Source organism: Eucalyptus grandis, chromosome 7 (genome assembly GCF_016545825.1).
Source record: "Eucalyptus grandis isolate ANBG69807.140 chromosome 7, ASM1654582v1, whole genome shotgun sequence".
Taxonomy (NCBI): domain Eukaryota; kingdom Viridiplantae; phylum Streptophyta; class Magnoliopsida; order Myrtales; family Myrtaceae; genus Eucalyptus; species Eucalyptus grandis.
This window is the reverse complement of record NC_052618.1, coordinates 52,894,473-53,031,726: the sequence shown is the minus strand read 5'-3', so window position 1 is coordinate 53,031,726 and position 137,254 is coordinate 52,894,473. Positions and strand designations below refer to the sequence as shown.

Below are 137,254 nucleotides of genomic sequence, written 5' to 3'. Positions count from 1 at the left end.
TGAAGGAGGGAGGTAGGATTTGGCATAGCTAATTTATTGATTGAAAGCCAGACAGACTTAGCATTTCACGGAAGGATAAAAGATTAGTGATGCTGTTCCATCAGATTAGAGCCCTAACTGACTACCTGTTTGTTGATGGAGAGGAGGACAGCTTCTTGAATATGCAATATTCTTGAGTTGTGGCACGTATGCCTGTTGAGAAGACTAGATGAATAGACTGTATTGATCAGAAATCTCTTACTCTTACTTGATGCAAGCCAGTAGAAGAGATGCTGCTATGGAGATCTACATTAGGGATTTGTACCTGGTAACCTGTCAAGATGAGCGGTATCGAATTATTTAATTGCTTTGGGAATCAAATGGATATCTCACAGTTGAGAGGTCACAGATTGGCGGTGGATGTACGAACCATAATATGTAGAGGAAAATTTCATTTTTACAAGGACATATGATAAGCTCTTTTTTAGATCTTCTCTTATAACTTTCTGATTGGATTAACCTGCAATGGATGTGAACGTCAGGCATCCCCTATTGATCTGCATATCCTTTATCCTTTATCCAGCCACCCACCACCCAGTGTCATTCTCCATTGCCTGATATTTTCGAATGCATTCTTAATCAATCTGCATCTGCAAGCTTTTGCACACTAGATTAATATTGTCTCAGATCATCCTTGAATGCAGCCATCATTGTTGATGTTCTTACTTACTTCTGCTGTTGCTGCTACTTACACCACTTTCCCATTGCAGAAGCCTCACAACGTATTCTTCCTTCCGCTAATGCATTGTTCAGTAGATACAATCTTTATGAAAGAGGCTTGAAGACTCAAGCAGAGGCCAATGAGGACTTGAAAAACCAAGAAGTCAGTGAAAGGAAGCCGAACAATTCCCTTCCAAATGAACTGAAGGGCAATGACAATTCTGAAGTCAAGTACTCTGCCATATCCAACTTGAAAACCTCTTCAAGGCATGATCTTGCCCTGGTCTTTACTTGCAAGGTCTGTGAAACGAGATCGGTGAAGACGGCTTGTCGTGAATCGTATGAGAAAGGTGTAGTTGTGGTCAGGTGTGGCGGTTGCAATAATCTACACCTGATAGCGGATCGGCTTGGGTGGTTTGGAGAGCCTGGGAGCATAGAGGATTTCTTGGCTGCTCAAGGAGAGGAAGTCAGGAAAGGGTCTGTCGATACCTTGAATTTGACTTTAGAGGATTTAGCTGGAACCAGAAATTGAGAATGCTTCCGAATATTGGTTGTGTGAATCGCAGCTGTATTGCCTTAGAAAATTTTTGAATCTTGATCATATCACTTGTTGGCAGTTGCTTCAGGTTGTAAGGTAGAATTACTGGAGCCTCTTCAGTGCGATTTTGCTGATATTATGAGTATAGTAGCTTTGTTACCACCCTTGTCTCTCAATTCTCAATCCGATATGCGATTCATTGATTCATCAGTCGGAATGTGAGTCAGTGACGGCGGCACGATCATATAAATGTATATTCAGTGGGAGGTGCATCCATTTCCTGTACCGAAAAATGGATTTGGGAGGAAGTGGCCATGATGATAAGGCAATCCTCTTTGAGAGTGTGAAAGTGTTTTTGAATACTTTAAAATCTTCCTAGTAGAGTATTCTTGAGACTCAAGCCTTTCAACTAGGGCTACTGCGTTGGCAGCCGCTTGAAAAGCTTGAACGGAGCTCCGCCAACGCAACGGTGGATTTTTCACCCACTCTTAACTCACTCCAACTGTGTAGAGCTACTATATTTCCCTGCTCGATATAGCCAGCACCAAAGCACTAAAGCACTGATATGGAGTTTACCTTTCCCATTTAAGAGGTTCCTAAGTTTTCACCGAAGCATTCTTCCCAAATGAATGAGAATACAAGAGGTGATATTGTGAGATCTCGCACCCTAGAATAGATTTCTCATCTATTTCTTCGCCTTTGAGCTTTTTAAAGACGTGCTTATATCCAAAATACACTTTATACTAGAGACTTTTTATTAATTTCCATCGTTAATTCCTATATCGAGTGAAACTAAAAAAAAAGAAAAAAAAGAAAGACAAAAATGGCATAATTTGGAAGGGGATGATTTATGAACTGTTTGATTGAAATTCGTTTTGTTAATTTAACGTATTACTCATTGACGGAAAAAAATGAAAGATTTAGCTGACGAAATAGTAATCGAATAGAAAAAACTACAAAAGATTAGAAAAAATGATTTCTAACTCCAGAAATAAATATACATGTTAATTATGATTAAGAACTCATCCTATTAGACTATTAGCATCAATAAAAAAAAAAAAAGTATTTGTAGATAAAAATGAGTGCGTTTGGTAACCATCCTATTTTTGGAAATAATTTCTGATTAGAAATTATTTTTATTTTTATTTTGTTCTAGGGAATAATTTCTAAGTATTTTAAAGTGTTTGATAACTACCTAAATTTTTTATTTTTAGAATAGAATTACGTTTGGCATCATTCTCAAAATTTCTAATTCAAACTATTTTCTTTTAATTTTTTAATAATTTTATTACTTTTTTTCTTTTTTATTTTATTTTATTTTATTCCTTTTCTTTTCAAGCTTTGAGTAGTCGCTAGCCTCAAAATGACTAGTGATCGGCTAGACAAGGAACGATAACCTCGCAAGAGTGTTGCTGGCCCTTGCGACGAGGTCATTGACCCCCAAGAGGCCGCACCTCATCAACCAAGCCTTGGCTTGTTGAGGAGCCTTGCCCTGGCAAGGCCGAGCTTGCCCACCCGTCGGCGAGGCTCGACCTTGCTAAATCTAAGTGAGGTTAAGCCTCGCTCGGCCAGATAAGGCTCATCGGTGGTTAGGCGAGTCTTTGGCGAACTCACTGAACCTCACCCAACCAATCATCGGTGACCGGTGATGGCGGTGGAATAAGAAGAAGAAGAAGAAGAAGAAGAGAACAGAGAAAAGAAAGTTTAGGTTGGCTTGATTCCAAAATTGTTCTCAAGAAAAAATAATCAACTCTCTTTATATTCCTTAATTCTTTATTCTCGTGAATAAAAAATTTATTAAACTGATTTCTATTCTAAATTTATTCTTGAAAATAAGAAAAAATAAAATCAATTACTATTTGGCAGATTGTCAAATCCACCCAACAGCCCTGAGAATCTATCTTGGCAAACAAGAGGACTTTTATTTTTATTTTATTTTATTTAGGTAAAAGATCAAGAAGAAGCTCTCGGGTAATCCCAATCTTTTCGCCGGGCACAATCTGTCCTGGTTCTTTTTCGGGGCATACTAGAAGAGGAAGCGAACGCGCGGTCCTGTCGGACTCTCTCTCGGACTTTCTGCCTCGCTCCTTAGCAGAAGAGAGAGAAAGAAGGAAGGAAGGAACGATATGGCGACGGCTCCATGTATACCCTCCATTTCTTCACCTGCTTTCCGCAAACCCACGACCTCCATTGAACCCTTTAAACCGCTTTGTCATCTTCCCAAAACACTAGCACCGACGAATCCTTTCCGCAACAAGTTCGTCTCACTTTCCGTCGCTAGCAAGAGCCGGAGGAGTCCTTTTCGAGGTAATTCAATTGGTGCCCACTTAGCCGAAAGCTCAAGAAACGGTTGGGCTTAATCGGGTTTTTCATCTAAGTGATTCCCTTGTTGTGAATTCCCCTGTTTGAGCTAAAAAGAACCTCCCGCGTCTGTGTTTGGGCGGCTTGTCGTAAGAACTGGTTGTGTTCCTGGAATCTTGATCTGCAAAGTTTGGATTTTTCAATGGTTGCGTGGAGCAGACGGTTTTCTGGTGTATTGGTTGCTGTACTTGCTTATGAGTAAACACTGTGGAGGTTTGGTGTGCATTACCCATGAAATTAGAAGAATGACAGCTGGAGCATTCTTTTATTAATCAAGCTAATGAGCTCAAGAATTCCCTTTACTTTGTTTGGCCAAAAGAAGGGATGAATTCAGCTTTAGTTTTTTCCTTTTCTTCCTAATTAAATGCCATATGTATGAAAACGGGTATTCCATGGAAGTTGGTGTCCGCACTGAAAGAACTGTCTTTATTGGTTTACAACTCATTCTGCGTCTGTGCAAGAATCTTTCTGTGTGATAATGAACAGGTACCAATTGTATAGTAAAATGTCCTCGAATGCATGGATGATTAATTCTGCTAACATAATGCATGAGAATCTGATCTACAGATATTTGGGCATGTGAATCTGCATATTCATAATGAACGTGAAAAATAACTGGGAATTGTTTTGTATTTTCACAAGTTACACAGCTAGATGAAGTACTTCCACACAGGGAGTACAGTCTATGAACGTGTGAAGTGGTACATTGAAGAGTAAACTAAAAGAGGAAAAAAAAATTTACCTACTTCTTTTTCTTAATTGTGTTTTTCTATGAAGTCCTTGAACTCTTCTTAGTGAATATCTGAATGGCATCAATTTTCAACTTTGTGTTGAATGTCAGATCAGGTTCATACCTTGTGAAGGAGAATAGAATCTGTCTTCGAGTGATGGAAAGTCATTGTCCTTAAGTCTGGGGATAATATTTAGGAAGATAACATACTCTCTCATTGGTGTTTGACACAAATAATTCCTGTAACCTCTTGTGTCCATATGGAGAGGCACTTTCTCTGCATTGATGCTCTTCTGTTCCATCTTTTCTATCTTTCTTCAGTAAGAGCAGTGGCAGCCCCTGCAGAAGGTGTTGCAGTGTTTGATGAGATGGTTTCGGGGACTCAGCGCAAGTATTACCTGCTTGGTGGGAAAGGAGGTGTCGGTAAGACAAGCTGTGCTGCATCACTTGCTGTGAAGTTTGCTAACAATGGACACCCCACTCTTGTTGTGTCAACTGATCCAGCCCACTCTTTGAGTGATTCGTTCGCGCAGGTTCAACCTATCGGTACTTTCTTAGTTTCTTTGCTGTTACTTTTTGCCACTTGTGCTAGTAGCTGATGCTGCATTTCTATCTATTTATGATATGTAGGATTTAACAGGGGGCATGCTAATACGTGTTGAAGGACCTGATTATCCACTTTTTGCTCTTGAGGTATGTAGCAATGGCATATGATTGGGGAAATATCCAATGATACATGTTGTGTGTCCTAGGATGCGATCTAGTGCTCTATTAAATTTAATTTTTTAATGCAGATAAATCCTGAAAAAGCTAGGGAAGAGTTCCGTAGTGCAAGTCAGCAAAATGGTGGAACTGGGGTTAAAGATTTCATGGATGGAATGGGCCTCGGAATGCTTGTGGAACAGGTAAGCATATTTTTCTGTACATTTTTTGGAGCTCTAAAAATTGCCATTTCTGTATGGTTAGCCCAACATAACCATCTTCACTTGTCTTTCCATTTGGGTTCAAGTTGATACAAGACTATGGTTAATTGTTCCCTTGCTTAGAAGCCTCCTGCTATAGTCTGACAAATCGTTACTTCTTAATATTTGTGATATTTGAATAGAAGTCACTTGATCGTTTGTGTTTGGAGCTTCTTTTTGACAAAAGACCAATAGAAAATCAGTCCCCTGGAAATTGTGTAATCGTGTAACTATAATGAGGCTCTGTTGACCTTTTTCAAGCTTGGTGAGCTTAAGCTGGGAGAGCTGCTTGATACACCACCACCTGGACTGGATGAAGCAATTGCAATTTCTAAGGTTTTATCTCCTCTTTCAGATGATCCTTGCACTATAGCTTAGTAATTTCTTAACTATATCCATCACATATTTAATGATTTTAAAATTTAAATTGTTCCAGGTGATGCAATTCCTTGAATCACCAGAATATAGCATGTTTACGCGAATCATATTTGATACTGCACCCACGGTAGGGAAATTGAGCAGCCAATGTTTCTCAATCACTAGATCCATCATCTTATTGGCAGTTTTTCAACAGGGTCATACTCTGCGGCTGTTGTCTTTGCCTGACTTTCTGGATCAATCAATAGGCAAGATATTGAAGGTAAGAATTTGAATTTGTGAATGGCTCCCAGCTCCTTGGCTATTCAATTTGAATTAGATTCAATTTGGTCAAATGATTGGGGAAAAAGGAAAAAAAAAAAGATGCAAAAGACCTTCAACAAAAACTAAGAACAACAAATAAGGTGTGTTAATGTATCTTGGTAAGTAGCACTCATGAACAGGTTGTGGTGAATTAGATGGCTTTCGCCAAATACTTTTGGTTGTTCCTTCTTGATGATAACTCTTCCCCTGACTCTGTGATATTACTTTCATTATACTTGTAAGTTGCATTTAGTGTGGTTCACAAAGTATAGGAGCAACTCTGCATAAAAAATAAAGATTTCGATCATTAGGCTCTATAAAACTAATAGGACTTTGATCTATGTTTTATGGGCTCCTTCTCAAATTTCTGTATTTCTTCTGTTACAGCTCAAGCAAAAAATTTCATCAGCTACCTCTGCCATCAAATCTGTTTTTGGCCAGGAAGAAAATAAGCAGCAGGATGCTGTAAGTGAAGAAATGCTTAATTTAGGACTATTTGTCTTTGTTGTGATATTTTAATCGGAATGATTCATAGGTATATCTTGCTATGCAGGCTAACAAGTTGGAGCGTCTAAGGGAAAGAATGGTGAAAGTTCGTGAGCTTTTCCGTGACACAGATTCAACAGAATTTGTCATAGTAACAATACCAACGGTAATGAGCTCTATAAAGTCTACCCTACTTGTAGAATTCAACTGCAAAAAAGAAAAAAGCTAATTAGATCAGTTATTTAATTTCTGTTCTCTTCTTATAGATATCTAACATAGTCGGTTGAAGTTTGGTCATACATCTCTTGGTTCTTTCTTTGTAGGTGATGGCAATAAGCGAGTCTTCCCGGTTGCGTGCATCTCTGACGAAAGAAAATGTTCCGGTCAAGAGGCTGATTGTTAATCAGATTCTTCCTCCATCTGCCTCAGATTGCAAGTTTTGCACAATGAAAAGGAAGGTAACCCATTTCCTCAATCCCAGGAAATGATTTCTTCTTAGTTGCTGGGTTATTAGTTGTGCGGTTATCAAAGTTATGCTCAGATGCTGACTAAAAACTTCCTTGAATATTTCAGGATCAGATGCGAGCTCTTGATATGATCCAAAATGATCCAGAACTCTCTGGCTTGAATCTAATTCAGGCACCTCTTGTTGATGTAGAGATAAGAGGTGTTCCAGCTCTTAAATTTATGGGTGATATCATCTGGAAATGAGAATTACTATGAGGTAATTATAGGCCCTCTTCTTCTTGGATTCTACTTTCTTCATACCAGCTTTACTTCTCAATAGCATAAATATAAAATAGGGAAATTTCTTAAGCTTTTCAGTTATATTGATTAATTATTATATCTGGTACTATGACAAAAAAAAGGATGAACTCCTTTTGTGGTCAGGAATCGGTGGTCTTGATACCATGTTTGAATTTTCTTACGTTTGGTTGTTTGAGGATCATTCAACTTGGAATCTAGTACTGAGAGAGCCTAGTTTTGTATGTCTAGATGTTGACGACATTGCTTTGACTTTAATATGCTTCTTTGTTTTTTAAGTCTTGATGAGCAGAGACTGTCTTTTCTGTCGATTTCCACATTCATATTCAGATACGATGCCATGCTGCAAGCACCGAGTCTCGAAAGACTTCTGGAGACGTTTTGGTTACAAGCCTAATTTTGCCTTAGCGGTTCAGTTTTCTTGGTCCAAATGACGGAAACTTCATAACCAATTGGCATGATCATACGTTGGAGCTCTTTCACATGCTAAGTTTGAGCTTCTCGAGGCATATTCTTGGGGACCGCGCAACAAGGATTCTCTTGTTTATTGGCCTTTGATATACAATGTATGACTCAAGTGGTTCACTGCTTGTTCTACTAGACCGGTTGGTTTTTGTACCCGTAAAGGTTAAGGGAAGAGCATACTACTGTACAGGAAACATTTTAAATGCCATCACTGATAGAAATTTCATGCTGCGAATACATGATTTTGCGCATTGATTGAATATATGCTGGTGGAGGTGCAGATATATATGAACTGTGAAATAGGAAAGGGAAAAAAAAAAAAAAACAGCTAGCTCTGCTATACACTGGCAGTGCTGGTACTATTATGGCATTACCACTCTTGAATTTCTTGGATTACGCGAAGTTGCCTGTAGAGCTCCATATGTTTCACTGGCATCTTCTTTTTTGGAAATTAAATGGGTTCGTGAAAATTATCTTTGCATCCTTCAAAGCCAAATTCTTTACTTTTAGCTCATCGTCGATGGAGGCCATCTAATTTTCCCACCTGAGATTGCATGTTTAATCACGGATAAACGTCCTTAAATTGGATATTTGAACATCTGGAATTCCGTGCATTTCTCCAAAATGAATGCAGTAGTAAGGTTTCATGTTCCAGAATTAAGATCCTGCAACTCCATTGCACTAATCATCATTCTATATAATATCAAAGGGGTATGTATGGTATGTACTTCGTACCAGCACAATTTTCTTAATGATTTTTAGTACAGAATGGCCGAGCAGCAGCTTTCCCCAAATCAGATAAAGAATGTGGATGGACCAATTTCGCAGAGGATGGCCCGACCTCTGCAAGGGGTTGCGCCTTTCTAACTATTTGGCCCTGTTAAAACTGCTCAAAGCTACGAATGGTTCTGTGCGCAGAGATCTGACAATGACAAGGTTATCGCTGCTTGAACTTACTTCTTTTGGAAGATCAACATGCCGAAGAAGGCGATGGCACGGCTAAGTATGCCGATGAAGATGAGGATAAATATACATGTACCCCAGTTATTAAGATCATAGCCTCTGCTGAGAAGCGCACCACACCGGGTAATAAGCCAAACACCGTAGTATCTGCAGCGAAAAAATAAGCAATACGATCAACATTTGTTTCTAGGGTTTTCTTAGTATTATGTCTAGACAAATTTATGAGGATGTTTGCTACCGTTTTGTAAGATGCAATGGTCTCTACATTGTTCGACCATCGAATAATGCTGCGAAGTCAAGGGATAAAGGAACAGTCATCAGTTGACAATTACCTTTCAGCATTTGCAATCACAAATGCTTGCAGAGCCCACTTAGGGTAGCAAAAGTTGGATATGATTTTCAAAATACCACCATTATTCCGTGTTGCGACGAGAGTCAAAATGACAGGAAGTAGAACTGACCACTGCAATCATCAGGAGCACGTATGACATATAAGAAGTAAATCGGGCATTATCGGCATAAGATCATAGAGTTTCTCGTTACTGGAAAAAAAGAAGAAGAAAGAAAACAAAATCGAATATTGTGAATTTTACTTACCAACTGGGCCGCACCGGCTTCGAAGAAGATGGCCAAGGCATAGGCAATACCAGTCACACAGTATACAAGGCACAGAAGAACAGTATAATTATCAGCAAAGGAAGATCTCGGATTGGTGAAGAAATAGAACGTCGATAAATACACCACTGGCTTGATCACTGTATTGAAGTGGTCAATAGTGTCCTTTGCGAGAAAATAAGCCAAGCTGCTCATCCCAGAAGAACTTTCTCTCCAGTGCTGCAACTTATCTAGAGAAAGTGACCTCAAAGCTGAGATTTTGCACAGAAGGGCTGCAAGACAAATAACAATCACCTTTAGTATCAAACACAATGCAGAAACATGCCATATAACTGTACGACCAAGAAGTTACATAAGGAACATCACGAATGTTCTTGAAGGTAAGCGTCGTTGGGTCAATATTAACAATCACAAAGTCAAAGACAGACATATAATGAGTGCTCAAGAAACTTATAACTTACAGACAGCAATTATGGTATAAGTATAACCAGCAGCTCCAAATGATTCATCACCCCCATTAGCAAGTGTTCCTAAGCAGGCTCCAGCAAGTAATAAGATTAGATAGTCTGCTGCTTGTATTCTAGCATCACGTAATCTTTGTTTACCAACCCTGGAAATGTCAACAACATAGAAATGAGAAAAACTTCGCAATCATTGTACAAGCCTTCCACGAGACCAATAAGTGGATGATTATGAAAAGAAACAAGATTTTCCCTGACAAGCCTTGAATAGAAAGTAAATTAAAATCATTTTAATTTGGGTTATTTGTTCAGTAAAACCATCTTTAACTATGCAAGCAGAAGCTTCAAGTTCACAATACACATGTTAACTCATATAACTCCATCCTTTTGACTCGTGTAGAAGAATCATAAATCCAGAACTTTTTCTGCTGATTAATATTTCTTACCTCCCAACAAAGTATCTGTACTGCAAAATTACTCCTGCAGTTTTCCGATGAGATAAATCCTTCGACCTCAAGAAATTGAGTCTTATCTTATCCCGATGCCTCTCAACATTGTTCCTCACATCTTGCCATATTTCACCAGCAAAAGATTGCTCCTCAGTTCCAACTCTAGGGGCATTAAGTCCAACAACTATACCTGCGCCTCCACTGGACAAAATGGCTCCAGCATCCTCCTTCATATCTGGGGGTATCGGATACCCATTGTGAATCATCCACCTGATAGGAAGGTCTTTATGGTTCACGCCGGAGCTTGTGCTTGGAATCACGATGCCCTCTAAAATGTCAATAAAGTGATCTGGAGGGTTTACTCGCTCTGGCACATTTATGCCAATTCCTGCAAAGTATTCCTCAACTTTCTTCACTGGACCGTGATAGACAACTAGGCCCCCTTTTGCCAGCAGAATTAAGTCATCAAACATCCTGAACAGTGAGTAGCTGCACCCAAAAATGTTGTTCAGTTACCAGAAGAATTTTGCCTTTTTATGTACATAAAAACACAAGAACAAGGCAGCCTAGAATTGAGACTTTCTTTTAAGAATGTTCCTAACGATAATTGCAGCTTCACTGGGTATCCTTATGAACACAGCAAATCATAGATCTTCATGACAATGGTTATGGATGATAATTTGATGATTCTTGCAGAAACTTGCCTCGGTTGATGAACCACCATGCAGATGTTAACCCCTTCCAGTGCTTCATGTCGAAGTGCTCTCAGGAGCAGCTGTGAGGATGCACTGTCCAGACCGGATGTCGGTTCATCTAGAATTAAAAGTGAAGGTTCCATCACCATTTCTAAACCAACATTTACTCTCTTTCTCTGGCCTCCGGAGATCCCTCGCTTCTCGACCGTTCCAACCAGTGAATCTCGCACTGATTGCAACCCCAAGGACTCAATAACTCTCTCAACAACAAGTACTTTATCTGCCTTTGGCATCTTAGCAGGAAGTCTTCAGGTTTCACATGAAAATATAGAAAGAATTACCAGTTTAAGAGTGTTGCCACCATAGCTAAGCATAAAATTAAGGTTCAACGCAGCAAAGTGGTGTGAAAGATCATGTCCACATGTGAAAGATGGACATTTTCCATCAACAATTCCCTGCATAATCCTAGAATAAGAAATGCAACATAAGCAAAGAAACTTCTTTGCCTTTTTATTTTCCAAAATATGAGATGCATAATGAGGTATGGAGAGTATGTTCTTGATCCAAGCTAAAACTCAATCTGATATGGGACCCAAGAACGAGAAGCTCTTAGTTTCTTTTAATGATCTAAATTATAGCAAAATTTTACAAGAATTTGTTTCTATAATGTACGTTGAAGGTATTCTTTTGAAGTAATAGTAGCAATCAACTGAACCATACCTGCATTTTGCACTAAACCAGAGATTCTCTTCCACAGTCAAGTTTCCATGGACAATATCGTCTTGTGGCACAAAACCAGTAATTTTCTTGTACGAGTGGATTGATTCCTTCTTCCCATTGATCAGGATTACACCAGTAGTTGAGCAACCAATAGCTTTTCCAGCCAATGCAGATAGGAACGATGTTTTCCCAGCCCCTGATGGACCCATGACTGCTGCGATGCGCCCAGGCCTTAGTTTTCCAGTAACGCATCTTAAAAGATGCTTCTTTTTGCCTTTCAAAGTGAGGGTTAGGTCCTTAAATATTACTTCGATAAGTGGCCTTTTCCTAATTTCAGGATTAGTAGCCATCGAAATTACTCCAGAAAAGGTAAGATCTTTGTTCTGCTGTTCCTGAGCTCTCTCTTTCTCAAGTTGAGAATATGCATAATTAAAAATTTGGGTATGAGTATGCATATTTTTACCTTTCTCTATATTCCCTTTTTTATTCTTATACACGCTACCCGCACCAGAATCTTCAAGATTATGAGAAAAACTATCTTCTTCAATTTCATGCATCGTCCGCATGAGTTCGATATTCTCTCTCTTTCTTTCATTTGGTGGCAAATTTGTATTCCTTGCATGATCAGCTGGCGAAAAATCATAAGCTTCATCGGGACTATCCTGATTTAAAATTTGGAACCGCTCGGCGTCTGTTCTCCTAGAAAATGTCTGTGATAAATGAGATTGCAACCCACTCGCATGCTTCTTTGCAGCCTCTTTTGCAGCTTTCCATCTCTGACGTGCTTTGGCCGTCTCTCTTGCACTCCTTGCAGCTGCTTCCCTGGATTTAGCTACCCTCCTCGCTCTAGTAGTGAGTAATTGGTCGGAACAATTGTAGATGATGAGTAGGAAAGTACTCAAAGCAGCCTGCATGAGCATAGCCAGAAACTTCAACGCCTAAATTGTTGGTTGCAAAAATAATGTATTGGAAGAATAAAATATGTAACAACAAAACCAACATCCAGCAAAAGTAAATGATCTGGAGATCGCAAAAGTGAATGGTTTGATAATGTTCGAGATGACACATTTCAGGAAAGAGAAGACATTATGATCAGACATCTGGCATTATAAAAAATATGAGAAAAGGAGATACTAAAGAGATGCTCAGGATGTGTATAGAAACTTACAATAAGCATAATCCCATAAGCACGAATGTTTTGATTCACGGTGTTCGAATCACAAGAAACCAATTTGAAGCAAGCTGCAAAAGAATACGGATATCAAGAAGTGCGTAAACCCACAACACAACAAAATCGAAGTTCCACATGCGGAATATTCAACTTCTAATGCTTAATTTCCCTCAATCAATTCACTTCCATTAAAAACTTACGTTGCTCAGATGTGGATCCCAGCCGGCAATAGTGTCTGCGGTAATGTGAAAAATGAAAGAAATAAGAAACAGGCCATAACTTGGATGGGAGATCGATATTGGAAAACGATAATACAGATAAACCAGATTCACATCCAATTTAAGGTAGAGAGCATTGTGGAGGTAAACCCAAAAAATGAAAGTAAGCATTGGAATAAAATTAAATACCCACTATCACATGTGACTTCTTCAACCGTAGTTGGACAGTAAGATCCCGATGAACAGAAAATCTCCCTACTCCTACCAACATCGGCCCAAATATTTGCTCCTCCACAAGTATGATTTGGCCTCCCTGGGGGTAGTTGGTAGGTATAGCTGCAAATTATAGTAGCATAAAGTTCTATTGGCACCTTGGGCAACATAAAAATAAAAATGAGAAACACTGCTAACTAGGCTGAGCTTACGGTTCACATATGCCAGTTGATGTATTGAGTGTTGCGAGTGGGCAGTAAGCTCCAAGTGGGCAGGCTGTAAGAGTCGATAAAGATAAAGTTCATAAGTGCGAGAAAAATACTTTTCAATCACAGAATTTGTACAACCAAAGAAGTCATGAAACAAATTTAAATTGCATCATAAATGAGAAGCTAACTAATTTTATGTTCAACAGAAGAATAAGGAACAGATATTGTATTTCTGTCTGCTGGCTTCCAGGATTGTCAAGAAGCTCAAACATATGAATGGTAAAGGATTATGCATTTATACCATAGTCAATTCTATGGACATGCTTCCTGTGGGGAATAAAATTAGAGGTCAACATCATACTATCCCATTTCAATAACATAAGGAGAAACTACATGAACAGTCACTCAGGTATAAGTGAGAGGCCAGATGGTTGGAATTCCATCTTATGATAGTAAAATTTGCTAAAGATTGTGGGAGGCCTAGGACACTTACGGATCATGCATGTAAGACCATGAGGACAGAAGAATCCCTCACAGCAAGCCTGACAACTATCAGTCCTTGTGGGGATATCTTGTGCATTTTTCAGATCGACTGATTGATCTGTACCAACACTGCAAGCCCATCCAGGCTCACAACCAGAAATCCAGGTGGTGAGATTACAATTTTTGTTGGGCTTCAGATAATTACTGCCCACTGAAGTTTGAAATAGGTAATTGAAGTAGAACTTCACTTCTGCTGCTGTACACAAACGTCGAGCAATATCTCCTATTGCATCAGGGGAGAGCATCATGTCAGATGAGAACAAAAAATTTGCATTGACAGGAAAATGTCAGTAGATTCTTGGATCCAGCAACTAACTTGCAAAATGGAATGTTAATACCCTGTCATTGGACAAACATCGGTATTTAGAGAAATGTTTTCTATGTTACAAAATTATCTTCAACCGAGATATGATAATCCAAAGATGAAACTAGAAAACATCAGTTATTACAGCAATCAAACTCAGCTTAATAGCAAAAGGCGTTCTAGATTAAGAATCACAAAAAACAAGAAGCAATAGACTTGCCAAATTCTCGAGGGTAAAATAAATGATGTATACCTTTAGTTTGCTTAATGCAAGAGGATAAGAAGTCCAAATTAGATGAAAAATTGAAAGCTCTGTTCCAATCATCTGACCTGAAATATGGAGACATCGTGATTAGGGTTAAATATACAGGTCTACCCAATTATACCAAGAAAGAAAATTTTGTTAAGAAAGAACATGAAAACAAACCGTCCCAACAGTCTGACAAATCAACATCAGAACTTCTGCAATTGCATTTAGGGCAATGAAACATTTTTCACCTGGTTAAACATACTTATCTAAGAACAGTGCACCTAAATTGAAGTAAACAAAGTCCATGACGCAGCATAATAAAGCACAATCAAGAATTGTCAAAAGTTTTAATTTGCTCAGAAAAAGCACGCGCAAAGTCACAGTTTCAACTTCTCCATAGAAATCCTACACCAGAAAAGATCCCACGTTTAACCTTTCTCCATTTCTTATGATCCTCATTTGACAAACAGCAAGAAGAGCGAGCGAGAGAGTACTGACGGATTCTTAACGCAGAAGCTGGACCGGTTATTGAGCTCATACTGAAGACTGGTGGTGACATTTGAAATTCGGTCGTAGGCGAGTCGAGTAAGGAGGGGCAGAACAGCAGGGTTGTCGATTTGGCTGTAGTCACTGAAATCTTGACACTGCACGAATCGCACACAGCTCAAAGCAAGAACACCCACCAACCAAAACGACACGGACTCGACGATCCCGAGCTTCTCCGAGCTCATCTTTCTTCTCGGGTTCCTGGGTCGGAGCACTGATCTCGAGACCAAGCAGCAGCGCAGAGCAAAAGGTACCCGAGATGGCGCAAGATTCAGCGCATGGGCGATGAGGGGATGCAAGAACTGTCCAAGAAAGAGATGGGTTACTGCAGAGGGAGCAGAAGATTCGTCCTTTTGCAAGAACTGTTCAGGAAAGAGATGGGTTTCTGCAGGGAAAGAAGAAAGATTCGTCCTTCGTATTTGAACACGTTCGCAAGTTGGCAGGAGCGTCCATGTGGAGCTTACGGGGTCAAACTCCGGAGGAAGAAGCAAAGACAGGGAGAGAGACAGACAGAGACGCGGCTGGATTAGTGGGATTCGTAGGGAGGACCACGTCGTCACCACGACGAGGACTATTCGCCGGCGTTCAGACATATTTTTTTCGTTGTGGACTTCCATCTTTCCTCATCTTTCCTTGGGTTTTTTGTCTACATTCGTTTGTTTTCTCCAGTAAGTTTTCGCAAGTACAAATATTTTGAACTAATGGACAATCCTTTGGATATCGTTCGCATGCCATGAGGAATTCTTTCAGACCCATCATAGAGGAAAAATTCTCAATTCCACCGCTTTGGATTGACCAAAAACTGGGAAGTTTCGTGATATTAGCCATTTGATTCTAAAGCCTCCGGTATTTGAAAAGTCTTGATAAGATTACTACCGTGAGTACAAAATCGTGAGGTCCATGGAACTAACGTTAACGAATTATTTATTGGCATTGATTCTCTGTGAGAAAGATGGAGAAATCATCGGAATAACGCGGTTCTTAAATAACCAATCTCAAAAGCAACTACTAATCATGAACCGACACTTAGGATTTTCATATATAAACTTCTGAAAAACACCCAAGTTGGTGATTTCAGAGAAGAAAGAAAAGGAAAGAAGCGACATAAAAAAGAGTACTCCAATGGGGTGGGCTCAAATTTGAATGACTTGGTAAACCCTAAAGAAACCCCCCGTACAAACAGATATTTTTAACAAACTAATCTTGTATTAATTAAGCTAAAACATGGAACGCGATCAGCCCGTTGACATGTGTTAAAGAATGCTTTGGAATAATCTCTATCGCATTGATTACGTCTTTTTTTTTGGCATACCACATTGATTACGTCTGCATAGGTAGCATTCTCCCTATCTTTTGCCCTTTGACTTTGCTCATCCCACGCAATCATTTTCACTTATAAATACGCCCTTCACTATCCACACACCTAACAAAAAAAAAAAATGAAATCACATTTTGACCCCGCATCAATCTAACAAACGAGAGGAATTTTGCAAAGGATTAATGAGATTCTTTTAAGCTCTATTTATTTTACTGAAAAAATAAAGAAATTGAAAATTATTTTCTTAATTATCATCGCTTGTTTATATCGTTTGAAATAATAAATCAACCAAATTTCTTTTCATTATTGAAAATAATTTACATCTAACTAATTTTTGTGGATAATAAATATTTTTTTCATTCATTTTTATAAGCGATACGGATAATCATATTTAGGAAAATATTTTTTAAATCACTCATTTTTCATAAAACAAACGTATCCTTAAATTTTTCAAATTTTACGGCACCTTCCGCTTTAGATTGTAAAGAAACGAATAGTGAATGGTTAATATATACGATGGGCGTTGTGAAAACCATGCGATGTCTTTTTTCCAACTGGCGCAATTCACGGCGCAATCGTCTCCATACGTGAGCTTCCGCCTGTGGCGTGTCCTGTTGACGGGCCGTTGCTGTTGAGAGGCACGATTCAACACAAAACTTTGCCATCACATTACACTCTTTCTATTGATTTTCTGACCAGGGATGGATGAATGGTTGAATCAAAACAAGACAAACCAAATATGAACCCTCGACTAATATAAATCAAAATGACATGAAGATTTAGTTGTTGTTTTAGTAGAAGGATTATAACACGCGATCTCGTACTGACGTATGAGAATTAGGTGGCCCGACTATTTCCGGTGTTTCGGCACATGAACTTGTCCGGAAAGACTGATTAAAAAATTTTGGTGCCAGTTCAAGGAATTGAACGAGCGACATCCCCCATTCAGAAGAAAGAGTCTCGCTCCATTGCAATCTGGTACTTTGCTTGAACAGATGCATTTGAATCTCCAGAGTTATCTCCCCTATCAATAATATAAAATACAGAAATCAAAGGCGGCTTTGCATATGGAGAAGTGTCACGGCATATGAAATTTGCGCGTCGCAAAAAGAAATTTGCTAACGGGTGCCTCGAGACATTTGTGAAGTGATTTTCATGCATTAACCGTTCCAACAAATTGTGAAATCAGTGCATTGGAAATTGAAACTTTTCTGCTGTATGCTTAACCAATGCCCCGAGGACACTTGCTAACAAAATCCATAACACAATTGTCCCGTATCTCATGCCTATCATGAAATTCGTTGCATTAAGTAATGAAGCGCCAATATATATGATAACCAAAAAAAAAGGACCTTGATGTACAAGTAAAGAATATTGACAGTAGCGATACCTGCAGCAGCACGCGCCATGTTTCGACCATTTTACACAGCAAAGAATTGCTATTCCGTGTGCATATCAACGTTCTAATTGCTAGTCTTCCTGCAAGATTGTATGCATCCGAGTAGACAGGTTTGAGCTCATGGAACTCCACTTTCCGCCACAATTCTTCGACAATGTTCCAACTCCAGAAGGGAAGAAGAATTGAATAGGTTACCTGATAATCTTGTTTCATGTTGTCTGCTTCATATCATGTGCAACGCGGAAGCTGATACCATCCTTTAAATGGCTTACTGCTGTTGGGAGTAACCATTTTAGCACGTTTGGGCCAAGGACCTAAAACAAGGGAGAAGAGCTCCTCGATTACACTCAACCCTTTAATTGAATCTTGATCAGATTGACACAAATATAAACAGTCATTAAACAATGTGAGAGAGAGAGAGAGTACCGATGTCACGTTTCTGTAAACACCAAGGTTGAACGGATGACGATAGCTCTGCCCAGATTTTCTTGCCAGCCATTGCGCTCGTACTCCTTCATAATACTGATGAAGTGTCCAGTGGCATAATTCTAAAATTAATTGGAAGGAGAACATAACTCTCTACATTGTATGCTAAAAAAAAATGAACAAGTACCTCTATGGTTGTCATGTTATTGGCCATGAGGTAGATATGCCAGCACAACAAAGAACCCAGTGTCATACTCAGGCCAAGCACAGGTACCCCACATGCAACCTGAGGAAAGTATAATTTCTTGTTAAATTCCTGAAATCCTCATTGTGCGCAAGAAGAACTTCGCAAAGCAAAAACTACAACAATGGTCACAATGCGCACACGCCAGAAAGAGCATGGAGCATCATAGAATGAGGTCCGTTGTGTATTTATTGAACAATGCTAACAAAAAACATTCTATCAAGTGCCAAAGAAAGTCACTATTGTCACAGTGCACACATATGGTTTATCTCATTGAGGCAATGTCAAGAAAAATAATTACATGCACTTATAGAAAAGAACAATAGTAAGAACCTTGCGTCACAGCACATACATAAACCAGCTTAGGATAAGAAGCTAATGTTTTTCACTGGAGAAGGAGATCTTACAACTATACATGAAATTTCATGTACCCCTCATCAACAGCAAGATAAATACACCATGTAGAAGAAGGTGAACTCCACCAACATAACAAGGATCTAATTAAGCTCTGTTCAAATTGAGTATTTATTGCGATGAACTGACTAATATCAATGCATAACCCAATGAAGCAGACAGCTTCAACTTACATAAAGACCCTTGGAGTGAGATTGTCCCCAAACTTCCCAGTCCTTTTGGAGAACAGATGCTATAAAGATGACCTAATCATACAGAAAGCATGGATGAGAATTTCAGGAGGGTTATTTCCACCAGTGATTGAGGAAGCCTATTTAATGGTCACATAATGAGGTGAAGTAGAATGTACCGTTGAATAGATGCTTGCTACAGTAGCAAAGAAGACAAGTATAAAAAAGGCCTTGTAGTTCCAGTAACCAACACAGTTGTTGATCCATTGACAGTGATGATCCTGCAGCCAAGGATTTGTTGAAAGGAACCAAAATTTGCAAATATGATTACCTCTTAGAATCTGTAGAAATTTTTTGAAATGTCAAATATTTCTTAGAAGAAATTACACTAGCCACTCTTACCATCCTCAAAACACACCTTCTGCAGGTTCGGCAATGATGACATCTTTGAGGCTTGAATGTAGAGCAAATCTCACATTTCCTTTGATGCGTAACCTATCAGTATTTGTTCATCTTTCAACAATTTAGGACTACAGGTAACAACAATTTGTGCTGCTAAATAGATCAAAAGGCAAATTACCATTTTCTTCCATAAAAGATACAGTATTTTGCCGAAAAACTCATGAAAGTGGAGCTAATAAAACAGGGATATGGTTTATCATCTATCCACTGCAGGGACTCCAATGTATGCCGCATAAAATATCCCCATAACCAACCACATGAGCTCATGTATGACAAAGAGTCATGACGCATCATTTCCACAAATGACCCATTGCAAATCCTTTTTAAGTTTAAAACCCATCATCTCAAGATCCTCTTTTTAGAAAAATAGAGAAGACTTCATTGGCAAAGAAATTAAGAGGATATGGTTCCCTATACCAACTCACTCTGAAGGGGAAGCATCCCATACACAAAAATCATGACAGCTCTAGATTAATTACCCTCCCCTCAGGGCATTCACACATTAAGCTTTACTAACTACTATACCAGAAGGGGAAAATACAGAGGCCATAGATCATGTATGCAGACTATTACTCTTTGGCTGAATCAAATTTATAACCCTCCTTTATAAAAATTTTATGGATCATCTGAAGTTTTGACTGATCGAAACTACAGGCACAAATAGTACAAACAGAGGGGAAAACCCCCTACCCTAGTTTAAGTTTTTGCAGGCGAGAGATATCAATGCTTTCAAAGTAGAGGAATAAGCAGAACCAAAAAGGTTCAGAAATCATTATAAAGTCGACACAACTCAAATGAGACTGGTATGAGATCCTCAAAATGTCTGTTTCGTGAGATTTCAAAGAGACAAAAAATAGATACTTTATCCATATCAGAACCTCAAAAGTAAGTTTTGCATCTCATCCATGCATGTTTCTTCTAAAACTAGGAAACTCAATATAAGCTTGATATGAAACACATAGACACATCTATATACAACAAACGCATCCGCATATATCTGAGTATGTATGTACATATATCTTGCACTGGACGAACAAGGAAACATATCATCTCGCTGGGGGAAAGAGATTGACCTGACAGCAGCACTTGATCATTACCTCTCCAGAAAGATTGATTACACGATCATGCACATAATCAAGCAAACAAATAATGCCCTCAAAATGCCATAAAAAGGGAATACACAAAGTAAAATTCTTTTAGAGAGTTCGCAAGAATCAATCCCAGACCAAAGCCAAAACAAAACCTAATACAATGAGCTATACAGGCATATAACCCCAATCCAATGGCAATGTTCACTTACTATAAACCAATTCAAAATTTGAAATCTTATGGGTCATCCAAAGTGTAGCATAAGCATATACGCATCCGTATCTAGTACTCCATTCTTGAATATGCAGGACGCATAAGTCAAAAAGCTAATCTGCTCGACCAATTACCTCACTGAAACCGAACAACATACCCCAATAGCAACGACAACGTAAGCATCGAATTGACTTGTGAAACGGGTAAACTCGCGAATACGACAGAACTCACATTTCTCCTGAATTCTTGATCTGAGAGCTCCCTATCTTCGACATCAGGGACGTAAGAAGAAGGAACGCGTCCCGGGTCGGTGAGCACGCAGACGAAGAACGCGAAAACACTGTAGAAAGCCAACAAACTGAAGACCAAGGCGTGGAACGATCCGTCCGAGCTCCGCAAACCGACCCAATCTTCGATGGAAACGAACAAGGTGACGTAATAGACGAAACCCATCAGAAGAAACACGGCGAATATCGGAATCGACAGGAATCTCTTCCACTCCATCGCGGGAAACGATGTTTGTCGGAAGATGAGCTCGAGTCGAAGAAATTCTTGAGTTTACTTCGCAACAGACGGAAGCGAGACGTTTGAACAGATGGGCGAGTAAAACCAGAAGCTGTTTTTTCACCAGTTTGCTTGGGCTTGGGCTTTGCCATTTGGGATGGGCTTGGGCCACTAATTAGCCCGTTGTACTTGGACCGAGGGAGAGAACTTTCCATGGCTTTAGATTACTTGCTAATTAAAGAAGAATAATTGACAAAATACAACACTTTGCCAAAGCAGGGTTCACGAATTAATGAAGATTTAAAGCAAGGCGTTTGAGCACGGATCACTTGTTTAGATACGTACTACGTAGCAGAGCAGGGACGAGAGCAAGAACTATACGGTGGTAGCAAGTGATCTCCATGAAAACTAATTTTGTGCTTAGATCATGGCTTCCCGGGAATTGATAATTTATGTTTCTCGGTTATATTTCCCGATGCTCCCTCCCACGTGCAAAGAGGCCTTAAAAAAAGAACCATGACATGTACATACCCATGTCTGTGGTACAATACAAATGTATTAAAATGTTAACTCTTGATCTGTCCTTTCATATCATGATCGAGTTTAATTATCGTTGTTCTTAAATGCTTTAAAGGAGCGAATATCGAGAGCAAAAGCCAGTGTGTGGACCATAACTTGTGGGACCATGTACAATTACAGCTATCGATCAGTCGAATTCTACAGGGCTCTCACGATCAATGGCCACGATCAATCTGATTTGAACGAGCAGATAAATGATGAAGGGAAAGCAGAAGGTTTTTGTCTCATCACAAGCGACGTACACAGAAGTCCGTTCGACGCATCGACTAGGATCAATCAAACAACCGAGAAGAAAACAGAGCAGCGGGGCGACAACGACAGTCTCTCGGTCGACATGGTTGTGGTCCGAACACGAGACGCGAAAGCATCCGCGACTCGGTTCATCGTTCTATTTTGGGAGCATCGTTCTTGAATAGGGCGCCAGAGAGATGGGATGGTGCGGGGAGATCTTCGGGGGTGGGGACCGTATCGTTCGACCTCGTACGTCCGTCCCCATCGTGCATCATTGCCCCTGTCGTGCGGACCCGCCCCTTTGATCGATCGATCGATTAGCCTTCCACGTTAATTAACCGAGTCGTTTCCATCTCGAGAAAAGTGGAAGCATTGGACGAGGGAGCGAAGGCCATGGAAGGGAGGGTGGGGGAAAAGGATGGTAAATTCAGATGGGGACCTGCGATCTTTTGTCATAAAAGGTATACGTCGAGGTGAAAAGAAAAGAAAAGGCAAAAACGATGAGGCTTCGAAGTCATCGAGCCAAAACTAGCGGTGTAGATTCGGCGATATAATAGCAGTCGCAAACTAGTAATCTCAAATGCTGTCATATTTGACCGAGTGGCCGACAATGTATCTAAACTTGTTTGACAAAAGGGACATATATTAAATGCACCTATAATACGGTTGATTAATCTTTATGCTAATTATGCACGGCCGACCATTTGGGTGGAATATGAAAAACACATACATTGTGGGATGCAATCCAAGGAACTCGAGCAGTCTAAGCTCGGGAAGATAGACTTGATTGAGAGAGTAATCAAGTAGTGGATTTGGTTGTGAAGGTCCATCGAAATAAAGTTTTATCAATTAATTAAGTTACTTATCCCTCAACCTGTCTTTTGGAAATGATGTGTTCTGAAGTCCATTCATTGTCTATCCAAATTTTCACTTAAATGAGAATGCTACGAATGCTTTTTCAACCCAAAAAAACAGAGAGAGAGAGAGAGAGAAAGGGTTAATTAACAAGATAATTGATACTTATGGTCGACTGAATGGAGATTGAAATGAAAACTGCTGTTTATACCGTGCATCCTAAAGCATCCATTACAGACAATCAAGTCATCGGGACCAAATGCTTCTTGATGATGGTTCGATCAATCTGTCCTTCCTCCTAATGTAAAACCCTCCTCGTCTAAGGCCTACTTGTCCGAATGCATGGACATGGTAAGAGGATTCTGCCATGCTTGCTCTTCTTTTGTAGGGTTTCCAGAAAGGTAACAGTGGAGGGAAAAGAGAGTGATACAGCACAACTAGGACGGGGGCCAATCGATCGCAAATATACTCTTGGAGATGAGCGGCTTCCGGTGAGGAGCCATGGAGATACAGCAGGAGAAGACCGCTTTTTTCACATCTTATGCCATATTCCATCCGTAAATAACTTTTTTCGCCTGCAATAGAAGACCTGCCGTTGAGTAATTTGACCCGAGAGAACACGGCATGAATTAATCTTACCACAGTAACAAAAGCTACAGCCCCGACTTGTCAGTCTCGAGGAAGAAATTTCTCACATACATCCTACTTTCTGGCGTGAACTGGACGGACTTTGACTCGACAAGGGAGAGGAAGAAGCTCAATCGAGGGTACTGGGCAAAAGAAGGTACTCCGATGATATGACATGCTAATCTCCTAACCACATCTGTGTAAATGAACGGCACACAGCGGACCAGAACACAGGACACCAGATGCCAACGACCCAAAGCCAGAACCACAAGAACGCACTCAGCACAATAGTAAAGAACGTTAAAACGGCCTTTATTTTTTCCCCTTGAAAATCAAGATCGTTAAGCTATTACATTCATAGCTACTTTAGGTTTAATAAGTCGACAGGGGCCTGGATAGAATAAGAAATGATTAATTGATGAAACCACAAAGATGAAAATCTTCTATACTGCTGACTCCGAAAACCCTAACTCAAACTTTGTTAACAAGAAGAGATAGCAGACACTAAACCATTAATTTGCATAGTAGTAGTCTTGCACCCCAGTTAAAAGGCTGGTTTCCAGAACATCTCCAAATTTCACACGACGGTATATACATAGAGGATATTATAGTACAAAAACATGAGGAAATCAATTATTGGAAGAGAACTAACTTTTCACATCATACATACGAATATACACGGTCATGTGAAATCATTCTAGGAGGATCGATGAGACACAAAAAAGTAGATATCACATCCGCGAAAGGCCACGAGAAGCATAGTTTCCACAAAAATCCACCCATGCACAATTTCTGAAAGTACACGGGAAAATATCTTCCTGTCTTACACTAATTCTCTGGTGTGATCTCTCAGTTGTACTCCATCATTGCCTTTTTCTTCCTCCCACCATGTGAAGTGTGGACCTCAAGCAAAGGGGGGAAATTTCACCTGTCAATTGCCACAAAAAGAGGACTTTTCTTCTTCTCCTCCTCCTTTCCCCCTGCACGAGAGCTAGTGCCTCCCAAAATATGCCATTGACGCAATAGTTGCATCTTAATTTTGTTTCTTGAAATCCGTCGTTCTTCTAACCCCGTTCTCATTAAAAGAGGATTTCAATTAATTCTTCTAAGCTTCACCTTTCTAATATAAAAGAGTGGCATGTGATACTAATTAGCTCTTAGTTAAGGGTACTCTCAATGCAACATTGGTTAAGCGAGCTCAAATTAGATATACTTTTTCAAGAAATCCAGCATATGCAATGAAAATCTTGTACGACATACAAATAATAAACACAACTCTAGAATTAGAATGCATAAACTTTTGAGGGGCTAGTCCGAATAAGATATGTATTTTCCCCCTAGAAATTAAATCAAGAAATTAGATTGTAATAATCATGAACAAAAACCTCCTAATCTTGATAAATTAATGTTAACTGGCTCTGAAAAATGAGAAACATCGCAATTCGGTGCCAAGTTCCCTCTTCCTTTTGGCTTATCTTCTATGTAGGCGAACGATATCTCATTTATTTTTGTAGAAGACAGTTGCTAAATATTGTCTATATAATATCCTGTTACCACACTTAAGATCGATCTAAAGATATAGAAGTTGGCAGCTGCATTGCTGGAGGCAAAAGAAATAAGTCTTCTGCATAAAAAAGATTAACTCATCCTTTAATGAAGATAATTCAATTTCAAAATACAAAATGTTATCCAAATTCCTATAAGTTGAGCTGCTAGTGTGAGATCTTTCAAATCCTATCTACTAGCCAAAACAATCTTGTTTTGACAAATTTTTTAATGTGCTCAACAAACATTGCCGTCGATAGGAAGAAATGAAGCATCATATGGAATGGCTCCACCTTATAGTATGTGGCGGAACAAGCCAATCAAATTTAATCAAGATGACAATCATGTTATTTTGCAATTCAAAACTCTATTTGGTCTATGCTTCAACCACTTGCAGTTGCAAGTCCTAAAAGCAGTAATCGAGCTGCTCAAAACCACATTTTTCTCATCTTATATATATGCATTCAATATAAAAATCAAAAGTTTCGCTAAGGCACTGAATTTGCTTGACAGATTATGCGCAACATGGGTTAATTAATCTAGGTTACTGCTCACAGATTACAAAGGATAGTAAGTATCTTACCCTTTATGCCAAGGAAACTTCAGGATCACTCGTTGGCTGAGCACTTCCTCCTTCTGTGTTTACGCAAGCTAGCTGCTTTGGCGTTGCTGCAATTAATTGGTGAATGTACAAGACATCCCACTAATTCAATTAATCACTTAGAAATGACAGGAGGAAAGAAATATATATGAACACGTCGTTACAGTCTAATAAGGCATTTTATATCCAGAGGATAAGAAAAGGCCCTGAAATTAGACATGTATACAATTCTTCAAATACTCAATAAGTTAACCTAGGGCCGTGGATAATGGGATACTAGTCATCGATTGCTGATGCAGCATCATCAAGATTCTCAATACTAAACCTCAGTCGGCAAAATTCATGCCTATGCCGTGAAATCGTGTGTGAATCTTGATGATGCTGCACCTGCAAACAAATGACTGTGAGCAGCTGCTTGCGGATCCTTTGACAAACCTTCTACAGTGAAATATTTGGCCCTCTGAAGATGGAAATAAAAGTTTGCCAAAAAAATGAGAGATAAAAACAAATGGAATAAGAACAAAAGAAGAACAGGAAGAACTATGGTCCGGAGCATTGTCAAGAACAGGAAATTAAAAGGGAATAGCTTCAAAGATTCCTAATGTCAATGTCTTCGATGTTGTAAATAAGCCCTAGCTAGTGAAAACTCCATCCCAAAACTTTTAGCAGGGAAAAATGGGGTAAAGTAAAAGGAAAAAAGGACAACAACAGATCAGTGGAAGAAAAGACATGGCAAAAAGATATGGCCGAGAATAAAATCCATGTGATAAAAGACACATCAATGGTGATTCCTAGCACAGAATGATCTCTCTTTTCTTGGCCTCCATCGAGGGGAAAAGAGATCCTGAGCAAGAAGAAGAATATCGAGGATGCTGTGGTGGCTGCCGTGGCGACGAAAGGGATGAAAGAGAGAACAGGAACATGGGAGGTGGCGGGCGAGATAAGAAGCATCAGCAGAGAGAGAGAGAGAGAGAGAGAGAGAGAGATGGAGGGATGGAGGGAGGGAGGGAGGGAGGGAGGGAGGATGATGAGGACGGGGAATGAAGGGTGATGGTGAAGAAGAGTAAAGATACACAGTTCCTTATATACGCACAACTATGTCATTTTATGTTTTTCTTTTTCTTTTTTCCCTCTCTTGTTCTTTGCATGAGGATACACAGGTTCATATATAAAGAGCAATTTTAATTTTGTTTACTAAGAATAAAAAAACAAATTGCAACCTGAGCGAGACTTTTTCTTGACACTATCAACTTATGTACTTGATTATCCCCATGTGATTAAGAAAGTAAAGCTATCTTTTTTAGGGGAGAAAAAATAAAAAAGAGTTGCAACTGGATTATGGAAAACCAGCCTTGCTTTTCCTTCTGAATTTGGGAAGACGGCTACTGTACTAAATTGGAACGAAACTTCGTTATATATTTTGGGGAAATAGAACTTAAAAAAAAATATTTAAAAAATTGTGTGCATGGTCCACCAAGTTTAGTTCTCATTAGGGCATCTTCATGTTCATGATTTGTGTGGTCCAGTGTCTACGCATTAGACTCTTGATTTTTCTTCACCTGCAATTCTCCTCCAATCACATACGTAATTGACAACGTGGAATTAAAAAAAAAAATGTGGCCAGCACGAAATGATGGGCTTTCATAAATTAGCTCCATTGCCATGTAATGATGCAACAAATATACTCTGTTGTAACAAAACAAAAATGAAAAAGATTGTCCCTTGAAATGACGACCTTTATGTGCAAAACCGGATTATTTTAAGAATATCCACCTTATTGTATCAAAGCACGATGCAGCGAAAGGTCATTCCTTTCAGATTCCAAGCCCAAAATACACCATTAAACAAATCCTCGTTGGAATTATGTCGGGCACTGATATTAAGAGGTGAGATTAAGGGTGCATTTATTTCGCGAAAAATATATATTTAAGAAATAATTTTGTAAAATTAATAACTTTATCATTTACAAAAATGAAAAAAAGTAATATACATTCACCATCTATGAAATTTTTGGATATAAATTATTATCAATAATGAAAATATATGTTATTGATTAATTATTTTTAAGTAATACAGAAGATCATTTTAAGAAAATATTTTTCAAATAATTTATTTTCTATGAAACAAACAGACCCTAATATCAAAATATAAAGAGAACTACTATCATCCCTTATTCATGAAATCTAATTCTTTGACAGTTATTTAGATCATTCATTTTTTATAATATGGTTCTCTTTTCCTCACATGGCCCATACAAATATATTATCCCAGTACAATGAAAATATTAAAATTACGATACTATCTCTCATGAGTCATGAAACAAAGTAAAAACAATATAATAAATTCTTAAGGTGTAATTTAAGTTGTAACAAGATCTACACCAACAAGACATGGACAGGCAAACCCTGACGAACGTAGTTCAGCAAAGCGGTTCAAAAATGAGGACGAAAACACGTCGAAACTCCACTTCAGAAAAGGTAAAATCGATACAGGACACGTGAAGGGCCTAGAGTAAGTTTCCCAATAAGCTTTCGTGGATCCATTCTGTCAAGATCAGAAGTTACAGGTTGATATAATTAGGATACATGAAATTCGCCTTGTCAAACGTACGATCATTCAACTGCTTTGAAAGCTTTTCTAGCAATCATGTCAATATTGCTGTCAAACCTTCGTTGTCGAAATAATGGATTTGTATAAGGCGAGCGAGTTGATGAGATTGGCATATAGTTTGTCTTTTTTGAGGATGTGAGGATGGAAGTAGGACTTGCTCATGATTATCGTTTTGTCCAAGAGCAGCCTCCTCTGTTCCACCATTGATGTTCGACACGCTCGGCTGAGATTCATCGCAAAACCTATAAACGAAGTCATCCGTACTTCTACCTAGATTTCCTCTTAGACATCATCGACTCATCATTCTGCCACCATGATCATATCAAGAACAATTAAGTGTAATTAGCCCCACAGAAGCCTCTTTGATTGCTTCCTAACCAAATGGACAGGTTGTAAGATAGTGCCGATAAGTGCTATTCTTCACGGATCCTTTTCATTATTTAGATTCACAGTTGGTTTGAATGATCAGCATGTATGTTTCTTCCACTTGTCAATAATCTATCTGTGAATGTGTTGTTACTTACAAATTTTTTTTTATAGTTCTGGTTACTTTTTTATCTATAAAACTCTTCAACAGGATGATCATATTAGGTTTCTCTCTCTCTCTCTCTCTCTCTCTCTCTCTCTCTCTCTCTCTCTCTCTCTCTGAGAGCTAGACAAGTTAGGAATTAATCGAGCAATATCCTTAAAAAGCTTAGCAATATATACCACTTTTGATAAGAAGAAGATCATATTAGTCAATTTTCAAGTACTCTGGTGTATAGCCACTTCTATTTTAGGGTTCTTTTTATCTAAAAAGTTCAATGTTTTCATGATTGCGCAAGGGATTATCTCCGCTTGCGCATTTATCAATATTTTAATGGAATGACCACCGATGACTGAGTCTAAGTTCATGTTAATGTCCCGCAATTTGTCACTATCAATTATTGAGATAATGTTTCCATTATTAAAGAATTTGTAATCATGGTGCATGATTAACAAAGAATAAAGACACGAGAAGCAAAAATATCGAGAGCTTCAAGCTTGTACGATCAAGTGATCTAACCATAAGACAAGATCTCTCGCCATTTACAAAAAAAAATAAAAATAAAAATAACCATTAGGCTTCGTCTATTTTCTAACCTAGAGATTAGGTTACCCGTCATTCTAAATAAAAGCTATTTATGCTTGGTAAACATATCTATCATAAGTAAATGACTCTCATTTGAGGTAAATTGTTATATATTTAGTAAAAACATTCGTTGGTAGCAGAACACACCATTTCTAATAATATCTCCTTTAGATTTCTTTTTTTTTTTTCAATAACATATTTATCTTGTTTTGGCTTTTCTTACCTCGTTAATTTAACATCATTTAGTTTGGTTGATTAATTATCTCGCTAGTATCACACTCGTAGCCGACCCTTGCTCATCGCCACGAGGGCAGCACGATCCACTCCACTAGCCAGTGAGGTTTGCATGCAATCCATGCCATAGGAGAGGATCATCCTGCCCTCTCAAGAGTACCCTTGCCACTGCTTCAATGAGGGTCCTCAACCCTGACAAAAGCTGTTGATGGTGCCACTACCCAACCACCTTCCCATTTCTCTACTTTTTTAAATATTTTACTTTAAAAAATTATATAATTTGACTATTCAATTTATATTACTTAGAGTGAAAAATTTTACCAAAATCAAATGAAACCGGCTACGATCGAATGTAATTTATTATCAATCGTTCATTTTTTTTAAAACAATTTACTAAAAAACGAGAAGATTTATTGTGAACAAGTCAAGTTCGTTGCAATCGCATAATTTTTATTAATAGATTTAGATCCCTGTTAAAGAATGTGAAATACTATGAAATAGGTGAAATTATTGGTAATGTCTATATTGTATACTACACATGATATTACATCCTCCTTTTGAAAAATGAAAGACTTTAGCAAAGGATGATGCCCAGCTTACGTTGGACGAAGATGGAGAGATCTGAGTATTGGATCCATGTCAAGAAATAATTGTTGGAACAATCAATCCATCAAACAAAAAGGACGAAAGGGTCAGAGAGATTCCTTCAAGTCCCCACCTCCATCGGAGATGGGGTCCGTCCGTACAACCCGATGTGGCTGCGTCCAACTTTTCCATCTATTTTCCTTCTTTTTCATTTCTTTCATTCTTTTTCCTTCTCTCCTTTTTTTTTTTTTTTGAAATCCTATTTTTCGAGGTTCTCTGCTTTTCACTTCTTTCCAAAATGACAGCGACCACACTTGCGTTTGGCGATTTCCCTCTTGCCATAATTCTCCAATGCAGTGGAGAAGGTCAGACACTACATAGTTTTTTTCTGCTGATGAATTCGACCTAGAAATTAAATGATGACAATCTTGAATTTCTTTTTTTCTTCTTTGTGATTCAATCTTCATGTCATATTATGGTGTACAATACATCTCGGCCATCTCATATTCATAGTTTGCGTGGACTCACCAACCATAAAATTAACTAGTTGACTACTTATTTATTATTCGACATAAAAAATTTAACTTATTTAAAAAAATGCTCAAGAGAATATTAAAGAAGTAAATATCTAAGTTTCCTCGAAAGTATCCTTTTGAAGGTCTCCTATATCATTGATTTATCTATTAATGATAATACATCTTTGTAATTGTTATTCATAGATTTTGCAATAAAAAAGTGGCGTGACGTGTAAGGGATGATTTTTGGGCTACTTCAAACGTGTAAGCGATGATGATTGGGGAAAACAAGACGAGACATGATTCGAGAGAGAAAAAAACAACTTGTTAACATCATTTATAGGTACACCACTTGTAAAGATGGTGCATTTCAAAGACGTCATTTCGACGATGACTAGTCTATCACGTCATTGAGAATAAATGGATTCAATAGTCACCCAATTCTCTGTTCTCACTTCCTATAAGTGCATAATTACCTAAATTTGATTCCATCCTATAAACCCTCCTTTTTCTTATTTTCTTTTGTCCATGGTTTCTATTTTCTCTAGAAATCAAACTCACTACTTTGAGACTTTCCTAAATAACTCAGGTGTTCTTTGGTTTGATTTTTATTTTTTTGTTTTCATTTATATATAATAAAATCATTTTAACTTGTTTTTCATGTATCTAAATGTTTCTTGATAAGAGAAATTTTTGATTATGTCAAATAATAAATGTCTATTTATATTATTTCCATTAAACAATATTTCCGTTAAACCCCTTTTTCAATACTTAACATCTTTCATTCATGACATAGTTAAATAAATATTAATTAGCTGGAAGTAACAAAAGTAGCATTTATTTTTTCATAACTCAAAATTTTGATATAAGCTAATTAATATTTATTAGATAATTTTAATTATTAAAAGAGGAACAATTTTAAAGATGTTAATAGGTCTTATGACATGAATCTTCACTTGAGACGAATCACCATTAACGGTAATGAGATATGTTGAATTTGTCATTCTATTCCTCACAAAAATTCCAAAGGCACAAAAAGCTCTCAGCAATTTTCACAAAAAGTCATTTTATGGTCATTTCCCTCTATTAATCTAAAATTTGATATTTCATTGTTCTGGTTGTGAAAAATCAATTTTCTTTTTTCTTTCGGAATAATGAATTATATTTTCTTTAATAACCAATTTTATCCATAATCATCTAGACAGTATTTTTGGTATGGCAAACAAATTTCTTTTTTGGGCTTTAATATTATATATTTCTAAATTGAATTTTCCTTTGAATTCAAAATTCTCTCGTGACAATTTACTTCTTTTTAATGTGTCAAATAGCAAAACAATCTCCACCCCACTAGTAATCGCTTCATCCAAGTTGACCGACCTAATTTAAGATCGAATCATAATCAACCAAAGTCTCCTCTCCGTCATTATAGAATTCATTCTCCTTCAAGAAAACGATCTCCTAGTTCAAAGTCTTCCCCCTTTCCCGGGGAAAATTTAAAAGCTTTTAGCTTCTTACCAATCGTCATCAAGCTTTGACTTCTTGTTCATCGTCTCATTTGATTCCACAGACATCTGGCTAGCCTCATAAACCTACATATAGCCCTTCTTTTTCTTCCACAGACATCTAAGGCCATGAAGAAATTATGCATGGTCTAGCCCCTTGTCAAGACCAACCACTTCGACGGCTTTGCCATTTTTCAACTCAAGTAGTCAATGACCACTTTTCCTTTCCCTCCTCTACAGTTGCTCCCTTCAATCCTTCTACCAAGGCTACAAGCTTGCCAATTCCCCCTTCTTCTCCACAAATTAAGATTATCCAAAATGGGTAATTATTGAACCCACCCGTTGCATCATCACCCATCGAGACGCTCCCAAGCCGTTCGCTACATTACCAAAGAGCCTTTTCCTTGTAACATGCAAAAGCACCGTCTATTTATTTGTATGCGAAAGTATAGTCGGTATATTTTATGCCAAAGCTGATGTACTTGGGTTGCAAACTTGCAAGACACTTGAATCAATAATTTGATGGTTCGGCATTGTTACTCGGCTCCAAGAGACTTAAAAAGAGAAATATCCCACTCTTGTTGATCTGTAGCTGTCTTTTCATTCATGGAGGAAAGCCTGCCCCACTCATGGCCAACAACCTTGTACAGCTTTAGCATCTCTTTGTAGATCCTTTAAGGCCCGCAAAATTCCTCCTCCTTTTCCATCGAGGAAATGACAATCTTCGACCTTGCAAATAGAGCTGTTCTGCATAGAAATCACTGGATACGAGGCGTTTCGTGGATTGGAAAAACAAAATATCAAAGAAAGGTATCTTCATTATGTCTTTTAAGGCATATGAGGTGTCAGGAATTCTTTCAGCACAAGGCTAATTTTTTAGGGTATGCCGTGGCCTCCTCTTTCCACACACCCCGAACGATTTCTTTGAACATATAGGTCCATGTTCTTTGGGTGGCCTTGATTAAGAGAAATTCATGAGAGTATGTCAATTGCAACGACCTAGATGTTGGGCGAGGAAGATACATAACTATTGCTTGAGCAACCTCGTCACTAGGGTTTCCACACAATGTTCTCCTAATTAGATATAGTTGGCATCGTACAGGATTTCACTAAACGAAATCCTTAAGATTGATTTACCTTTCTTCATTCGGTATATCGCAGGATTGAGAACACAATTAATCCAGTGCAATCAGCCAATGTTTGAGCGAAAGGCCTGTGGGCGACTTTAAAATCTCGTTCGATTATCATGAAGGGACACTAGAACTGAAATAAGGATTATATTCTCTTTCAACCGCATCTCTGATTGGTGTCCATAAGCTACAAGCACGCCATCCTTATGCAAGCTCAGTTAATGACGGCGACGTCCATGTTTATAGCTCACCAACCAATCAAAAGACTAGTCGAAGGAAGCTTCATCTAACCAAGACAGGGGAGAACATCGGTCTTTACCATGAAACAAAATCGAAACGAAAAAGGGAGGTAACTGATTGGCCAGTGCATACGGTCGAAAGAGAAGAAAGGCTCTCCAAGTGAGGGAGGTCTTATGCAGTGAAGGAGCAAGTGACAGCGCGATGACCCACAAGATTGGAATAATCGCGCCCTCCTAATTAGTGGGTAAAGCAGTCATTAGAAGATTGATTAATTTTCTGGTCCTGGTCGAGCTGATAAGACAATACATGTCCGTCTTTCAAAGTTCGAATCGATGATAATATGGAGTTGGATCATGGATCTACATCTTCTCCTAAGCTCGTGCCCTATTGATCTTATCGAGGGTTTGTGACGAATCTCCACGTCGGTTTATGAAATCACTTGATTGTGGCGCTGAAATATTTTCATGCGCAACAGGCGATGGACACTCGGAAACATTCACCTATGGCTCCAGATTTTCATGTCTTTCTCGAATCTTAGGACAGTAACATAATCGAAAGACTGTAAATATTTAATTAATTTACACTTGTGGTCACCTTGTTAGATTTTTTTACGACAATATTTTGGGGGTGAAAAGGATATTTAATGAATTTAATTTGGGTACGGTCGATGTTTGGAATGTTGAGATTTGAGAAATCCTAGGTGAGTAAATGTACTTCCTCATTGGTAATTTCTAGTTACATGCATTAAAGGGTTATATCATCCTTTGGACATGTATGAGAGCTCGATCATATATTGTTCAATGACGATGCAAGCATCACTCGTATTCTCCTACTCACACAATGAACAACTATCAATTTTCATATTTTTATTCCAACTAAATATTTCAAGCATGAGATTTCTTTGAAAAGATTGTTAGTCGGTGCATAGGAAACTGTTGTATCATCGATTACCTCCAAATAGTCAGTGCATAGGAAATTGTCGTATCATCAATTACCTCTGAATCATCACGGCACATGATTCGCGGGAACGATGATGATCAGCTCATGTGATCGCCGACTTGCTGTCTGCCTCAATCTGACTCAACAGCACGTATTTGTTATCTTGTCGGCTCCAACCTAATTCGACAGTGATGATTCAGTGGACGATAAGAAATCTTTTCCGTTGAGATAACATTGCGATCGAGTGCCCATTTCCGTCCTCGGTGGAAAAGCATCGAGCTCTCCTAATTATGGAGCGATAACTTTAATTAAGCTCCTTTCACCTCGTTAATCAAGATGAGACCCCTCCTTTTTCGAGAGTCACGAATTGTTCTTCGCCCCATGCTTTGTTAAGACTGGTTTATGTTCCTGATTGCTTTGGTTCCTTCGAAACAGTGGGCCATTAGCACTACATTATTGCCCTTAATCCGTACGTTAATGATACCTATGTTGAACCCGGGTTGGCTCCTTTTCATGCCTTCGATTTATTCATTTGCTTCCCCTTATGTCTACACATACTTCGGTGTGTGGTTTAATATACATATTTTTTGGTTAAACATATTCAATGATACATATACATATGCTCCGATGTAATGTCGGATGTGTATAAAATAACATTCGATCCAGATATGCACACACATGAGTTCCATTATGGCTTGTGACTTTCCAGCTATCTCACATAGTCAGTATGGGGTTCATTGTTCCCTTGTGAACAAGAATGACGTGACTAGTAATAAAATGAGAAAATGACACAAATGATCCCTAAATTTTGATTCAATATGCAATGTGGTCACTAAATTTTTAATTTTTTTTTTAATGAAGTCCATGAACACAAGAGCTACTCTCTAACATAAAGGAGCATTGTGAACTAATCAAGTGTGATCAGTCTCATCTGTGTAAGAATTAGTGATTCATCTTCCAACTCATCCCAGAATGGGCGTTATGGCAAAGAAGAAGAAGAAAACATAAGGAGAAATTTGTCCAATAGTAACAAATGGTGCCTTCACAGGTTGACATCCGATCCAACATAGTAGTAAGCAATCCACCAAAAGCAACCAAAATATTCCTTGATGAATGGGGCGAAAACTTTAACTAGTACAATGTACATTAATAACATTGAACATTTTCATATAGTTCGGGATTAGATTAAACATGTAGCAAAATTTCAATGGTTATATTTAATAAATTAAAAATCCACGGATAACAATACACATTAAACTAAATTTCGTAGATTACATTGAACAAATTAAAAATTCACAGACCACATTGCATATTGAGACAAATATTCATACTATTTGTGTAATTATCCCTAATAAAGCTCATAATTAAGAAGTATGCAAAAATATGCTTGAATTATCGCTTTTTTATGCGAGTCCTAATTATCTCTTTTGTAAATGACCTGCATAGATAATATAGTATAGTTACTCTGAGTAATAATCTATTGGTTTATCAATTTATTGTGCATATAGATGGTGGCCCGGAGTGGTTTGGAAGCTTTGGACTTCGCATTGGAAAATAGGTTTTATATAAGAGAAACTGCATATCTTCTTGCTCATCGGTTGGGGCCAACCACAGTGACAGGTAAAAATTATAGATATTTAGGCGTTGGTCCCGAGAGATTAAAGGACAAAAATGACATGTACGAGACGGCGTCGTTTGCACGGTACTAGTGGAGAATATGTTTCCGTTGTATCTTATATTATATCCTCGCCATTTAAAAAATAGATGATGATGATCTCCCACCAAATTTACAGCCCAGGCCAACTAAGCAGATGCGGACAATGACTGAACGGTTACTTACCTTTTTTGTTCTTGTACGATGAAAATGTTTAGGTACACCTAATCTTAAAATCTTGAGCATAATATATATAATATATATTAGTCGACGATTGTGAAGTATGAACGAGACAATTTCTGCGAATTTGTTGTGACTAAAGCGCATAAGTTCTCAACAATTACCTAGGCAGACGAATCTCACTGTTTTTGAGAAGTGCATGCTTCTCAATTTTGAAACAGTCCAGATCTCATCGTGCTTTCTGCATAACCAATTAAAGTGTAGGATTCCGTAACAAGGACGCAATTGGATTCTTCACGCACGCCACACCGGGCCATATAGAAGATGAATGCATATTGTTTTTATCAAGAGAACAACGACATGAGAGTATGAGATTTGTCATTAATTGCCTAGAGATATCTAATTAATACAATACCCATTTTCGTTTTACTTTTTTGCATCGGGAATCAATTTGTATATTTATATCTATTATTTGATGATTATGAACGAGACGGCCTTTGCGAATTTGCTCTGACTAAAGTGCATAAGTTACGTGTCTTATTGATTATCTAGGTACGCTGATCTCACAATTTTCACAAAAGAGTATGCGCTTTCTGATTTCGAGGTAGTCAAGGTCTCATGCTCGCCTCCTGCATAATGTCTAATTAAAATGTACGATCACATGGCGGGTATGCAACAAGATTCTTAATGTGCGCTGTTCACGTGCCAGATCGAATATTAATGCACTTGCTCAGATATATTGAATTATAATACTGCCCAATTTTTTTTTAATTTACTTTTTCGATATTGAATATAAGTATATTGTACTCCATTAAAGGGTACGACCGATTCGAAAATTAGGTTTGTTAGTAGTGTAGGTGCACGGTGGTGATTCTAAGAATCGTGCAATGAACAAACTTTAGTCACTTGGGCGACTCCTGCAAATGTTAGCCATTCGAATTTCAAGCAGGTTTGTACGAGGGTGATGACATGGGGAGCCTTCTTTAATCAGGTAGTCATTAATTCCACCATGAATAAGTGCCTAGTCTAAGCATATTTTTCGAATTTATGATAGCTTATCTTGAAACAATGTATTAACGCATAGTTCTAAAGGGAAATCCGGACTATGTTGCCATTAAATGCCTAACAAGATTCGAGTTTTTTTATACTCACCCTAAACTAGCGTTCTTTTGCCAATCTGCCATTTAAGGCATTCTTTTATAAATTTTGAAAAATAAGTTGACGATGTGTCGGTCACATGATCTCGCACTTTTCGTGAAAAAGAATCATTCTGCCTAAACCCAAGATCCATATCAATGTTGAAAGGCGAGATGGGTTATTTATCGATCAAAAGCAAGCTGCATGGACTTTCAGAGTTTGCTTATTTTATGATCTCTGTCATAACTAATTAAGCCATTAATAAGCTGAATTAATAATGTTCCAGGCGAAACATCTTGGGGAAAAAAAAAAGCCAGTGGGCTGCAAAAGATTAAATTGGACCAAATCATTCTCATATACTTTAGGTTGTAAATGCGATGAAGCTCTATACAAACACAGAGGAGGCCCATCTCCATGAGGCGGCCCATATGATGAGTTCCCAAATCCAAACAATTAACATAGGATGTCATGTTTAGTCCGACGGAATTATTCATATTTGAATTGGGGAGCAATTTGATTTTTCTAATTAACTTAAGATATTGAAGCCTTTCGATTCGATTAATCCCACACGAATCCACAGAGGCTGCCCTGTCGACCTCATGGATCAGATAAGGTTTCCACCCACAAATTGGTTTTTATTAATGGAATGATTACAATCCAATTGCCTGATGCTATCTTATTTTAACATCATTTGAAGAAAATCTATTGGCATGGAATAATAAGTTTTATTTAATCAACTTGGCTGGATCCAAGAGAAAGAAAATCGAATTCTACCAGACTTAAAGAAAACCGACTAGAGTTTCCATCCCTATTACATTGCCAAAATTCAAATAAAAAAAAAGCGTTAAGCCATATTTCAAATATTTTAAATCGATAAATAATCTGCTATAAATACATTGCTGGCATATCGTAACAAACATTTAGGAAAAACGATTTGTCTAACATGGTATTGGAGCAAAGGTTAATAGTTTGAATTCCAACACTTTCCTACTTTTTCTCCTGCCTATTATTCTGTTTTTTTTTTTTTTTTTCTTATTCCACTGGTTATTCCAGTAATATGGTTTTGTCCACAACCTATCTTGCGTGTGCAAGGGCCGGGTTAAGCGCAACGGAGTAGATAGTATTAAGCAATGTGTTATAGATACATCGTCAGCCCATTTGCAAATAGTTCCATCGCATCAGCATTAGCAAACAACGTAGTTTACATTTTCTAGCTGTCGCGAAATCACGTGAAGAGAAGAGGCGATTAGGAGGACGTGACGAGGTGGTGGTGGCGGTGCTCGTAATTCTTCGTTGGAACTTGGTGGTCGTGTTAGATTTTATGACGTGGTGGTTGCGCGGCGTTGTGGTTGAATTATTGCCGATTTCCGCCTGACCAGAAGATTTTCTAGTTTGCGCGCCCATTTACTCCCCCCATCCAGGTCATCCCCTTCATCGAGATACGTGACCCCGATTTGCTAACGTGGCTAGATTTTTCCACCTAATCGGTCTGTCAAACCGGTGAGCTACTCCCTCCCACGTGGCGGCACATCATTCGTCCACGCTAGCCATCGGTTGACTTCCGAGAGTTTGACCTGCTTTCTCCGGACAAACACTTCTACATATTTTGCTCCATTATTGAAATTGATTCATAGGTTATAAACGCTCAATTTCGGGATTATATTGTGTTGTGCATGTTTTGACTTTCGGAAGGACGTAAAGTAATATCATGGGACCATAATGATGGGCACGAGTATCACCGCTTTGCAATAAGTCAAAAGGGTGAAGTGAAAAAAAGCTATCTCCACGATATTGCTTTTTGGCTAGGGTTGAGTTGGCACCAGATCTGAAGCCTTGTGCTTCTCACCATCCTCTATTTAAAGGCATCTCTCCATCTTCATCCAACATCCATACAATCTCAAAGTCATCTGCAAAAGAAAAACAAAAGAAAAGAGAGATTTCACAATGTCTCGTGCCATTGCTCTCCTGTTCTTCCTCTTCCTCTTCCTATTATCTTGTCCCACCCTGTTTGTGACTACCTCCATGGCTACCATGCGTCCATTGAAACCTGCACCTCTAGGCTACACAAGTTTCGACCCGAAACGAAGCTCAACAAGCGTCAGTGGCGATGGCAGTCAGGGCGTTGAGAGTTGCTTGCCTAAAGGGCTTCGGCATACTTCCGCTCCTAGCCGATACATAAATTACCAACCCCTTGGGTCTTCCTCGGCCTGTTCTCCGAGCAACGACATCAAGAGCCCATGAAGACTATCGAAGTGCAATGTGGAGGCCGAAGTTTCTCATGTCAAGAAACCAGCGTTCCTATCTTATATGTTGTTGCATGTGAAATGATCACTGTGTACGTAACATCTACAATAATGGAGGAAAGGGAGACACAGGTCATCTGATTACTCCATGTGTGTGTATATATGTGATCACATGTATGCAAAGTTTAGCTTGGAATGAAATGATATCAAGTAAGCAATACAGTTGAGAATGCTTATTCATAGTTAATTAGGGTGAATGTCATGATTATGCCTACAAATGAGTAGTTAAATTTTATTTCGAAGACGAATAACCTAATGCCAACGGTTGTTGCATGATCTAATGGTTTATATGAAGTGGGTTAATATAAGTCGGATTACTTAATAATCTTCCCACTTTAAATCGCCTTTTGCAATAAGATATGTACAGAAACTAGCTAGGAGGAGGAGGAGGAGGAGGAGGAGGAGGAGGAGGAGGAGGAGGTGGTTGTGCAGGTTTCATACTTCAGGCTTGCCGTGAAAGGTGGTTGTGCAGGTTTCATACTTCAGGCTTGCCGTGAAAGAGAGAATTTTTTACCATTCATTTATAGACGATTAATGATTCTATTATAATTTTTTTTGTCAAACTATTATTGTTTTGACTGCTCTTTTGTTCATAATTTTCCTAGCTATAGGTGCTGAGCTAGGAATAATAAGATTATTATTCACCTCTTTCCTTTAGTGAATCATCCTATGTAATACCCTATCAGCCCGACAGCACATACATATAACCGTGTCTTTACCCTGATGTGTAATTATTATGACAATAATATTTGTTATAACAACGACTCAAAATCGACCTATAAACCATATATGTAGCTAACAATTACTTTGGAAAAATAGTCCAAAAAATCCTAAATTTATTATACAGCGATAAATTTAATCATAAAATTTTCAAATGTATCAATTTAATCCTAGATCTTTTAATGATTTGCCAATTTAGTCATAAACATTTTAACGATTAGATAATTTAGATTTTCAATTAATTTTTCCCAGAAATCACAAACATGTTGCCATCAGTAGGACAATCAATGTTAACTAGACTATTATGCCAGTAATTTCTAACAAAAATTAGGCAAAAAAAAAAAATTGGCATAATTGAAATTGCAAATCATTAAAAGATTTATAACTAAATTATGTTTAGAACTGAATTCGCTATCATGCAATACATTTAACATTTTTGAAAAAATTTCTCCAAAATTACTCTAATCACAAGATAACTTCTAATAAATCTTTTTTTTTTGTCTAATTTAAGTAGCATTTTTTAAGGGTTGAATGTAGCTAGTTTATATAGAAGGAAAGATCACATTAATGGTCTCTGAATTTTGATCCGATGTGAAATTATCCTTGAAAAAATTAATTATTTAATTTGATCTCTCAATTTTAGTATAATATTTAATTTGTTCAATGTGATCCATGAACTTTGATATAATGTTTAATGCAATATCCAAATTTTGGTCTAAGATGTAATTTGTTCAATGTGACTTATGAACTTTGGCTTAATGTTCAATGCGATCCCTGAAATACTTACTAATAGTTTAGGAACCACATTGAACAAATGAAAAGTCTAGGCTAAAGGCAACATTGTACATTGGGCCAAATTTTAGGGATTACATTAAACAAATTAAAATTTTAGGAATGTCATTACACATTACAAAATTTATCCTATCCTATGTTTGATGCATACTCAAGATAACATAAAGTCATATATATATAGAGGATATAGACTAAATAAAATTATCTCATGGGGGAGGTAAAATAAAGACTGATAAGATTTCTAATATCCATAATGGTAAAGTTTTTTTTTTTTTCTCAAATAACACATTTCTTAAATTAAAAATTAAAATTATATTTCAATATAAATAACATTTGAATTCTAATACAATTTTTAGGTACATTAATATAATTTTCTATTGAATAAAATTTTATTAGAGAATGATGAAACGGGAAGAAAGAACTATAAAAAAGTTGATTAAAAAAGAGAGTAAAATAAAATAATAAATAAATAAATAATGTACAAAAGAATATCGCGAGAGATTTTTACAATCTCCGTTTGTAAAATTTGTAATTCATATAGGCGTTTATGCTAAATAATATATAATATAATGCGAATATATTAAATTTTATTATTGCAATTACCAAACAATGAATTGGATATAGCAAAATTACTCAAATTTCATATCATATCATATTCAATCACATTTTGGTTAAAAATTCGGACCACCAAACATAGACCAAACGCAAAAGCAAGTCCTAGGGTTATGAACTATGAAGAAGATGGAAGGCCGAGCAAGCTTTGGCCCATTGGGCTTACGTCTCCACAATGCTTGGATTGTATGGCCTATATTTTCCTTTTTCTTTTTCCTCCTATGTTGCTGATTGAATGGAATTGTGGAGAATTTAGAACTTTGGAGTTCTAAATTCTCCGCTACTTATAAAAGCAGTTAATAGCATAGTAAAGTTTTATTATAATCTGTAGTTAGTGCGCAGAAAGTTAATATTACTAGTAATTTTGACTCACCAAAATTTGTAAATATTCAATGCAAAAAAAGTCACTGCCTGAATTTCTTTATTTTTTTGGCCTATTTTCTCTTTTATGTACCACAGAATATATTCAAGTTTTTTTTAACTCGGTTAATCTCACAGATGCATTCAAATCTTCTTATTTATGCATATCAAGTATGGCTCCACCTACAACATAAGGTGATTTTTACTAGTTTACACTTTATGGACTTCGATTTACTCAATTCTAAGCAAGCTTTTTTGTTTTAATAAAAGGTCAACATTGTCTTTTCCATCTTTCCAGGAAAACTAAGGAATAAAAAAATCTTTCCAGGAAAACTCCATAGGCAAAGATTTATAAGACTTCTGGCCAAAAGAAAAGATTTCATGAGTATGACCGAAAAAAGACAAAAGATTTCACGAGACTTATAAATAGGCTTACGAGCTTATCTTATTTGGTAAAGAGAATCTCTCTCCATCACTGGCTCTCTGTCTCTGTGGGCTACCAGAAACCACTCAAAATCAACAACTAGAGCTGCTCCACTCTCTCTTCCACCAAACAGTCGCCGCCGTCGTCCGCATCATCAACATCGGTTCATCAAGAAAAGAAGAAGATGAAGAAGCAGCAAAACCCCAGTCTCTGCGACCCGCACGTCGGGGGCTCGTGCGGGTCGTTCAAGAGGAGGTGCAGCCGGCTGGTGAAAGAGCAGAGGGCGCGCTTCTACATCCTCCGCCGCTGCGTCGCCATGCTCATCTGTTGGCACGACTGCGGCGACACTTGACCGTAGCTGGATCCGTGCTGAATCCATTTTTGGTCCGTTTGCTGCCATTTCGGAGTCAGGTGTTCGCGTATATACACACTCATATAATCAAAAAATGCAGCAAGCATAATTTTCCTTTTCCAGTCACCCGCAGAGAGAAGACCGTTGTAGTATATATGCATATCATACTGGGAAACCCAGAAAATCAAGAGATATGTACATGATATATTAGTATATATTTGGATGAGCATGTCTCGAGTTCTTCTACTTTTACCATGAATGCATGATGAGTATCATTGGCTCGTTTCGAGTAATACAGATCTATATGCACGAGTTAGATGACCAACGGGAAACTTGTAATAACGTGGAATTATACCAAGAAATCACGCTTTGATTCGAGTTTTAAGTCCCTATGTATAGAAAGATGCTTATGATAATTACATACAACAAGAAAAGATGAATTTGCAATACAAACCGGTCAGCGAAAAGTGCCATGTATGTAAAAATTCCATCAAGTCATACCAGCAGAACCGAGCATTGGATCCCCTGGTATGAATGAAGGAAGGACGACAAGATGCTATATCTGTTCTCATTTTCATTATTCTCTTCTCAAAGACTTGGTTACAGTGAATCCATCTAAACCATTAATTTGACCCTCACCACGTTCGACACGGGATTCGTTGGATTTAATCAACTAGCCAGGTCATATAGATACGAACTCGATGCATCGGATCTGTACAGTAATTTTTTTCTGCTTTTTTTTTTTTTTTGTCATACTATATTTCGTTTGTCCTTTCACACATATGCTTTCTGCACCTTCCATTTGTTTTATTTTTGGCTCAGCCTTTTTATCGTCAGATTTCGATTCCTCTTATTGATAAAATCTTCTTCAAGATCAACAATATAAATTTTAAAACTTAAATTTCTGCTCTTCATGTGCCGTAAATAATCCATAAATCCAAACCATCTGTGAAAAAGATCCATCTTTTTTTTCTTTTCTTTTCTGGGTCTGAGAAAAGGATCAATCTTCACACGTCCTTTCATGTAAAAGGTAATGTTTTCAAGGAGATGAAGAAATGCTATTCCAGGGCTGAGCAGACAGCAAGATATTTAGAACAGTGTGCATCGTACAAAATTTTAACACAGTGATCGATAGCGCATTTTCCATTTCTTCTTTTTCCTCCTTAAAAATTGTAACTATTGATTATTTTTCCTAAAAGGAAATTTCCAATGGTATGTAGTCATCATGTTATTTCAATATTTTTACAAAAAATAAAGAGAACGACATAATCAATATTTTTGATGATTAATCTAAAAATGAAATAATGACTTGCCTCCATATAATTCCTTGCTAATTTTTTTCAATTACAGGGACCCGACATGTAAGCCAATTGCGAGGAGAGAATTCAAAAGCTATTGTAAAATAAAGATTGTCTCAAACTTAAGTGTTCCATATAATAAAGGAGTGGTACCAAAGAACACTATAAAAACAAAAATTTTGTTTGACTTGATTTGACTGTAATGTGGGGTCTTTACTCAATTAGGAAAAATAATCAATAATATTACACGAACATATGGTTCATAAAATAACTATACACATGCACAATTCTTTATTTATTTTTTATTTCTTTTTGCGTTGCCTTTTCTCGGGGTAACCTAAACTAGTCCTCTCATAATTATTTTCAAGTCAATCGTGTAAATTCTATTTGCTATATTTTGTATATAATTGTTGGGACAAAGTGAAAAGGGAAAGAAATGAAAGCAGTCGTATTTGGTGGGAAAGAGTAACTGGAGACTGCAAAAGCTACCTAGATCGAGCACTTGTCTGATCACAACAGTGTCGACCTTTGATTTTTGCACTGATATAAAAAGGGGTAATAGTGACACTCGCGGGAAGTGTGATAAAAATATATATATATTTGGAACAATATCAGATACATCTCACATTTTATTTCATGACTTATATTTCTCTACCCTCAAAAATTCCAAATTTATGCAATAATTTTACTTTGAATACCACTTTAAACATTCGCATCAATTACAGTTATGAAAATAACATTTGGTATTTTTGCTTCGGGTTAGGTGAATGGTATTCACTAAATATATAAGTAGCCATTTATTGTCGATATTTTTTTCCAAATTTATTGGCTTAACATTTATGTACATTATTGACATGGTTGCTTCTTTTTTTTCACATATTTGATTATATCCAAATGAACTAATTTAGAGATTTATATCTTAGGCTCAACGGAATCTTTCTTGCTCTCTCTATGTGTTTGTATTTCTTTTTTCTTTTTTTCGGAATGAAATATTAGCTGTAAACATTCAATCATCTAATAATTCCACATGCATGTGCCAATATAATCATAGAAGATGTTGATCCTCATTAAATTCAGGATAACTGCGGCCCCATCTTAAGTTACGTCAAAATGATTAAGGTCCACCGATTTCTAGGGGAAAGCGCTAAACCTAATCTTCTCATCCTCTCTCCCCCTGATTAAGGTGACGTTTGACGGTGCGCACGGGGGGGTTGGTGGAAAGAAGCAGTAAAAGAGGAAAAGTAAAATAGCTATCGATAATTTAGAGTGTCCTTACGCTGATCTGTAGGACTGGATAAGAGCGAAAATAGTTTAGGCTACCTTTAGAGGACGGGATAAAAGTTGGGGATATGATGACCTTATCACATCTTGTGTTTGGTTCTTATTCAAAATAGGGTGAGGTGGAATGTAAGAAGGATATTACTTGGATAAAATATCTCATATATGAACGGATAAATGTGGATGGAATTTATTTTTGTATATAGTATCAAAGTTATTTTTCTTGATTAATAGACTTCTTAAAAATGTAAATAATATAAAATTCCAATACAAAAAGAGAATTAGGAAACCAAAAAAAAAAACAATTTTTTTAATTTAATTTGTTCTTATTTTTATTTATATAATTGAATTTATTTCTATTATATAATGTATACATATATATGTATCTATATTTATTAAAGAATGGGAAGATGGGGGTTCAAATCCTCACATTCTCAAGAGAGGTTAGAATGAGGACGATTAAGTTTTAAATATGGGTTTCGACTCTTACACCCTGTAAGGAAGTATGGCAAAAATATGAGAATGAAAGTTAGGATGGGAGTAGAGTAGGATTAACAAAAAAATATATTTACATTTATTACATATTTTATGTATATTACTAGATATTCAAAAATGATGCAAGGGAATAATAAAAGAAAAAGAGAGAGAGAGGGAAACAAAAAAACAAAACCGAGAGAGAGAGAGAAGTAAAAAAGTAAAGTTGGACAACCTAAATTTCATACAATAACTCAAACTTGAAAATGACGTTTCTTATTCTTGAAGGTAAGGGTTTCTAAAAGAAACCTTACCGTCTCTTTCTCCTTTTGCTCTGTGGCTCTGGTGCGCGTTAAAGTTTCACGAATCCTATGTAATTATTTGGTTCACATCAAAGCTCCACTAAAACAATATGAGAGTTGATTAGGGAATCAAAGCGCTTTCTTATCTATAATTCTCTAGTTCAAATCGAAGGTTCACAAAAGTATCAAATGAGTTGAAACTCATTTTCCTTTGTAATTCTCTAGTTCATGTTGAAATTTCAAGAAAGCAGTAAGAGAGTCAAAGCACTAAACTTTTTAGAATCACGAAGGCAAATAATCATGATTTTTCTCTTTTACTAGATTCGGCATTCAGGGGCCAATCTGTATCATTAACATCAATGCCATTGTAGCCAATTTACATTTCTTGTCATGGTCAAACTTGTGATTGTGGAATGCTGCAATGAACTCCTTTACTATAAGGTTGAGATCATACGATAATCATGGATTGATTACTGGAGGCTATCTTTTGTTTGTGCATTTGTGATTTCTTTAGGAATCGTGAAAAAACTCTTACCGTTTTCGTTTGCACATTTTTTGGTCCATTTACACTGATATATAGTTTCTATCGAATAACGGACATGATAAAATATGATAACAACTGTCTTATTTACTGTGATTCACCAAGCAGCAAATGGGATAAAACAAAATCTCTAAAATTTATATTTTATTCTATCAAGTCCTATCCCGACTAAAAATTCAAATGACGAAACAATTGGCACCAACATAGGAGGAAGCGGAATAATTGCGACGCAACACAAACACACGTTCACACAACACCATGAGTCGAGCAGAAAGACCTCGTAGTGTCATTATCAGGCTTTCCTCCTTTGTTTATTTGCCCTTTTTATGGTGTTAGTCCTTGTTCATTCGTGCATGCACATTTGAGATGGGCATCCTATCATTCCTCCCCGACCTGTAGGGCCAGATTGAAGGCGTTGCCACGCGCAAAGCGAGAGGAGGTTGTGGGTGAAGTGAATACACCTTAACAAGGGACAAAGGAGGCCACGACTCTCTCTTTTTCCTCTTTGCGCAAAAGAGGGGAAAGGAACTCATCAACTCTCTCTCTCTCTCTTTTCCTCCTGTTGCCCTTCACATGGCAAACCCCATGGGCGTGTACCCTTCGAAATGCTGAGGTCCCTTTCTCACCCACACCGCATAACCCATCAACCCTCTTTTAGTCATGTCACCCGTTGCTATCGCGGGACGATCTACCAAGCAACTTGCGAGGAAATCGCTGGCCAGAATGCTAATTCAGACATTTCTATTGTATGAATGTAAACTCAGTCCTAAATCTTTTAAAAAAAAAATTATAGATATTATTCACGTCAACAATTTCCAATTAAAATTGATCGAAATTACTATATTAATAAATTGTTAAAAGGTTTAGAACTAGATTGAACAAATTTAAAAGTTTATGATTAAATTGGTATCCGTATAATAGATTTAGGACTTTCTTTATAATCTTCCCCACTCATTGTTATCAAGGGATAATCCACCAAAGAACTTGCAAGGAAAAATGTCATAGAAGAGTTATTTACATAGCCGAAGTGATGGATAAAACCAATCATGATATCCCAAATTTGTGTTGTGATTAAAATTAAAGAATTTTAAATTTTTTTTATTTATTTATTTTTTATTTATTTATTTATTTATTTATTTTTGTGGTCTCTCCATAGTGACGACCTCATCAACGTACTAGTGTGAGAAATTAAATGCAAAGAATTAAATGCGATGGATAAGAGTTGGATGGGGTCGTACTCATTGAAAGGTAGTAACCCGTGATAAATTGTGATATCATTGTATTTTGAAGCATCGCTCTATTATTTGAAATGTGATCCCACTTGTTATAAGTTGTGAAAAAGGTTCTATGAATTAATATCATTGCATGAAAAGCTTGTTTCGATATAGAATTATCATTTTGCTATTGAACTTTTAACTATGGTCAAGTCTTAGGCTCTATTTATTTTGCGAAAAATGAATTAATTGCTTATGTAACTTACTAAAATAAATGAACAAAAAATATCTTCATTGTCCCTCGAATATATTTAGATATAAATTATTATTTATTCTGAAAATATTTTTCACTAACTAATTACTTCCAGTGATATGAGTGATTACATTTAGATAAATATTTATCAAAACATTCATTTTTCGTAAAATAAATGGAGAATTAAATTTATGTGGCCCAGACAACTCAATGTAAGCCAAGAGGGCCATTGGCAGGCATGTAATGGATGGATCCACTGGAGAGCTCGTGATGGATGAAATCACTACAGGCGTATGTGTCCATAAATATCTTGTCAAAGTCTCTCTCGATTCGATTCGATTCGATTCGGAGAAGAGGACAAAAGAAGATTCAATCCAATTACACTGATCTCGTTTGTGGATCTCTCTATGGCTCAATCGGTCACGTCCGATTTTGTTCTTAGTTATTTATATTGATTTTGGTCTTGTTGATAAATTTCACCATGACTTGACCAACATGATCAGTAAATATCCTTGGTTTTAGACCTTTCCTTCCATTCATGTAATAATTTGATGATTTATCGGATCGGTTTCCATATCGCGATTGAGAAATCAACAATCACTTCACTTAGACAAATTAATCGACAAAAATATGCTTTCATTAATTATAATACTACACACTTAAATTTTTTTTATTAGTAATGATGATGTTTTGTATTAACCCATTTTTTCTGAGTGATATGAATGATCACATATTGGGAAAAATCTTTTAGAAATATTGACTTTTCTTGAAAACAAACGGAGCTCAAAAATAAAATAAGTCAATCAATTCTAGAAATATAATGAAATGTTTGTCTCCTTTCTACGGGGGAAATTGTCCCAAAAGTTCTAAACCTATTTTGTGATAGTCAATTTAGTCTTGAATATTTTAAATAACTTAATTTAATCTTAAACATTTTGACAACTTATCAATTCCATGCTCTACATTTTTTTTATATCAATCTAGTCCTAAATCTATTAATGAGTTGTCACCTTAGTCTCAAATCTTTTAACGATTCGTAAATTTAATAAAACTAGCCGATTTAGATTGGAAATAGCTGACATGGCAAAACCAAAGCCGACTAAACTACTAGATCCCCATATAGCTATTTTTCAACAAAATTAATTGAAATGATTAAATTGACAAATTGTTAAAAAGATTTGGAACTAAATTGGTAAGTCACTAAAAATTTTAGGACTAGATTCATACAATTAAACAGTCTGTGATCAAATTGGCGAGTCATCCAAAAGTTTAGGACTAAATTGGTTGCTATATATTGAGTTTAAGACTTTTTTGGATATTTTCCTCTCTCTGCATGCTGTTGGAGCTTTATTAGTGACTTTAGCAAACTCTAAATTCTACATTTATTATGTATTTATTTTGCAAAAAGTACACGATTTCAAAAATATATTTTTTTTTTACGTGCACGTGCGAACCGTTCAAAGTTTGAATGAGTGGCCACTCCAAAAACATCATCATTCTTCTTCGCGACAAATAATGTTGACTGGCGCTCGTCCTCCATAAGTTTTGTAATAATAGAACATGTACTAAGAAGCAAGCAAAAAAATAATGAAAAAGGAGAAAGTGGTTGGTGATTGGAAAATAGCTGGAGATGTGAAAGGCATCTAACCAAAGAGATAAGATAAGCTTTCTCTTCGTGTTCTTTTGTTCCAACCATGATTGACGCGACCCCATAAAATCTTTCATTTCACCACCACCATCATCCCACGTTAAACAAATATTTGAAATTCCATCAAAATCTGCACATTGCCCCTCTTCATATCTATCATTCCGACTGGAAACACGACTTCTCAAATGACAACCAATCCTATCACAAATCCGAAAAATAAACTACGGAGCATAGCATTGTCTATGTAATTACATTGATTTACATTTAAAATTGCGCTACGCAGGTGTTTTAATCTATACATTATAGGCGAGCAAAGGATGGTAAGATTTCTTTTTCCCTCGTATTTCTCGAGCCACAGAAAGAAAGGCAAATTCCAAATGCTCATCCCATCACGTGTGAGCGAGACTCGTTGATTTTTGCTTTTTGGGGGGTCCGGTTCTCTCTAGAAAAGACTCCATTGCGGTGGCGGAGAGCACACGAACGCAGTCGAGAGGATCGGGATTCTGTGCAGATAAAGAGAAAAGGAAAGCGAAAGAGAGAGAGAGACATCGACATTAGACATGACCTACGTTGGACCAGTTCCAAAGTCTCATGACTTCAGGTGGGCTTGTCTCCTGGGAAGTTGGTTAGTCTTATCACAACTCCGAGTATCGCCCGAACATGTCACCTTTCTGTCCACCTCATTCTCATGTTCAAACCTCGAAGAAAAAGAAAATATAGATATAAATAACTTGAGTTTTCTGAAATCATGCAGAATAGTGCAATATCAAAACTAACCTTGTAACCACTAGCCCAATCACGAAAATTAAAGCTTCTATAAATGGCCTACATCGAAACTCATTGCCCATGGATAAAGAAAAACCGTTTCAACATCAAAAACAAAAAACTAGAGCAAACATATAATAACGGATTCGAAATTGTAACCAAGCATCGCCCATTGGTTCTATCTGATTCATACTCGAAAGTTTCTCTGGCCCTTTGCTAATCGGGGCTAAAATTCCGGAAATTAGAAATGCCAAAATAGGAATAACACTTGATATTATTAGAAATGCCCAGAAAATATCATATTCGTAAAGCAGAAAGAGAAATTGGAAAGTTCGAATTCTCACTTTTCTCAAGAGGTTAAAGGTGATGACGATTTAGTATCAAATATGATTTTTGACTCCACGCCCTATAAGAAGATGGAGTAAGAGTCTAAGAGTGAGAATTATAACAAAAGTAAAATAGAATTGACCCAAAAAAAAGCCCTGCACATTTTGGTACTCTTCTGGTAACAATTTTTTGAAAAGAAAATAACATAAATAATATCTAAATTTTGGCTTAATATGCAATATAATTCATGAATTTTTAATTTGAAATATGGTACATGGATTTTAATTTAATATGTAATATCATATCTAAATTTTTAATTTGTTCAATATGATTCTTGAACTTTTAATACATATTCAATTTAGTTATTAAATTATATAAAATATTTAATATTGTCATTGCATTAATTCAAATTAATAAATAATATTGAACATTTTCATATAATTCATTAATAAAATTGAACACATATCAAAAGTTTATAGATGACATTAAGCATAAAAGTCTAGAGACGACGTTTCACATTGAGTTAAAGTTCATGAATCAAATTAAATAAATTAAAAGTTCAGAGACTACATTATACAATTGTCCAAAGTTCATGAACCACTTATATAATTATCCCATTATTCATATGGTAAAATTCAATATGAACGATCTCATATGTGTAACAACAATGCATATTTTATCGATCCGATTGCACCTCCACGCCCTGAAGTCTTAGTTTCGAGACGTGAACTCGAGTGTCGACACTAACTCGTTTCATCTCGTTTTGGGTGAGGGCAGAATTTTGGAATGGAGAAGGGAAGAGGGGCCAAAATGCAAAGGGAAAAAAAAGATGAAGTTGGAAGTACTTTTGATTTTTTCCATTGAGCTAGCTTTTGATATGGCCCATCTCCAAAGTCCAAACCAAACTTCCCGTTCTTAGCCCATTTTGAACTTCGAGCGCATCAACCATCTTAGACTTATGGGCTGTTCTTGGCCCATGGGCCTGCATGCATCGAGCCTTTCTCATGTGGGCTTTCATCGTGATAAGCCTAATTAAACTTGCACCATGGATCTCCAAATAGACTCGCGTGCTTCGTCCCCTGAAGCTCAGCGCTCTAAATTCTTCTAGCAGCTAGCTATCTCTGCTTTTTGGTATTTATTCATTCGTTAATTATCAAAACCATTCATAATCAAGAAATCAAACTTAATCACACCCTTCTTCCATGTAGCCCCACAATTTTTTAGGTGTCTTTAACTTTCATTTCATTACCGACCAAAAAAAAAATCATTTCATTAACGATTCACTTTTCTTGATAAGTATTAAGAATGCATTTAATTCTGCTTAACCAAGAGACCGATGAGTCTCTGAAGCTTTTTGGAAAAAAAAAAAATTAGAGATGTCTGGCAAATAAATTCTAAGCCACTATGAGAAAATCTGAGGTCCGTCGGACCTCAAAAATCGAATCAAATGCATCCTAAGGACTATACTCAAAACGGGAAAAGAAGACGACAAAATCTGAGGTCCGACGCTAAAACGACCTGTCGTCGCGGGGAAGTGATCCCGTAGCGTCGACCACGCCAACTACCTTTCATTCGTGCCCGTCGATATTCCAACGAACTCCAGTCCTCCTCCCCCTCTCCGTCTCGGTCGCGCTCCCCGCACGCCGACCTTCGATTTCGACCGGCGGTTCTCTCGAGCTCCCGCGCGTCCGCCGATCCGAGCGTCCGCCGGATTCACCTCGTCGGAGCCGCCATGGGTTGCTCCTCTTCGCTTCCAGGTAATCCCCGGTCCCCGGCCGTGCGCGCGTTCCTCGCGGACGGTCCCGTCGGCGGCGAGCCGTATCGAGCTCGAGCTCCGGTCGAGCCGCGTCCTTCCTCCGCCTGCGCGGATACCGCTGGCTGTCGCGGGAGGTTTTCCCGCGTTTTTGGAGTCGCGTGTGTTCTTCTATATGTTGGCAGTAGTCGAGTGTGTAGATCGGGGCTAGGGTTTGGCGAATTCGATGGGTGGAATTGTTTGCGCGGTAGCTGCGAGATTGGGGATTTGATGAACGCCTCTAGTTAGTGAATCTGCTCTGTGCTTGATTGGCTCGACGTTCGGGTTATTGCAGATAGGGCTTCTGGGAGATTGGGCGGGCTCAATTCGGAGAACGGTGCAGTGAACGACGCGAAGAACCTGCGTGTTAAGGTGCGGTTGCTACGTGTGATCATTTCTTTCTTTCTTGTCTGGTCGGTCTGCTGGTATGAAATCTTATTTCTAGGTGGCACTTGGTGTGATTAAGGTGATGACCTCGATTGTTTAGAAGTCTCCTGCGTAGTTGGATTATGGTGGCGTGATATGCAACATCCTCATAAGTCATTGCTGCTTTATATAGCTTCAGCATCTGAATATCTCGTGAATTTTTTATTTTATTGGCCTCATATTTTAGCATTTTCTTGATTCCTCGCAATCATGCTAATACCATCCTTGTTTGGGGTATCCATTCGCAATGCAGTATGTTGATATCATGAAGGCATCTGACATTTCTTATCCAGACACGACATTAGTTCATTAAAGAAATGCATAGCAACATCAAGGCTATGTCAGTTTAGTAGTTAGTTTCAGTGTTGACAAGCCATCTCGAGTCATTAAGTTTATAAAGTCTGTTCCTTTAAGATGTAAATTCTACATGTTAGTTGGCACAGAGCAATCTCTGTTCCTGCATCACATACACAATCGCAGGGATACCGTTTCGCTAAGTAGTCCTCTAATGCCATTTAGTCCTTGGAGTAGAATTAGGAAAGGCAGTCTTATATGTGACTTTACTGAATACTTACTACAGTTGGTCTTACTAAGCTATTCCAATCTACTAAAATCTTTTTTCTCTGGATTGGTCATCTATGGGATCATTGTCACGACCATAACAACAAGCTATGCCTTGCTGGGATTGGCTACCCAAATCTTTTACCTGTTTTACTCTACTTTGTTAGTCTTCTCTCTGGATCAAGACTTCATGTCCTTGTTTGCCTGTACGAGTTTCTTTCAAACTAACGTTGTCCAATATAACACTTCTACCGATAACTTTGGACTCTATTGATGATAAGAGAAGATCTCCATATTTCTGAGCACTGCACTTTACATTACTTGAACAAATTTTCTGATTGAATCATACCAATTCTCCCAGTTGCAAATATATCTTGAGGGGAAATGGTAGAATCTGATTCCTCTTATTTTCCCTCTCCACCCCCCACCCAAAAAAGAGCATAGATGTGCTGTTAAAAAACTCCACCAACTCCAGAAAGAGGGCATAGACATGGTATGCATGTGAGTTGCACTATGTGTTTCTATTAGTTGGGAAGCTCACAATAGCATTTATGCTCAGTGCTACGATATATAGCCTTCAACCAATCCTGATGTCGTTAACCTCCTTATCATGTCTGCAGCTTGTACTTCTAGGGGATTCTGGTGTTGGGAAAAGTTGCATTGTACTTCGCTTTGTCCGTGGTCAGTTTGATCCAACATCTAAGGCAAGGAATTCCATACTTTTCATAATTTGCCCATTTCAGTTGGTTCAGGCTTTGGGAAATTTCATTCTTTATTTTATTGGAGTTCCTAATTCTGTTCTTAACCATTTACCTTGATTTCTGAAATTTTGATTTGTAATAGTCAGGTTTTTTGGGTCTTATTTGCAGGTGACTATTGGAGCATCATTCCTGTCACAGACCATAGCTTTGCAAGATTCTACGACAGTTAAGTTTGAAATATGGGACACTGCTGGTCAAGAGAGGTATTAAATTGTGCAATTTATGTTTTCTTTTGAATTTTCATATTTTAAGAAGTGGGGTGATGGAAACTTCCTTCAACCATTTATCTATCCTGAACACACAGAGAAGAATTTACTGGTTTTCCTTATACAGGTATGCTGCCCTGGCCCCACTTTACTATCGGGGTGCTGCGGTTGCAGTAGTGGTTTATGATATAACAAGCCCGGAATCATTTCAAAAAGCTCAGTACTGGGTCAAGGTAGGGGCTCGGGGATTGCAGCAGTTATATTTTAATGCACACTTTCCTGTTTACCTTTTCGTTTAAGGTGAATTTTGGTAGAAGTTGTTGGAGAGTGATCCTCAAAAACCTTGCAGGGATGAATAACATTGACTGGGTTTTAAAAAGAATAGCTACTACCATCTTTGATGTTTTTGACTGAATGATGTATGGTATGAAAATAATCTCTGTGGTGGAAGCCAAGACTTGGGTTTTCTGTGTGTGTGTGTGTGTGTGTGTGTGTTGTCAAGATTGTCTAAGTTCCATAATGACCCTTTTTCGTGGAATATCGATGTGGTCTTTGTGATGATGGTATGATTTAGGTTGTTCTAGTGCATCTAGAGTTGAGAAAAAGAAAGAGAAAGAAAAGCGTGTAAAGTAAGGATATACTCTGGGATGTCAAAAGACATTGAAATAGAATGCCAGGCCAATATATCTAAAAGTTCTTTTCTTTTGGTTGGATGAATATAAACAGAAGTTAGGTAGCTAGGTATTTTCACTTCTAGAGTATGGTTAAATCAAGTAGAAAACTGGGTGCTACTGATGCTGCTCATTCCACACACACACACACAAACACTTTATGTGAGCCCTAAATACTAGTGTACTGTTACAGTAATATCACTTCATTTAGTATCTAATGACCTGATTTTCCTCTCTTTATATTCAATATGGAGTTTTATCCTCCTCTCTTAATATCTCATGGTATTCATTGTGTGCCGAAATATTAGTATACTGTTACAGTAACCGTCACTTTGTACTCTTAATAGCTCAATGACCTGATATTTTCTCTCTTATCTTTCAGTATGGAGTTTTATTTTGATATATTTGATGAAGATTCTGTTCATGTACAATGTATAGTTTTGTTTCATAGGAGCTTCAAAAACATGGAAGCCCTGATATGGTTATGGCTCTGGTTGGAAATAAAGCTGACCTTCAGGAGAATAGAGAAGTGACGGTCCAAGTGAGTGTGACACTCTGCAATTGGTTATATTCTGGAATATATGTCTATAGGGATTCTTCTTCCACAAATGTAACTGCTAACACAGGAAATTGCTGTCATTGTTCCTGTAGGATGGCATTGACTATGCTGAGAAGAACGGCATGTTTTTCATTGAGACATCTGCTAAAACTGCAGATAATATAAATCAGCTGTTTGAGGTATATATGTCTGACATATAAGAATTATGGCATGGTTTAATTGATAATATGCCTTGTGTTCATAAATACTTCTATGGCCCTCGTAAACTTCTAGCAGTTCTACGTAAAGAACATGGTTTTGTTCTATATTCATCTTTGATTTGATTTGCCCCATTAGCATTTGTCTCGTTCCATTATATGGTAGTAGTTGTTGCTGTTATTGAAGTGAAAGTTCTGATAGATTTGTTCCTTTGCTTCACTCAGCTCCAATCTTGATCGATTTTTGTTATCAGAAGGAATGTTGAAGTAATGATTGATGTAGTTGATTAAATTCTTTGAATATTAATAAAACGAATCTCTATTTGGTTTGTGGTGGCGATATTGTTTTCGCAAAACCTAGTGGAGTACTGCTGGCACCATTCTTTCATCCATCAAGCGATTATAATAATTGTCATGCGATGTTCCTCTTGAGCACAAATCAATTTTTTTTTAAAAGTATTATAGCAGTTTCTAAGTACTATATATTGAAATTGTTCTTTTGCTCTCAGGAAATTGCCAAGCGACTTCCACGTCCAACACCGTCATGATTGGGAAGTTCATACCGTGTTTAAAGCCGCAGATGATGTTATTGGAGTCTTCAACGGCGGTGATGTAAAATATCTATCCCAATGTATACCTCCTGTCCTGGAATTCTTTGGTCGACAGTTACTTTCATTTGTCCATGAATTCACTCCACATAAGTTGTAAGATGATCAATCCTCAATTGTACCAGAGAGAGCTTGCGAATGTGACATGGAAAGGAAACCCAGTGGTGATTCAGACCGATGTGGCCAACGATTTCGCTTGGCAAACTCGAACTTCATAATGACCTTTACTAGCCTGATTATAACTCGAATGCTGCTTGAACTTGAGATCCCTACATTTTCCCTTTCTGTCATTCCTAAATTTGATAAAAACGATAGAGGAATTCCGTGAGTATTGATGTGATAGGAGGATGAAGATGCGTCTAGTATATGCAACAACTGCACCCTTGCATCTGATCTCTCTGCATGGCTAAAAGAAGAAAACGAAATCATCTTCCTGTCTCCGTGTATATCATGACACGAAACGCAACTACCTTTTTCCTAAAGTTCCCTTTTTCGACGATCGTCGCTCTCCTTTCAATTCAAAAGTGGCCAGATGAAGGTTCGAAAACGACCTCTTTCCTTACCCAGAAGCTTCCAAAAGATTCAGGGCCGCTGCGTGGCGGCAAATCGCAGAAGCTTTCAAACCCCTATTAACTAATCTCGTTGCGCTTTTGTTTTCGAGTGCAATCAGGGGCTAATCTATGTTACGCTTATGCCACCTACCTCCTCATCTCAATAATGGGAGTGGCCATGAACCAATGGTCACGACATGAAGTAATAATGCCTGCGCGTCGAAGTCCCTTTCCCATTTGTCTATTCGAAGCAAATGTCATGTCCACCTAATCTTGAGCTAAATCTCGTGTACTCCCATGAACTTGTGATCAATGGCCAGCTGCAACTACGCCAACCATAATCTTCCACCACATCTTCTCTCCTCCTGTCATTGCACTCGTATGACTTTCTCCTCCTCCCCTTCTTTCCATTCGCAGGCCCCCCATTTATTTGTTTATTTTCCTTAGCAATCGAGTTGGTTTTCAACGTCTTTCATTTGAAAAAGAACAGAATAAGAGAAATATTAGGTGGGCTGGCAGGCAGGTAACCCGCGAATCCTCATTGAATCCGACATGTCCTTTGCGTAAAACCTCTCGTGATGAAATGAATAGCTCGGTTGAAAAAATGTACGATTCAAATGTGCACGAGAGATCCCTCGAAGATTTTAATAGACATCATGATCGTTACCTTAGATTCTTGTCATCCTTGAGTTGGTTAATGTCAATGAGAAATGATTTTTCCGTAATTCGTTTTCGCATTTTCTCCGCCCGAAATTGGGCCATGATTATCGTGTACGGGAGGACCTATCTTACCGACTCCAGGAGATTGCTTCCTTTGTTTTCCCCTAATGACAATCAATCGAGAGGGGAATAACACGAGGGGTCCCACCGAGCGATGTTTTGAATGCCGTACACGTTACGGCACCGGATTGGACCGGGTCCGACATCACCGGCCACGACGACATTGTCACCGTCTACGTGTGCCCGCCGGCCGCCTTCACACCTCGCCACGCGGCTCCATTTCTCCTTCTCCGAAAGAGCCCCTCCCCCAAACATTTTTGGGTTTTTCTTTTCTTTTCTTTTTTCGTGCGCGTCTGGGAAAGGCGTCGAGGAAAGATCGAGTTGACTTCTGGTTCTAGGATAACTGTCATTGGGCAAAGTCCTCGATAAGCACGCGGTTAATTCCAGGCTAGACATGGGAATCGGATCTCATATCTTGCTATCAATTGTATTGGTCTGGAGAAAGAAATCATTCATAAAAAACATTCGAAAAATTATTTTTCTATCTTTTCCTGATCTCACAAGTTACGAATATATGTATTCTCCCAAAAAAAAAAAAAAACTTATAAATGATCTGACACGAATAAAAATGTCGAGGATTTGTCCGTCGTAACCAATCAAATTTATTCAAAAAGATTGTTGAGAAATCAAAAGATAATTTAAAAAATATATAGCGCGGAATTTATCAGGATTAACTCGAATTACTTTCCAAGTATCTAGCACCGCTATAATGAAAAACCGTACTATGCGCCGAAATTCGGATGGTCACGCAAAATGAAAAAAAAAATAAGAAAAGAAAAGAATAGGAGGGGGAAAATAGAAGGAAAAAGGAGAAAAAGAAAAGAAGGAACAGAAATCCCCGGGGCCAAAATGTAAAATCGGCTCCTCGGAGCTCCCGTCACAGGTGACGTCATCGCCGCTTCCCTGCTCCATCTCTCTCTGCAAGTCGCGATCATGGCAACAGTAAAAAACAGCCGGAAGGAAGCAAACAAAATAAGGAGGAGACGACTCGGTGATCCTTCCGAGCATGCCGCCTACGACTCTCGTCTCCAACCTCCTCCTCCTCCTCCTCCTCTTCTCTTCCGAATCCGAATTCGAGCTCCAAATCCCGCCCCGGTCGCCGGATTCCTCCCCTCCGATTCTCTCCCGTTGACCTCGAGTCTGTCGGTCCCGGCTCGATCCGGCAACTGATTCTTCGTTCTGTTGGATTGCTTCTCGGTCCTTTTTAGCCGCCGCCGATGGAGATGGAGACGGAGGATCGGCGGAGCGACGAGGCGTCGCCGAGCCGGCTCGTGGAGTCGATCAAGGAGGTCGCCGGCCTGCCGGAGTGCAGGAACTGCTGCAAGCGGATGTACGGCAACCTGGTGCGCAGGATAAAGCTGCTGAGCCCCCTGTTCGAGGAGCTGAGGGACGGCGGCGGCGGCGGGGGAGAGGTCGGGGAGGAAGGTCGGAGAGGGTTTGAGATGCTGCGGGCTGCCCTGGATTCCGCCGTGGTGGTGCTGAGGTCGGTCAATCAAGGGAGTAAGCTGTACCAGGTAAGGGTGCCCGTTGTTCCCGAGTGGTGTGGTCGAGGGGATTGTTCCGGATGATTGAATTGTGCTTCGAGTCGTGATGGTTTTGGTTGGCGAAATTTCGAGTTTTGATGAATTTGGAAGGGTGGGATGTGAATTCTAGCTTTATCGCGCTTGGCGAGCGGCTTTGCAATGATTAGTTGAGTTTTGATCATTTAGGCCTGGTTTTGCGATGCTTGATTGCAGTTTGTGTGCTTCGAGGGTGTGTGGAGATGCTTATTTTTGTGGATGAGAATGCGAAAAAATTCGAATTTTGTTAACCCCCATTAAACTTTTGAACCCTCAAATTCCTTTGCCTCTGAGGCTAAGGAAGAAAGTAGGGGCGCAACTTCATGATCATTAGTTGCTTGCCATAAATTTAGATTTTATTCTCTGATTGAACATAGGGGCATCATTTTCTAGCAGCTGCAATGTTCACGACACGAGAAAACTGAGAATGTCATATCATATATATTGTTTTTTTCACTTCTTTTGCTCCATTGGTTCATATCTAACTCAAGTATTTTACTATAATAAGCAACAGTAGATCATTTTTTGGTTACCAAAACGAAATCTTCAGTTGATGTAGGTTGTTCTTTCTCGCTAAGCATTTTTTCTTTTTTTATGTATCGTGCTCCAGGCTTTTCAAATTGACAAGAGCGCTGTGAAATTCCATCAGTTGACAGGACAAATTGAAGCTGCTTTGAGTATGATCCCCTATGAGAGACTAGATATATCAGAGGAAGTTCGAGAACAGGTAAGATTTCCGACTTTAACATATGAACTAAAGCATATCTTATTTTCTTTGTCTGATTTAGTTCTTCCATGAATTGGATATGTGATCGAGTCGTACAGCACAATGATTTTCAATGCTTGGACTAAAATTGGAGGATAGGGTGTAGTATTCCCCCCGCTGATGTGATGCAAATTGGAAAAGGGGGAACGATTGTGCAAAAAGTCTTGCGTCACATATGTTGATTTATAGAATTTCAAAGCGAAGTTCCTTTGACATTGTGCAGATTGAACTGGTGCATGCCCAGTTTAAAAGGGCAAATGAAAGAATGGACTCGCCTGATTTACAGCTGGTGATGGACTTAGATATAGCTCAAAGGGAAAACGAACCAGATCTAGCAGTACTGAAACGGCTCTCAGAAAAGCTTCAACTGAAGACTTTAAATGATCTAAAGAGAGAATCGCTTGCTATCCATGAACTGGTTATTTCCAGTGGTGGTGAGCTAGTGGACTGCTCAGAGAGGATGGTGTGGCTGCTTAGGAAGTTGAAGGAGTCTGTAATCAGGGAAAATCCTGAAGTGGCTGCCTCTGAGAGTGAGAAGGGCTTGATAAAGCACAGATCCCCTGTTATTCCAGATGATTTCCGGTGTCCAATATCCCTTGAGTTGATGAAAGATCCGGTCATAGTATCCACCGGACAGGTATATTATGGTTAGCATTTTGATAATTTCATGCCACTCTAGCTATCATCCCTTTGTAGTCATCAAATGGATTCTCTTATTTTACAGACATATGAAAGATCGTGCATCCTGAGGTGGCTTGATGCAGGGCATAAGACGTGTCCCAAAACCCAGCAGACACTACTGCACACAGCCTTAACACCTAATTATGTTCTGAAGAGTTTGATCGCTTTATGGTGCGAGAACAATGGCGTTGAGCTTCCGGAAAAGCAGGAAAAATCCAGAACCAAAAGATCTGGTCGTGTTGCTTCTGAATGCGATCGGGCCGCTATTGATGCCTTGTTAGAGAAGCTAGCCAATGGGAATCCGGAGCAAAAAAGAGGGGCTGCAGGGGAGCTCCGCTTGCTTGCAAAGAGGAATGCAGATAATAGAGTGTGCATTGCGGAGGCAGGAGCGATTCCACTCCTTGTTGATCTATTATCCTCCACAGATTCCCGAACCCAAGAGCATGCGGTTACTGCCCTGCTCAATCTTTCTATAAACGATAGTAACAAAGGGACGATAGTAAATGCAGGGGCTATACCAGACATTGTGGATGTGCTGAAAAACGGAAGCATGGAGGCAAGAGAAAATGCAGCTGCCACCCTGTTCAGTTTATCGGTAATTGATGAGAACAAGGTGGCCATTGGAGCAGCCGGGGCTATCCCTGCCCTTATAAGATTGCTATGCGAAGGCACTCCCAGAGGAAAGAAGGATGCTGCTACTGCAATCTTTAATCTTTCAATCTATCAAGGGAACAAGGCAAGGGCCATTAAGGCCGGTATCGTGGGTCCGCTCATGAGACTGCTGAAGGATGCTGGCGGTGGGATGGTGGATGAGGCATTGGCAATTCTAGCAATCCTTGCGAGCCATCCTGAAGGAAAGGTAGCAATCAGCCAAGCCGAGCCCATCCCTGTGTTGGTGGAGGTTATAAGGACTGGTTCGCCCCGGAATCGAGAGAATGCGGCGGCAGTGCTTTGGTCTCTGTGCTCAGGTGATGTAGAGCAGCTAAAATTTGCGAAAGATCTCGGAGCAGAGGAGGTACTGAAGGAACTAACGGAGAGCGGCACTGACCGCGCCAAGAGAAAAGCCGTGACTCTACTGGAGCTTATCCAACGAGCCGAGACGGCTCCTGAATTGTGACATATGTGTCTGGTGAGAGTGGTTTTGGGAGTGGTTTAAAGAAACGTAAGGTACAGGGAAGGATGTCGGCAAAGAAAGTCTTACATGTAATAATTCTGTTTTCATCATGTACATAATTGATACCTGCAAAGCAGGGTGCACGACAGGTTCGGTCCACAATTTTTCTACCCTCGACTATGAGATTTCTGGGCCCCTCTTAGATGGTTAAAGACGTCACTTTTCCTTTTGCCTCCGCAACTGCCGCTTGCGAGAGAAAGTAAAAAGCCTATTTTTTTTCCTCGGGACAAATACTTTGGAACTCGCTGAATTTGACATGGCCGAACAGAACACGTTCAGTGTGACTGAGGCGGCCATTACAGCAGGAAGGAAGAAATTCCGGATGAGTAAAATCGTCCTTTCTCGTGAAGGGAAAGTAAACAGAGCAGCATTTTGCTCCTGTGCCCTCTCCCTTTGAAACGAAACGCGAGAGGATACGTCTGATACTTAAGAATCCTTTGAAAACCGAATTTTGTTTTAAGTTTTAGCAACTCCTTTCAATGAATGTATGGAAGAAAACAAACTCTTCTTCCTCCTATCCAATTGTATATCGAAAAGCAGAGAGCGTGTGAGCTAGAATGTATGGCAGGGTTATTTGTTAGGATGAACAGCAGCGAGGCTGGACAAGGGTGAAGCTGAAAGGCAGAGACAGGATGGAGCCCGTTCCAAATCGGCGGATCACGATACTATGGCACAAATATGGCGGGATTGATTCGTACACAAGCTGTAATTCGAAGCAAAGAATCATGGCATCTGCTTGGTCTCACAAATGGTGATTGAATCACATTCAAAGATCAGAGTAGCACCCTATTGTTTCTGCGCCTGAGCCCTCTCACCTCCACTCATATTAGCATGACGATTTTAGCAATCCAGTTTCTCTGAAGAGAAGGTTAACGTTCTTTTCTTCCTCACATGATCAGATGAAAACTGAGTGCCCAGAAGAAAGATAAATTACAACGTGATCTCGAAAACCGGTCAATCAAGAAATCTCACGTCATCTGCACAACACAAAAATTGCAAAACTCTACACAAGAGTATGACTGGACATCAGCGGGGAAAGGAATCACCGGTCAACCCATGCTCTGGACAAATGTTTCAGTCAGGGTTTGACCGCTGATTACTTTTGTAGTGCCCACGATTATATCATATGCCATCCCCTCCTGCAGGCAAAACAGGGGAATATTTATTGTAATGAAATCATCTTGAAGATATAGCATGACTTGTAGCCAACTTCATACTTCCATCTTTAATGTTCCAACCACTAATTGAAAAGCCACATAGAGAATGAAGTGACATAAACTAATTAGATTTGACAAAACAGCTCTTTCATGCGTTAGACTCTGCCCGAAGTTTTAAAACTAGCAGCTTCATGTACACCAATCTGACCCACTTAACAGCCAGCGATTACAGTCTTAAAAAGAATTGCAAAGTTTATTTGTTCAATCTGCAAGAAAATACTAACAAACAAAATTGAGAACAAGCACCTGAGAACTGAGGAATCGTAGAGCAGAAATCTCCGCGAATGTTACCCCTCCCACGAAAACGACAAGTACCAGGGAGCGTCTTCCTCCAGTCACTCTGGCAAATTGAAAGAAGTTTCATAAGAACTATGGCTGCACCAGGATATCATAAATGTGAAAGTTATAGCATTAATTATGGAGCAATTCTAAAGAAAGTACCACTTGCATATGTCTGCTCTTTATCATTAAACCGATCATAAAACTGTCACAGTGGATTGAGGCAAAGGAGACTCAGAAAAGAAAGAAACGACAAACTCTCATCCAGGATTCGTGGTAAACAACCAGACTATTCTGATCATGAAGATAACTCCTCTAGCATCATTAAACTTTCCACTAAAGGAAAGAGGAAAATGAGTTTTAATTTTCACTGATCTCTTAATTGATAGGAGTAGACATAACTTCTCAGTTCCGCATATTATCCAGTCCGTTGATGATATACTAGCTTCCTCCTTCGAGTGAAAAGTACATCCTTAAGTTTATACATATAAAACAACTAAGAGATCAACTTATTTTGCTAGCTAAAGTAGTAATCATACCGCAAACTTAGTCAAAATAGAAGTCCAACAAAGCTAACCATTCAAAAAGAAATCAAACAGAAGAGCTAAGTATTATTTGACCAAAATCCCAAACTACATGCCAGAAATATAAAACGGTACCTCAAACATAACACCAAAGTTTATCTTGTGGCAACAAATTGGGAAAAGGAATATAAAGAAAAATGCCAATTTAAGCGGAGCCATATAGTTTGAAAATAAAAGGAAATTACTTGTCAACCGAAGCATCTTGCAACGAATCATTTGATTGACTGCTTGCAAACCTACTCTGCAGACAAAGCAGAAAGAATATGAGACAAACTAACACAACCACAGAGGCCCTCAATAGTTGACCATCAAATAAATCTCAAGTAGACCAATGAAACTACACCAAAGGTACAGGATTAGCATCCACATGTTAGTGATGATGCAAATGCACATGGTCTCTTAGGATAAGAACTACGAAATGAGCCAAAGAAATCATCCAATAACAGCTACAATATGAAGCATGAACATAATCGCTGAGAGAAAAATGAAGTGAACAAATAGCAGTATGCAAGAAACTTAAAATAGTACTTACTCTCTTCAATTCTGAATGGGGTCCTGGTAGCATTCTCAAGATCTCTTCAATGGGACGCCTACAAGTCATGATTATTGAAGTTCAAAGATTTCTCAGAAGGTATCAGAGCAAGCAAGCACTTTTGTACGCCAGGCATAAAAGAAATTGTTGAGTAAGAAGTGGTTGAAGTGAGCTTCTGTAAAATATAAAAGTATAAAATACTTGGGAGATGATGGGCTGGGCCTTTGGTTTTGGGATGTTAAAGCATACAGGTAGTTGTTTACAACCAATTAAATGTAATCCCCAAGTAAGTATATAATGACTAGCATTATAATATCTAGCATTTAAACCAGGACAATGATATTTGCTATTTCCTAATACTAAAACCTTAAACTCGTGCACGATAATAAAAATGCTGCTAGTAATAAGGTAAGAACAACTAAATGAAATACTAAGCACATGTATATGTTTATTAACATGTGAACTGGACGGTAATTAACAAGAAAGTAGTCAGATCGAATTATTTAAAATGACCATGTGAAACTCTTCAATTTCTGACACCAGAGATGCTACTTCTCATGGGCCTACCCAGGCATGAAACTCAAAGAATTTCAGTGGATTAAAAAAGCAAGAATGAAATCTTTACATTTTGTTTACTTCTAATGTGAATTGTCGTGAGGATCCACAGAAAAATTATTCTAAGCTAACAACCCAAAAGGGCCACCATGCATCATTGACTTCAACTTGCAAGCAAAACTGAGAAAGGCTCAAGCAGATTTCTTTCTGTTTTTTTGGGCCATCAAGGCTTATGTATATTAAAGCAAGAAATAGAATGGATATAACAGAAGCTAAAAAAGCAATCCAGCTCACCGAATACAAAATATATGTGAGATTCATGAGATAAAGACTCACCAACCAGATCGAATGGCATTCTGAACAAGTCGAATGCTAAGTGGCGCATATCCAGAAAATACATAGGCAATATCATTAGGACTGCAGCATAGAGTAACTTCAAAGTTCAGTCACAAGTGCAACGAGATGATCATGAAAAGAAAAAGGAGGATAGCTGAGAAGTACAAATCAATGGTAACAGCACGACATGATCTATGTGGAAAATTAGAAGCAGAGAACGAGATGAAGAATGATAGTACTTGGCTGTGTCAGTATCATCAACTACAAGCTGCAGAGCACGTTTTATTGTCAGCCAATTGCTCTTTGACTCCTGCAGTTTTGGGGAATACAGACCAATCAATATTTTCTAATTGAGTACCTTGTTAGAGGTAAAAGCACTTGGTGAAGGCACCATACCTGCTTTTTCAGCAGTCCAGCTTTTTCCAAATTGTTCAGTGTAGCCATGTGCTCAAAACCATAGCTATGAAGTAGCTCCCTCCTGAAACAAGATAAATGATACTACCAAATTTAAACATGGGAATATCAAGGTTCTGCTTGGAAAGTTAGAAAAAGGGGAGGGGATGAAAATTGGAGTGGAAAATGAGAGAGATTTTGAAATTTCTTTGTGAGAGGGAGGGAGAGAGGGAAAATAAAAGTTTTATAATCAAATTTTCTTTCCCCACCCTTTCTCTATCTTCCCAACCATAGTGTAAAGGACAAAGAACTCACATTTGGTATAAGAGTGTCATACTTGCCTTAAATAATCAAAATGCTTCTTAGGCAGCCCCGCATTTGTAATAGAGAACAGTATGAGCATTCGTAGGACATTGACAAAAGGTTCCTGCTTATGGATCATTTCTTCAATGTACTCAAAACAACTGCATGTATATAACAGATAACAAAAAAGAAAGTTTAGTATGAGAAAACTCCGGCAGCAGGTAACAAAAATCACTCATCAAAAATCAATCTATTCCTCTTCAAACCGATGAATTTCTCTCACTTCAATCCAGTAACTATCTATGGTTGTACATGTAGAGGGAAAAACCAGTCCCACCAATTTACCCTATTGGAATGGCAAGCCAAATGGACTAGGATCACTCAGAAATTATGTCTAATGGAATGATATTAACAGCCATACATCCTCCACAGCAATTAAAATCAGAGTATATGACACCAAGACATTAAAGAGAAGATGAATATATGAGGATGCATATATATTGGGCAGAGGAGGACCTTGGACTTGAGAGTCTTATCAGAGTAAATCAGGAGAAAAATGTCATTTTTCCTTGCCTTAAGAGGAATACTTAGCCACTAAAACCGAGTAAAATGCAACTTTCATTACAAGGGGATATACACCTTAATAAAATAATAAAGTAGAACTTATGCGAAAGAAGGAACATGCTAAGTTTATGATAAGAGGTACATTCAAAGAATTAGCTCACATGTCATAACTCTGAGCCTCGACCAGTGTGTGTTCCATGTCAAGTCGTGCAAGAAACGATGGCTTAGATGTGAAAGTTGATAAATGCTGAGCAAGATTTATGTGCCTCTGAAAAGAGAAAAGAAAGCAAAAAATTATAATTGAATTCAAGCAATTAGGAAATAAGCAAACAGCAAAATAAAAGGCAACAGTACTTACAGTCATTTCAGGTAGTGAATTCAGCTTCTTTACAAAATCCTTCAACTCCGAAACTGTCTGACTCTGTATGCAGTGTCAGAAAACTTTTCAGATTATCCCTCAAACTGTTCACAGGAGTATTAGAATGCCCCAAACACATTCAGTTGCAATCTAAAATTTCTACCCATTTATGCCATCTCAGCTACATGAACTAAACGCTTCTAGTGACAGACAATTGCAGCTATCAAATATATGCACGAAGGCTATCACATTCTGTCTGCTGAAAAAGGAACTAGAAGTCGAAGATCTCTGGGGCCTGTGGGATGTAGGCACATGCGATCAGAACCAAGTTGACTTACAGTTGTTGTCATCTCCGTATAATCTTGCTTCATTGATGTTGCTTTTTGACGTAAAACCTGCAAGCAAACTGCAGTTGGAACTAAGACATGGAACATCCAAGGATATGACCTCGAAGCAAAGATAGTAACATCATAGTACGAGGCAACATAAAGAACAAGATGATAAGTCAACCTGGACAACAACTTCAAAGTTGAGATCTCGTATCTCCTTGAAAAGCTTGTCACTAAAGTTCAAAACACAAACAGTGTCACTGGATCAAGGAATACTGAAAAGAAATATGGATAAACCATTGACATTACCGAGCAAAAGAGAAGTAAAAACCAACAAACACATGAATGCAACATACTTTATTTCTAATTTTTTCCCCGCTAAGAATGAACAAGGAACAATGAAGTGACAACCCTTCATAACAAACAAAACATGCAATGTATAAGCAGTTATATGAACTACAACGAAGTGGATCACATAAAAAGGGCTTCTCAAAAAGTGAGCCACACAAATCAAATGCTAGGATGGCATAGTCTCATCCAAACAGTATCTATCAGCTGAGGATATAACAGCCACAGCAGTGGTAAGCTAGAGATCTTACCTAGAATTGAGTGGAACTTTCATTTTTTTGCCTTCTTGTTGAGCACCCATGATAGATGCATCAAGCTCCACTGAACCATTGTTCACATGTAAAAACTGCCAAAATCGGAAGTATTAGAGATAACTTACAGATACGACAACAACGGAAAAACAGCACCTTGCCTTCTGAATGTGATCACATAGCTATTATAGTACATTTGCTGGTATACGATGCTCTAAATGTCCACAGTCAACCATCAGAAGGTCAAACAACTCATGTTTTGGCAAACGCCAAAAATATTTCAAAAAAGAAACATAGAGCACAATTAACTGCAACTACTTTCTCTAAATCACAATAGAGCTCATTAACATTCTTTTGGATAAACCAATCTGAACTATCAACAATAGTTTCAGCCTAATTTTTTTCTGAGAAATTTCTGATATCTCACATACACTTAATTCTTTGGGGAAAACCCATTAGCGGTCATTGTACTTTGATGCAGCCTGCAACTGGATTCTTGATTTTTTATTTCTCCGACCGAATGCATTTAACTTTAATTGATTTGCAATTGATGCACTAAGTATTTAAGAAATCAGTGACTACAACTAAAATATAATGAAAGTCTGTGTACACAATTAAGTGGAACTATAGTGGCTAATTATGCATCTAAACTGAAGTAAGGTGTTGTACCCTTTTAGAGACTGCAAAAAGTACCAAATAAGTCAATTTACCTCATCCAAGAGCCCTTCATAGGTTAACTGAGAACACATAGGAGTAACCATGTCAACCTGCAACCAAAAAGTTAAGCTTTTAATCACACTTCCAGTATCAATCAGACATTGGTGTCATGTTTTAATGGAATTCGTGAAACCGCATGATCTTGCAGTTAATGTCGCATGAACTCTGATGAGGATGCTCTTAGCAAAATAATTGCCCCCCCCCCATGGTAGATGGTTTGCGTAGCGCATTCAGGAGCACATTTAACTAAATATAAGACAATTCATCTTCCATAAACCTAAAATTTGGAAAAAAATAGTCTGATCTGATTCCTAAATCTTTACAAGTCTGCCAGAGCTGATCCTCCCAAGTTAGTGGAATATCTGTGTTCTTGCACTTCATAATGCTTCACCTCCAAAAGAACAGAAAATAAACTCGGAACCATAATTACCTCCCTATCAAGAAGAATAAGAGTGTTTATCTCTGGCACCACAATCTGCAATAATAGTCGAGAAGACAAATACACAAAATTAAACAGATGGTATGGCTAAAGTACCACTAAGCTTACAAAAGCTATGCATTATTACATCAGACGAACTGACTGGTTCCTCTGCTTGCATCCGATTAAGTATGTCTGCAACTCGTACTGAGCCTCTGCCCTTAGCTCTGACATTTGGTATCACCCCGAAAGCAAACTGTCAATCAAATTACTCAACATCACAACAGGTTCGATTTCCAACGCAACCAGTACAGGGAAGGAGAAAAGTAAATGCTGAAGCTCAAAAGCTTCTTATATGGTATGCATGATAATCGCACCTCAAGCTTGTGAATGGCTTTGGCAATATGCCAGAGCGAACTTGTATCACCATCGACTAGGCTCTCCTATCAAAGAGGGAAAGTGAGAAAAAGGAAGTAAGTAGACAATCTTATCAAAAGGAATTCTATTCTGGGACTGGCACACATCAGCTAATGAACTAGAGTTTATCCTTACTTTATAAGCAAGGTCCAGTTCGAATGATAGGACATCCTCGTCCATGGGAATGAGGTATAGTGGGTAGTCCCCTATGGTCAACAACTGATGAACTTTTTCCTCCTCAAAAATCTGCACAGCAAATGAGATGATTGAACAAACTTTACCAGACACTCGGAAGAGAATATCACTAGCAGTCAACTCATCCTTAGTGCATGGCAAAGATGCCAAATTTTCAAACCTTCTCACAAGCCACAGCCCGGCGAGGAACGAAATAAACATAGTACTCCCTCTGAAACCCCTTGGATTGATCGCCGTGAATGTGCGAGCATATAAATTTCATGAGATCAAGTTGAGCCCGGACGAGGTAAACAACTTTGGTAGATTCGGTTTGAATTGGTTCCGCAGAAAGATGCCTCAACTCCACGCCATGTTCCTGCCTCCAAGCAAACCAAACATTGTAAACCTTGATTCGAATGATGAATTCATTATTTGCAGTGTCTTTTCCCCACAAACAGAGTCATCGACCATTAACTACATGCAAACATCCTTGCCTTGAGAAGCGAAGTTTGGATGATTAGAGATAGCGAGCCACTGAGCTTCTGATCGACGACCAGACACTTCCTCCCCCGGATCTGAGAAAACGCCAAACTCGAACGAGTCAACATACGAAAACGAAAGCTCCAATTTCAAACACAAGCAAGCGCGACGCTAAGGAACCGGGAAGCGGACACGAGCCGGACGCGGTTCCATGCCGGAAACAGCTGAATTTGCAGAGAAAAGAAAAGCAGACCACGCCGCCTAATCGAGCTGGAAACGAAAGGACTCACGTTTTTCAGGATGGTTATGAGCTCCTTCTGCGACTGATCCCTGATTCCGACGAACGAAGCAGGTTTTAGACGACGAAAAAAAAAAAGGAAAAAAAAAAAAAACGGGATGCCGATGAGCAAAGTCCGATCGAAAAAATGAAGAAGAAATCGACGGCGAGTCGGGAGAGCGATGAGTGCCTGATCGACGGGAGGTTGACGGGAGCATTGTCGAGGTGCGGTATCTGCGCCATCCGAGCCGGGCGAAAGAGAGCCGAGTCGCCTCCTTGCAGCAGCCGCAGAGCCTCGTCGGAGAAGGAGAGACGGAGAGAGACGGGGGGAGAGGAAGACGACGACGACGACGATCGTCTCGAGCTTCTCCCGGGCTGGTAACGGGCCTGGGCTTGTTTTGTGTTTGACGGGCTGGACTCGCTCCTCCTTTTGGGCCTCCTCCGGTTTGCCTGTAGGTAGACCATCATTATGGTATTTTTGCGCCTTTTTGGGTGATCCATGGATCCTTCCGTCGTATTCGATTCGCGCCATTTCGGTCAAAGATTCCTAAAGAATTTTCACCTAAAAGTTTGGAAAAAATTTGGGACGTTTGGTTCAACGTTTGGCGTGTCCTGGCCAAATCTTTTGAAAGCTCAAAGCAAGTCCCCATCTGCTTTGGGCTTTCAGCATTTCAGAAATGCAAATCCACCTCTCTACTATTCATCTATTGACTTCTTTTTTTCTTTTTTCTAAACCGATCATCTTCCCCACACCCCAACCGCCGTTGACGGCGACTAATTTCATCGTATTTTATTTTTATTATTTTAAAAATAATAAAAACCCTTTGCAAATGTTGGGTTCACTTTTTTTTTGTCATTTTTATCTTTTGACAATCAAGTAGCCCAATTTTTATCAATATACTAGAATGATCATTAATTAAAGAAGATGATTAATATTACAATAATTAAAAAAAATTATTCAAAGTTGAAAACAAACCTAAAAGAACCTTAGGCCAAAAGTTGAGCTTTGCATCTAATTTATAATCAAATTCTTTTAATATAATTTTTTAAATAAATTTACTAATATATATATATATATATATATATATATATATATATATTTTACATTACTCTCAACATGAAAATGTAAAAGATTATATAGTCATTGTTTCTTTTTTACAATTTTAAAAATACTAAAACTAAAAAACTTAATTTGATTACACTAAATGGCTTTTCAAATATATGTTTACCAAATAGTCTTGTATTTCCCTAAAGCACTTTTTAGTTATAGTTTACCAAACAGTATAGCATTTCGGAAAACCCATTTACCTCAAAGGTATTTGCATTCTCCCAAGGGTATTTCCCCAAAACCGAACCAAATGGGCCCTCAGTGAGTCTCGTTAGAGGCGTGCATCGGTCCAGTCTAGTTCGAGAAATCAAACTAGACCGAGCCAAACCGAAATAGCCTATTTTGTGTGGTTCCTGCAGGGTCGAGTTCCCAATTCCTGATGCAGAATCAAATTTACCCATAATATGCCCTTTTTTTTTCTTCATGGCATGGACAAACAATCTCATAGCAAGTTGATTGTTGCAACATGTCGTATTCAATCAATATATATATATATTGAAAAAATTGTCCAAGAAATCCTAAATTTGTTTTACGACGTCTGATCTAGTCATAAATCTTTAAATTGTGTTAATTTAAACCTAAACTTTTTCAATCACATCAATTCAATTTTAAACTTTTTGACAATCTATCAACTTAGGATTAAATCTTTTGAAATTTGCCAATGTAGTCATTCCAGCAAATTATCAAAATAATAGGTTTAGATTGAATTGGCAAATTTTCAAAAAATGTATGACTAAATTGGCAAACTTAAAGGTTTGTGCCTAAATTGACTATCGTAATAAGTTTATGACTTCTTAAAGAATTGTCTCATGTATATCCATTGGATGCTAGTACAAAGCTTACAACACTGCGAATTGATTATGTGTTCGTTGTATGCCATATAACTGTTTACTATTTTCAATGGATAAGATGGGAAAATCCATATAACGAATGAATTGAAAATGGCTTTTGTGTTTCGAGTCACCAACTTCGGAAAAAGACTGCAGACTCGTTAGATCAAACGAATCAATATGTTGTGCACTTGGTAGGTATCATAGAAGAAACCCGAAAAAATAAAAATAAAAATACTGCCGATTTGCTGGTGCACAAAGTCAATTCTTGGTTCTACGAACTAGGAATCTACCTTGTCCGATCCAATCACGGGTTTTATGGTGGGTGCCGATTTACCTCAAAACTAATCACTCTTGAGGTTCCAATTGTTTTGCAAAAAAAAAATTTGGTGAAGACATCTTCCTTGTCTTCCATAATGTCAATGAAAATTTTTTGCTTAAATTTAGGAAAATGTGTTCTTCTTTAAAAATTGGAAATCGTTTTTTAAATATAAAACTATATATTGAGGCTTTGAGCATAAATTCTACAAATAGACATGAAAATCTCAATGTTTGCTCCTGATGCCAATGCTTGGGTTTCTAGCACCCAAGCTTATGTCCATTGAGGCCGAGCTCACAATATCGATGCTCGGGCCCAGGTCCTTGGCACCAATACTTGTGTCCATTGAGGCTAGACTAGCGACCTCAATGTCTGTGTTCAGAGCCCTAGTGCTCATGCCCAAGTCTCGGGTCCATTAAGGTTGGGTCTAGGATGCTGACATTCGCTTTACTCAATCAAGGCTAAGCTTAGGTCCATAAAAGGTCGAGTCTAGGACCTCAGTGCCAAAGCTCAAGTCCTTGACACCCGTGGTTAGGTCCACCAAGGTTGGGGATCATGAACGTAAAGTCTATGCCTCAGCCCTTGGCACCTGGGTCCATCAAAGTTAGGCCAAAGTCCCCAACACCTAGGTCAGGGCCCATTGAGGCCAGACTCGGAATCCTAGTGCCTATATTTAGTTTTATAACTGCTTATGCATAAAAACTAACGCTTGTATATTATATCTATTTAGGAAAATTAAATTAGAATTTATTTACCAAACAAGGAAATTATTTTCCAAATTCATTTTCAAGTTGACTGAAAGAAGTCATTATTTTTTTTTCAAAAACAACTTCTTCGAAAACTTTTTCAAGGTGGGGATCAGAGGGGGTGTGATCGCTTTAGGGTGTGTTTGGGAGTGGCCTTGAGAAGCCACTTTGAACCCCTAAAGATCCTTGGGCCAATGTAGGGGTGTTTGGTAAAAAAATTTCAAACCCCATTTGGAAAATGTTAGCCTTCACAAGGCTGAAAACTTAATGCAGGTTGGGGGCTGCCTTGGGCTTTAGCCTTCTCGGCATGCTGAGTTGAGGAAGTAAAATAAAAAAATTTCTTTCCAAATTATCCTCATTGGTTTTTTATTTTTCTGGTTTTGCCCTCACTATTCATCATATTTTTCTTTGCGAGCGGTAGCCGATGAAGGGCAAGCAATTGCCGGCGACCATCGCCCAGACGATTGTCGTCGAGGGGAGGCGCGATCGTCGTTGAGGGGTGGTGCGACCGTCGCACCATCTGAGTCGCGGTGAGGTCTGGGTCATTGACCTCATCGCAACCCAGATCTAGGGCGGCAGGGTCGCGGGAGGACCTTGCTGACCCTGATTTGGGTCGCACGATCTCATCGCCTTAGATCTGGGGGTGGCGAGGTCGCGTGACCTCCTGTGACCTCACTGCCCAGATCTAGGTCATGGCGGGGTCACCGAAGGTCACTCGACCCCAAGCGGCTTTTACCGGTGGTCTTCAGGGGTTGCTCGACCTCGAGCAGCCCTCCCTAGTCGTCTTTCGAGGCCGCCTAAGTCGGATGTCCCGCCGCAACAAATTTCGATCGCTGATGGTCGCTGCCCTTGCCGGCTAATCTTCTTTATTTTTCTTTTGATAATTTTTTTTATCAAAAAAAATTCTTTGTAAATATAATTTTTTCAAACACTATTTTGCTCAAATGTATTTTACAATGGACCTTCATATTACAATTTAACAAATACAATTTTATATTATGAAAAACTTTTTAATCTAAAATCCTTGGCATTTTTCAATGAATTTACCCAAAAGTCCAATCAAATGCACCCTTTTTTAAATTGGGGTCGTACAAAACGCATAGACATAACAAGCAAAAACGACGGAAGGGAAGCTCGATCCCACCGCCGGAACTTTCCCTAGAAAGGCTACGGACTATTTAAAAATTGCATCGTCACGTGCGTCATGACCGTCAACGCCACGGGCGGCGACGAGCGAGCCCCGGTAGTTCCGCATTCAACGTCGGACCGTCCATTTTCAAAGCACTAATAAATAAAAAGAGGGAAGGGAGGGGCGGCGACTCACGAGCCCTAACCTGGTCCTTGGGTTGGGCCCCACCAAGCTTTCGGAATTGCTTTCAAATTACTCGCAGGTCCCTCACTTGTTCAGTAACTTCAGATTTTCCCGCCACGTAAACACCCGCGCTGTCATCCGAAGCCGATCACAATTAGAGCACGTCACGGGTCAGTGAGAAGAAAAAAGAAGGTCCTGTTTTTCGGGAAATCGATCCGAAATTCCGTTTCCGACGGAAGGAAAATCCTAAATTCCGTTAAGTTTTACAAAAGGTAAAAACGGGACACATATAAAAGATTATTCTTAAATTTATCATCATTATAAGTTAATCATTTAATATTCACTATCGAATTTATAATATGCGTAGATTTTTTTAATGTTATAGTGATTTCATGATGCGTTTATTTAATGAGAGATAAATACTGTTAAAATCATTCTTTTAAAATTATCCACTGTATTATTTCAAAAAAGGAAGAAACGGAAACTATATCCGTTCTTCACGATAATACTTATTTTGTAACTGTTATTTTTACAAGGATATTCTTCGAATGCTTCGTTCCCGGCGGAGGTAACATAAGTGCGATGAAAGTGGTATTATGGTAATTTTATAAGATCCGCCAAACAATCCGATTCCCGAGGAAAAGTCCTCATCATCTCCCACCATAACTGATTCCCACGTTCTTGCTGCCACCACCGCACCGCTCCCCGATGGCCACCACCGGCACTCGCCTCCGCCGCCTCGCCGGCATCGCCACCGCCGCCGCCGCCGCCGCCGCCTGCACCTCCCTGACTCCGTCCGTCGCGTCCTCCGATCGCGGCGGCGGCCCGCCCTCGACGCCGTGAGGCGGAGGATCGTCGATCCCAGCGCCGCGGTCCCGCCGCCGCGAGCCGTCCAGGAATCGGCCCTCGTCGGCGCCAGCTCCGCCAACCCGCTCGACATTCTCGTGATCGGCGGCGGCGCGACCGGCTGCGGCGTCGCTCTCGACGCCACCACTCGCGGACTGCGCGTTGGACTCGTTGAGAGAGAGGATTTCTCGTCCGGCACTTCTTCTCGGTCGACGAAGCTGATCCATGGAGGTACTGAATCCAAACTAAGACGAGATTGGATGCGTGCACCGATCATGAATATTTGCACCTAGGAATTGAGTGCGTTTCGATTGGGTGAAGCTGAATTTATATGCTTTAAGGTCGGAGACTATCTAAGGGAATGGAATCCTTTCAATTGCATCGTACATTCTGTTTAGCTCATCGCTCATTCCCCTGTTCTTGTCCTACTTCCTGTATTAAAATTCTCTAAACGAAGCCTTTATCTTCGTTTCATAATAATCTTGTTTTCTAGGGGTTCGATACCTTGAAAAGGCTGTGTTCAATCTCGACTATGGGCAACTGAGGCTAGTTTTCCATGCACTCGAGGAGCGAAAACAGGTCATTGATAATGCCCCACACCTGTGCCATGCTTTACCCTGCATGACACCGTGCTTTAACTGGTTTGAGGTTGTATACTACTGGATGGGCTTGAAACTATACGATTTGGTAGCAGGAGCGCGCCTTTTGCACTTATCTAGATATTATTCTGCACAAGAGGCAGCGGAACTTTTCCCGACTCTTGCAAGGAAAGGCAAGGACCGAGTACTGAAGGGGGCAGTGGTCTACTATGATGGGCAAATGAATGACTCGAGGCTCAATGTTGGATTAGCATGTACGGCTGCCCTAGCTGGCGCAGCAGTTCTCAACTATGCAGAAGTGGTTTCCTTTCTTAAGGATGAAGTCAGTGATCGAATAATTGGTGCAAGGATTCGAGACAATTTGTCAGGTACATTAGTGACATTTTGTTTTGTCCTTTGAAGTAAGTAATATGGGTTTCAACTCTGCATCTTGGGACCAGATTTGCCATTTGACGGTTTTGTCCTTTAGCACATCCGATCCGATGCAGAAGTGTGGTTTTCATATGTAAATATCTTGCGGGAAAAAGAAAATTCTTACCAAAGTGATGAAATTTTTATAATTTTATAGTGTTAAATCAATTTGTGAAAATGTTCTCGCTTATTCATCTAGGAAGATTGGGATTGTGAAGCAGACAATTGATTACGGTTGATCACAAAGAATACAGACTGTGTTTCAGAATCTTCATTTATCTCATGTTTTTTGTGTATATCCAGACTTCGACCATTCATATGACCTCATGTTCTTCAAAAATATTCATATGGAAGATTTGTGTTTCTAATCTGAAATTGTGCAGACCTCTTTAACTTAAAAATTTACTAGAGTTTAATTCAGGATTCTTCCAATTAACAATTTCCTTATGTTTTCCATTATTGCAGTTTGTTTTCTTAATCATTTTTTTAGTTATTGTTCCTTCAGTATTATATTGATGTTCCCTCATAGTTCTAGTTATTCTTACTGGAATGACTTGCTGACCTCTGTACTTAGGCCAAGAATTTGACACATATGCAAAAGTTGTTGTCAATGCTGCCGGCCCATTTTGTGACTCTGTAAGGAAGATGGCTAAAGTAGATGCACAGCCAATGATCTGTCCCAGCAGTGGTGTACACATTGTCCTCCCTGACTACTACTCTCCAGAAGGCATGGGCTTGATTGTTCCTAAAACTAAAGATGGAAGAGTTGTTTTCATGCTTCCATGGCTGGGGAGAACTGTCGCGGGCACTACAGACTCTAACACTCCAATCACAATGCTACCTGAACCTCATGAAGATGAGATTCAGTTTATACTTGATGCCATCTGTGATTATCTCAATGTCAAGGTGGAGTTGCATTACCTGTTTTAGTTCCTGCATCTTAATGCAATGTTGTTTGTTCCTGGGAATTAAGTTTGTTTAATTGATCCTTTACTTAAGATGGTTGACATATGTCGATGATATTACAAAATGGAGCATTTTATTTAACATTATTTCATCAGCTTTTTCCCTGCATAAAGTGGAACCATAACTTTCTGTCATGTGAGATCTGATTTCAGTTTTAGGAAGTGAAGATTATATGCTGTACTGGAATTTGTTCGTACAGAAGCACACGATTTACATTAAGTGGTTGAGTGGTCTAAACTTTCATGCTTTGGGTTGGTAATGAGTGGTAGTATCGATTGAACTAATAATAGATGTGTCAAAAGCTGACCGAATGTCTAGGTTTAGTAATCACTACTTGTAATTGAGAATTTTATCGATTGATCTTAGAAAGCACGAAAATACTACTGATTTTTTTAGCTCTTTGGTTCTTTTCCATTTATCTTACTTGTTTCTAGGATTTGAAGGATTTTTGCCTAATTTAGGTTAGACGCACGGATGTTCTCTCTGCATGGAGTGGTATCCGTCCATTGGCAGTGGATCCCTCAGCCAAAAACACTGAGAGCATATCTAGAGATCATGTTGTGTGTGAAGATTACCCTGGTTTAGTCACCATCACAGGTGGAAAGTGGACTACATATCGGAGGTACCTTTTTAGTTTCATGGTTCTTTTTGTGGTTTTACCAACTAATGGCAAATTCATTGACTAGCTATAGAACCTTAACTAATCCTCGTTAGATTCAGCTACTGTGCTTTGTTGATGCTGTTGTGGAGCAATCGTTGTTTCCATAGCTCCATCAGCTAGTATTTATATTGATGTAATGAATTTCAGCATGGCAGAAGATGCAGTTAATGCAGCTATCCGGTCTGGAAAGCTAAAGCCGGCCAATGAATGTATTACTAACAACCTCCGACTGGTTGGGGGAGAAGGATGGGATCCTGCATTTTTTACAGTGCTTGCTCAGCAATATGTACGAATGAAAAGGACATATGGTGGTAAAGTTGTTCCTGGGGTGATGGACACTGCCGTAGCCAAGCATTTGTCTCGTGCATATGGAACTTTTGCTGAAAGAGTGGCAGCTATAGCTCAGGTTTAACTTCTTGCCAAGATTCAGTTTAGAATTATGTCTACCTATTAATACTAGAAGACTTAAATCCTTATACATGCTGGTACCTCCATCATCTGTGACCTCTAGAAGTTTTATTGACATAGGACTAACAGGCATTAGTTGGTTGAGAAAATTGACCAGAAGAAAAGAGTTATGCACTACTGCTTTAATACACGTGGTTTGAGATGACTGTTGTTAGTGTCTATAACAATGTTTGAGGGATGATAATGTGAAGACTGTCGATATTTCCTGGCAATTTCTTATGGAAATCTGAATAATGATTAAGTGATTTTGTTTTGAGCCATAACTCTAGCAAACATACTAAGACAAGGAGGTTCTGGTGGTAATATCATTCGGTAGTGGCGATTCCCGATGATCGCCATTAAAGATGATAGGAACAGCCCAAAAGCTAGTTGCTTGATTGTGTGACTGTGATTTGATACCTGCCACATCAAGGGCTTTGCAGTGCTGATTATGGCTTTAGGCTGAAAAAATTTGAATACTTTCTGGTCTTATGTTAGTTTATAGTTGTTTGGTTTTAGTTTCTTGTAGGTGCGCTGTTTTTTCACCATATTGAAGAATATATGTACAGCATTTGAAACTCATTATTTTTGCAACTAAAGATTGTTGGAATCCAGTAAATTCTTCTGCTGTTTTATCTTTGCCTTTTTTTTGTGGCAGCCTTTCTCAAAAATGTTATCGAGCATAGCTAATTTTGATATTTTATGTACTGATTGTCGATCACTTGAGATCTTGAAATCTTCAACTAGTTCATCATATCGGGTGATTGATCTTCAAGTTCATGGATCGTTCTCACATTATTCTCTTTTGTCTACTTTTAGGATGAAGGTTTGGGGAAGAGGCTGGCACATGGATATCCTTTTCTAGAGGCTGAAGTCGCGTACTGTGCTCGGTACGAGTACTGTGAATCTGCTGTTGATTTTATCGCCAGGAGATCAAGACGCTTTCCTCGACACTGATGCAGCCGGCCGGGCACTGCCTCAAGTCATCGAGATACTTGCGACAGAGCACCAATGGGACAAGTCAAGGAAGAAGCAAGAGCTAGAGAAGGCAAAAGCATTTTTGGAAACTTTCAAATCGTCTAGAAACGCGCAATTTCATGATGGGAAACACAAGTAACAGGTGCATTCCTTTCCTTTCCATTTGTCGCTTCAGCGTTTCGAAGTTCTTATGGGTTTTTGGGTTAGATCAAGTCTGATGGATTGAATTGCCCCTGTTGTTTCAGGATTTTAACTGACTGGGGGACAGTGTGGGTTTGACTTTGTCACTGTTCATGACAAATCGAGAAGGATATATTTAACTTTTCTTTTGTAATTTGTTTATTTCTTTGTAACCAGCTCCTTCATGCATTGGAAGGCCAGAATTACACTTCTGATTCTTTTCGAGTTAATAAATTGGGCTTCACTCTAGTGAGGTCGAAGCTGCGTTGGGCTCGAACAGTCTTGGCCCCAGATTTTTCGCTAGTAATAAATTTTTATTATCATCTAGTATCTGCAATTTGCTGGTATTTCACAATTTCTGACTTCCCTCCTGCGTTCTGCACGTTATATTCTATAAATCCGGGATCTACCGGCACGATTTGAAAGGTTACTAGTGAAAAGAAAATGAAAGAATCTGTGAGTTTTTAGGATTTCCGTTGCACTAGAATAGGATATGCACAGATGATTATGAAGGCATAGCACAGATAATCTTCACTGTCCCGTATCGACAGGGTTATAAATAGTAGAAAACAAAATTGGCCTTTTCAATCTTTATTTATTATACTATCTTGTCTGGTCGGTCACGATTTGTTAATATGTTTTGCAAAAATTTATTCGCATTATATAAATAAGACAGGTCATGAGTTAAGAGGAGGAAATAAGACGCATGCATCATAAGCTAGGAGAATTCTTATTGGGACTAATTCATCATGGACCAGATGAATTACCACCATTCGATGTTGTATACAAGAGGCATATAATGAATTAAAGAAAATGTCATATATGGTTTATGGTTAATAAATTTTGATATAACTATAATATTATCTAAAAACTTTTAATTTGCTAAATGTGAACCTTAAATTTTAACTCAACATATAATGTTTGAATGTTTAATTTTTTCAGTATAATCTCTAATTTTTTTGGTAAATGTTAAATCTAATTTCTAGATTATTATATTCTCAAATTCAATTTAATTTTAAATTATCTAGTCTAATGATTAAATTGAAAATGTATAAACTTTAAAACACAGCGAATAAATAAAAAAATTCATAAATTATTTATATAATTATTTCTATTAATAATGATTATAAATTATTTATATAATTATTTCAATAAATAATCACTATCCAAGTCTGCTTCAAGATTCCATAACTAATTTAGTGCCCTTGGAAAATATTGAAAAATAAATGGCATTTGCAAAAATCGTCAGGCATCTCTCCGACGAAATCCAAACCAGAGCGCGAACGATATCGAATGCATTGGATAGCTGATAGCCCATCCCTCCTCCCTCCCTCCTCCGGCCGATCGAGCACCGTCAAAAACCACCTCTCCCTCCCTCCCTCCCTCCCTCCGGTAGAAGCTGACCTCTCAGACCTCCCGCGCAACCCAACCGCCGTGCACGATGGCGGCGACCCTTTCGTGGTCGTCCCTCTCCAGGTCCTTCCACTTCCCGAGACGCCCCGCCCGTTCCCTCTCCCTCGCGCCTCGCGTCATCATCACTTGCTCTTCCTCTCCCTCTCCCTCTCCCTCCTCCCCTCCGTTGCAGTTCGACATCTCCTTCGCTCCGCCCAAGCCCAAGCCCAAGCCCAAGCCCAAGCCCGGCCCGGCTCCGACTCCGACTCCGGCTCCCGCGGCGTCGACTTCGTCTCCGGCGCGGGGCAGCAGCTCTTCATCCCCTGGATAGTCCGCGGCGAGGACGGGCAGCTCAAGCTCCAGTCTCACCCCCCCGCTCGCCTCATCCACGACCTCGCCCACGCCGACACCCAGGAGAAGAAGGCGAAGAAGAAGGATAAGCCGAAGAAGACTGCCACGGCGGCGGGGGCGGGCGGCGGGGAGCCAAAGTACTCCAAGGCGGCGCGCCGGTTCTACAACGAGAATTTCGGGGATGCCCCGCAGCGCCTCAGCAAGGTCCTCGCTGCCGCCGGGGGTAATTCAAACAAGTTTCTGGTTTTCTTGACTCTGGTGTACACTGCTTTGGTTCAAGTGTCGCTAATGTGTTTGCGAATATGCGTGTGAGAGCTTTTGGTTGATATATGTCTTCGTGGATTTTTTTTTTTCCATATTTTTTCTTTTGTAGATTTTTTATGAAATGGATTGTGCCTTCTAGTGGAAAGACGCTGAGATGTTCTAATCGTTTTGGAATTTACGCGATATTGCTGTTGACAGTGGCATCGAGACGGGGCAGTGAGGAGCTCATTTTCGAAGGCAAGGTCACCGTTAATGGCTCTGTGTGTAATACCCCTCAGGTCAGCTCCTACCGTTAGTGTTCGTTTACCATTTTCCTCTTTTCCTTTAGAAAGAATTTCCTTGTTGTTGTTTCTAGAATTATGTCATTTGTGCATAAGTTGGTCTTGAGAGAACATTCTTGGCAATCGTGACTGAACTTGATAACCAGCTTTAGTCCATAAGAAATTCTTTCTAGCTTTCCCCACCAACAAGGAGGGGAAAAGAAAGAACTGAAAAGGTATTATTTTTCTGGGTTTTTGTTGTTCTTCCAAGAGTGGAGCAAAAAGAAATTGAAGGGAAGTACTAGAAGCTTCCTGTGATGACATGTTGTTAATGTGGTTTTGCAAAGTGAGGACAAAAGTTATCATAATCAAAGGCAAAACTTGGTTATTGAGATAACTTCATCTTCAACCATTTGTTTATTTCTGCTGTTGAGATAATTTTACTGATGCAGACGCGAGTTGATCCTATGAAGGATGCCATTTATGTTAATGGGAATCGCCTGCCCAAAAGGTTGCCGCAGAAGGTCTACCTTGCTCTGAACAAGCCAAAAGGGTTTGCAGCTAACACTAAACACTATAGCTTATTCTGGAACATTTTATTAGGTTATTTTTCTCCTTTCTTTTGGCATAAGTTGATGTTGAAAATACTGACAGGTACATTTGCTCCGCTGGGGAGAAAGAGTCTAAATCCGTGTTGGAGCTGTTTGACGACTATCTGAAGATCTTGGTACTGTATATCCATACCTGACAGAGTGCCATTCTCTATTTATTAATCATTTATGTACTCTATCTTCCCTATATTTCTGCCTTAAAAAAATACTCATAGCTCAGTCCAAATGTCAATGGAAGGGCCCTGTCTTGTTCTTTGCAGCTTGAAGGATTTTTCCTAGACATTTTATCTATCTGCTGAGACTTATTCATTGGGAGCTTCGAGTTCTTATAAAATCTGTGACTTATATCATCTCTATTCATTTTTGGAAGCTAAGGAAAAATGTTGTTTGATTTTAGGGCAAGAAAAATCCTGGACTACCCAAACCCCGACTATTCACTGTTGGCCGCCTCGATGTTGCCACATCTGGCTTGATCATTGTGACTAATGATGGTATGATACTTAAGGAGATGCTGTAACAAATTATTCCTACGTGAACGTGAAGCTTCTTTGAGTTTAAGGTGCCATGGATCATGTTAAACTTTTCCATGTGCTACGTTTTGCAGGAGATTTTGCTCAAAAAATTTCACATCCTTCTGCAAATTTATCTAAGGAGTAAGTGTTTTACACAATGAAAAGAAGAAAATTGTGTGATGCTATGGATATTGTTCTCAATCTTTGGGGTTTGCATTCCAAATCTGTGGAATTTCATTTCGATGTGCTTGTTTTTTTAAAATATAATATATTGTATGGGTGAGAATTATAATAGTTTAAATTGTTGCTTTTCCATTTAACCATACTTGAGAGTTGACCTCAGTTTTGTTTCTGAATTGCAGATACATTGCAGCAGTAGATGGTGAGGTGCACAAGCGACATTTAATAGCTATCAGTCAGGGAACAGTTGTCGATGGAACTCACTGCATCCCAGACTCTGTGGAGTTATTGCCAAGGCAGCCAGAGAATCCAAGACCTCGTCTTCGGATTGTGGTACCTTTTGTCTCTTTAAAAAATATTGTGACAAAAAATACGTTATTCAGTTCCAAACACATTTCTAGCTCCTTACCAAAAAAAAAAAAAAAACACATTTCTAGCTGAAAGAAAATGATGAGAAATTTGCACTCTCTTTTGTTGTTGTTGCTTTTTTTTAATGTGTTCCTGATGCCAAAGTCTTGGAAGTAGTTTGTTCATGTCTGGAAGCAATCTATATTTGTCAAAAGAATAGACGGAGGAAAAATAGTTTAGATTAACTGAATCAATGATACTGAAAGCTGAAATGGAAGTGCTTATTCTCTCATCTTCAGTGCTGAAAATGCAAAATACTTCTATTTCTGTTTCTGACTTCATTTGCTTTATATGCCACATCGTGGCGAGATGAAAATTGCAGAGTATTGGCATGTGTAGGAACACTTAACTCTATTGAGAACAAAATGAGAAAACCTGAACAATTTAAATCGTCTTTTGTCTTTATAATCAATCTTCCTTCCGTTGCCTTGAGTAGCTTTCATGTCACATAACATTATTCGCCTTGTTGGGCATCTCCAGGTCCATGAAGGGAGGAACCATGAAGTCAGGGAGCTTATAAAAAATGGTGGACTTGAGGTTAGATTGGTCGATTGGGGAACAAACTTATTTTTGCAGATGTGGAAAAATATGCATGGTCTGTAGACTAAGCCCATCTAGACTGTTGATCATGTGGGCCTGATGGTGGGACCCACATGATTAATGGTTCGAATGATCTCGATCCACTTAGTCTATAGACCACATAAGAATTTCTCCGCAGATGCTAACATACTTTCATGGAAAAGAACTTACCTCTTGTTTGCTTTTCCAGATTTATTCATTAAAGCGAGTCCGAATTGGTAGTTTCAGACTTCCGGCAGATCTTGGGTGACTCCTCTTAACCCTACCCCTTTGTCATCTGTGTGTCCAATTTACACTATTCCATTCTTGATGCATTTCATGCATGAGCACACTTACGAATGCATGTTTTGCGTGAGATGATACTTTCATATCAGTCAGTCATTGCTGATAGCTCTAACTTATGCTATAGCACATTCTACAGGGAATGAAGTTATGTTATCTCTTCATGTAACTACCGTCCAGGTGGTGAGATTCATTAGAACTTTTTGTCTAATTTGTTATCATTTCAGGCTCGGGAAACATGTTGAATTGAAACCAGCTGACCTTCAGGCACTGGGTTGGAAGAGCTGAGAAGTCACTGCTTTTGCTGGATTGAGTTTCTCTGAAAATTCTCCTGCAAGAACACTCAAATGACAAATGGTGAAAGATGTTCCTTGTCAAGGAGAATTTGAGCATTTGCTTCCTGCCCTCTGAGCTGCTGGTTTAGCTACATTATTTATTACTTGAAGATTAATACCATGGGAGGCAGTTGCAGTCGATCGACATTCATACCAGAGACGGAAAATTCTAAGAGCTGGTAGAGTCATCTCTGTTGCAGAATTTCTGGCTGAGTATATATTGAGGAGAAGAGGAAACTCGTGGTCATCAATTTCTATTGCAAGAAGTTTTAGCTTCGTTTGGAGGACTTAAGAAATTAATTTTTCTGTTCATTTTTTGTGAGAACATGCTCTTCTAAGATCTGCACATAATGCAATTAAAATCTATTTATTGAATCATAGACTTGAATTGGACACGAGATCATATCTTAACACCGTCCATGAAAATAACTTTCTTGTACCAGAGTGTATATTGGTTTTGTAGGGCTTCTTTATCCACTTGCTCATATTTCCTTTTCATGTTTTGCTAGTATTTTAATTTGTGATCTCCAGTTGATTCCTTGGTTTTGAATTCTACTATCTTCTCCTCCTGTTTTGCCAACCATTGTGCATGAACCAGTGTCATGTCTTGGTGCAGTCGAGCCCATCTTGCATTCATTGCCTACTGCTAAAAGGTAATGCACAGGGATTGTCCATGCACTGGTCTCACGTGCTAATTAGGCCGAGCTTGCGCAATATCGACTGATGTGCAAAGCTATGTTACCCTTCGGTTGCGCAATTTTACCTGAATGGGCGTTCTAACTGCTGTTGCTCCTGTGCATGTGCCACATTTGACATGGACAGTTCTTGGCTTATCAAATATAAAGATTCCATTCTGCCCTGATAAAACTTTTCATATCTTTCTCGTTTTATGCACAACACGGTGTAAGTAAGTACATTCATTTTTCAGTGCGAGCGAGGTTGATAACCTTGAATCTGGATAAAAGAGTTTCAGCTGGTGCCCATATTGCTACCAGTCTTTGTAATGATGGGTCGGTGGGGAAAGAAGAACATTTTACTTACAAAAGAAAAAAGAACCAAGGAACAAATGTAGACACTAATTTGATGCTAAAAAGATAAAGATAGATAAAAGTGCATATTTCAATACTCTTATATTGGAAGGGAACCTAAACGTTCCACCCATTGGCCAGCAAAAGTAGTGAAAAAAATTGTAAATTTCAAAATTCCGTTTATCTCGCAAAAAATAACATAAATAACGAGAACGGACTCAAGATCGCAGCACAAGCAACCTAGACACTGGACCTCGTCACCCAAAAACGATTAAAAACATCTAACCGGACTCGGCTTCTTTCGAAACCCAGTCAAATATCCGACATGGTCTCACCAACATCTTCAAACGAACATCTTCGAAAAAGGCTCGGACCAAGAGAGCCTCAAATCCTGAGGTTGTCCCCCCCACGTTCCCCTTTCGAGCGCGCGACCGCCTTGGATTCTAACGGACTTAACGACTAAAACCGTTCAAATGTTTTTTCTCCGCGGCCGAGCACACAGAAAAAATCCCCACCGCCGCCGCCTCCTCCGCTCTCCTCTCAGTCGCCACTCCTCACTCCCTCTCTCATTTCTTCTTCTTCCAAAACCCCACAATTCTCTCTCTCTCTCTGAAATCGCAGGGCGAGGACAGAGACGGCGGAAATGGAGCCTCCAGGCGACTCGCCCGACCCGTTCGCCGAATTCCCTCCGCTCGAGTTCTACCCCTTCGAGCCCCTCCCGAACCCCAGCCCCACCCCTCTCCCTCCCCGCCGCCTCCCGGTCCCCGTCCCCGCAAAACCCTAGCCCCGCCTCCGCCTCCGCGTACAATCCCCTCCTCTCCTTCACCGTCCCCAAGAAGCGCAGGCGCGGCCGGTCGCAGCGCAACGTCGCCTCCCTTCAGCTCCCCCCCTTGCCGTCCGGTACTCCCGGTTCCTCCGCGTCGGCTTCGGGTAAGCCTGCTCCTGGGAACCCTAGCTCCGCCCCCGATGCCTCTGACGAGATCATCGTGATCAATCGGGAGTCCACGGGGGAGGCCTTGATCGCGCTCACGGCTGGGTTCCCGGCCGACTCGCTCACTGATGAAGAGATCGATTTTGGCGTCGTGCCGATGGTCGGCGGGATCGAGCAGGTTAATTATATCTTGATTAGGAACCACATCATTGCGAAATGGCGTGAGAACGTGTCCAATTGGGTTACCAAGGAGATGTTCGCGGATGTTATTCCTAAACAGTGCGCTTCTCTACTGGACTCTGCTTATGATTACTTGGTTTCTCATGGGTATATTAATTTTGGGGTTGCGCCCGTAATCAAAGAGAAGATTCCAGCGGAGCCAAGCAGGCACAGCGTGATTATTGTCGGCGCCGGGCTTGCAGGATTGGCTGCAGCACGGCATTTGATGCGGGTAGGTTTTAAGGTGACAGTTTTGGAGGGTAGGAAGAGGGCAGGTGGGAGGGTTTATACAAAGAAGATGGAGGGTGGGAACAAGTTATCTGCTGCTGCCGATCTAGGGGGAAGTGTATTGACTGGGACATTGGGGAACCCCCTTGGGATTGTTGCTCGGCAGCTAGGGCATCCACTTCACAAGGTGAGGGACAAGTGCCCTCTTTACAGGGTGGATGGGAAGCCGGTTGACCCTGACATCGACATGAAGGTTGAGACTGCTTTTAATCGTCTCTTGGATAAGGCTAGTAGGCTTAGGCAGTCAATGGGAGAGGTGTCCATGGATGTTTCGCTTGGATCTGCCCTGGAAACATTTAGGCCGGTTTATGGGGATGCTGAAAATGCTGAGGAAATGAACTTGTTCAATTGGCATCTTGCCAATTTGGAATATGCTAATGCAGGTTTGCTCTCAAAGCTTTCCCTTGCATTTTGGGACCAGGATGATCCTTATGATATGGGAGGTGATCATTGTTTTCTGCATGGAGGGAATGGAAGACTGGTTCAGGCTTTGGCTGAGAATGTACCAATTTTGTACGAGAGAACTGTACATACTATCAGATATGGCAATGATGGTGTGCAAGTCATGGCAGGTAGCCAGGTTTTTGAGGGTGATATGGCTCTTTGTACTGTTCCTCTTGGTGTTCTGAAAAGTGGGTCTATCAAGTTTATTCCTGAGTTGCCTCAGAGAAAGCTTGATGGGATAAAGAGGCTGGGATTTGGCCTGCTAAATAAGGTTGCAATGCTTTTTCCTCATGTGTTTTGGGGCACAGATCTTGACACCTTTGGACACCTAAAAGATGATCCAAGCCGCCGCGGGGAGTTCTTTTTGTTTTATAGCTATGCAACAGTTGCTGGTGGTCCTCTCTTGATTGCATTAGTAGCTGGGGAAGCTGCACATAAGTTTGAGAGCATGTCTCCTACTGATGCGGTGACGCGGGTTCTTCAAATTCTCAAGGGTAACAGCCTTTAATTTTTTGAAATCAACCATTCTGCTTTATTTACAAGAGTCTGATTTCAATTTATTAATGGCCAGTTAATGAGTGCAAAAACTTGTTCTAAAAAAATGTGTGGAAAGACTGGAATGCGTAATTGATCCTTCATAATCTCAAAAACTATATCATGGACTTTTGGTATAGTTGTTATCAGAATATTTCAGTTACAGATATGTTTTCTACCCAAAATATATGATTGTCCTTAGAATATAGAGCAATCTGACTAGATCATTTGAATCTATGCGGTGACTTAGATTCTGTTTCATTTTTTTTTTCCTTTTCTTTTCTTTTCAATCTATGGACCTTCCTAGTCCTAAGTTTACCTGACGTACTCTCGTCTAATTTTTTAGGACCATTAAGATGATTACCCAAATTATCACATATGTGCAGAAGAGAATGCATGCATGCATGAGTCGACACAGAATGTGCATGGGCATTTTTTAGTTGACTAATAAATTGATTGCTGAACCAAAATAACAGCAGAAGATGTATAACTTGTTGGAAAAAAAGGAATACATAGAACTTATAGTATGCAATGTGCAAACACTATGGCTAGTATTTGGACTTGACATATTACATAGTTAATGGATTATATTGGATGTCAGAGGTAACTATATGCATCATGGCTGCATTTAAACAACATCCTGACTAAAATGATGGATATCCTAACATGCAAATTGGATAAACTATGGCTCAGATTTGATGTTGACATATTAAGTAGTTTTAGATTCTAATATAACTCAGAGAACTTTTTATTTAGCCTGTTGTCTGTCTTGAAGTGTAAGAAATTTATGGCATGGCTTAAAGAGCATAATTCAGCAACTCATTGCTTGCTGGCCTATCATTTGTTTAGTACCTTCAGGAAGCACTTGCAAGCTTGTTGTAGGTCACTTTGAATAGATAATGAGTGTATTGAGGTTGAATGCTCTAATTAATGAATATTTATTCACACGACTAGGTTCCTTTTGCACTATGATGGTTGATAGCTTAGTTAAATAATGTTGGTTGGTTGATTCTCCTTTATTGTATGACACTTGCAATTAGCCTGTTTGTTATTGTAGTTTGTGTCCCTGCAAAATAATATTTGCTAATGTTGGCTTGATATCTTAGTTTGAGCGAAGTGTCTGCTGCTTCAATCTCTTCCATGTAAACTAAGAAATCAAGTAGTCAATAACATCCTGCAGCCACCATTTCTAGCTTTTCTTCTGCCTTCATCCTGTTTTCCTTAATCTTATGGAGTTATTGGATCAAAGACAGAGTCTTGGTATGGGGAGAGCATTTTGTGTACTGTGGCTGGTTTCTTGGGCTGCTCATGAAATGAAGCCAAACTCTTGTGTAGATAATTATCCGTGACTGTTCACTTATTGTTATGATCCGGGAGTGCAGGTATCTATGAACCGCAGGGGATTAAGGTACCAGATCCTGTCCAAACTGTCTGCACCAGGTGGGGTGGTGATCCACTTAGCCTAGGTTCCTACTCTAATGTGGCGGTAGGGGCCTCTGGAGATGACTATGATATTTTAGCTGAAAGTGTGGGAGATGGAAGGCTCTTCTTTGCTGGGGAGGCAACTACCAGAAGGTATCCTGCAACTATGCACGGGGCCTTTCTGACTGGGCTGAGAGAAGCTGCTAATATGGTTCATCATGCTAATGCTCGTGCTTCAAAGAAAAAGATTGACCAAACTCCATCAAAGAATGCCCATTCCTGTGCTTCCATTCTAGCTGACTTATTCAGGGAACCTGATTTGGAATTTGGAAGCTTTGCTGTCATTTATGAGAAGAACTCTGATCCCAGCTCTGGTGCAATTTTGAGAGTGACTTTTAGTGAGCCTCGTAAAAAAGCTCATGATGGTCTGAAGTCAGACCAGCATTCCAATAAAGTACTATTTCAACAGCTTCAATCACATTTTAATCAGCAACAACAACTTCACATTTACACCATGTTGTCAAAGCAACAGGCTCTTGAGCTGAGAGAAGTGAGAGGAGGTGATGAGATGAGGTTTTATCATCTTTCTGAAAAGCTTGGGATAAAACTGGTAGGGAGGAAAGGTTTAGGACCTGCTGCTGATTCTGTGATCGCTTCCATTAAAGCTGAAAGGGGCAAGCGCAAACCTGCTTCAGTTTCTTTGGCTACTAAATCAGGTGAGCAATTGGACCTTTATCAAAAGATTGGTGGTTTTCATATAAAAATCTGGTGGTGAAACCTATTTTGATTGTTGGAAGGTACATTGATGAATAAAAGAGGTGCTCCAAAGCAAAAAGTTATCAGGTACAACACTTAGACTTAGCTCAAGTTCCAATTGCTCTTATGTTGCTAGATATAGCTAAACATGTCTAATAATTCCAATCTTTCCGTTCAAAATACCTCAGAAAAGCTAAAATAGTGGGCAAAAGTGGAGGTCAGGGAGCTCTTCCTGGTTTAAATGCCGAAAGCAGTAAGGTGACACATGATATTGGGAGCACAAATCAAGCCGCTCCTCAAGCCACTCCTGGCCCATCTGAGACAGGTAGATGTAGACCTCCGCGAGCAAAACAGTCTGTGGCTTGAAAATAAATCTTCTATTTGTTCATTTAACATACTTTTCAATAATTTCATTCGTCACATTCACCGTATGATTAAACCTCCTTCCTACCTGGGAAATTAGATTTGGTTGGTAACATTTCTTCAGTACTCTTCTGTTTTCAGTTCCTAATTTCACCTATTTACTGGGTTGATGGGTGCACTATACATGAAGTTTATTAGCGCTTGTCTTATGTATCAGCTTGTCGATTTGCAAACTTCTGTTTTCTTGAAATGCTGAGATTGAAAGGATATATGTCGTTGCACACATTGACGATTTCTCCATTCCATTCCTCTTTGGTTGGTGGGAATTGGACAAACACAATGCAATGAGATTAGAATTGGTTATATGGAATTGAGAGAGAAAGTGAGGTTAGAGAATGATTGTCTGTCCATTATGGAGAAATGTCATTTTCCTTTCTAGTATTTATCAGTTCCATTTGCTAATTCCTCTCATAATCCCACCACCTAGAAATCATGATAAAGGGATAAGTTTCATTCAGGTATTATCTTCTTTCCTCTTCATTTTCTGTCACTAGATGTCAGGGGAGTGATAATAAAGTCCTCAATCCTCTTCCAATGGTTTTTCTCTTGTTAACCAAGCAAAGGAGTTGGGTTTTCATCTATCTTGAACCCTCATCAACCTCATGTTTTGGTCGTACCTGGCAGAATAAGTCGAGAACCTGAAAGTTAAGTTGCCTGAAAACTATTTGCATTTTGCTTATCTTTGTGAGGCTGAATAAGGGAAAGTCTCTCTTATATTCATTTTTATTGACAAAGTAACATGACCCATTTGGCTAAGAGTTGTATCTATATTATGCATCGTGTGATTTCTTTCCTATCAGAGAAAAGTTAAGATGTTGATAAAGTGTAATCTTGCTATGACATTCAAAAAAGCAATACAGAACTAAAAAAGGAAAAGATCAAATTATTGAACTAGTGGAATAAAGAAAACTAAAAAAATGGGGAACTAATTGAGCAAAAGAATACGTTGCCAAGTGCTCTGGTACTGAGTAACAACAAATTCATTGGAATGAACACATATGAGTTGACATAACACGATAAAGGGTTATAAGACAACATGAATGAAGAATAAAGGTTGGGTTGTGTTCAAGTCCCCCGCTAGAATGTGTAACTCTCAACTTCCCTTTATCAATGTTTCAAATGTAAATTAGTTTTGTATGATAAATCCACGAAATAACAATGCATGGAATTCGATGGCATTTTTCACTCCACAATTTTGCTGATTGCTCTTCTTAGCTTTCTTGTCAAAAAGGCGGGGATCTTCTACGTTGTCAATTTCCATTACCGGGTTGGTTCATGGTCTTGTGGGATGATTAGATCAAAGGATTTTAGTTGTATAGTTTGTCTTGGTGTATTATAGTTTGGTTACAGATTGAGGAACAAATTATTGTCAAGAAGGCATATGTATGGCATTTCAAGAATCGGCTAGAAAAGGAAATAGTAAATTATAGTCGAGACTCGGGGAGCTTGTTCAAGACTTACTTCAATAATTAGTTAACATAAAATAAGATCTTTTGTTTCGTCTCATTGAGATAGAGATAGGAAAAGAGAAACTTCCTTACTCGTGTATCACTCATATTGCACAATAGCATATCTTTCCAGCACACCGGTACCTGAAAGTAGGAATGAAATTACTATTACCTGTTATAGATAATTTATTGGGCCAACTACAAGTTATAGATTCATAGGCTTAGTCAATACTAGGAGTCAATTATCATTATACATACTATAGATGTTGGGATTTATCGTTTTGTTGCTTAAGTCCCTTCTCTTTATAATTCTTTTCTTCTTATTTTTTTCTCTTTTAGTGGGGATGGATACAATTAAGTAGCCACTGTTTTAAAAATCAATGTCTCGTGACTGGCAACTCTTTTGTGGCGCTGAGACGGATTAGCAGCTTGACTGGTTGAATTGCTGGTTAAAGTTTTGTTAAAATATCATTAATTTTTTAGTGATTGCAACGCTTGTCTTGCCAACGGAAGGAGTGCCTAGCACATGTCAAAAACCCCTTTTCTTGCAAATAACGCCTAGACATATACTTTCTTATGAGTAATTGTTGGCTTCCACCGGGGAGTAATATTCCAATCTGATTGGCTTGATAACTCTAGAAAAAATGCAATTGCCTCAGTTTGACCTGCTGAACTGGGTCAATACCATATCAAAACGCTTCCTCCCATACACGGTCAATGGTCTAGTGGGCTATGACTTTGTAGTGGTTCATGGTTCAACAGGCTATATTGACTGGTTCATTATGGGTTTGAAAACAATGAATACGAGAGGGTTGTTTCATTGAGTAGAAGGTTCATTGTATATGGCTTACTTGTAATTTTTTTACATTATGGTTACTGATATCAGAAGAATATCATTCTTTTGTAGGGCAAGTTCATGACAACATAACGAAGCAATTAGAAGAAAGCGTACACCTCACAGATAGTTGAATGGTGAGATCACCCATTTATACATTCCTATTTGGATGGTTTTGGTACTTCTGTTTAATTATTCATTTTGGTAACTATAGTCACTAACAATTTTCACTTATTCGCAATTGATGTTGTTCTGGATTTTATAATCTAACAAATCCAAATGCTTCAGGATTAAAAGTCTGATTTACTTTCCCTGGAAAGTCCCATAGCTGTGTGGGCTCTTTCATAAATGTTGTTAATTCAATGATAAGTTTTTTTTTTTTTTTTCCTAGCAAAATAGCTGATGGACAGAGTTTATGGTGTGGATTGTAGGATTTATGGAGACTCTCATTTATTAGTCGGAATTAACTGCGATCTCTATCTAGGATTTTTCTTTCTCTACTTTCTAGGCGATCTGGTGGAGTTATTATTTACTGAGTTATCCTCTGCCTCTATTTTAATCACTCTTTTTGCAATGGTTTCTCATTCCCTTAATCAAGCTTTAGAACATGGTCTTTGTGTAAATTTGAGTGGGTGGCTCTTCCTTGTCTGCATGATTTAATATGAATTTTCCTACTTACCAAGAATTAGTCCCTAAATCGAGTATCATGATATGGTGTGTGTGTGTAAATTTGCGTGGGTGGCTCTTCCTTGCCTGCATGATGTAATATGAATATTGCAACTTACCAAAAATTAGTTGGCTTTTGAGTGACGGTCATTGATTGTTGGCTGAGAACCGAGAACTTGAATTCCTGGCCATCCTTGGGTTTTCTTTGTTTAACCTGTTATCTTTCTTCTTCTCTACCACAATTTTTTCCTTTCGAGAGGTCGAAAGCACTGTTTTTTCAGAAAGTTTTTAGAGATATTTGTGTATACTGAACCATTTAAATAGCATAAATTTTGAGAGACAAATCAAATACAGTGGAGCATTTACCTCTTCTCCCTTTCTATGAAAGGAAATGCAAGAGAAACTGACTGACTTTGAATTGCAGTTCAGATTATAATATTCCTAGCATAAGGGCTGAGCCTGCAGCTTCCTGTCAAGAAGTTAACATACATTGATGACCAGTTAATTTGTGATTTTGGGGCAGGTATTTACGTCTTTCTATATTGAGAACACATGAATTTGGTGAATTTTGATTCCATCTTATGGCCTCCCTCCTTGATTTGTTCTTGAACTTAGTGTCTGTTCTTCTGCATGATCTTCTACTTGACCTTTAGAGTATGCTTATGCAAATTTGGTTATTTTAGGAACCAGCCTCTTCACAGCTTACTTCCTTGCCCCCATATTGTTGGTCTTTCATTTGAAACATTTGAGGAAAGGAGTGCCAATTGGAGACAGCACCTAGAAACACGTTAGCCACCCTGCATGTGTGGATACATCATCAAGTTAATGGGCCTGTCTGGAATCTATATGGAAAACAGAGAGAACCCAGATGCAAAATGCCTTTGTATAGTCGGGTTTTCATTTGTTCTGCTGGATCAACTGGTTTTAGTACTATTAAATTTTAGCATTTTCAGCCTAGTCAGGTTCATTTAAATACTAATTTTTTTTGTCACATTCAAATGTTGACTCTCTGTGGGGAAAGGTTTGGGGCTGGATAATTTGACAGATTCTGACTAGGCTCTTTATCTTGCCTCCTTTCTTATTGCAAGATTATATCCTCATCCTCAAAATCTCTGTACAGGTTGTGCTTTGCATCTATATGGCCTTGCTTTTGTTGCTGGTGTCCCTTGAGCTGTGCAATGTTGGTTTTTGTTGGTTAATCATCATGGATCACCAACATTTGCATGACTGATGGAAGCTCCAAATGGATTGGGGCTAGGCTTTGTGAACTAGCAGATGAAAAAGTGTTACAAAACTCATTCTGAAGCAACAGCTTGTGAACCAGTTTCCTCCCTTCCACCGCCCTGCTAAGAAAATGTCTTCATGAAGGCCTGTATATCCTTGTCGTACTGGGAATATTCAAATGTGGCACCTCTTATTGCCGCTGATAGTACTGACCGCTGCCAATCATGCGATGGAGTGAGATTACCCTTTACTACCTCAAGGAAGCAGGACTTAGTTTTTTTTTATTGTATTTTTGTTGAGGCTGTCACAATCGTGCTCGTTTTTGGAAGAAGTAAAGGCATATGAACAAAGAAATTTCGATGCTTCCAAAGTGTTCATTGGTGAAATTCAGCTATACAACTGAAAGGTTCAAATATTCCTCTAGGCATACCAGAAAGGAGACTCCCTTTTCTTTTATGAAGCACCAGATACAAATGTAAATACATCAGATACTTGTTCAATTTTAGGCAGATGCCAGTTTGGAAATTATTACGGAATTCGCATCAGTTTTATGTGGAAGACCTTTTTTTTATTTTTTATTTTTATTTTGAGAAGTGACTGTTCGTTAAACCAAAGGGAAATATTCCACTGTTTTATTCGGTGCTGAATCGTACCTTTTTTTTCTGGGGGGTCATGTGTGCTTTGCTCTGGGCGAGGTGCTACTTGTATTTGAGGCAGAATCTAGACAAATAGACTGGTGAAAGGAGGCCCGCTGTAACTGGCTCGACTGAGACCGCAAACGCAGGTAACGTTCCATCCCTCAGCCAGATGTAGCTGGAGGGTAAGGCAGGACAATTTCCCGGAGGGCAAGATCGTTTGGTTTCCTGGGCCATCAGAGCAGAGTCAAAATGAAAATCAAAGGCAAACCTGGCCGAATGGATTGGTCCAGTAGGTGCAAGGTTCTCTTTCGGTCGCACTTTGCACACACGGGTTTTCACTTCTCAAGAAATGGTTAATCCTCCGAATACAGATCATCTTAAAGATCTAGAGAGATGAAAATGTTTTAATAGATCCCGAATATGGAGGCCAAATAAAGTCGCGCAGTCGGTGTGTGATCTTTTTAGTCTGCACGGACACCAAAGACTAGTACTGAAGTATTCTTACAGCCTATTCTCGCCACAAACGAAAGAAAGGTTCAAGAAAAGGCCTGCTAAAGGCCTCATTGGGGAGTTGCAGCACACTCTGTTGCATCTGCACCATGGGCAGCATTTTTTTTTCCTGCCACGGTTTCATCTTGAATTTTATGTTAATCTCCAAGGATAAAGAGGTCTGCCTGGCGTGCCAGCTCTTTGGAAAATTTTAAACTACTTGTCTCATATTGAATAAAACCGGTATAAGTACATGGAAATTTATTCCAGAAGAAGAAGCTACAGATACATCACTTCACTCATATAAAAGTTTCTCACAAAGGAGAAACTGTCATAAGCAAGCCAGGAAATATACAACCTACTTCACAAGAAGATAAAAGGAAAAGCTCAGTTTTGGGAGAGTCCTGATGCAGTCTGCACATCTTGGAATCGATAAGACGCAATGTTGGACCCACGAAACTAAAACAGAAGCAGAATACATGGACAACTGTCACTGCTAATAAGTCGCTTGGCTGACGCTGCTTAAAACTGCCTTCAGAAAGCAATCTTGTTTACTGTAGGAGAGCCTTGAATCATCTGTAACTTTAGCTGTGCTCTGCTCACTCTGGAAAGACCACAGTGATGAATCTATTTTCATAGTGAGCAATCAGTCAGTAGCGATCATCATCTGGACAGATATTTACATCCCAAGTAATAAAATGTACAAGGGTGGTTATTTTAAACAGCCGCAAATCAAGCTAAGCTGGTTCCCCATTAGTTGCTCCATTGCAATTATTATGGTGACCAGTCTCTCCCAGCCACTCCTCCAATTTTGCTTCTCTATTAGCTCTAAAACTCTCAAAGTCTTCTGGCACAGTCAATAAATTATCACTTGGCAAGTGGAGAGTAGTGTGGCTTTCTCCTTCTTTCTCTTCTTGCAGTTCTTCAGAAACTTCACTTGATAATGGCAGTTCATCAGACTCAACCACCGGCAGAGTTGAACTTGAGCTGGTTTCCCCAACTGCCAATGGTCCATCAGTATAAATAAAATGTTTCTCACCCTGCGTCTGAATAGGACGTTGGGAATCAAGGTTAGACCACTTAAAATTGCTCGCCTTTTGTTTCGCTGACTTTAGAACATTGGAAAAGTAATTTCCACTCCTTTCACCATCTTGAGGGTCAAAAAAGGTAGATCGTCCCCAAGTGGTTGGCCCTGATGAGCTAATTCTTCGCATTTCAAAACCTGAGGTTTGGCTGTGTATCAATCCTCTTTTAGGCTGTTTCGCTGACACAATTGCTAGAGATTTGTTAATATCACCAATCATGTCATCAACAATGGGGAACCCACAATCCTTCATTGACCTCATCATTGTAATAGAATCTTCTAAGTCCTCCGTATGCAGATTGATCGCTTGTGATCTCCCTGCGACATTATTCTTGAGACTAATAACATTGGGCACTGCATTTTGAGTGTGCTGCAGAATGTAAAATAGCCCCACTGAAGGTTCATTTGCCACATACTTGATCATCTCTGCCAAGCTTTCAGTTATCTCCACAAAGCCATCAACAGTGGAGAATCCATGCATCTTGTCGAAGGTGAATGAAAATCATCACTAGTCTGGTCAAGGACTTACACAAGGAAAATATTTCAAGAAATAAGTAAAGAAAAGACTCGAGAAATGGCAAAACTGCCAGTTGCAGACAAGCAAGCACTTACTCTCACAGAATAAATATCAAGAACATTTACAACAAAAAACAGAACATCAGTTTCTTTGAGGAATTAGACCTAATCTTCATTTTAAGGCAATCTGGGACCCATGTTAGACCTGAATCCCAATCCCAATCCCAAATTGATAAGTCAGTGCTTTTATCAGATTTAAGTTGTTCAGGGTCCTTCAGATCCTATTGCCATTCGGATTGCAACTTTAAAATTCCATGTCGATTCACCATTTGCACTTGGAAAACCTGGAACCCGAGTGGAATGAAATTGTTACTTTAACAGGATATTGTCAGACAAAATTTCAAAGGCCATGCATTTAGAATTAATGGATCAACAATGTATAGTGAAGGATGTCTTCTGAGGATATAGTGCCTAATCCCCAGCATCTATGTAGTCCAGGTTCAGCCAAAAAAGAAAAAACGAAAGAAGTAATCCAGAACCTAAAAATGTATATCCTTCAGTTTCAACTGCCAATTGGTCAAAGGTCACAACTGACAAGTAACATCAGTGTCACCGACTAGGAAAATGGTATAGCAACATACATATGCTAGAGAACCAACATAATGACTAGAAGGCAACCTGCGGAGGGAAAACTTTAGAATGGTGGTGAGATGGCAAGGCATGCTGGTTGGATATGTATAGAGTAAATACATGGAAGTGATTCTCACTCTAGCAAATTTCATTAACTTTCCTTCCCATCGACATTATTGTGTCGATCGCACAAAGATAGTGCATTCAGTTCGTCATAGCAGCTATCACAATCATGACATTCCAGTTAGTCCTGCGAAACCTCTAATAGTAGCCGAATGACTTCTTTTCACAGTGCTCAAAAGCCATAAGCACACCTAGCACGAAGACCAATATTTTGTCGCCATTTGCAACTTATTCTCCCCAGTAAAACATTCACCGACGCGCCTGCACAGTTAGACCTTCACAATTCCAGGGGTGCCCATTCGAATAAAAGATAACTATGCTCAACCCATCCAAACTCTAAACGGTCCAATACACGACACGAACAATCATCAAAACGATCAGAGAATCGGATCAACAACACCATCAATCACAAATCTCGATAGAACGAGCTCCTCAAGAACTCCTTCAATCGCAGAAGACATATCACGCCGCACAGTACTAACTAAACTCAAAACTTCGTCCTTCCGAGAAGCCCACGAACTCCGAACTCTAAGGGCACAGTCAATCGGAGAAACATCGCGTCAATAGGAACAACTCCCCAGGACGAAACGGGAAAGATTCGGGATCTCTATCCTCACCTCAAAGGCGCAGCCTTTCCGAGTGCGCTCCCAATCAAATTGGCCGCCCGAGCCGCCGATCGGAGAGAAACCGGCGACGAGAACAGGCCCTTCAGAGATCTCCGGCAATCTCCCCGAGATATCAGAGCGCGGTCGCGACGACGACGACGAGGAGCGTACATCCAAAAGCGAGGGCCATCATCGCTCGGCAGGTGCTTGCCTCTTTCCTTATGTTTCCACCTTTTTCCCCCCCTCAACCGACGACAGGTACCTCCCAGAAGCTCCAACAACACAAACAAGTCGGTGACGAGGAACGCTGGCGAGAGTGGGCCGACTATATGGGCCGGCCCGGTAAGCCCATAATTCAAGGCCCATATTCATTGGGCTCGGACCATACTTGTTAAGCTCGGCCCATATCCATTAGCACATAAGTATAGGCCCATTTTTAATGGGCTCGGCCCACTTAGGCTAATTGGGTTTTCTCGCAGGGCCCAACCCATAATTATAGGCCCATATTCATTGGTCTCGGCCCACGGAGACTAATTGGGTTTTCTCCCAGGGCCCAACCTGCGCCTCGCCGCGAGTATATCGAGCCGGCGACGAAGACGGCGGAGGAGAAAGGGTGGGGAACCGCGAAGCAGGAGCGACGATGGGGAAGCCCAAGAACAAGCGGCGGCGCGACGACTCCGGCTCCGATGAAGACGATACCTTCTACTACCGGTACCCCTCAGCTCCACCTCCTCCTCAGAAGTCGACCTCCAACCCCGCCGCCGCTCACGGCCGGAGGAACCCGAGCTCCGGCGGCGGCGGCGGCGGCGGCTCCTCATCCGGCGGCCTCGTCCCCTCCAAGTCGACCCTCTACGTCTCCAACCTCGACTTCTCCCTCACCAATTCCGACCTCCACACCCTCTTCTCCACCTTCGGCAAGATCGCCCGCGTCACCATCCTCAAGGACCGCGCCACCCGCCGCAGCCGCGGCGTCGCCTTCGTCCAGTTCGTCTCCCAGCCCGACGCCCAGAGGGCCGCCGCCGAGATGCACGGCAAGATCCTCAACGGCCGCAAGGTCGCCGCGTCGATCGCGATCGACAACGGCCGGGCGCCGGAGTTCATCAAGAAGAGGGTTTACAAGGACAAGAGCAAGTGCTACGAGTGCGGGGAGGACGGGCACCTGTCGTACGAGTGCCCGAAGAATATCTTGGGGCCGAGAGAGAGGCCCGCCCCGAAGAAGGGGAGGAGGGGCGGCGGAGGAAGGGAAGAGTGGGGCGGCGCCGGTGCCGGCGGCGGCGGCGGCGGCGGCGGCGGCGGCGGCCACGGTGGTGGTGGAGATGATGAAGGGGAGGTATTTGAGGAGGAGAATTGGGCCTCGGTGGTGGACGACGGCGCGGACGAGAGATTGTTGAGAAGGGAGAGAGAGGAGAGAGAGAGAGTGAAGGAGAGGAGGGAGAAAAAGGTGAGCTATTTCAGTGACGAGAGTGATGAGGAGGATGAGTGAATTTGCAGAGAGCGAGGCCTTGACTTTGCTTGGATTTTGTAGAAGTCAACCTTCTTGGAGGTATGTCTCTGTTTCTTTTTATCTGCTAAGTAGAAGCATCTGGTTTTTCGAATCAAGCTATGGGTTGAAGTCCTCTGTTTCGTGGTTTTCCTGGTATAGTCAGGCTCTGGACACTTACTTGGTGTCTGGTTAGAATGATGTTGGAGCTAGAGATTGTAAGCTTGGTGCATTGAGATGAAGGGATTACTGATGATGAAGCAGTATGAAGTAGTTTATGCCTTTGCGGATTGAAATTGGGTGGTTGTGTTTGCTGATGAGTAGGTGATTTCTCACGCTGCATGTACTGCAGATGATTGCATTTACTCGAGAAAGATACATAGTCCATAGTAAAAACGAGCTACTTGGTGCTCCCCCATGCATACTGTAGTCAAGCTTGTGTTAGGTTTTCTTTATCTTGCTCTTATGGGGGTGCGATTTAAAGGCGACGTGGCCGTAGTCTTTTGCATTTGACAAGTCACTGTCAAAAACGAGCACCTTCCTTTTTAACATTCAAGTGAGAGGATATAGTGAAGGCTTAGTTATTCAAGGCGATGGCTGTTATATCGGCAATCCTGAAGCATTTCGTCACCTGCCAATGTTGGTATGGTAGGTTGTGGCCAAAAAGGAAAATGTAGCTATGAGAGTTCAGCCTGGAGAAGGAAGTATGATGATAGTGTGAAAATCACAGCAGATTGTGGAGGAACTGTGCAAGTTATCTTTCACATGGCTTTCTCTCTCAACTCTTTTGTGTGGCTTTCCTAGATTTTTATCTCTAATTCCGTCTTACATGCATACATATAATACTTCGAGGATCCATCTTGTGGTTTGTGATTCTTTATGAGTTGGGTCATAAGATAACCTTATATGTAGTATGGTCCAAGTCTGTTGCTAACAGCCCATATTCATCATCACAGTGACCATCTTCTCCTACATGCATTCTTGCACACAGGCATATGGTCCTGCATGTTTAGGCTTCTTCTTAAATCTTGCTTTGGTTTATTTTCAGGGGTCTTTCCTGAAAATAGTCTGATTAAGCAATCTTGGATATTGGCTGATGTGGCTGGGTGGAAAAGGGAATTTGCTACGGAAAGGATGCTTGTGCAGGACATTTGGGAGACAAAATACGCTGTGTCCTTTATAATTGGAAAAAGAGGAAAGCCTGGTTCCTTTCCATATGTAGACTATCAATTGTGGTTTTCAATCGTTAACTTTAGCGCACAGATGATGATGTAGAATGACAAGGAATTTTTTGTAAGTTATTGTCAACCATCTGGATTTGAACACATTGTGATTACAAAGCAATCTGCCAGATGATGTGAGGCAAGAAAAGGATTGAAATCTTCAAAGTCAAGAGCACTTGAGACAGACTACATGTTGGCTTTAGACTTCTTATGACTAGTGAGAAAAGCAAGTTCCGCTGTCTATTTTCTTGAAACCCTATCTTCTAAACGAGAGCTCATTGCTCACGATAGAGGGCTTTCTTGACTCTGAAGGCCGGTGTTCTTCAAACAAAGAACCGTGTTGTTATTTAGGCTGAGTGATTATGTATTGATTTCACAGCTTCGGAGTAGATGCAGAAAGCAGGTGACAGTACTCCATGTCATGGAATTTGAATAGGAATGAAATGACAATCTGTTATTGTGGTAAACATTTTTGCCCGCCCGCTTATGCGCTAACGCTAACGATGGTCACAATCCTTCAAAGCGATTCTTACATGCTTAGCCCGTACCTTTCTGCTTTCCAGTCTGCAAAGGATCAAATATGCCTCCATCAAACTGAGGGACTGAACCAAAACTAAAGATTCTTGTAAGACTATGAAATGATATATCAACTTACAAGCATTTCATGATCTCCCATTATTTCTTCTATCAATTCCTGTACTGGTTTATTGGCGCTGTTGGGAACAAGAGCTGCGAAAACAGCTGGTTCCAATCCTGCGAGGACCAAGGCACAGTGTGCCATATGGTAATGTGCAATATCATGAATGAGGATAAACAAAATGTGCAGACTCCATAGTCGCATGACCAAATTTAAGTAACTGGCTCTGTCTGAAAAGACAGTTTCCTAGCTGATCTACAATGAGTAGAGCCGCAGACAAAAGAACTGAGTATTTCCAACGTGAATGGTTGTAACTAAATGAATAAACAGCCTTCAGTCGAAGAAGAACGAAGCAATACCCGTTTCGGGAAAGGCATCAATGAACATCATCATCTCCTCTCCAGTGAGACCCGACAAGAAGCAAATACGCGGAACATTCTTTGCAATCTGCGAAAAAAAAAAGTGATGATGCATCAGTGCAAATAACAGAAGGTGGAACAGAACAGAATAGAACCGTAATTTACTACTTGCTTGTGATTCTACAGCCAAATCTACTGATGGTTGCTAATAGGAGTTGGTAATTTGTAACCTGCGGACTTGTTGAACAATACAAGAGGGCTACACAGTTCAATCCTTTTAGAACCTTTTTGTAAGGAATGACAGTAGTTCTGAGAAGCTGTTAAATGACAGTATGAGGATACTCCAATATTCATCAATAGGAGTAAGCACGATCTGAGTTGAGCCGATCCAACACTTAACCCAAAGACCAACCTGTACAGCATTAGTCCCTAATTTTTGGAATTGAGGACCAATTTTATTGAGCCCTGGACCAACCCTATGGGTCCGGTTCCAAGGTCAACCCGGAACCAATGGATTATTTTTTTTGTTTCAATTTTTGCATTCCCTAAAATGACAAACATATTATTTCAAATTACATATTGATCAACAATGCAATATTGAGTAATTAAACTATGAACAAAATACACATCGATAAGATAATAACAAAAAAATATACACTTCTTAAAAGCAGTAAACCATAAGCAAACATGTGAGACGATGAGTAAACAGAGGGAGTGAAGCAAGTGAAGAGAGGCAAGCTGCAAGGTGAGTGTTGAATAAGGTGAGCGAAGCGAGCAAGACCAAGGTGAGTGAAGAGGTTTTTTTTTTTTTTTTGGAATTAGGGTGATTTCTTTTTACTTTCTAATTTACATGGAGAAGGTGCTAAAGTTTAAAATAAAGAAAAGCATATAGATATATAATATATAATATATTTTATCTACTATAGGGTTGGTCCAACCCGGACCAACCCTACACTTTCAAGATCGAGGATTAACCCGCACAGTATAAGGGATCAGGGGTCCCAAGACCAAAGACCAACCTAATCCCCTTAGGAACCGAACCAAGACTGGCATGATTGGGCTGGTCCAAGATCAGTCCAAGGTCAACCGTGAACTGATGCTTACTCCTATTCATCATCACATCAACAAACAAATTAGTGGATATTTTCTTAGCAATTATTTCTTTCTTCAAAAGGCACCAGTCATGGAAATTGATGCATTAATTTTGATGTAGGAAGAGAATCGTGGCAATGAAGGAAAATAGTTCGACCCATATAGAAGGTCATTAAACTTATCAAAAAAGCCGTAACGCGGACAGAGCTCTTCATATTTACCTTGATTGACTTCAAATCAGGCTGTCTTGTATGCACCGCTTCCCACAGTGAACGATTAACCATACTCTCAGTGCAGTACACAATCTGCAAGACCAAGGGCAAGGATCAATCAGCTAAGGCATATAAAACCTGTTGGCATGATCCTGCTTTCTGGCCGATGTCAAATTATGTTCTTTCAACAAGCCCTGCCTCTCTTCAATTCAGGGAAAGAGCATAGATGCAACGGATTGCTTCTGGTGAAAAATTGGTTAAAAGCAAAGAAAATGGACGTCAAGTATGAAATCATCCAACATTATCAAATATTTGTGAAAATGTTGTCCGAGCATAGGTGGAATTCCAAGCCTACACTCACTTTTGTCAGCATTTTAAAGCAGCATCGTGAACAATTTACCTTTATTCTACACTAAGAGACAAATGAAAAGAAAGTAGGAAATACATCTTCAAAAGTTGCAACTGCCATAAAGAACACTGAATTACGATACCTGCAGAAATTCGCCATCCATCTCTTTCAGAAGTTGTTGGATCTGTAATTGTAGAACACCAAAAGAAAAGTTACTTCAATAATAGGCAGATTCCCTCATACCTTCTGAAGGAATTTCACCCACACGGAACACAGACTAAAGATAGTAGATGATATTAAAACCAAAGTACTTCTGAGAAAGATGTTTCAACCTCCTCTACCTAAGAAGAAGGGCCAACTTGACATAGAGAGTCATTAACAGAGATTCATACCTTTCCCGCCTCCTCTGCATCAAAGCCTACTAGCAACAAAGCCTGCAAAATTCAAACTTCTTGAAACATCAAGGTAATCTCATTGCTCGAGAAGAACAAAATGAAAAATCAAACATGTTCATCAAGTTTCAAAGTAAGAAGTTCAGTTTCATTCAGTAATTCCATGCATCCAAAATTTCACATTTTTGCTGTATGAGTTGCTACTAAGATAGGTAGGTGCTGAGGAATTATGCAAGACAAATTCATGGTGGCTCGTTTAATGCTACCTATGAATCAATAATGCTGCGTAAGAATGTGCCGTGAAAAAGAACTCGCGGTGATGCAGAAAACTAACCAGAACTTACAGGGGGGCCATATCTAGGATCTTCAGCATTCAATGGAACGAACTTTGAATCTTCGACCAAATCACTCGGCACTCCTGTAATACAAAAAGCAATGTGAATAGGCAATGCTCCTATTAGAAAGTCAAGACTGAGAAAGCATTAAAATTGTCGTCAGGAATGGCTTCTTCTTGGATCTTATCCCAGCAGTAGCAGATGATGCTGTACGACGCAACATACCAGTAAAAATCTGGTATAATAAATCATTCAAAATCCACTGCTTCTGCCTCGATTTCAAAAGAATTGGTCTCTACTCATATGCCGTCATAGAGTCCCCATGTGTTCTCCGGTCCAAGCTTTAATTATTCTTATTGTTTTTTCTAAATTTCCCAAACCCAAGTTTGTAAGACACAAAAGAACTAGGATTGACAATCTTTCTGTTTCATTTTATGAAGTGCTAGTAACCAAGAAAAGTCCATCGAAGAAAATGCATCGACTTAACCACCATCTTCTGCTCACCCAATATAGACGGCACGATGGCTGATGTTAACTCTCATCTTCTAAGTAAGAGATCGGAGGTTTAAGCCTTGTCCACTTTTATGTTCCCTCGAACAGGGGAGGCACTGGCTATTTATAATGGTAATGCAAGGAAGGCGATCATGCATTCCATGTCATCAAAGATTCAATGCTTCAGCTTAACCACTCTCACCCCAACATTACAATTTGGCACAATGCTGAAATTCAAGAGACCAGAAAAACCATCGCATCATAAGCCCCAGTGGCATTTTCGCCGAGCACTTGATTGGACTTCCAATTGGTTCAAGCTGAGAACCAGCTGAAACGACCAACAAGTGCCCCGTCTAGCACTCGGAAACGCGCATTATGACATTTCATACGCTTCTTTATATACTAAGGCAATCCATTTCAAACAAAATGATCTCGATAGCACGCATCGGGTTCTCAAGCAATTCACAGCATAAACATTCTAAGAGCTCAGCAAGACATGGAAAGGAAAGAATTCAGAGACCACGGCCGACGCGCGAGAGAGTAAATCGAGGAAGAAAACGAACGGACAAGCCCAAAAAAGGTCTAGAGATCCCCACGCTTCGCACGTCGACCCATTCTGGGATAAAGAAAACGGACCTTCGGCGGACGCTCTCGGGATACCGTTCTGGAGCCTCAAAGCAGTGAGCTTCCTCGAAGAAGCGAGCGTTCGGGAGGGCCGGGAATTGAGAGAAGGTGAAGGTGAAGGTGAAGGTGAAGGTGAAGGCGAAGGCGGGAGCGAAGGAAGCAGGGAGAGAGAGTTGCCGGAAAGAAGGGGAGAGTATAGGGAGAAGCTCAGAGCAGACGCCATGGCCACTCGAATCCTTCTTTCCTTCGCCATATCCCTCTCTTTTTATCTTCTTCTGATTGGTTACGTCACATGAGGACGGCGGCCGGCCGGCGACCAGCGCCGGGAGCTAAGAGACTTTTGTTACTATTTACGCTCTAGTTACGGAATGTTATATTTAATAATTCTTCCAGAAAAATCTGTCTAGATAATGATTATATAGTCCTTAGGCAACGCAGCAACTATAGTAAAATTTACATGTTAAATAATAATTATTACAATTTTTAGAAGAACATATTACAATACAGATAATATAAGTAAATTTTATTTGGTGAAACTTGATTAGTGGGCAATAGTTTGCTATTGGACAATGCCTATGATGATCCACCATCGTTCTTTCGATTTTGCTTTCACCTGGGACTTTGTTGTCAAGTCTCCTCCGCGGCTTCTTTTTCTCCAAGAGTTCCTTTTTCCTACAGAGCAGGGGATGAATCTCTCTATCTACAAGCAGTTATATAAAGCATTGCTGCTACTTCCTTTGCTGCCGGCTTCTTCTTTCGGACCTTAAGTTAATCAAGAGCAGAAATTCGATCTAACCAGCTTAATCGAACTCCTTTAGCTCTGGACCAAAACTAATTTGTCCTGTATCTTACCCTCATCGACATCTTCTTATGCTGACTCAATAGAAGCTGGATCGTGGACGAGAGTTGAAAGACTGCAAGCTCAAAGCCACCGGTTCCCTCATTTTCTATTCTTTTTTTTTTTGTTACTCCGCTTGGGTGACTAGCTTTCCTTTCGAGCATGAGAAGTACGGTTCTTCCCGTGGGAACATTTGATTTGATTGGATTACACGCAATTGTTTCACCCGGTTGAGTGCACTGCTTGGAAGAGCCTTGTTATATCCACCCTCTCACCCCCAGTGAAAATCCATTGCGAGAAAAAGGGTCTTCTATTGGTCGTGGTAAAAGTAAGTTTTTCACAGACCAAGCAGCAAACGATCATATTATGTGCTCCGTGCGACTTGCTCTTAAATCCTAGTTCATTAGGACCATAGAATCCAGAGAACAAGATAATGCATTAGAGCCACGGAATCCAGAGAACCAGACAACCAATGCCCAATAATCTTATTGGCCGGTCGGGCAAGAAGAACTGGGAGCAATCCTCCTACTACAGCACGTAGTAGATAATAGATATCTATAAGCCACTGGTTTGTTCTAAGTTATTAAAAGGCGAAAGTTGCAATCAATCAATAACGGAGGGTGGCTGGGGCTCCTCCTGATGCGCCATCAAGATCATATGCGCTGCAACCAGGGCAAGTAAGGATGGGGCGGGTTTGTTTACGACATAGTCATAAACGGAAAAAGCTATGGCCCTAGCCAAAGACGGTCCAAGAAAAACATTCAACTTCGTTCCAATCTGACTCCAAGGATTGTCCCACAGCAACCAACGGACTCACCAAAAACAACGAGCAATGATATCATCAAAGAACTCACAGCAAAGCACATATACCTTCCTTTACCTTCACTTTAAAAACATGCGACAAGGATCCAATTCTAGTTATACTGAAGTGCCCTATGAGATTAACATAACCATCTCAGATACCCAACAATGTACCATACCATCTTATGTCGGAGGGCCTCAAAAGAGTCTGAAAGCACAACATATTAAGAGGAGATATTTACAGGCACATATAGAAGAAAATAGAACTCTTTAAGAAGTTATTCCCATGAGATCTGATGTGCAGGCGACAGAATCACATCTCAGCCACCAAGGTCTCTGAGTCAGCTCCAGTGTTAGAGAGTTTGCCTTGAGTCCACCTTCTCAGCATCTCTAGTGAAGCCTTCGGCTGGTCCATTGGAACCATGTGACCCGCATCATGCACCTGGTGTCAATTAGACCATGCAGCTTAGAATGGCCAAAATTATTCCATCTGACATTTGACACACAGGGGGAGAGAGAGAGAGAGAGAGAGAGACCTTCAAGAAACTCAGAGGGCCATGGCTCTTCAAAACTCCCGCTTCTGATCCATCAACTTCGAAGGAAACTTCAGGAGAGTTCACAAACTTCTTCTGACCAGACCATTCCATGGCATGAACCCATCTCGAATTACCTGATCACATAAATACAATAAGCAACAAGAGATGAAATGATTTGGCTTGACCTACCACTGGAAGTAGTTAGAGATAACTTACCAAGCCAGTTGCAGATTAAATCATATTCTCCAGCATAGACTAGCAATTGAATTCCGTCCTCGAGAAGTGTAGGAATTCCAACTTCCAGATTCCTCATCCAGTCCACCAGCATGGCCTGATAAACTGTCGGGCTACACGATACAAAATCTATCTCTCCAACTCCAAGTGCATCTCTGACAGGTTTCTGGTTCAAGAACTTTTCCATGTTGGAGAAGTCATAGCATAGGCTCCCTTCACACTTCTTCCTGATGTCATAATACTGCAATGGACCAAATAAAATCATCAAATTTTACATTATCTCCGATACCTTCCTCTACTCTCCATGCTTGCACAAGGTCTAAAGTTGCTTTCAATCTGTATTGTTCTATAACCTCCAGTTTATGAACATGAGAAATGGGAAAGTGCAAACTCATTTCTTCAATAAATGGTTATATCAGGTAATGGAACGAGAAAAAAATTCAGAACTATGATCTCTTAATTAAAAAAAAAAAAAAGGAACAATACTAAGATCTATCAAGCTTGGATTTTCAAACGTTTAACCGTTGACATGCTACGGGATCATAGACAACAGGAGAAAACAAATGAAAAAAGCATAGGAAAACAAACCCTAATTCACCACCAAAATGCCTGAAAAAACACGAGGTGATAAACTTACGTTGGTGTCACCAGCCAGTGCCATGATGCTGCTGAATATAGTATTGCAAACAAAATACGAAGCCATGCAAGAGACTGTACCATCAGTACCTGAAAGTAGTGTATTCAGACAAGAAAGTTTCATTATGAGCATTAGAAAAGTAATTGCAGCAGAGAGAGAGAGAGAAGCCAAATTTCTTTTAGCAATAATAGATTAAACTAGTCCAAAAAATTAAAATGGTAGCCAGGGAAGAAGAAGAAGAATGGATAGTGGAAAGGAGAATTTCCCAACAAGATCAGGGTCATTACCACAAAGCTTTATAGCCATTTCGCACACTGGAAGAATCTTGTTGATACGGTCATACTGAGATTTCTTAATAATCCCCATGTCCAATGCATAGTCAGTGTAAGCTTTGTACTGAATTGCAGGATCAGTAAGGCCATTGCCAATAGCAAATCCCTGTTTTGACATTTTGGTTTTAGTTTTACAAAAAATTTAACCAACCACCACAATGATGTGCAAGTTGAAGTTGGCAGCCCTACCTTTAGGTTTATATGAATTCCTTCTTTAGCTTTGTTTCCTTGATGAACACGAGCAGCAAAAGCAGGTATATAGTGACCAGCATATGATTCTCCAGTAATATAGAAGTCATTCTTTGCAAACTGAGGGTGCTCCGCAAAGAAGGCCTAGAACAAGAGCTCTTCAAGTCAAAAGAATGCAAAAGTCTACATGGTTTCAATTGAAGCCGCCTGTTTCTTTGTTAGGTTAAATGAAACAAAGAAAAGGGACGTGGTACTGTTTAAGTTTCAGATGAATGCTACGAATCTTTTCAAGATCGAATCTTCTCCAAGAAATCTGGCATCCACAGTGCCAACAACTCTGGTAGAATAGAAGTCAAAAGAATTTACAGACCTGCAAGAAATCATACAAGTCATCACTGACGCCATCTTCATTGTGTCTGATGTCACGCCTGTCAGAGGTATAACTGAAGCCAGTCCCAACCGGTTGATCAACATAAAGCAGGTTGGAAGCCTAAAAAATACATTGTCGAGATCATATTAGTTGCTAAGGATACAATAGAATAAGATTGTAACGATGCAACACATTTACAATCCTTCCCAAGTGGCAACTGTTTATGAAAACCGAAAATTAAAAATACTCTTCAATACCTTGTCCCAACCATGTTCATTCCAAACAAGGGACATGTTGTCTGCAATGGCAAAGGGACCATTTTCATAGAACATAGCCAATTCACTACTGCAACCCGGTCCTCCAGTCAGCCAGATAACAACAGGATCATTCTCGTTGTTTCGTGATTCAAAGAAGAAGTAGAACATCCTACCAAAAACAAGCAACAAGATTAAAAACAAGTTTTGCAGCTAGACTTGAGACACCAAAAGCCAAGTTAGTTTGATGTGGGAAGCAATATGCGAATCATTGACAAATCTACTGGGTAGCAAATTTTCACATGCTCATAGGATATTTACTAGCTAAGTGTAACCACAAACCATTACTAAATCTCCTTCACATCATTCAGTAAGTTCAATCCATCACCTCTCTAAAGTATAAAGCAAATCCAAAATATCCCTCACTCAGAAACTTTTATACAAGCTTTCCAATAATAGTAGTATATTACTAAATATTTAACAAATTGATAAGGTAAAAAAGTCTACATAACTCTCATAAATCCTAATTTAAATTAATTTTCTCTAATCCCACAAAAGTTTTGATTTTCAAGTAAAAGTACAAGGACCACAAGTAACATTACACCGAGAATATACTGTACATGAAAATGCAATAATTTCATCTCACAAAAAAAACTCCTTCAGAGGATACAGGTTACAATTTGCAACAAGGCTCCAAGCCATGACGTTATATCAAGCATTGAATCAAAGCAAAATTTCGCACAGACAGAACAACACGCAACTACACGGTACACAGACGGCTAAGCATCCACCAAATTTCTACACCTTTTCTCATACACGACATGCAATAGATAAGCCATCACATCACTAGCAATCCCAAAATGAAACTCATAACCTCCGATACCGAAAACAACAAGACTTGGCCTTCTGACTTGATAGACCCAAAAATCAGACAAAAATCTATGATCGAGGACAGTTAAGCGAGACATCACGCCGAACCCCCATCAAACCGGAAACAAAGGAATCCTTCAAAGGTAAAAAAGAAAAAAAGAAGAGAAAGAGAGAGAATCCATGAGAATTACCTCGCGTCATGAGAATGCTCGAGCTTATAGTACCCGGCGCGGTGACCCAGATCCTCGACGGGAACCCCGGACTCCAGCCCCAAGTTAGGGAACCTGAACCGCTTCTCCACGATGCGCTTCTCGCCGAGCGCCGAACCGGCGACCCCGCCGCGGCCGACGTTGACGTCCTCCTTGGGGAACAGATTGAGCTGCCTGATCATCTGCTCGGCGTGGACCGAGGGGAAGCTCGACTGCGCGAAGCTGAGGTCGCGCAAGTCCGTCGCGGAAGCAGGCGCGAGCAGCGGGAGGAGCAGGGCGGCGAGGAACAGAGAAACGAGCTTCAGCCGCTCCATTTTCCCCTTCACCGGAGCCGCGATCGTTTTCGCCGGCGATGATGGGATTTCCCCCGATCGCGAGGTTCGAGGTCGTCGCTTTTCCTCTGCTTGAAGTTGAAGCGGACGATCGGATTTTTTCCCGAAAGTAGGAATGGTGGTTGCGCTTCGTGGGGGGGTTTGCGCCTTTATACGTGCTCGAAGAAGACGGAGCTTGAAGAGGAAGAGCGGTTGGCTGTAGCTTCGAAACGACGGCGTCGTTTTAGGCTTGAACGTGGGGGAAGGTAGTGGAGTGACGCTTTTTTGGCGTTCGATATATTTCCTTTTTTTTTTATTTTTTAGCTCTTCTTTTTTGTCCTTTTTCGGGGTTTTCTCCTTCTTGGGGGGTGGGGCTTGCGTGTGGAGGGGTGTACGTCTGCAACTGTGTGCACGCAAGCCTCGGCCGAGCTCAGGCAAGGCGACAATTCGCGACGATCGGATCTATCTATGGTCCGGCTTGAACCTTATTTTCCGGGTCAATTCACGACGGCGGTTAGATCTATGGGGGGCTTTGACTATCTTTCCGGGTCGGATTCTTTTTTTAACCAATTTGCGCAAATCATAGATTTACACGATCGATGAGCAGAGTAAATCATCCGACTAGCTCCATTTTTCAGAAGGGAGGGAGTTGTTTTGCGCTCGAGAAATGTCGATTCGAACGATACACAAGCTAGACGTCGTTTTCGTTTCGACCCGATTAAGAACTTGACTTCTCAATTAATTAGCCAGTGACTGACCCGTCGTTGGACACAACTGAAAAATTCGTTTTTCTAATGGAGGGGGCCGGTTGCCGACGTGGGTGACGCAGCCTAAAGAAAAGAGAGAGCTTTACAAAAGAATAAAATACCCCCGTGACAATTCTTAGCCCCCAAGCGATCCGCATTGCGTCATCATCCCTTAGGAAAAGAAAAGGTAACCAGGACAAGTCAATTCAAGAAAAAGGATGGCGAAGCTACTTTGTCAATTCGTTAACGCACGAATCACATGATGTCAATTCTGGTCATTAAGGCTTCCTCTGCAATGGCCTCAGTTTCATCCGGCGGTTGTTTCTTGTGCATCTTCCTCAAACTCCCGCAAGAGGTCGGTTTCAAGGAGGCTTCGCGGGCGGTCGTCCCTTTTCCTGAATCAAGATAAGGTCCTCTAACGAAATCAGGAGGACCCACTGACCTGCAAATGGCACGAACATTCGAGACGAATGGAGGGACAAGCATTCCGGCATGCTGGCATAGCTTCGAAACAAATCCATAGGAATGCTTCTACCGTCAGGCCACCCATTGATAAGAGGAACATAGATTATTATTCATTTCCAACATACAAATTTAGGTGATTACAACCAGTAGTTCAATCCAACAAAGCTGTCATTTAGTGAGTCCCCAGTATTTGAGGAATAATGGTTAGAATGGAGCACTAAACTATAAATGTTTAGTATCTCAGACTAATGTCGGGAAAGAACCGTGAGAATGAATGGTCGTCTAAGGAAATCCATGGCTTGATCTGATAACTAAATGGACAAATCACTCTGAGTTCCTTGACCTTTGGTAATATTCCATTAATTCGAGTGTTTCCTATCTCGATCGACTCCATCACGTTACAGAATGACAAGAAAGATCCACGGTCTAATCATAGAGGCCTTCGCTATGCCAGATATCAACCAAAAAATCAACCATCTCCTGCAAGATAATCAACATCCCACTGCGTTAGCATTTAGTAATTTACTGAATCCAGAGCACGATTTCTTCAAGATTTTCTTCAAGCAAGTTCATTATTTGCAATCTCCCAATGCAATGCACGAGACATGAGAAATGAAGCATATCTTACATCTAGCTTCTTTATAAGTATACGCTAATTTATTTCTTGAGTAACAAGTCAACTGCGAGCATGCGTACATCAAGTAAGTTTCCATAGAACCCTAGCTGTAGCATGTTCTACTTATCTAAAGAAGAAAAGGTAGCGAATTAGTCTCACCGGAAGAGGAATGGGCTCAGAAAATGGTTCATTAGTTGATAAAAGTTCCTCGTAAGTTGTGGACCAGCTGAATTACAACAGTAACAGTTTACAGTTAGTTTTTGCAATCACCCTGGTCTATAGAAGAGCAGGTGTGAAAATTGACAGAGGCACAACACAAACGAAGAATGATATTCAAAGGCTATAAAGAGAACAAGAAACATAATCCCTATAAGAGATTACACTTAAGCATCCAAGTTGTCTAATTGGTACTACGACGTCCTTCACGCTGTTAGAAGTTCACAGTGGCAAGGCTAGATACTACCACCTTCTCAATATTGAGTAAAAAGACATTGTAAAAGAAGAGATACCAATTGGGACGGGTTTAGCATTTATCAAATTAGATGACAACCAGCAATTTCAAAAGCATGGTGCAGAGAAGTTTTTCTAGTACTGCTGGAACATCCCTTTGCAATGAGTCATTAGCAGCTCTTTTTTCTTTCAAGCTTGAGAATTCAAACGTAAGAATGCTTTCTAACTTCTTCTACCGATACAGCTGGAGCATTGGAGTATTCATTTATCTTATCCAACATGGCACATAGGCATCTAACATATTGCAGGACTAGCTCATATATATATATTAAGTAGGTCAGTCACACATATATTTCTGCATTTACTTCAAATCCCGATCCGTATGAAAGATCAAAATACTAAATCATCTATTTGATCTGTATCATTAAAGGCGGTATCAAAGCCGCATGCATATGCAGAACTCACTGGTGGTTTTTTTTTTTTTTTTTTTTAAATAAAAAATAAAAAAGAAGGGCGCTCCTCCTACCACAAACAGGCAACACCACTTCCAACCCATGTACAAAAGCTCTACAGACCATTTAGTACCACCCTAATGGTTAATAAAGTAAGGACACTCTGAAATCACTGTGCAACTCCAACCTAGAGAAGTTATTTGCGAGAGGTTGTAACACCACTGAAATTTCAGTACCTTATAATTTCATCCTTGACCATTCTTGTTGATCTTTGAGTCTGATCTCCAACCCACTTCCTTCTATTCTCATGCCAAGCTACTGCCGCTGCAATAAATATACATGATATATTTTACTTAAAGACCACATTAATACCAACCCCACATGACCAGCCAAAAGATGACTGGTGAAATCTTAACACCTTGATAAGATTCACACGATAAAAATTTTCCTTCTTGTTTTAGCTAAGATCTACTTCTGCAGAATAATATAGTATGAGGCTTCGGTATAAGCACAAAGAGCCATACACAGGTATGCCAGCGTATGAGCAGCCAATATGGATCGGAAATAAACAGCATGAAGTTAATGATGCACTAGTCTGTGATTCAGTTCAATTGATAACATGTATATTCTTGTGGAGGCCCAAATGTTCAAAACGTTACGCATAATCCTCTTTAATGCAGAAGATTATACTTGATATGCTTTGACCTTTTCCTTCAAAAGAAAGAAAAAATTTCCATTTGCAGATGTCAGTTGCATCTATCTATCATTAATAAGATCATCTTAAAGAATGAAAAAAAAGGGTAAAAGAAGTTCCATCACAGACATTCTACAAAGAATATTGATTGAATTCCATGGCAGCATCCTTTTAGGTTATTTGTAACTCAACCGGCGAAACCGAGTAATTACAGGGCCACTTCGAGTTATTAAGTGGGGATGGCTTCTAAACATGTTTGTGAAAATTAGCATCTTCCACTTTCACATGTGGCAGACCACAGAAGCTCCCACCTCTTTCCACTCTTCCCCACTGGCTAGAATTAAGAATGGTTCGACTACCTCGAGTAATTACCATTGGGTATGTTAGGCAGTCTACGTAAATCCCAGAAAAATGACAGTTTAGATAGATCATTGATTACTCCTTAAAGAGACATTCTAAAGTTCTAACAAGTTTTTCTGCCAGCTTCTTCGCACCACTTACCATCAACAAGATTCTTCATAAAGAAAAACAGAGACATATGACATATAAATGATCTAAAACCAATAAAATAATTAGCTTCCGACAATTACTACTACTACATGAAGTATGGAAAGGCCAGAGGTTGATGAAATTCATTCCTAGATAAGAGAAGATAAAGCGTCTCATATTGAGATTCTGCAATATGTTTGATCCTAATTAATGTGATTTGATAGTCAGGACTAAAGGCTCTACTTGTTTCATTCCAAACTCGAACTGCCAAACCTACGTTATGTGGTTATGTCATGTAGCAAAGCTGAGAAACTGTTTTTCTCTTAGTGAGACCACAACAGACAGTACCTTATATTAAATTCACGCCAATGACTCAAGGTAACCTTAACCATCTAGGCAGAGCACTATACCATGATTGACAAACAAAGAGGTGTCCACATCTTTTCCTACAGCCTTTTTTCCTTCTTCCAAAGACTTGCAAGACTCCACAGGCTGCTTTTCACTGGAATGGGAGTTCCCAGTAGTGAATTCCATAAGATTGGGGAAATAGAACCACCATCCCTTTCTATGGAGACAGGGAGTGTGAAGGATTAATTTTCCCTTGTAAGATCCACAGCTCTGTCAATGGATGACACCACTTGAAATGCAACTAGATTTCCATTTACCTTGCTCTGCATAAAGTAACTACTTCATGTCATTAATTACACAAAAGCCAAAAACAACAAGCAAGCATGTTCAATAAATCGTGCATCCAATGCAATCTATAAAATAAATTCAAGTCTGCACTGAAAGCTGAGAGATTCTCTAAAACTCAAGTGATAATCTGAGGAGCATTAACATTCTATTGTAACACGTTCTCGTGGCAAGTAGCCTTTTTGGCTTATTACAGATACCAAATGAATTTGCGTCTTATAGCACAAGAAGACAATATACGATCAACAACTGCTTCCCAAGTTTTCCACATTCAATAGACTTACCAAAAAAAAGTGGAGAAAACTAATGTTACAATTACCAATCATGGCAAGAACTTGCTTACAATGTTTGAGGGAGAGTTCCCAATTATCCTACTGCAGCATCATGAAAGTCAATATTAAAGCAGCTTTAGCTCGCTGGCGAGGGATTCTGGTCCACAAATGCTCTCACCCCTTAAAATTCAATCCCAGCAGAACAAATGCCGCTCCTCCCTTCTCATCGTATTCAAGCAACTAGAATTCTCTCCTATTCTGCCTCGCCGTTTAAATGGCACATACATCGATGACATTGCTAACCTCGGCAAATCATCTTTGCTACCCGATAACGATCCACTTCCTTCCAAGATCAAGAACACCATTCCCAACCCTCCATCGCAACGCTCCAAAAGAAGATTTTTCCGAGTCCCTCTCTTACTTCGTTCGCTAGCTAGCCAATACGTCCCACCTCAACCGTGTCCCCACATTCTTCCTAATCAAGACATCATCTACCCACCAGAATGTGAAACACGTGCCCATTGTAAACGCGAAAAAAGAAAAAGATCGATTCTTGATTCCCCATAACACTCAAGAACCTGCATGCGAAAGAACCGACCATCTTCGCACACACGCAATCCGTCCCTCCTCGTAATCCCCAAAACCATCGAGGCATTACCACGTCCGCGAACCAACACGGACTCCAGCCGACAAATTCGACGGACGGAAACGAGGGAAGCGAGCAAGAACCAGAATGAAACGACGGAAAAAAGGAAACCCAAGACTTACCCTTTCCTCCTCCCCGGACCCCACCACCAATGCGCGCGCCCCTCTGGAGATTTTCCGGAGGGAGAGGACGGAGCGAGAGACGCGAACCGACGGAGAGAGAGAAGAGAGAAGAGAGAAGAGAGAGAGAGAGAACGAAAGAAAGAAGGGACGGAAGTGGGGGTAATATTTATAGGGGGCTTTCGGTAATAACGAGAGAAGTGGGGTGTCGTTTTCGAAAGTGGGGCCCGCATTTCCGCTTCTCTTCTCCCCGTCTTTCTCTTGCTGACGTGGATCCACCGTGGACTTATCCGCGGATAAGGCCCCTCCGCTTGATGGCGAAATGACCGAAACGCCCTCTACCTAATTGAGGCAAGGATGTAGGGGTGCGGCGGTTGGTGGCGCTTTTACCGAAAGAAGGAAAAACGCCTTTTGCAAGTTCTGACATATGCCGTGATGCCATGCCATCCGCAGCCAAAGGGCCAGAGGTAAAATGCTAAGTGGGAAGCTCTTTGAATTTGATTAATCAATCTTACGTTACTTATAAAATGAAGCTTCCTCGTATAATATCTATCGTTTGTGTCCTTTTCCAATTGGATTTTTTCACAATTCTTCATTCATACATGTTTTTGTCTTGATTTGAAACGGGCAATTTGAAACGCACAATACCGACGAAACAGTCGGTATAAAAAAAGATAATGTTTGAACTCTCTTGTCTTTTTCTTTTCCCCTTTCAAGAGATCGTAAATTCAAAACTCAAGTAGAGGTCGCACAAGTCAAGTACCTCTTGTGTTGATGGCATGGCACACCACTTTTCCACGAGAAAAGCAAAACGTTACCGCTCAAATCAAACATTTCCTAAAATGACGGACCTTCCAAAGTAGAGTCTAGGAATGATTATGAATATTGGTCTCACATTTGCCCTTTCACCTACCCAAAAAATGGAAAAAGAAAAAAAGATCAGACTTAATATTGATCAATTTAACACCTAGTGATGTCGTTTTCGTGCCCCATGGAAATTTTAAAACCCGACAAGGGAAGAGAGCTCTACAGATAGGCTGGGGAGACATTTTTCCGAGGGCCATCTTCCGTTCAAAGGCAATTAGGAGCGTTAGGCGTCGGACATCATAAAATTTTGGTAGGAAAGCTTGGAAGAGTAGAGGGAAGGTTAGAAAAGTCAAAGTGACAACCCTTCGGTCTCGAGAGGGGAGACGCATAGAATGATCAGACGGTTCAGACCACCATAAATGAGGAGCACGTGACAAATTATTCGTAATTATTTATATAAATATTTTTGCGATTATCGATCAACAAGCCGACCTTAGCTCAGTTGGCAGAGCGGAGGACTGTAGTGGGTATCACTCATGGTAATCCTTAGGTCGCTGGTTCGAATCCGGCAGGTCGGAATTTTTTCTCCTTCTTTTTCTTTTTTTCCCTCACCCTTTAGTTTAATTCCACCTTTGTGGTACACTAATTCAAGTCCTTTTTCTATAGCAACTTCAAATTACCCGATAATGGCACATTGTTTTAAGGTAAATTGTAAGGTCATATTCTCATTCTTCATTTGAAGGTTATATTTAACAAAAAAAAAAAAAAAAAAAGAGGATGATTAGTGAAAATAAAAAGTAGACAGAAAAATTCTCATTATGATTTTGTCCAAACAGCTTGTAAAGTAGATTTATGGGTAATTTGTTTTCTCTCAATTCGACCCCTTTTTTCTAGGCTTTGTTTTTGTTCAAGGATGTAAAGAAAAGCTCGGAATGGGCTTGCGAACAAGGGAAAAGAAAAGAAGGAAATAGGAGATAAAAATGTTGCTGCCCAGGATCGAACTGGAGACCTTTAGTGTGTAAGACTAACGTGATAACCACTACACCACAGCAACGGGGGTTGGTTTGCTTCTTCTCAATTTAGTATATATTAAATAATAAAGCTAGGAGTGATACCGGCAGTGTGGATTATTTCGCGACCCCCATTGCCGTGTCTTCTTCATGCACAACTCGTACTTTGATGCAAGAACGTTGGAACTCAGAAGGCTCCCTCTTCACTGTTCATTCCATTCACATGTTACCAGAGTGGAGTGGAGTGGAGTGCTCATGGTCACTATACTTTTCTGCGAAAAGGAAACACTTTGAAAACAAAAACATCGGGAGCTCACCCGGCTGCACACTCGGGACGCTTGCGTTCATGGGAATGCAAGGAGCTCCTCATCTCTTTCCGGTGCTGAAAGTATGTGCTCATCCAGGGTCATCCACACCTAGATTCCAAGACCGTGTCGAGTTTACAGGAAATCGACAAGGTTCCTGAATGGCAATACTTCTGCTCCCCTGACTCCGACCCATACAGGCTTTCCACACCCGAAATCCGTCTCTCTGTAGCCCAGATTGCACCACCTGCTGAATCCAAATGAATCGGGGCTTTCCAGGGAGAAGTTTTCAAGCATACGCTTTGTGCCATTATAAAACATCGAACACTCCTGATCTCCATTTAAAGCATTCAAGTAATCGCCGTTTATTTTCCGAATGGATTCTCTTGTCATGGTCACCAAGTCAGGTAGGCCTATCTCTGTCTTTGCAGAGTCGAAACCCGAAGTTGCAGACCACAAAAGATTGCCAATTGTGTTCCTGGACGAGCGCTCCTCCATTCTAAATCTCATGTCGAATGAGTCTATCAACACAGTTTGGGTGACTCAGATGTCACCCTAGGGGCAGCCGTCAGGTTTGGCACGCATTCACTTCTGACTCTATCATTGAGGATGTCTATCACCTTTGGATCGAACGCAAATCTCCTCGTGACATACCTTCCTTCCACGAACCATCCCTTGTCCGTGGTGGATGAGAACTCGTCAGGCAACTGATCTCTTGGCAGGAAGAAGGACGATCCTGTGTAGAATTTAGTACCTCTTCCGCACATCCACTAGCAATGGTTGTCCAACTGGTGAGGAAGTTGCTGAACTTTTGAAATTGGTTTCCTAGAGTGGAGATGAAGGGGTACATCATTTCCATTACCCCAATGTCTGAGAGGGCAAGGTTTCAAACGTTCTAATAAAAGATTGCCCGTGTCAGCACAGGTGCACGTGCCTCCGAGAGAGAGAGAGAGAGAGAGAGAGAGAGGCGGTGCAGTTTGTTCATACAGTCAAGGTTTGTCAAGTGGTGACATTCCTAGGAGAATAACAAAATTCCTTCCGAGTGTGTCCATGTTAAAATCCCTCAATCGGTTGCATCTTCCGCAACGGTCTGCGAAGCAGCAAAATCCTTCTGTGCCCCAAGTAGCTGTCCAACAAAATCGTAGATGCTGTCACAATGAGCGACTTCCTTACCACTTGGACGGCCATGTGCGTGCCCGTGCTGACACAGGCAATCTTAAATAGAACGTTTGAAACCTTGCCCTCTCAGACATTGAGGTAATGGAAATGATGCACCCATTTATCTCCACTGTACGAAACCAATTTCGAAAGTTCAGCCTTTCGATAACTCAAAAGTCCGAAATTACGCACTCATACAGATAGTCCTTGCAATTTGTTGGCCAAATTCTGGGAGTACTTTTTACTAGTCACGCTCTGCACCACAACTTCAGAGTACATGGCTTCTGCTTTGAAGGGCATGTCACTATCTTAATCAACTGATAAACAACTCTAACTGCTACTAAACCAGGCAAAAATTTGGTGCTGTTGCATTCATGCTATGATTCTGCATTTGAGAGGGCAAAAAAGAGAAGTTGAAAGAAATTATGTGAGACCGAGATGTTGCTGATGTCGCAATCTCTTTCCCAACAATAAAAGCTAGAGAGGGTAAATTGACAGCTTACCATTTCACATCATGCTTTACACTATTTACACTCATTCCAGTGGGAGAGCCTAGACAAGGAAAGATGCCAAAGAAGTACACATAGCTGTACAATGATGGAAGACTCAACCGGTCCCATACTTTTACCCCCTATCCCAACCCATCAATCGATTTCTAACGCCTTCTTCAATCTTCTTCCTAGGCACACACGAACTATCCCTTTCATCTAGTAAGATTCTATAAACCTCCCACTCCCGGTTGCATATCATGTGCCGTCCTATCTCCACCTGCGATGATAAGGATCAAAAGAGATTTGTAAAGTAGTCAAGACTATTAAGTGCGAATATTTGATATTCATGCAGGATCACAAAGTAATCAGAATATTTACCGAAAATATCGGGGCATTAAGACTCTCCAGAGCAAAGGTAATATCGTAAAACACGAGAGGGCGACCCCTTCCAGATAATTCAACTGGGTTTGCAACCAGCAGCTCGGTCTCTGGGCCTCGGCTACCCACAGCCACTTTGAGGGGGCTTCGCAGCTCCCTTTTCAAACAAGCACTCAAGTCGTTCTGCTCGGTGAGGTCAACAATCTTGCTTCCATCTGCATGCATTGTAAAAAACTCTACCTCGCAGTTCCCTCTAGAGTTCGCCCAGAACCTTCCATAAGAGATCTGAGAAGACGGGAGAAATTCCATAAGAATAAAAGCGCTTGCCTTTGTTGCAGGTTTGTTGTGTCTAGAAAGTGGGAAATAGCTTGATCAACAGAAAAGCCTTTAAAAACTATACTATTCACCTGGATATTCAAATCTTTCAACGTCCTCATGATATCATAAATGAGGCCTTTGTGGTCCTGACATTCGATCTGGACGATCGTGTGTGCGGGACTCAGAGTGTTGTCCATCGAAACAAATACAGGGTTAGAGAAATGAGAACTGCTCTGATTCCCATCTAGCAGCTCTAAACTGGAAGTTTCCTCAGTAATTGCAGAAGGAAGAAATGGAGAACCCTGTGAGCATGCAGTGACTTCTTGTCCAGCTAGTTCGATCTCACAACTCACCATCGTATCCCCTAGTACAGATCTCAAACGGTTGATCGTCTCCTCCTGTCTCATCTTTGTATGAAGTAGCTCTCTGATTCAGGTATGAGAATAAGACACTGGAAATGCTGCCTTTTATTTCCTAGAGAGCACTCCTGCTCTTGCCGCTAGATAAATCTTTAATTGAAGGTTTATACTTCTTTTATAATATAAGAAGGCAGTCGACATACAGGTGACAAGCCTAACAGACTTCACTTCAGTTCATACATGAGCAAGATTAAACATAACCACCTATAAGTCTAGGCTTCACGTCGCACATAACAGTTTGATGCTTTTGATTATGAATTTGAACCCAAAGAGTCAGATAGGTGATGCACGACAAGAGGCATTTCAAATTGATGCTATTGCTATGAAACACCGTTGGAAAGAATTTAACTTCTACATTTTTCTCCAAATGATCGAGGCACTCAAGGATAACAATAGAACCGCATTGGCTAAACACATTAACTGAGCAAATGAAAGGGGGAACAACTGGTGATGACAAACCTGGGGTCTGTGACAAAAAAGAGGTCCATTACTCTCCCATCTGGAGTCGTGGATACTTTTACTCTCTTTATCGTCAGTTCCAGTTCACATAGAACCTCTGTCACATCTGCCGGTGAAACAAAAGACACTGATTAGTATAAAACAAAGTTCTCTACTTGAAACTTCTTTAAGCGATAGACCTTTAGACTCTCTGCAGGTAAGAGAAACAGACAGTAGATCATGATGGATGTTAGCAGTAAATACCAATATATTTTCTGAAAAATAGGTTGTTTATATTTTCTGTTATGTAGATTGAACAGTAGGTGGGTAAGATGTTTGAGGTGATTTCGTCTTCCCATCTAAAACAAAAGCAAGCACAGAAGTTCTTCCCTCATACCCTGATAAGGGACATCTCATAGCTTCACTTCATTAGATCATTGTTTAGCTATATTTCAATTTACAGGACGCACTTCCTTTGTTTGAACAAGACAAGGAGTCAGATCAACGTATAAGGGATCACAATAACGATTTCTACAATGGAATCATAAACGATGCTTGATTTTGCTCGATAAAAGAGCCACGACACCCCTACTTAAATGCGGACGCCGTGTACTACCAACCCAAAATCAATCCGAGTTTTATTCCGTGTAATTAGCTAAGAAAGAAGAAAAATTTCGGCAAAAGAAGCACTACCGTGTAATAAGCCTTTGCGATCATATGAACACCAGAACTTCAACAGGAACACATCAGGCGGCCTCGGTTGCTTGATCACGGGCCTGTAGTACTCGATCTCCGTCGTCAAGAAGTACGAAGGGCACGCATCCAGCAGTCTCTTCTTCAACAAATTCCACCGAGTCGTCGGTCTCCCCACCAGCCAAAACAATATATAACACCATTTCCCGTCGGTGGTCAAATCTGTAATACAGAAACAGAGCAAAGTCTCATCTTTCGATGGATTCTCCAGAAAAATGAAGCAACATAAACTACCAAAATGAACCCAGAAAACCCAGGATCCCAAAACGAATAAGCTCGAAAAAAAGCCGACAAAACATATGAATCTCACGGCAGCTCATCGGTTCAGTCATAAGATTCCAATCTTGAGGGCGTTAATATATGCAAAATAAACAGTAATCCCGCCATTTATCTAGTTCTAAATGAACCATTCCACCTCAGTATAAGCTAACTTTAGAAAGGCGCAACCAAAGATCGAGAACACGACAAACCCATCAAGAAACAACTCGCAGAAAGATCGAAACCACCCGTCATCCCGAAAGAACCTCGACCTCCGCAAAAACCAAAGCTCACGAGCTCGCTAGCTCACTCACTCACCTCCCCTGCAAATGCTCAAGTTGAACTGCAATATGATCCGGCACAGATCGCAGCCCAGCCCGGTCTTGTCGGGACAGTTCACGGTGACCACGGTCGAGTCGCTCCCGTTACCCGCCGGGCTAATCACCACCGCGTCCTCCTGCAGTATCCCCATGTCGACGGCGCCCCACGCTCTGCGCTGTAAAACTTTTTTCTCTCTCTCTTTTTCTTCGCAGCTCAAAAAGCCGGCTTTTTCACTGATCCGATGCGGGTCTGAATCAGCCGAAAGACTGGGAGATTCCACCCGGGGGGGGAGGAAGCGGGCATAGATCGAGCTGCCTCCACCTCTGCTTTTCTCTCTCTCACTTTCCTGTTCTTCTCATGTTTTCCCGGCGGTTCCTCGGTTTTCTGTCGTTGGATTCTCGGGAAAATCTGAGTATCTCGTGCCTTTTTTGGCCTGTTTTGCTGGGGAGAAAGAAACGATTAAATCGCGGTTCGTCGAAGGAGTTAATCAACAACACCAGTTGTAGGGCAAGACGGCTGCTTTAAATAGACAGCTTAACGGGAAGATAGAGTTCGACCAGAAAAAGAGAGCCGGCCAAGATAGAGGGCCAAAAAAATCTTCCCACCATAGGCTCGATTCCTTAAAATATCTCAAATTCTAAGTACACTTTCTATTCAGTTTTTTTTTTTTTTTTTAAATCACGAACTATTACTTTAGTCCTGAATTGGCTGCTGTTGACCCTCTATTTAAAAATCCTCATTTGATTTCTTTAAAATCATCGACATTAAAATGTTATTATCGTTCCATACGAAAATGAGGGCATTGATAAAGATATCGGGCCTAATAATAACCCCTAGGCGGCCCTGATGCTAATGTCGATAACTTTGAATAAATTAATAAAATAATTTTTTGCCAAAGGGTTAATCGGGACGAATTTGGAACTAAAGTAAAAGTATATGATTTTCTAAGACTAAAACAAAACTTCAAGGCGAAATTTAAATTGGACCCAAAATTTGAGGTTTTTTTAGGGAAATAAGCCAACATGCAATAGTCGGGAATTTAGAAGCAATTAATTTACGCGGCGAATTTGATGGACAAAAGCAATCGTGATTAGGTAGTTCGTGAAGCTCGTGCTGGCTGCATTGAATTGGGGGTTAAGAAGGCAACAAGGTCTATGGGAGGAGTTCTCCACTAGTGTGAGTTCATCTAGTGATAACAATCGTTTCGACCGAATTTAGTACCATACAATTTTGTTATTTTTATTTATATCACAAGAAAGTAACTTGATTAGAATGGCTGATGTGAGTATTGATTTATCCCTATATGAGAGAGAGCCAAAATCATTTAAATAGTAAATGCCTCTATCATCTAAAAAGTCTTGAAGAATAAAATAATACGAGATATAGTTTGATCGATTTTAGGTTGTGATTTCCTTTTTGTTACTCGATGTTATTGTATGGAATGATACTGCTCTCTACAAAAAATTCTTAAATGAACATGATCTTTTGGACGGCAATTTATTATTTTGGGATGAGCGCAATGCTTGACACATCATCCACGAGATACACTTTTCAACACTATTGTTTTGAGCAAGATAGAGACGTAGTGCAAGTTCAACCCCCAACATGGTAATGCTTGCTCCTCGCGTTTACCCATTCCGTTATCTCCGTTCTTCCACATTGTTTCCTACCTATTATCATTCCATCAATGCAATTAAAGCATATTTTGTTTCGTGCTCGAGGCATGACTTACAACTCGCATATGGTGAGAGCTTTTAAATTGTCTTAAGAGATCATGCAAGACAATCATCAACTATTCCGAAAGTTTAAATATAGATATATATGATTAGGAAATTAATCAAGGGTCTAGAAAGATTTGCACCGCTCTTAACTATTTCGAAAATTTAACGATAAGATGAAAACGTGATTTAATATCTTAAATATTATTAAAAAAATAGAATATTATAGTACGCATTTTGCCGATATCATATTATTAGTATAGTTTGTACTTTTTTTACCCCTACAAATGAAGACACGAGTAAAGGCAAATGAGAGCACACTCTTTTCATCGGTGAGTGTCCTGGTGGGGATTGTGGTGTTTTTCAGGGGGTCCAAAACAAAAACTCCCGCCGGTTTTTTTGGTACCACGCTGTGTTATATTTCGGTCCGTCAAAACCAAGGCTGGGAAAAAATATCTCCCTCCCCTCAACCCCCACCCGCGATATCTCGCCGTTTCCCCATAACTCGAGACCGCCGTTGAAATCTCGCGATACGTGCCGCTTCCCCCGATAATTTAGGCCCCCAATCGCGTCCCACCGCGTGGGAGCTTCTACGCAATTTCCTCGCACGTGCCTTCCTATTACCTATTTTTATTTTTATTTTTTCCCTTTTTTTAATCCCTTCTTCTTTTCTTTGCGTCGGGGTTGTTCGGGAATATTCCTGCGCTACCTAGTTTTTTGACTTTAGGACAGCAGCCAATCAGGGGAACCGATCTGCCGTCACTGAGCAGGTCCGAGTCGTGTCACCGAGTCGTGGAACACCCGGGGTAAAAATTCCACGCCCCCGCGTTGAAAATCGTTCGGTGAATTATGGCGAGTTCGGTGAATCCGAGTCAGAAAGTTTCGATCATCTAGAAATTTGGAGATCTAAGCTTCCCTAGTTTTGGACGTCGGGCGTCACGTCAGTTTTGTGAAAAATCAGAGGAATAATCGACCGAATACAGGACTATAAACGATTGATGTATATTGGACGTACGCGCGTGAAGTTGTGCTTGGATAAATAGGTCGTGATATCTATTACTAGTCAGTTGACTTTCCTTTTGCGTACTGTGGCCTCTGTAAGGTTTAAACACCGAGTTCAAGATGATTGAGCGAGTGAACCGAACGGCTGTTTGTGTATCTTTTATCTTTGGAAGCTCGAGATAAAGGTATTGATTAAGGGTACATTTAATAACATTTTTCGGAATATGTGTTTCTATTCATTTGTTTTCGAGAGTAGAAATAAACTTTGATAAGTTTTTAGTTTTCAGGAATAAAATAAATAAATAAATAAAAAATTACTTCTTGTTCTTAATAATAACTCAATAAACAAGAATAAAAAATCAAGTTTTTTTCTTCATTTTCTTTATCTTCCTCCCTTCTTCCCCTGGTGACCGGCCAAACGAGGCCCGGCGAGACTTAGAGGGGCAACCTCGCCTAGATTTGGCGAGGCCAACTTTGCGGTGGCTGGGTGAGGCTGAGACTTGTCTAGCCACGACAAGGCTCGACCTCACCAATGATCGAGCGAGGTCGCCTTGCCCAATCACGGCGAGACTCGGGGTGACATTGCTGATGGCCAACAAGCCTCCCCTAAGGTTGACCTTGCCGGCCCTTCTCTGGTTGGTTACTGACTAGAAACCAGCTAAAGGAATAAGAAGAAAAAAATGTAATAATATTATTAATAAATTATAATAAATTCTAAATCATAAAAATATATTAGGTCGTACCAAATGCATTTTTCTCGAAAATATAAATTTTATATAATTATCAAACGTGTTCTAATGCTTGTAATTTGTTCCCAGGAACAAAAATAGAAAAAAAAAAGGTTTCTAAAAAAAATTATTCCTCAAAATAGTAAACGTTACTAAATGTATCTTAAAGTGCTTGTGGGAACTATAACCAAGGCAAATCTTCATAGGTGATCGTCTATTTGCAGATTTTGTTTTTCTTTTTGTTTCATTTATACAATATCAATCAAGATGGGGTCGAGCTAAGAAAATGAAAACATTTGATCTAAGCTCGCTTTGAATGTCGAATTTCGAATTGCTTCCACCTATATGAAAACAATTGATTGGATCATAAACCAAGCGACTCTCCAAACCAACAAGACTTGAAGCGCAAATTAGGCAGGCTTAGGCAAACAATTTACTTCTTAGACCAAAGTTCGCTAATATAAACTAGGGAAAATTGTCTAAGAAGTCTTAAACCTATTATACTTTTATCAATTGAAGTTTAAACTTTTCAATTTTGCCAATTAAGTCTATCAAGTTAATTTTTATTGGAAATCACTAATATAGACGTTAGTCATCTTACATGACACAATTAATACTAACATTAATAATTTTTATAATTTTTTTTTTAGTTCGACAAACCATTGAGCAAGAGTTGGTTGAGCGCCATGATCCTCACTCGTAGCCATTTTTAACTAGATCTAGGTAAGGGCTACGACTCTCGCCTACGATCTGCGAGGTCTTCACGATTCTCATCCAGTGGCTGACAAGGGTTGTTGGCTCTCGCTTGGCCAACAATAAATTTATAACTTTTTAGATAAATTTTTCATATAAACTAAGCTACATCAGCCCCATCCGGACCTTGATCACTGTACTATTTGTCAAATCATGAACCGAAATTCTAAACAAAGACTGCAAAGAGAGGAATCCAGGGCAAATGCAATGCACGGTCATAAAACAATGCGCACAAACGTGCGCGAAAGCAAAAGGGAGGCTTTAGTGACTTCACCCCCCACTCGAACCGTGACGCGAGGCCAGACAACATTTCCATTGGCACGCGGTTCCAAAACACAATGTCGGAATCACGCCAAAAGCCACTCCCCGAATAATTCATGAATGGTTCCCCCCCTACCCTCTATAATTGACGGAAGATTACAGACTTTCTCCTGACGAATCAGCTCCTATCGGCTCGTACCCGCGTGGCCTCGTGAGATTTGTTTGGGGGATTCAACCAGTAAAATTCGCGTGCAAAGGAAGTTGGATCTCTCGCGCCGACGGTTCGGACAATCTAGCATTTAGTTTATTCGCTTGATTTTTGGCTTTTTTCTTATCTGGTTTATGGGATCCATGTGGTCCTCCTTTATGGGATAATAGAGATTATATCAATTGGGATGCAGATCGTATCAAGCAGTGTTAAGATGCGATTTTAACATGTATATTTATTTCGATATCAATTTCATGCAAATTGTCCGTTTCGAATAGGTCTCCGGTTTTAATAAATGACTCGAGGGAGGATGAAAACTCATTCTCTAGATCAACCATAGTCTGGAACCTTTGGTTGGCCATCATGGTCGGGGAGTTTGGTCGACCATAGTTGATCGTGGTCACCATAGACCCATGTTTATAGTTCGCCAATTCGGGATTTAAAAGCTCTCTCTTGTATATTTTTTTAATCCATTAGAGACGGTACACATTAGACCCTCTCGAGGAGATGTCTCCACGGTACTCTCCGTGAGTTTTGAGAAGAAAACACTATGAGAGATTGCGGAGAAGCACCAAGCGAAGGTCCATCGAGGGTAAATCTCGGGCTTGGGATTGAGAGACACGATAGCTTCAAGCTTGTAATCTCCTCTTCGCCTTGGGTCATCGCCGCCCGCTTGGCTTGTGGTGTAGGTCTCATCCTTGGACCGAATAACATAAATCTCCACGTGTCTCTTTTTCTCTCATTCATATCTATATTGATTTTGTGATTGAGAATAAGGTGAGGAAACGACATAGATAAATTAAAAAGAAAAATCTCCCAAAAGTCGGACTCAGAAAAAGTCATAGCTTTAATGATTCCAATAAAATATCTCGTGCCCTTTGATCTATCGTCACTTAACATATGTCCCCAGAAAGAAAAAAGAAGAAAGAAAGAAAGAAAGAAAAGATTCCTCGGAAAAATATCTTTTATTACCATATGAAATATCAAATTCCCTCCCGCCCCGGAGCTCTCGAGCTTATCCACAGCAACAGATAACCCATGGAAAGGCTTCTTGTCCGTTACCGTCGCCTACAGTCACCCCTAAAGTTGCGAAAATCAAAGTGGATATTAACGTCTTAAAGCGGGCCGGTGACGTCACCTTCCAATTCGACCATGACGCCATGCCCGTTCTTTTCATTTTGCCCACCTCGTTTCTTTGTGCTCCGGCTCCCGTCCTGTCTCTAGGCAAACTCTACAAATTCCGTGCGGCTGCACGCCACCGAATTTGATCCCGTAAAAACCCCAAATATCGCAAATATCAAGAAAGATTAATTTCATGAAAAATTTCAAATTGATACACTCATCACAAATTAATATATTTACGATAAATTTATTTTCATTAATTTATATCAAAATTTACTATCAAATTGTAGAGTCGAATGACGCGTAACAGTTAACATGTGTGTTGGTTCGGAATTTTATCTTCGTTTATCATAAATTTACTAGTTTGTGATTTTTCATGATATTAATCAAATTTTAAAGGAAACTAATGGATAATAAATTTGTCGCAGATGTACCAGTTTAGGTTTTTTGTGGTTGAAAAATTAATTTTGGATAAGTTTATCACAAATATTTAAATTGTGATTTTTTGTAATATTAACTTTACGCAAACTAATAGCATCTTAAGTTCCCAAAACTTTTTTTCATTCTTAAAAAGTCGAAATGAATTTTTCATTTTGACAGTGAATTCAAATCGTCATTTTAGAAGCTTACCTGGATCGTCATGAATGAAAAATTAGGAGCATGGTCTAGAGAATCAGTGAAACCAACCTTACCTATACGATCAAAGCATTTGATAAGAAGATGTCAAATATCTGTTATTCTGTCCAAAATAAAAGTCTCAAAATCAAGTGCAAAGGATGTAGAAAAAAGTAAAGATAAAAAAAACTCATATGGAAAACAAGAAAAATAACTAAATGAATAGTATTTAGATATGATGTTCTCTCGAGTTATTTATCACGAATTCTTAATTATTCAAAGATAAATTGAAGGTGGTGGTTTATACTTACCTCAAATGAAAATCATTGTGCCGCTTGGATTGATGTGAATCGAAGCACAATTTCGACCGATCAATCGATCCGCGACTATGACGTGATCGATTGCGGATTCTAAATCCGATCCCCAAGTTGAAACCACGCAAAAAATTCCACTTCCCACGACTTCGTTACTTCGGACAGATAACGACTCGCAGGAGAACCATGCGTTCCTAATCTTCAACGGCGCACAAGTTTGGACCTGTCCCGGTCCGTCGGTCAACATCCGGGCGACAATTTTTAATGTTTAATTTTTTTCCGGAAATTAGTAAAAAAAATAAATAAAAAGAAGGAAAAAAAACGTTACATCGATGGAAACGTCAAAGGGGGGTTGATATTTATATAATAAAATCTCTCTCTTGCTTAGGCATGAGTGTTGCTTCGTGGGGTGGCATGTAGTGGGGACCACCCCACCCGCAAGAGGCCACTTGGGTGGGGGCCACGTGGCCTTCGCCTTACCGTCCAAATCGAGCAATCCTCCTTTTTTTCTCAATTTTTATTCTTATTTTAATTTATTCATTAGTTTACTCCCCAACTTGCAATTTTGTTTTTTTTTTAGATTTCTCTGTCTCGGTAGCGTGTGGTGACGAGGATATTGACCGTGCTTTGACTTTGAACTGAACTTTAGGTACCCAAAGGGCGAAATTGCAATCTCGACGCTTCGACTTAGGTCGGATGATTATGGGGCTTCTGCATTAGTGTAAATTAAGATTAAGAAGCGGTTGAAGTAATTGGGATACCCCTTACTCTATACTTTTTCTATATAGAATAATAGTGTTCTGACGTTTTAAATGATAATTTTTTTTTTTTTTTTATGAATTTTCACTCAAGAGACAAAATTACTCGTCGTAAAGAGAATTTGGCACGTGATATGACAGATGGCAACATGTTATGGATTAGAGCTGCAATAATCTTGAAGCAAATTTGTCCCAATTAAGAGGAAATTTAAAAGTGATGACCTTTTAAACAAATGGTGCCTCATATAACTATTATTGATGTGTCCAGGACATATGTTGCCTCCTGTGGATGTCTCTTTTTGACATACGTCGACACCTTTAGTCATATCATCATATGTTATGTCAACTGTACTGACAATAAGCTTAACATTGGATATTTTTGGCCCTTCAGAAATAGTTCATGGATTCTCTTGGGTCATTCGAAAAGTCGAGGTGTCGTTGTCTTACCATGTGAAAGTTGCGGATCCTTTCTTGTGATTAAGGGGTCACCAATGTTCAAATTCAATAATAAAATTTAAAAAACTCACTAATCTTTTACGCTTTCACCTACAATTATACATCAAGTCAAAAAAATAGATCTTCTACATCCTCATCAATATGAATTATCAAAAATTGAATTCTTAATGATCTGGAACGAGCCTAATTCGACTGTTTTGACCCTTGAAGATATCCAAATTTTTTCCAGGTGATCAAGCTCTTATTTTACTAGCTGTATGGTAAGGTCCAATTCGGGCTCGACGAAAGGACGTGGATGGCCAAGCCAATAGACAATAATGCTAAGCAAAGAGGCTTCTTATGGAAATCAAAAGCCCAAACTTTAATGGGCCGAACCGAAGTGCAAACGGGTTGGCCCATGTAACCTGTTCCCTCCTTGAGCCCAGTCGGCATAGCTAGGCCTTCTATATCATTATACATTCAATTTTTACTATTCTTTTTTAGTCTTGCTTGTGCACGAATTTTTGGGCCAAAATATTAGATCGATCTGCCCGTTGATCTGGTCTATAATGAATATTAAAGGGAAAATGACATAAATAATTCAAAATTTTTAACTTAACATGCAATTTCGTTTATAAACTTTAATCCAATGTGAAATGTCATCTTCAATATTTTAAATTGTTTAATGTGATCCTCTTTTATTTGTAAATGTTCAATTTCGTCTTTAAGATATATGAAAATAATCAATATCATTCCCGAATTTAAATTAATGGAAGGATAACATTAGATATTTTCATATAGTTTAAGGACAAAGTGAACATTTACCAAAAATTTAGAAACTACACTAAACAAATTAAAAATTCACAAACAATGCTAAATAGGTATGTTGCTAACATCTACCTCGGAGGAACTAAATCTTTCGGGCCGATTAATCACCGTGAATGCATGCCAATCGCTCGGTCCACACACATCGAGTTAGACACATCAATTGGATAACGCGTGTGGGCATCAAGCGTTATGATCTTAGTACAAGATCTATCGTATTTAGATCGAGAGGGTAACCATTCAGGCACCCCTCGAGGATGGAATAACTCTTATCATTAATTTTTTGGTTCAAGAAATATGAAGTGGACTTTACTAAAAAAGAAAAAAAGAAATATGAAGTGGCATTTAACGTGACTAAAAGTGACGTTTCAAAAAGACATATTGGTAGATAAAAAAGCTACATCGATCTCCTGAATTAGAACAGGATGATGTTCTAGAGAACCAACAACGCCTGGCAATCGCAAACGTGTCCGCCTCATCTTTTGCCTCTCTTGCAGACATTGCCTTTTGCATGCACCAGCACTATTAGTCGCGTCATCAGGTGCCAAATAAAGTTTGCATAGACGTTAAACTTGACGTTTTTTTTTTTTTTTTCCCTAGAGTGAAAGTCCGTGGGTTCCTTTGTGTCGTTTGAAAAGTTGGGGATTCATTTGTCCCCCAAATGAAAGTTTGTACGTTCTTTTTTGGTGATTTGGCCAATTATTGATATTAAATTTGATGATTAGATCGAAAATTTATAAATTGTTCGCACTTTGACTTATAATTACGCGTCAAGTCAAAAAAATAATTCTAATCCACCCTCATCCATGTGAATTGTTAAATCTTTGAATCTTTAATGATATCGGATTAAGCTTAATTCGAATCGAGTGTAATCACGATATTAAGCTCTTACTTCACAAGTTGCTTGGTAGGGTCAAAATTCTTGCTCGACTGAAAGGATCTGCGTGACCAAGCCCAGGCTAAGCATAGATGCCTTATGTAGAAATAAAAACTCCGAACTTAAATGGGCCGACCAGAAGTGTAAATGGGTTGCCCTGGACAATCTGTTTCCTGCTTGAGCCCAGTCCGCATAGCTAGGCCTTCTCTATCATTTCATGTTGAATTTTAGATTTCGGTTTTTTTAGTCATGCTCGTGCCCAAACAATTGGGTCCAATATTGGGTCTAAATTGAATAGGAATAATAACACAAATGATTTATTAACTTTAGTCCAATGTGTTATGTTGTCCTTGAATTTTTAATTATGCAATATAGTCCTCGAACTTTTACTTAATATATAATGTTATCTCTAAATTTTTAATTTGTTCACTGTGATTCTCGAATTATTAGTAAATGTTCAATATAGTCCATAGACTATAAAAAAAATATTTCTAAGTTTAGGGATCGATCAAACATTGGACCAAATTTCATAGATCGCATTTGATAAATTAAAAGCTCATGGATGACATTGCTTGTTGGATCAAAGTTCAAAGACCATATTTAACAAATCAAAATTGTAGGAATGATATTGTACATAGAGGTGATTGGGTCCAAGGTAGGTAGATTCTAGAGCTGGAACTTAGAATCTACCATTTATAGCCGGTTCCCAATTTTTGGATCTTGGAATCTACCTTATTTGTCTGGAACCGGTTCTCTTCAAGTCTGATTCGAGGGTCTACCCGAGAGTCTCTCTCTTTTTTTGTTCTTATTTTTATTCATTTTTTGATAGCAAAATCATATGAAGTTATGAGCAAAAAAACTATTGAAAATAAAAGATGAACAACATAAAGTCCCTATTGTTAAAAACAATAATCTATAAGATGAACACGTAGTTATGTACAATCATAAACAATAAAAAGTTCAAACATAAAACATAAACTATAAAACTCCAATTTCCATTCATCCATAAAAATTTTAGGGGAAGAGGAAAGACAAAGGATGAGAGTATGGAGACTAGTATTTAGGGGAAAAAGAAATTAGAGTTTTTGTTTTTGAACTTATAAAATCGGTTCTAAAATAGGGCGGTTTGATTTGGTTCCTGGGTGGGTATTCACTAAGAACTTCTCCTCGCACCAATTTCAAATCGATTCATCCGATACTTGGGTTATTGACATTGGCGCCACCAACCACATCACATTTGAACCTCGTCACCTTACTAACCCGACACACTATCCCTCTCCACATCCCACCGTTGGGTTTCCAAATGGCGTTGGTGTCCTTATGACATCACATGGTTGAGCCCTCCTTACCTCAACTATCTCCTTTGATAATGTCCTTTGCGCTCCCTCTTTTAAATACAACTTATTGTCAATCTCCAAACTCACCCAAACATCTGCAACTGACTCTGTGTGGAGAACTATGGACCTTCTTTTTGGGTTGTCTGGTCCGGTTCCTAGATAGAACAAATCCGGTTGCACACCTCTAATTGTATATTGGATCAAGGTTTATAGATTATTTATATCATTTTCTTAATCGAATACTAAAAATCGAACCAAAGGGTCGAACCGGAGGGTGTTTCTTTTCTCCTCGCAAAAGAAGATAACATCAATGTCTATTCTAATCATTAAGTGAAAAAAGTGTGGAAGTCGGTCTCTCTTTCAAACGTCGAATTATGCCCCTCCAGAAGACAATCGATGCCGATGCACTTTGGAAATAAATTGAAGATAAATAATGCACAAGGTGGTTTAAAGTGGGAAATGACAGATAGGTTTTTAAATTTCAACCACGTGCTTTTCGCTGGTGGGTTTCGTGGGGCTCGTGTGGGGGGCTAACTCTACAATGAACAATAATCATTACGCAGCACGAACAAACTAGATGTAGACAATCAAATAAATGGCAAAGTGGACGTCCCAATGCTTGAAAAATAATCATTTACAAATGGCGAGTGGAATTTCCCCAACATACGTTCTTGGTTTAGCGGACTTAAAAGTGAACGTGAAAACTGCTTGTAGCAACAGATTTTTATGGATACGATTCATAACGTGACCCACGATTTTGCTCTTAAATGGTTTAAAATGGCCAGCTTTTCTCCCTAGGGAGGTATAAAAGATAGTTGGAAGACTTGATTGACCCGAGTTTCATGAAATATTTTCCATCGATTTTAATACTTGAATAGCTCAATTTGAGGACTTAAGGTTTCAAAAAGGATTCATGTAGGTCTCAAGCTAGTCATCGGTGAAATCTAGACGTTGGAAAGCCCACGTGGAGTATCTGGACATTAGCCACGTGTCATTTGCAACGCCTAGATTCTATCGGCGGCAAGCTCGAGGCCTGATTGTGACTTTGCTAAAACCTTGGGTATCCTAAACTAAACAATGCCCAAAACCTTAAATTCTATTTCCACACTTATCTCCTCATTTCGCATTGCTCAAATGAATAATACATTGGGAAATTCCATCTCCCCCTTTTTATAATTTTTGTTTTTTTTTTGTTATCGATCATGACTAAAAGCTATTTTTGCTAACATACTCATAGGTAGCGGTAATGGTTAGGCTTCATTACTTCATCGCCGAGAGAATGAGTTTGAATCTTCGGATATT

The 137,254-nt window shown here is 39.6% G+C and overlaps 16 protein-coding genes, 1 long non-coding RNA gene and 2 other non-coding genes across 29 annotated transcripts in view; 9 read left to right on the top strand and 10 right to left on the bottom strand.

The window, feature by feature from the left end:
• The window catches only part of LOC104454234 (DNL-type zinc finger protein), a 2,152-nt gene extending 753 nt beyond the window's left edge, over window positions 1–1,399 (top strand). Inside the window, exon 2 of the mRNA XM_010069021.2 lies at window positions 750–1,399. Coding sequence (XP_010067323.2) covers window positions 750–1,231 — 482 coding nt within the window. The 3' untranslated portion in view covers window positions 1,232–1,399. The remainder of the gene's footprint in view (window positions 1–749) is intronic.
• Window positions 1,400–3,206: 1,807 nt separating this feature from the next.
• Window positions 3,207–7,949, top strand: LOC104454236 (ATPase GET3B). 2 transcript variants are annotated; one of them, XM_039316542.1, is made up of 12 exons: window positions 3,207–3,544; window positions 4,650–4,861; window positions 4,959–5,021; window positions 5,123–5,233; window positions 5,552–5,626; window positions 5,727–5,795; window positions 5,865–5,930; window positions 6,359–6,436; window positions 6,525–6,623; window positions 6,781–6,915; window positions 7,031–7,181; window positions 7,502–7,949. In XM_039316542.1, the coding sequence occupies exons 1-11, from the start codon at window positions 3,364–3,366 to the stop codon at window positions 7,166–7,168; spliced, it is 1,227 nt and encodes a 408-aa protein (XP_039172476.1). In that variant the 5' UTR covers window positions 3,207–3,363; the 3' UTR covers window positions 7,169–7,181; window positions 7,502–7,949. The 2 variants fall into 2 exon arrangements, with proteins under 2 accessions (XP_039172476.1, XP_010067329.1); XM_010069027.2 differs by having other exon boundaries at window positions 3,208–3,544; window positions 7,553–7,949.
• A 326-nt stretch (window positions 7,950–8,275) lies between these two features.
• LOC104454235 (ABC transporter G family member 24) lies at window positions 8,276–15,674 on the bottom strand. The gene is made up of 14 exons (XM_010069022.3): window positions 14,997–15,674; window positions 14,502–14,578; window positions 13,895–14,167; window positions 13,405–13,468; window positions 13,169–13,315; window positions 12,962–12,996; window positions 12,759–12,832; window positions 11,591–12,498; window positions 10,880–11,176; window positions 10,173–10,664; window positions 9,727–9,875; window positions 9,248–9,537; window positions 8,983–9,113; window positions 8,276–8,797 (listed from the first exon to the last, which is right to left on the bottom strand). Exons 1-14 carry the CDS (start codon window positions 15,659–15,661, stop codon window positions 8,641–8,643), a joined length of 3,759 nt encoding a protein of 1,252 aa, XP_010067324.3. The 5' UTR covers window positions 15,662–15,674; the 3' UTR covers window positions 8,276–8,640.
• Window positions 15,675–17,093: 1,419 nt separating this feature from the next.
• LOC104454237 (probable protein S-acyltransferase 15) lies at window positions 17,094–21,366 on the bottom strand. Of its 4 annotated transcripts, XR_727226.3 has the most exons (9): window positions 21,011–21,366; window positions 19,418–19,510; window positions 19,195–19,296; window positions 19,019–19,090; window positions 18,375–18,473; window positions 18,188–18,283; window positions 17,957–18,075; window positions 17,753–17,841; window positions 17,094–17,386 (listed from the first exon to the last, which is right to left on the bottom strand). XR_727226.3 is itself a non-coding variant. In XM_010069029.3 (8 exons), the coding sequence occupies exons 1-7, from the start codon at window positions 21,281–21,283 to the stop codon at window positions 17,971–17,973; spliced, it is 840 nt and encodes a 279-aa protein (XP_010067331.2). In that variant the 5' UTR covers window positions 21,284–21,366; the 3' UTR covers window positions 17,501–17,841; window positions 17,957–17,970. The 4 variants fall into 4 exon arrangements, 2 of the variants coding, with proteins under 2 accessions (XP_010067331.2, XP_010067330.2); XR_727225.3 differs by having other exon boundaries at window positions 17,753–18,075; XM_010069029.3 differs by lacking the exon at window positions 17,094–17,386 and having other exon boundaries at window positions 17,501–17,841.
• Window positions 21,367–23,090: 1,724 nt separating this feature from the next.
• LOC104454238 lies at window positions 23,091–26,727 on the bottom strand. Its single transcript, XR_727227.3, has 2 exons — window positions 24,403–26,727; window positions 23,091–23,523 (listed from the first exon to the last, which is right to left on the bottom strand). It is a non-coding gene; the product is annotated as an uncharacterized LOC104454238 (long non-coding RNA).
• A 26,018-nt stretch (window positions 26,728–52,745) lies between these two features.
• Window positions 52,746–57,266, top strand: LOC104454239 (ras-related protein RABF1). The gene is made up of 8 exons (XM_010069030.3): window positions 52,746–52,978; window positions 53,309–53,385; window positions 54,621–54,704; window positions 54,870–54,964; window positions 55,095–55,200; window positions 56,090–56,179; window positions 56,290–56,376; window positions 56,904–57,266. Exons 1-8 carry the CDS (start codon window positions 52,954–52,956, stop codon window positions 56,940–56,942), a joined length of 603 nt encoding a protein of 200 aa, XP_010067332.1. The 5' UTR covers window positions 52,746–52,953; the 3' UTR covers window positions 56,943–57,266.
• A 2,035-nt stretch (window positions 57,267–59,301) lies between these two features.
• Window positions 59,302–62,665, top strand: LOC104454241 (U-box domain-containing protein 14). Its single transcript, XM_010069031.3, has 4 exons — window positions 59,302–59,847; window positions 60,503–60,619; window positions 60,882–61,295; window positions 61,383–62,665. Exons 1-4 carry the CDS (start codon window positions 59,551–59,553, stop codon window positions 62,454–62,456), a joined length of 1,902 nt encoding a protein of 633 aa, XP_010067333.1. The 5' UTR covers window positions 59,302–59,550; the 3' UTR covers window positions 62,457–62,665.
• A 587-nt stretch (window positions 62,666–63,252) lies between these two features.
• LOC104454242 (vacuolar protein-sorting-associated protein 33 homolog) lies at window positions 63,253–71,399 on the bottom strand. Its single transcript, XM_010069032.3, has 22 exons — window positions 71,236–71,399; window positions 71,059–71,098; window positions 70,783–70,863; window positions 70,470–70,664; window positions 70,250–70,360; window positions 70,075–70,140; window positions 69,846–69,953; window positions 69,710–69,754; window positions 69,273–69,329; window positions 68,563–68,657; window positions 68,145–68,196; window positions 67,973–68,029; window positions 67,635–67,697; window positions 67,438–67,544; window positions 66,751–66,873; window positions 66,413–66,494; window positions 66,256–66,326; window positions 66,017–66,097; window positions 65,126–65,183; window positions 64,779–64,834; window positions 63,977–64,070; window positions 63,253–63,652 (listed from the first exon to the last, which is right to left on the bottom strand). Exons 1-22 carry the CDS (start codon window positions 71,286–71,288, stop codon window positions 63,563–63,565), a joined length of 1,785 nt encoding a protein of 594 aa, XP_010067334.1. The 5' UTR covers window positions 71,289–71,399; the 3' UTR covers window positions 63,253–63,562.
• Window positions 71,400–75,992: 4,593 nt separating this feature from the next.
• On the top strand, window positions 75,993–80,739 carry LOC104454243 (glycerol-3-phosphate dehydrogenase SDP6, mitochondrial). Its single transcript, XM_010069033.3, is given in 9 exon segments — window positions 75,993–76,186; window positions 76,189–76,437; window positions 76,700–77,173; window positions 77,791–78,122; window positions 78,644–78,804; window positions 78,991–79,249; window positions 80,110–80,228; window positions 80,230–80,410; window positions 80,514–80,739. Coding segments are annotated over 8 exon segments (1,890 nt in total). The 5' UTR covers window positions 75,993–76,068; the 3' UTR covers window positions 80,408–80,410; window positions 80,514–80,739.
• Window positions 80,740–81,712: 973 nt separating this feature from the next.
• LOC104454244 (putative ribosomal large subunit pseudouridine synthase SVR1, chloroplastic) lies at window positions 81,713–86,099 on the top strand. Of its 2 annotated transcripts, XM_010069035.3 has the most exons (10): window positions 81,713–82,414; window positions 82,654–82,733; window positions 83,168–83,268; window positions 83,370–83,442; window positions 83,724–83,817; window positions 83,931–83,979; window positions 84,201–84,351; window positions 84,907–84,963; window positions 85,196–85,251; window positions 85,515–86,099. In XM_010069035.3, exons 1-10 carry the CDS (start codon window positions 81,742–81,744, stop codon window positions 85,573–85,575), a joined length of 1,395 nt encoding a protein of 464 aa, XP_010067337.2. In that variant the 5' UTR covers window positions 81,713–81,741; the 3' UTR covers window positions 85,576–86,099. The 2 variants fall into 2 exon arrangements, with proteins under 2 accessions (XP_010067337.2, XP_018715406.2); XM_018859861.2 differs by having other exon boundaries at window positions 85,196–86,099.
• An 887-nt stretch (window positions 86,100–86,986) lies between these two features.
• On the top strand, window positions 86,987–96,398 carry LOC104455844 (protein FLOWERING LOCUS D). 3 transcript variants are annotated; one of them, XR_005553038.1, is made up of 7 exons: window positions 86,987–89,026; window positions 90,449–91,204; window positions 91,286–91,331; window positions 91,433–91,569; window positions 94,023–94,087; window positions 95,046–95,139; window positions 95,737–96,398. XR_005553038.1 is itself a non-coding variant. In XM_039317152.1 (6 exons), exons 1-5 carry the CDS (start codon window positions 87,124–87,126, stop codon window positions 94,082–94,084), a joined length of 2,904 nt encoding a protein of 967 aa, XP_039173086.1. In that variant the 5' UTR covers window positions 86,987–87,123; the 3' UTR covers window positions 94,085–94,087; window positions 95,737–96,398. The 3 variants fall into 3 exon arrangements, 1 of the variants encoding a protein (XP_039173086.1); XR_005553037.1 differs by having other exon boundaries at window positions 95,041–95,139; XM_039317152.1 differs by lacking the exon at window positions 95,046–95,139.
• Window positions 96,399–97,167: 769 nt separating this feature from the next.
• On the bottom strand, window positions 97,168–100,197 carry LOC104454245. 3 transcript variants are annotated; one of them, XM_010069037.3, is made up of 3 exons: window positions 99,938–100,197; window positions 98,733–98,911; window positions 97,168–98,575 (listed from the first exon to the last, which is right to left on the bottom strand). In XM_010069037.3, the coding sequence occupies exon 3, from the start codon at window positions 98,530–98,532 to the stop codon at window positions 97,705–97,707; it is 828 nt and encodes a 275-aa protein (XP_010067339.2). In that variant the 5' UTR covers window positions 98,533–98,575; window positions 98,733–98,911; window positions 99,938–100,197; the 3' UTR covers window positions 97,168–97,704. The 3 variants fall into 3 exon arrangements, with proteins under 3 accessions (XP_010067339.2, XP_010067341.2, XP_010067343.2); XM_010069039.3 differs by lacking the exon at window positions 98,733–98,911; XM_010069041.3 differs by lacking the exon at window positions 98,733–98,911 and having other exon boundaries at window positions 97,168–98,532.
• Window positions 100,198–100,522: 325 nt separating this feature from the next.
• LOC104454247 (U11/U12 small nuclear ribonucleoprotein 31 kDa protein) lies at window positions 100,523–102,869 on the top strand. The gene is made up of 2 exons (XM_010069043.3): window positions 100,523–101,468; window positions 102,454–102,869. Exon 1 carries the CDS (start codon window positions 100,566–100,568, stop codon window positions 101,406–101,408), a length of 843 nt encoding a protein of 280 aa, XP_010067345.2. The 5' UTR covers window positions 100,523–100,565; the 3' UTR covers window positions 101,409–101,468; window positions 102,454–102,869.
• A 78-nt stretch (window positions 102,870–102,947) lies between these two features.
• Window positions 102,948–107,454, bottom strand: LOC104454246. Its single transcript, XM_010069042.3, has 8 exons — window positions 107,133–107,454; window positions 106,014–106,087; window positions 105,670–105,711; window positions 105,420–105,461; window positions 104,938–105,021; window positions 103,625–103,712; window positions 103,284–103,381; window positions 102,948–103,192 (listed from the first exon to the last, which is right to left on the bottom strand). The coding sequence occupies exons 1-8, from the start codon at window positions 107,371–107,373 to the stop codon at window positions 103,166–103,168; spliced, it is 696 nt and encodes a 231-aa protein (XP_010067344.2). The 5' UTR covers window positions 107,374–107,454; the 3' UTR covers window positions 102,948–103,165.
• Window positions 107,455–108,796: 1,342 nt separating this feature from the next.
• Window positions 108,797–112,858, bottom strand: LOC104454249 (serine carboxypeptidase-like). The gene is made up of 9 exons (XM_010069044.3): window positions 112,373–112,858; window positions 111,315–111,483; window positions 111,058–111,177; window positions 110,688–110,831; window positions 110,454–110,604; window positions 110,167–110,255; window positions 109,512–109,770; window positions 109,296–109,429; window positions 108,797–109,201 (listed from the first exon to the last, which is right to left on the bottom strand). Exons 1-9 carry the CDS (start codon window positions 112,702–112,704, stop codon window positions 109,073–109,075), a joined length of 1,527 nt encoding a protein of 508 aa, XP_010067346.2. The 5' UTR covers window positions 112,705–112,858; the 3' UTR covers window positions 108,797–109,072.
• Window positions 112,859–113,996: 1,138 nt separating this feature from the next.
• LOC104454250 lies at window positions 113,997–118,484 on the bottom strand. Of its 2 annotated transcripts, none has more exons than XM_010069045.3 (5): window positions 118,347–118,484; window positions 117,024–117,284; window positions 115,667–115,754; window positions 114,688–114,754; window positions 113,997–114,392 (listed from the first exon to the last, which is right to left on the bottom strand). In XM_010069045.3, exons 2-5 carry the CDS (start codon window positions 117,145–117,147, stop codon window positions 114,339–114,341), a joined length of 333 nt encoding a protein of 110 aa, XP_010067347.2. In that variant the 5' UTR covers window positions 117,148–117,284; window positions 118,347–118,484; the 3' UTR covers window positions 113,997–114,338. The 2 variants fall into 2 exon arrangements, with proteins under 2 accessions (XP_010067347.2, XP_010067349.2); XM_010069047.3 differs by having other exon boundaries at window positions 117,024–117,297; window positions 118,347–118,470.
• Window positions 118,485–119,637: 1,153 nt separating this feature from the next.
• TRNAY-GUA lies at window positions 119,638–119,728 on the top strand. Its single transcript is given in 2 exon segments — window positions 119,638–119,674; window positions 119,693–119,728. It is a non-coding gene; the product is annotated as a tRNA-Tyr (tRNA).
• Window positions 119,729–120,131: 403 nt separating this feature from the next.
• Window positions 120,132–120,204, bottom strand: TRNAV-UAC. The gene has a single exon. It is a non-coding gene; the product is annotated as a tRNA-Val (tRNA).
• A 1,860-nt stretch (window positions 120,205–122,064) lies between these two features.
• On the bottom strand, window positions 122,065–125,502 carry LOC104454251 (ACT domain-containing protein ACR10). The gene is made up of 6 exons (XM_010069049.3): window positions 124,997–125,502; window positions 124,361–124,582; window positions 123,689–123,794; window positions 122,900–123,236; window positions 122,493–122,777; window positions 122,065–122,391 (listed from the first exon to the last, which is right to left on the bottom strand). Exons 1-6 carry the CDS (start codon window positions 125,148–125,150, stop codon window positions 122,248–122,250), a joined length of 1,248 nt encoding a protein of 415 aa, XP_010067351.1. The 5' UTR covers window positions 125,151–125,502; the 3' UTR covers window positions 122,065–122,247.
• Window positions 125,503–137,254: the final 11,752 nt, after the last annotated feature.

What these genes read in the sequence shown, in the direction of transcription:
- LOC104454236 (XM_039316542.1), top strand. Translation starts at nt 3,364, where the DNA reads ATGGCGACGGCTCCATGTATACCCTCCATTTCTTCACCTGCTTTCCGC. An exon ending in ATCCACTTTTTGCTCTTGAG is followed by an intron (nt 5,022 to 5,122) that starts GTATGTAGCAAT and finishes TTTTTAATGCAG; the next exon opens with ATAAATCCTGAAAAAGCTAG. An exon ending in TTTGCACAATGAAAAGGAAG is followed by an intron (nt 6,916 to 7,030) that starts GTAACCCATTTC and finishes TGAATATTTCAG; the next exon opens with GATCAGATGCGAGCTCTTGA.
- LOC104454235 (XM_010069022.3), bottom strand. Translation starts at nt 15,661, where the DNA reads ATGGAAGTCCACAACGAAAAAAATATGTCTGAACGCCGGCGAATAGTC. An exon ending in TTATACCATAATTGCTGTCT is followed by an intron (nt 9,538 to 9,726) that starts GTAAGTTATAAG and finishes TTTGTCTTGCAG; the next exon opens with CCCTTCTGTGCAAAATCTCA. An exon ending in GTGATTGCAAATGCTGAAAG is followed by an intron (nt 8,798 to 8,982) that starts GTAATTGTCAAC and finishes TTTTCGCTGCAG; the next exon opens with ATACTACGGTGTTTGGCTTA.
- LOC104454237 (XM_010069028.3), bottom strand. Translation starts at nt 21,283, where the DNA reads ATGGAGTGGAAGAGATTCCTGTCGATTCCGATATTCGCCGTGTTTCTT. An exon ending in ATAACATGACAACCATAGAG is followed by an intron (nt 18,284 to 18,374) that starts GTACTTGTTCAT and finishes ACACTTCATCAG; the next exon opens with TATTATGAAGGAGTACGAGC. An exon ending in TTTACAGAAACGTGACATCG is followed by an intron (nt 18,076 to 18,187) that starts GTACTCTCTCTC and finishes CCCTTGTTTTAG; the next exon opens with GTCCTTGGCCCAAACGTGCT.
- LOC104454239 (XM_010069030.3), top strand. Translation starts at nt 52,954, where the DNA reads ATGGGTTGCTCCTCTTCGCTTCCAG. An exon ending in GACACTGCTGGTCAAGAGAG is followed by an intron (nt 54,965 to 55,094) that starts GTATTAAATTGT and finishes TTCCTTATACAG; the next exon opens with GTATGCTGCCCTGGCCCCAC. An exon ending in ATATAAATCAGCTGTTTGAG is followed by an intron (nt 56,377 to 56,903) that starts GTATATATGTCT and finishes TTTTGCTCTCAG; the next exon opens with GAAATTGCCAAGCGACTTCC.
- LOC104454241 (XM_010069031.3), top strand. Translation starts at nt 59,551, where the DNA reads ATGGAGATGGAGACGGAGGATCGGCGGAGCGACGAGGCGTCGCCGAGC. An exon ending in AAGGGAGTAAGCTGTACCAG is followed by an intron (nt 59,848 to 60,502) that starts GTAAGGGTGCCC and finishes ATCGTGCTCCAG; the next exon opens with GCTTTTCAAATTGACAAGAG. An exon ending in TCATAGTATCCACCGGACAG is followed by an intron (nt 61,296 to 61,382) that starts GTATATTATGGT and finishes CTTATTTTACAG; the next exon opens with ACATATGAAAGATCGTGCAT.
- LOC104454242 (XM_010069032.3), bottom strand. Translation starts at nt 71,288, where the DNA reads ATGGCGCAGATACCGCACCTCGACAATGCTCCCGTCAACCTCCCGTCG. An exon ending in TCATAACCATCCTGAAAAAC is followed by an intron (nt 70,864 to 71,058) that starts GTGAGTCCTTTC and finishes GCGTTTTCTCAG; the next exon opens with ATCCGGGGGAGGAAGTGTCT. An exon ending in ACTTTGAAGTTGTTGTCCAG is followed by an intron (nt 68,030 to 68,144) that starts GTTGACTTATCA and finishes GTTTGCTTGCAG; the next exon opens with GTTTTACGTCAAAAAGCAAC.
- LOC104454244 (XM_010069035.3), top strand. Translation starts at nt 81,742, where the DNA reads ATGCATTGGATAGCTGATAGCCCATCCCTCCTCCCTCCCTCCTCCGGC. An exon ending in CTGTGTGTAATACCCCTCAG is followed by an intron (nt 82,734 to 83,167) that starts GTCAGCTCCTAC and finishes TTACTGATGCAG; the next exon opens with ACGCGAGTTGATCCTATGAA. An exon ending in TAAAAAATGGTGGACTTGAG is followed by an intron (nt 84,964 to 85,195) that starts GTTAGATTGGTC and finishes TTGCTTTTCCAG; the next exon opens with ATTTATTCATTAAAGCGAGT.
- LOC104455844 (XM_039317152.1), top strand. Translation starts at nt 87,124, where the DNA reads ATGTTTTTTCTCCGCGGCCGAGCACACAGAAAAAATCCCCACCGCCGC. An exon ending in TTCTTTGGCTACTAAATCAG is followed by an intron (nt 91,205 to 91,285) that starts GTGAGCAATTGG and finishes GATTGTTGGAAG; the next exon opens with GTACATTGATGAATAAAAGA. An exon ending in TCCTGGCCCATCTGAGACAG is followed by an intron (nt 91,570 to 94,022) that starts GTAGATGTAGAC and finishes ATTCTTTTGTAG; the next exon opens with GGCAAGTTCATGACAACATA.
- LOC104454245 (XM_010069037.3), bottom strand. Translation starts at nt 98,532, where the DNA reads ATGCATGGATTCTCCACTGTTGATGGCTTTGTGGAGATAACTGAAAGC.
- LOC104454247 (XM_010069043.3), top strand. Translation starts at nt 100,566, where the DNA reads ATGGGGAAGCCCAAGAACAAGCGGCGGCGCGACGACTCCGGCTCCGAT.
- LOC104454246 (XM_010069042.3), bottom strand. Translation starts at nt 107,373, where the DNA reads ATGGCGAAGGAAAGAAGGATTCGAGTGGCCATGGCGTCTGCTCTGAGC. An exon ending in CCCGAGAGCGTCCGCCGAAG is followed by an intron (nt 106,088 to 107,132) that starts GTCCGTTTTCTT and finishes TTTGTATTACAG; the next exon opens with GAGTGCCGAGTGATTTGGTC. An exon ending in ATCCTAGATATGGCCCCCCT is followed by an intron (nt 105,712 to 106,013) that starts GTAAGTTCTGGT and finishes TGAATTTTGCAG; the next exon opens with GCTTTGTTGCTAGTAGGCTT.
- LOC104454249 (XM_010069044.3), bottom strand. Translation starts at nt 112,704, where the DNA reads ATGGAGCGGCTGAAGCTCGTTTCTCTGTTCCTCGCCGCCCTGCTCCTC. An exon ending in GAGCATTCTCATGACGCGAG is followed by an intron (nt 111,484 to 112,372) that starts GTAATTCTCATG and finishes TGTTTTTGGTAG; the next exon opens with GATGTTCTACTTCTTCTTTG. An exon ending in AATGGCTATAAAGCTTTGTG is followed by an intron (nt 110,256 to 110,453) that starts GTAATGACCCTG and finishes CACTACTTTCAG; the next exon opens with GTACTGATGGTACAGTCTCT.
- LOC104454250 (XM_010069045.3), bottom strand. Translation starts at nt 117,147, where the DNA reads ATGGAATTCACTACTGGGAACTCCCATTCCAGTGAAAAGCAGCCTGTG. An exon ending in CTCTTTGTTTGTCAATCATG is followed by an intron (nt 115,755 to 117,023) that starts GTATAGTGCTCT and finishes TATTTATTGCAG; the next exon opens with CGGCAGTAGCTTGGCATGAG. An exon ending in CTGAGCCCATTCCTCTTCCG is followed by an intron (nt 114,393 to 114,687) that starts GTGAGACTAATT and finishes ATTATCTTGCAG; the next exon opens with GAGATGGTTGATTTTTTGGT.
- LOC104454251 (XM_010069049.3), bottom strand. Translation starts at nt 125,150, where the DNA reads ATGGGGATACTGCAGGAGGACGCGGTGGTGATTAGCCCGGCGGGTAAC. An exon ending in CTTGAGCATTTGCAGGGGAG is followed by an intron (nt 124,583 to 124,996) that starts GTGAGTGAGTGA and finishes TCTGTATTACAG; the next exon opens with ATTTGACCACCGACGGGAAA. An exon ending in TTTTTTGTCACAGACCCCAG is followed by an intron (nt 123,237 to 123,688) that starts GTTTGTCATCAC and finishes TACCTGAATCAG; the next exon opens with AGAGCTACTTCATACAAAGA.